At 28.5% G+C, this 117,986-nt stretch overlaps 7 protein-coding genes across 7 annotated transcripts; 2 read left to right on the top strand and 5 right to left on the bottom strand.

Annotated features, from left to right (window-relative positions):
* The first annotated feature begins 7,062 nt into the window (after positions 1-7,062).
* On the top strand, positions 7,063-9,470 carry LOC113375080. The gene is made up of 4 exons (XM_026615028.1): positions 7,063-7,096; positions 7,906-8,046; positions 8,728-8,959; positions 9,254-9,470. The coding sequence occupies exons 1-4, from the start codon at positions 7,063-7,065 to the stop codon at positions 9,468-9,470; spliced, it is 624 nt and encodes a 207-aa protein (XP_026470813.1).
* Positions 9,471-10,655: 1,185 nt separating this feature from the next.
* LOC113375081 lies at positions 10,656-19,735 on the bottom strand. Its single transcript, XM_026615029.1, has 14 exons — positions 19,661-19,735; positions 19,102-19,258; positions 17,627-17,734; positions 17,102-17,458; positions 16,726-16,832; positions 15,501-15,722; positions 15,196-15,411; positions 14,728-14,912; positions 13,677-13,842; positions 13,481-13,600; positions 12,705-13,118; positions 12,456-12,596; positions 12,155-12,322; positions 10,656-10,829 (listed from the first exon to the last, which is right to left on the bottom strand). The coding sequence occupies exons 1-14, from the start codon at positions 19,733-19,735 to the stop codon at positions 10,656-10,658; spliced, it is 2,610 nt and encodes an 869-aa protein (XP_026470814.1).
* LOC113377229 (frataxin homolog, mitochondrial-like) lies at positions 19,687-23,001 on the bottom strand. Its single transcript, XM_026617469.1, has 2 exons — positions 22,512-23,001; positions 19,687-20,074 (listed from the first exon to the last, which is right to left on the bottom strand). The coding sequence occupies exons 1-2, from the start codon at positions 22,797-22,799 to the stop codon at positions 19,823-19,825; spliced, it is 540 nt and encodes a 179-aa protein (XP_026473254.1). The 5' UTR covers positions 22,800-23,001; the 3' UTR covers positions 19,687-19,822.
* A 92-nt stretch (positions 23,002-23,093) lies between these two features.
* LOC113375082 (activating signal cointegrator 1 complex subunit 1) lies at positions 23,094-25,040 on the top strand. Its single transcript, XM_026615030.1, has 6 exons — positions 23,094-23,396; positions 23,462-23,552; positions 23,980-24,241; positions 24,304-24,461; positions 24,528-24,703; positions 24,808-25,040. The coding sequence occupies exons 1-6, from the start codon at positions 23,276-23,278 to the stop codon at positions 25,038-25,040; spliced, it is 1,041 nt and encodes a 346-aa protein (XP_026470815.1). The 5' UTR covers positions 23,094-23,275.
* A 581-nt stretch (positions 25,041-25,621) lies between these two features.
* Positions 25,622-68,228, bottom strand: LOC113377519 (lysophospholipid acyltransferase 1). The gene is made up of 10 exons (XM_026617871.1): positions 67,917-68,228; positions 31,459-31,604; positions 30,632-30,709; positions 30,149-30,240; positions 27,869-28,119; positions 27,117-27,264; positions 26,816-27,021; positions 26,429-26,626; positions 26,212-26,363; positions 25,622-26,118 (listed from the first exon to the last, which is right to left on the bottom strand). The coding sequence occupies exons 1-10, from the start codon at positions 67,998-68,000 to the stop codon at positions 25,839-25,841; spliced, it is 1,635 nt and encodes a 544-aa protein (XP_026473656.1). The 5' UTR covers positions 68,001-68,228; the 3' UTR covers positions 25,622-25,838.
* Positions 68,229-71,309: 3,081 nt separating this feature from the next.
* LOC113377766 (prostaglandin E synthase 2-like) lies at positions 71,310-73,607 on the bottom strand. Its single transcript, XM_026618186.1, has 3 exons — positions 72,824-73,607; positions 71,781-71,993; positions 71,310-71,712 (listed from the first exon to the last, which is right to left on the bottom strand). The coding sequence occupies exons 1-3, from the start codon at positions 73,525-73,527 to the stop codon at positions 71,442-71,444; spliced, it is 1,188 nt and encodes a 395-aa protein (XP_026473971.1). The 5' UTR covers positions 73,528-73,607; the 3' UTR covers positions 71,310-71,441.
* Positions 73,608-81,812: 8,205 nt separating this feature from the next.
* LOC113375083 (phospholipase B1, membrane-associated-like) lies at positions 81,813-115,473 on the bottom strand. Its single transcript, XM_026615031.1, has 7 exons — positions 115,335-115,473; positions 87,047-87,205; positions 85,642-85,737; positions 84,136-84,312; positions 82,739-82,872; positions 82,172-82,377; positions 81,813-82,084 (listed from the first exon to the last, which is right to left on the bottom strand). Exons 1-7 carry the CDS (start codon positions 115,395-115,397, stop codon positions 81,813-81,815), a joined length of 1,107 nt encoding a protein of 368 aa, XP_026470816.1. The 5' UTR covers positions 115,398-115,473.
* Positions 115,474-117,986: the final 2,513 nt, after the last annotated feature.

The following is a 117,986-nucleotide window of genomic DNA, read 5'->3' on the forward strand; positions in this document are numbered from 1 at the left end:
GTATTATGTAGTTACTAGTATATCCTTTTTTGACTGGAAATTAGTTTAGATAGATGGAATTTTTTATAACCGCGCGCCACGGGTTCGGAGCCGCCGTAATAAACAGATAGAGTTCGCGTGATCGGCCTCGCTGCATAATATTATTGTATTGTTAGTGGTTATCTAGCTAGGTGTAGGCAAAGCCGATGCTCAGGCTGGTTATTTAGCCGCGGTTTGCAAAACTTGCACTAGCAAATGACCAGGCACAGCGACTGTGTTAAATAACGTTAAACGTCTGCGGTTCGCATAACATTTACAAATTTTAATGATTAACGATGCTATTGATCTTATTCCATAAGCATTTGTAATAATGGTGGTGTGTGACAAGTGGGTGGCACTCAAAGTGTTTGAAGTTGTAAGTGAATTATTGTACAAATTAAGTGAATCAAGTAATTTTGAATGTGAACATTTTTTTATAATTTCATGTTAAATTTATGGAATTTGTGATTCGATTAGTTAATTGCAGTTTAACGTGTTCATTTAATTACATTTACAAAACTATAACAAATATTAGTTTTGGATTCCACTTATTAATTTATTTTAAAAACTTGTAAATAATCAACAAATTTCATATTAAATATTTTTCAATTGATTAAAGTTAAACTCCGCAACTCTACCAATGCTAAAATTATTATTTGTTTGTATTATATTCTTTGAGATATTTTAGTATTTTTAACAAATTCCTAAATTAATATAATCAATTCTAAATGCATACAATGATAGAGTAATGATAAAGGTATCAGTTACAATTTTCATAAGCTTTTCAAACGATCAAATTAATCACAACCGTAAAACTTTCGCTACATTATTCAAATCGACATTTTAAAATTGAATTTTTAAAATAAAGATTTAAAAATATATCTATATATACATAGTTCCGTTCCAAATCTTAAATGATGTGCACATTTTTTTCACAAATAAGGCCCAAAATTTGATAATATACATAAGTCAAATATTACGTTAAGGGGGTATTCTAGTGTAGAGGCATGAATTTTAGGTCATTTTTAAATCATCGTAAAAAGCAGGCAATCATTTTTTTATAATTGATTTATCAACGTTACAGTACAGTGAAAAATATAGCAGTGATTGAAGTGACGGGTTTTAAAAAGTTGACACGTGACCATGGCCACGATTGCAACCCTCCTCCTAGTAATCCGAAATGAAAAAAAAGATTATTAATCTAGAATGATGTTGCAAAGGTATACTATACTAAGATTAAGTTGAATTTTTTTTTGGTAAAGTGGCGACTGTCTGAAAAATAAAACATTTTCTTACCACTTTTTTGAGTTTCTCGAATTTTTAAAAATAGTAAAAATGGAAATTTGTAGTAGACCCAGAGAAATCGTGGACATCGTATTGAAAAAGACAGTTTTGAGAAAACCGCAAAAGGTAGGAAACAGAAGAGGATTACCATGGTCAAATAGCTGTATCTCCGAAAACAATTTAAATTTTTAAAAATACAAATATTCTTGAATAGTTAACCTTTGAAAACATAAAAAACGATTTTTTGAAATTTATACACTAGAATACTCCTTTAATAGCTACCATTAACCATCAATTTACCATCACAAATGAATAATTATTTAATTGAATTTTAACACAAAAAATATTTATAACAAACGTATTGAAATATTCAGAATCAATTGCTAGAGTTTTATAAACAAAATATTTTTAGTAACTTATTATGCTTACTTTTGAGAAACAAAACTAGAAACGTTGACATTGGTAATTTAAATAAATACCGTGTTTAACATTTATTCATGTCCTTAACTGGACAGTTGTAAATAAAATTGAGAATATTAAGAAAAAACATTTTATGCAATTAATCCGTTGGAAGTCCCTACCGATTTTAATATATATGTACTTTGCATATAGTACATAAGATCCGATGTGAATTATTCTTGAATTTTCATTTTATATCATTTTGCTTATATATTAAATCATTTTATACTAACTAATAAAAAAAATCAAAGATGGTAATATTTCCTGAGTTTTCGGTTGTATTTTATTTTTATTATAATTTTTTATTTTCAAGCAGTTTATGGGACATCTTTTTCATGAACATCGCAATAAAATAAAAACATAACCGTTAAACTTAAAATAATGAAAAATTACTATTTTCTGTTATCAAATGCTCAATTGTTATATGATTATATTATATGCGATTTATCAAAAGCTACAAAAATTTACATCAATAATAAGGATATGATTTTACTAAATGCACATTTGTTAAATATAGCTGTAAAATTGAAAAATTAAACAGTAGCATAACATTTCAAAATAATTTCGTGATAAGAGAAATTTTAGAATCCTAAAAACCTGACACGAATTCTTTAGTAAAAAAAATATATCGATCAAATATTATATTTTATTTGTAAATCCTACAAAACAAAATCATTATTCCATTCTGAGTCATGTCACGATAAACAATGAAGCAAATACCTCGATCTTAGTTTAATTATGAACGTCATAAGATACAAAGATTCATTATTCCCACGCGAGCTTTAATCAATTTGCGATGCATAATGCATATTAAGAAAAAAGATTCTTCACGCTTTCATTGAAATTCACTAATTATATCGGAATAGAAACACTATCACTCTCACATCTCACATGATCTATTCAACGCTAATTATTATTGCTCATTATCGAAATCCCAGCAGATTATAATAATAGAAGACCATGAACTGATCGGAGAAATTAATAACAGTTGAGAAATTATTCACGAAGGAATTTTTTTTTAAATGATGTGAATTATAAATAAATGAATACTTATGGTCATATTGTTACAGCAAATTTTGAAATCACTGAAATATTGTTCTTTTGTTTAATTCTAGGGACACAGAGTATTAGATACACTATTGGTGTCAACTGCTTGTTTGAAAATAAAGCTTTCGCTTTTTACTAATAACTATTCAAAAAGATTTCTAATATATATCTTACAACCAAACTTATAATATGTAATTGTACTAATTATAGAGCACATTTTAGAATAAATACGGTGTATGTTTCAAAAGCGCGTGCCATTATTCCAAACTTTAATGAATTTATAAAATTTATAAATAATGAGGCCCATAATGTTTTACAATATTCTTTTAGACCATTTACTCTATTATCATACAAAGCTTTTAAATAAAGCATCATACAAAGCATAAATCATTTAAAGCATTTACCTTATCATCATACAGATTATCAAAATCGTGCTATAAGGCAAACTGCTGAAAATTTCCATATCTTTTAAAATTTTTAAAAGCTTTAAAATTTTTTGATTATTTTGAAAAAATAGATTTTTGAAAACTTTAAAATTTTTGAAAAAAATGTTTTTTTTAATTTGATTTTTTCACAAAATTTTTGGTATTTTTTTATCCAATGCTTAGCTGTTTTAGAGACAAAATGTCAAAGCACGTAAGCGCCGCGTTGCAGTCTAATTGTTAAACATTATAAATCTTGCTATGGAACTCAGAAATGTATACAAAATGTGCTTTTGTCAAATGATCATTTTTGACCGCCAAATGACATTTTTTTACATTTTTTATCAGATCTTCGAAACCGCTGCACCTGCCTTCCTAAAAATTTAATCAATTCTTTATTTCATCAATACAAGTAAAATATTTTTTGAATTATTCACATCGGACGCTTGGGTCTCCCAAAAACGGTTGATAGGTCTGGTCTCCAAAACGTCGGCGAAAAAATGAATCGACACTTGCATACATACATACACACACACACATCCATTTTTTCTAAGGTAAGCCAAAATGTTCAGAAACTTTTGATACGTAAAGATATATAAAAATTTTCATTTTCGATTTTTTTTGCGATTACTATAACTTGCGCTACGGGAAATATTATGGAGGAAACATCCTTCCGTTCTTTACCACAAATTTAACTGCACGGTTCCCAACTGATGTCTTAAAGTGTTTTAGAATTTTCAAAATTAGACGTGGACTAAAATTTTTGTACTTTCTTGTTAATTCTAAAGAAACGCCTCGGCTGATCGTCTTGCAAAACGAATCAATACAAGCGTTTAAAGAGTTTCATCAAATCACTTTTAAATTTTTGAAATTAGTGTAACTGTATCTTGAAAAAACGTCAACGAATGGTTAAAAATATGCTCTCTATTTTTCTATGCTCTAAATTTCGATCTCAAACGATTAAAAATGACTTGAAATGTCTAGAAAATAAACTAGGATAACGTATTTTTTGGCAAAAACAGAAATTTCTCCTTGCTTAATGAACTTAGATAAATCTGGTGAGGGGGCGTTTATTAATCACGTGAGGTTTTTAGGAGGAGGGAGGTTTGGCAAAAATGACAAAATATCACGTGGGGATGAAAGCGGTATCACGTGTATTTATTTTTTACCTGAAGTTACGTCAAAAAAATTCAAAAATGTTACAATTCTTTCTCGTAACTAAAAATACACGTTATATTTAGTGAGAGAGGAAGGTAATTTCGAATATCACCACGTATCACCAAGGAAGGGAGAGGGTCCAAAAATCCTTCAAAAATCGATCACGTTATTCATGGATGCCCCGCTGCATTAAATGCTAATAACTATTACATGTAAGGAAGCGCTTATTTTGCGGTCACCAAACTATGTCTATTTATATTAATAAATGAAGCTAAAGCTAGAAATTAAAATTAAAATTTTATAAACATTTTCTTTGTGTTAATGGTTTCTTGTCATTCTGCATCAATAAGTATTCGAAAACCTCACTCGTGATAGTTTAAGTTAAATGATATTGAAGCACATGCTTTAGAAAATAGAACGTAAAAATTGACTTTTACGTCAATATCTATCTATAGATATTACATCGTTCAAAATGGAACTTTGTCTATTAATAAATCATTATATGGTATGTGTCTATCAATATATATATATATATATATATATATATATATATATATATATATATATATATATATATACGAGGTCTGTTCAAAAAGTACCCGGAATTTTCGTTTTTTCAAAAAAATATTTATTTATTCGTCTACATTAATGTGGTCCCCTTCAAAGTAGTCCCCCCCAGATATAATACACTTATGCCAGCGTTTTTTCCAATTTTCGAAGCACCCTTGATATTCACTTTTTGATATGTCCTTGAGCACTCTCAGCGATTTTCTTCAATCGAGGAAAACCGCCGTCCTTTCATGGGTCTCTTCAACTTTGGGAATAGGAAAAAGTCACACGGAGCCATATCTGGTGAATTTTTGCACTTTGCAACACTTTATTTCATTTTTTACGCAAAATTTAATACAAATTCTTTGACTTTTCAATTCTTCCATTGTAAAAATCGCCGAGCTCAGAAAAACACGTCGAACCTTAGCGACTACCACAGACAAAGTAAACAGTGAATATAGCTGAAAATTTCATCATACTTTAGGGGCATGTATACCAACACAATAAAAAAAAAAATTTGACAATCAGACACTCCAGACCCGCGAAATTTAATTATTAGTAATTCCGGGTACTTTTTGAACACACCTCGTATATATATTAGGATTTTTGCAGTTATTATAGTAAAACGATGTTTATTATTATAACTTTAAAATAATACTTGCGACAGCGGACAGCTCTTAATATTAATGGGTAATACATTGAATTCATCGCTTTATTACGTGACATTATTAAACAGAACTGCAAAGTTAGTTATTATCTTCATTTGAAAACAAAGTTTGATTCATAAAATATAAATCAACAAATATATAAGTGATGTTTTTGTTTATTGGTTTCGGTACATATAATATGATTTACTGTACTCAAGAAGCAATAGAGATGGATGACTTGAACAAGAAGAGCGATTGTTTAAAACAATTGGGCATCATTGTTATTGATTAAACATTTGAACAGACTATTACCTTATTCTATGAATTTGATATAAGACGTTTTGATAACGATTTCATATTATAAATTTTTATATATATATATATATATATATATATATATATATATATATATATATATATATATATTTATTATCTTCGAAGTAATCCAATGAATTTTGAATTATCGTCAGTTTAGAGTAGACAAAATTAAAGATGTTATTTTTTGAACGAGTTCTAATATTCTTTAACTATAATGCTAAAAAAAATCCCCAATATTATTCTGCTACATTTGTAATAATTTTTTGCTAACGAACAAACTGAAAATATAGTGTTTTAAAGAAACAATCTGTACTTGTTAAGTACGGAAAACTAACAAAAAAAAACTCTCTCACAAAAACAAAAAATTGTGTTTTAGAGAAACAATCTATACTTGTTTACTATGGCTAACTAACATTTCAATTATCTCACAAGGACACAAATTTTAGAAAATACAAAAATTGCTCTTGTTTGGTTCGATGTACAATTTTTCTATTTGCTACCAAGGTGTAATTTTAATTTCTTTCGTCTGGATAATTTTGCACTTTTAAACTTTTATGGAAAGCTATTTATATCTTTTTTTAAAACTATAATAAAAATAAATCACAATTAAATAAAAATTGAGTTAATACATTATATTGTTTCAAATCATCTTGGCATATCTTAGAAAAAATGTATGGGTGTGTGTATATATGTGTGCATACAGTTTTTGCCCACATTTTTCACGAGAATCGGTTCGTATTGACGATTAGTCATTTCGGAGATAGGGAGCAAAATATACAAAAAAATAGCACTAATTAAGGAAACGGATTATCTAATTAGAAAAAAACATTATGCTTGTGAGAGTGTGAAAATATGATTAGTTTTTGGGGGACGCTAAAAAAATTATTTCCAATTTTTTTTGTAATATATAAAATTATTTGGATTTCAATTCTAATTCAGGCTAAAAACATTAAAATTCCTCGACTATTTCATTACAGTACTGGAAGTTCCAGCAACTTGCCTTTAGACGCGATTCCATACACCACTAGTCACAGTTTAATTTTACAGTTACTTTGCGGTGCTTGCGTGGCGACCAAACGAGTAACAGACGATGAGGCTTCAAGAGGTTTTCTCCTGCGCCAAAAATTATCACGAGAATGGTCCCTGCTGAATAATATAACATGGAGCCAAGCAGGATCATCTCTGGCCGACGCAGTATATGGAGGATATGTCATTATCACCGCGGGACTACTTTTCGGAAGAATATTTTCCGGTAGTAGCGCTTCGAGAGCGGGCAGTGTTGCGGAAAAGTTTTTGTTAGGAATCGGCGCCGTGTTATTTATTATATTAGGTGATTAAATTAAAAACAAACTCGTTTTTAATGAAAGCATGAATGCATTACTTTTCGGTATTGTAATTTTATAATTTACCGTAAGCAAATACTCCTAAATATTTATAATTGATGCCAAAAATTATTTTCATAGTAATAGTTGGTGCGTGGCAGTGTTAATCTTTTTGATTTGATTCGGTTTTTCATTAGAAATGATATTAATAAATGGTACACAAATTATTTTTAAACTTTTTTGGAAGTCAGCATCAATATTTAAATATCATAGAGATTAAATTATAGCTGTTTTTTCGAAAAATTGAGAAGGTTTATTAAATTTTTCAACAACTAAAAAAATAATCGAAAATTTTCTTCAGTTCATAGCAAACTGCCTATGATTCAATATGAGTTGCAAGCCTGGACGCACGAACAAATTATTTCATTAATTATGCGTTAAATAAATAATACTTGAAAAATAGATCCCTAACTTTTGCGTTATTTTATTTCACCTTTTTTTCAACAAGCTATGAGTTTTTTTGTGAAACATTTAGCTTGTATTTTTGTGATAAAAACAATATGAGTGCATTTGCAATATTATATGTGCCAAATTGGCAAAGCCAAAACTTTATTTAAGAGACTATGCTGTTACATTATATTTTATTATCTTTTATGGGTTTATTTATTTTTATGGTTCTAGGTGCTTTAGAATTGGCTTCGCTCGACTCAATACCAGAAAATCTTTTAGACAACGCAGCAATTTTAGGATGTTTATCATTATTAGTTGCTGCATTATTTATCGTAGACGCTGCACGGAAAAGTTCCGGACTCAAAGTATCAGGTAATAATTCTAACCAATAGTGTTTTCTTTTCTCGACTTTGTATACAGATTGAATCATTTCCACAAAATTTAAGCAAACACAAATCAGCAAAGTAATTTTGCCACATTGTAGAAAGACAAACAAGTTTATGCAGTTGAATTTGTTTCTTTTTTCAGACAGAGTAAATTATGAATGTAATTTATAATAATAGAACAATTAGACAGATCTGCAAAAAAGTTGGCTGTGCTGGGTGTGCGACATGTTATCCAACGTAACCACGGGTTTAAAGCCAAAATAAGATATATAAAAAAATATTTTCTGGTTCTTTTATCTATAAATGATCTATGCAATGGATTTCTGCAAAGCATTTGTCATCTCTGTTAAGTATCGAACATATTTTCTTTACTTTATTAAATTATCAAGAGGTAATGGGGAGTAAATATGTTTGCAAATTACTGAGGGTATTTAGAGATTTTGTACTTGTTTTTTTCACTTTTCTCCGTTTTGTTTTTGCAGTTAGACCCCCAATTTTGACTTTAGATTAGTGGTAAACAGTAAAAATACATTGGAAAACAAATGTCGCACACCCACAACAGACAATTTTTTGTGGACCTGTGTAATTATTTGTATATTAGGTTTTATAAGCAAAGATGATCGTAAGCTTATAATTATTTTTATTAAATCAATGTAATATCCGCAAGGTTCACAGACAGAACCCGCGAGCGGATACGCTAGATTCGACGACGTCACGGACGGTGTGGCTCAATTTACGAAATTTGGTTCCATTAGAGATGAGTCAATGCAAGAAAAGGAGAAAACAAATTTACAACGGGAATACCAAGAGCAACAACTAGAAACCCAACAACAGCAGCACCCATCGCAATACCAGCCCCACATGGTTGCTGTTCTGCCGAGAGAACCAGCCCCGCAAAGGTCAGAACTCTAAGAGTTCATCTATTTTTTTGACTATTCTTACTTTTTATCCAATATTTCTCTTTTATTCTCGGATAATTATAAATCAAATCAAACTTGCTGCGATGGTAACTAAAAAACAGCATCAACATTACTTATATTGAAAGATCACTTTATCAATTCATAAATGATAATTATCTGAACAATATTACATATGAACAAAAACAGCAATCTATGGAATATTTTTTTATCTAATTTGTAATCTATGTATTAATTTTCTAATTTATTACTTTTGATTTTCTTTTATTTAAATAGGTTAGAACAAGTAACCAGCGTCATTTTACCAACTAAACAGAGCCCCGTCTTCTCTCGAGTGACTTCTGGAGACAGGGCTGTAATCACCAGACAGGGAGACTGTCATGAATCAGAAATAACTCCAACCAGCCCCGGATTTGTCCAACAAGCTGCTAGACAATGGGAACGAGCGGCAAAGACCAAAAGCAAAATGCCAGGAACAATCACGCAATGCTGATAAAAACTTCGAGAAAAAATCCAGTCTCATACATATCGAATCCAAAGACTATTAAGGGTATATTGTCAATGAAGATTGAAGCAAATATAGTAAGAAACAATAATTATAGTGAGTTCTCTAGATAAAATGTTTCTTAATAATTCTTTTTTAATAATTTATATAAATCTAATAAAACGTAACAAAGAATCTAGATTTAAATGATGTTTTATATTATGAAGAAGTGAATAAGATAAAATTGTACATTTTTGAGTATTTAGATATTTAGAAAAAAATAATAAAAATAGAATAAAAAATAATTGTAATGTAATACGTATGAATTCGCCAGTTCATGGAGTTTTTTGACAATGTAAATAATATACATTTCAAAATCGATAATTTGATATGATAGATCGTACTTGGCGACTCGAACCATATTCATATAATATACCATCATAGAAACTTCGCTAAACAAGCACCTCTCATAACAAGTCATTCTCAGAATATGCAAAAAGGTTTCTTAGCACTTTATATACGTGCATTATATACAATTTGTATAATATTTTTATTGTACTTATTATTACTTATCACCAAAAAATTAACCCTATTAATTATTAACCGTCTAAAATACTTATATTAAAATAATAACTGAGTTGGCCCAATCAATCTGTACAAGTATCCATAAACAAAGCCAATATTAATTTTAGACAATATTGTAGATATTAACTCAATATCATAAAAATTATAGTAAAAAATAGATTAAAAACGGCGATTAATTACTTAGTTCATTATTAGTGCACAATTGGTTTTCTAAAATAACGAATATTGATTTTGAAATTTAGTATTGTTTAATTAAATTTGTAAGTCATAAGTTAACTATTTTTTATAAAAGGTATTGCGCTTTCTGTAGTATTTAGCTATTTGACAAAAGAGTACTTAATAAAATGTATAAATAATACTATCAAAAAATTATTTATGAAGTTCAGAAAATTATGAAAACTATTAATAATGTTAACGAATATATACAAATATGTCCATTACACAATTACAACATATTTATCAGTCTATATATAGTATATCCATATAAGAGGAATCTTGTTAAAAAGTCATTTAACTAAATTTATTAATATAATATATAAAAAATAATATATTACTAAACATGAATAAATGCGAATTATTATTTTGGAAAATCAATTCCATTTGAATAATCTAAATTTTCAGCTTGTTGGTGATATGCGCCACCATTGCTGCATCAGGTAATGATAGATGAGGATTTCGAAACTCCCATCTCTTCGAAATATGACTCCAAGCTCTTTCTCGCGTTAAGCCAAGTGGTGTGTCGAGCAAAACCGACCAGTCCGGCTGCCAACTTCCCATCAGCATCTTTATTATTACATAATAAACTTTACAAACTTGAATTGGAAGTTCAATTAGAACTTTATGATAAAATTCGTTTGACAAATAATTTTACCATTCGCCAAAAAAAGAAATAGTTAAAAAAATAATTAAACAATAACAGCAAAAATATTCAGTACTAGAAACTACGGCAACTAAGCAATACAAATTTACGAACCGTGATAGTTGTGAACGATAAGATACTACTTGCAAGTAGTATCAGTAGTTAATCTAAATAGAGAAGCCAAACAATAAGATGCGTTTTCCTTTACCAAAAAAATCTGTGAACATTATAGCCAAGTAACCCCTAAGTCGACCTCTAGAACGCCATGATCAACGCTAATCAACTGCTTTTCAATAATATACTATTATAGAATAATACCTATGCAAGTTGTGCTTTAAGTTAAATAAGAGAGTATTGATTGTGCAAGGTGAGGGCTATTTATTTTCGCAGTTGTGCTAATTTAACAATTTTTATAAAAAGCTAGTCCATCTACAGAGCAACAAAATAATAAGTATGGCGGAACTTATTAGGGGGCACAACTAGTGTAAAATTTTCAAAAAATCGAATTTTCAATTTTTCCATATTTCGATAGGCTATACCTTTAAAAATAACATACCAAAATTTTAAATTGATATCTTAAATAGTTTTTGAGTCACAGCCATTTAAAGAGTATATATAGTATACTCGTATACTATACGAGGTCTGTTCAAAAAGTACCCGGAATTTTCGTTTTTTCAAAAAAATATTTATTTATTCGTCTACATTAATGTGTTAAATTAAATGTTCTTTATACTATATACTATATAGTATAAAGAACATTTAATTTTTAAACGCGTTTTTCTCGAAACAGCATTTTCCGAATTTGCTGCAGTGATTACTCAAAAACAAATGATCCGATCACTATCAATTTTTTTTACATGTTCTATATATAGTTCTCCGTAAAATGAAGAATCGAATTTTGGCAGTCGATTAAGAAATTCGAATTAAGAAATCGAATCTTAACAAGAATTTTTTTTTTAATTTCATCCACGTAGAAGGCCGGAATCACTGCCGCAGTGAAGTGCCTTTTTTTGTCGCGTCGTTGGAGATCGACGATAACTTAAAAAATATTTAATTTTTTTCTTCAAAAATTTTACTATGCATTCTTAATACATGTATAAATATATTCCTGAAATTTTGAAATGATTGATAAAGTAGTTTTTTTAATATAAATTCCCAAAAATCACCTTTTTTTTAGGCGGTTACACTAGTTGTGCCCCTTAATTACGGAAAAATAAAACAGAAAAGCATTTAAAAAATAGTGATTTACCTGATCGAAGGGTCTGTGGCGAATATAAAACATGGTTTCCAGAAGTTTAGTTCTTGGAGGAGTCGTCAATTGCCCAGGAAAATTTTCAAAATCGTTAACAGGAACTTCACTAACCCCTAACTTTTGCAGTATCCAAACAGAATTACAAGTTACATAATCGTGCAAAATCTGACAAAGAAATAAAAATTTGTTAATTAATGTACAGAGCTAAGTAGTTAAAAATATTGGATCTATATAAAATAAATTTTCATACTATCAACTATGAACTTGGTAAATAATTTTAATACTATGCTTAAATTACCTTAACACACTTTTTCCCATAAAATGTCATGAGTACATCGCTGACAGACATTTCTGGAGCATAATTTGTATATTCTATACCCAAATCCTTGCAAGCTTGATTGATTGCTGAATTGGCACTTTTATTCTCTTCATCCTCAATCTGAAAATTAAAATTTTTATGATAATTACTTAAACTGAATATAACATATTTTAATATCTTTGAAACCTATTTATACAATAAAAAATATTGCTTCAGTTAAGCACTTACATTTAATGTGGTACCGAAACTTAACATAAAATTATCCATTTGTGCAATATCTCCGTCTAAATTTCCAACCATGTCCTCCACACCAGCGTCCTGAACACGAGATACAAATTCTGCCATTTGCTGAGCATGCTTATCGTCTTCATCGATATAACATAATGCCTCCGCCAATTGATCACGGATATTTAGAAGAATTTTACCATCTATTGGAACTTGACCAGGAATCATAAGTTGTTTTTCAGACGAGTTTATCAATTCCGTGTATAAGGCAGACAATAACAACTGAAGAAATATTGATTGTCCCATAGGGTGTATGTTGGCTGGTAAGAGTTCCGTCAAAAAGTTCGATAATGTTAGTACTGAGGATGGTAAGCAAATCAGCAACTCCGTGAAATAGGTTAAAGCTTGTGACATAGCCTGTATATGTGTGCATAGTTATTATTTATTTTTATTGGTTAATATTAATTTTAAATATTAGTTAATATTGGTTAAAATTAATAGCAACTGATTAATTAGTTGTAATTTACAACTATATACATTAAGAAATAAAAATAAAGTATTACATTCGAGTAACAGAATCATGACAAAACTTCGAGAAAGTAATCGTATTGTGAACAAAATATGTATTTTTAAGTCCGAATAGAAATCACTAAGCTTTCAGCATAAATTTAGTAGTAGGTCTAAATTTTGAAATAGGAAATTGCAAAAATAAGTAACTTGAGAAATACCGTTATAGATTTAGGAACATGCATAATTGCTTAACTATTTATATAACATACTTGATACATACTGGACCCATTATGTACATAAGCACACAATGATTGAACGATTGGCTGTATTATAGGATATATTAAATTCAATGTTGCCTCCAGCCACGGTGGCCTTCTTTGATTCCACATCTAAAAAAAAATCATTGGTTGTAGACCCCTTTGTCTATTAATACAAATGATTTTTTTCGAATTATAGATTTTTTACTTGAGTTTTATCCAAACAGTCCGCCCATGTTTTATCCCTGCATTTGTCCAGCGCTGATACAATGGTGTGTTGAAGATCGCAAGGTCTGCCAGTTATCAAGAGTACATAAATGAGACTGGCTACGACGGCACAATTATTTGCTCCTATAGGATCTTGAATGCCTGATCTGCATTATAATAAAAAAAATGAAGTTCATGAGTTTGGTTTGTTTAAAGTTTAATAAATCGTTTAAATTATATTAAATAAGTAATGGTGTATATTAAATAACTGTAGCAATCTATAGTTCAGTTAGAAACCATTATATGAAACCAATAATATTAGAAACTTAGATTACAAAATGTTTTAATAAAATTAATCATAAAGTCGCTTCAAATATTATTCAAATAACTAAAACAAGTTTATTTAGAGTTAAATTATTTTATGCATAACAAATATAACCGTGTGCAGATTTTTTATCTATAAAATTTTTGAACATTAAAAAATTATTTGTAAGTAATTTTATTTTGCTGATCATCAGTTTTGTGCGCTGAAACATATCAAACATCAAACTTCGTTTTAAATGAATACGGATCTTCTAAATCTAAACCATGACCAAAGCTACGTTGAAAACTAACTCTGGTAAGTATAATCGGTGAATATGATCCATAGTACGGAACCAAATTGAACGGATGTAAAAAATATAACGGATATTTTTGTTTTTTTTTTCTGAACATTTATTGAATGTTTCAAACATCGCGGTACCCCAAAATCATAAAAAAGATGTGTATTATGCGTGTGCTCTATATTTTACCTTATTATATTTTTCATTGAGATTATCGTAGTTGTTGGCATATCGTTAAACAAGTAGAATAAAAGTGTATGCTCTGATTAATTATTCATTCCTAAATAAATGATCAGTAATTTAAGAATCCATGTTCTCTAGTTATTAGTCCCAATAATGATCTTTGCGACGACTACTTGGCCCAATCAAAACAATCACAAATTATGATAAATAAAATAAAAAAATAACAGTTAAACAATCATTCAGAAATAAAATATTTTGAACTCTTACTTTTTATTATCATCCATCGAAGGCGAGCAATCGTATGTGCAAAGAAATCCATCACAAGCTTGAGTTTTGATAACTACTTTCTTTGATGTTACCGACCCGCCGTCCATATCATCAGACATAGGTAAATAATTAATTAAATGATGTAGAATTATAGAAGATACTGCACAATCGCGCATAAGCAATAACTGAAATTTAAATTAAATATTTTTTATCAGAATTTGTATGTGAAAAAGTTTGTTTTGATAGTACAGTATCTTTCCTCTCGATTATCATAAGCCATATTATATCACGTGTATCAATTTCAAATACAGGATGAAAATAACTATTGTGATGCAAACTATGTTAAACTTACTTCTACCTAATAATTTAAAAATGTATGATAAATGCCTTTGAATTTAACTTATTGTTAGTCTGTATCAGATCAGACAGAAATTTGTACTACTTATATGAATGATTCTCTAAACTTACTTTTAACAGCAGTGGCCAAGTAGGTTGAGGCTGCGCCAAATAGACCTTCAGTTCCAATGCAATAGCTGCTCCTGGCGTTAGATCAAGCATACGAGTTGCAAATTGATTTCCGGACTCGGCGGAGAAGAGATGTGGGTTCGTCATCACTATCCATGGACTCGCACAGCTACCTCTTGATTTAAATAACCCTATTAGATCAACATCCTTACGAAAAACCTGAAACATAAATAATTTTGATTTGTCGCTTAAATTTTTAATACTGTAGTGAAGAATTGTTTAAAAAGCTTGCAAAATAATTAATTAACTCTGTACAAAGTAGAAAGTGGAGCGCCCCTCAAAACCAATCCGGCCATAAGTTCCTGGCATTTGGCGTGTATGTCTCGAACCGCTTTATCTTCCGCTGCCAAATTGATGCCGCTGTATGCTTCGCCGCTTTCGCAGACAGCGGGCAGTAGTTCCCCGCAGCAAAGCAGCAAATTTCCTAAATCGACTCTTAGCAAGTCAGCACGAGCTCTGCTGGGACACGTCTGGAATTTTTATTATTCAGTAATATCATTAATTTTAGATATGGAACGATTTAAGGGGGTATTCTACTGTAGAAGCATGAATTTTGCCCGGTTTTTGAAGCGCTGTATAAAGGAAACAAATAATATTTTTAATATCGATTTTTTTATCATTTGTTTATTGATATTTTATTATTACATAAAAAAAATTAGCAAAGAAAAAAAATTAGAATTCACAAAGTTATGAGCAGTCAAAGTGGGAGCTCAAAAAAAACGAGGGTGTCATGGCGTGCATGATTCCAACCCTCCTGGTGATCCGAAACATAAAAAATAGATGGATTCTTAATTATTATAGATGCCGCTATCGTATGAACCTTGGATAAGTTAAAAAAAAATTTTTTTGTTTGAATGGCGGCAGTTTGAACAAAAAAATTTTTTTTCATGTTTTTTTTTAACAATTCCGAATTTTTTAAAAATACTAAATAAAAAGTTATAGTTTTGGGAAAGGTCTATGCGATAAAGTGATGTATAGAGAAGATCCTCTCCAAATTTGAAGTAAATCGGTTCATTAGAACTCGAGATATCCTTACCGCCAGCTCGAAAAAAGTAGTTCCGAGAAAAACGCGTTCAAAGTTTTGAGACTCGGTCGGACCCGAACCGAGGCCACGTCACTAAAACGGATATAACTCGGGAAATAATAGTAATTTTGAAAAATTCTTTTAATGACATATTTCTGAATAACTAAACTTTGAAAATATGAAAAAAAAACTTTCGATTTTTTCAAAATTCTACAGTAGAATACCTCCTTAAATACAAGAATCTAGATCCTATGTACCTATAATTTATGAAATAATTATGACTATCTTATTAAACTTAATGACAATCAACGTAATGGCAAATAAAACATTACACATATTAAACACAACAGCAAAAATATCAATAAATTAATAATATAAATTAGCCATTCATCTCCTTATTCGTGCGCATGGTTAACTGAAACTATTATTTTATATAAAAAATAACTTACTTGGGTATATCTAACAGTAAGTATAGATAGAGTTTCATTTAACATTCCTTGAAATACTCTTTGAGCCATTAGTGGAGGCACCGTTGTCCACAAATCCTGCTGCGTACCTATAAATAAAATAATTCATTAGATACACTTAGTTATCAAATCATGTATATTGAAAGAATAAACGAAGGCTTATTTTCATATATAATAATATGTGCTCAATAAATTTATACCATAAAAGAAAGTGTATTCTTTAGTTATTCTTTATTAATAAACAAAATCGCTCTATATACGAATATTTCGATTTTTTTTGATGGATCGTGAAATACTTCCGTTATCATCTTGCAAGCAAAAATACATTTTCTTATTGATTCTAAAATACTATTATCACCTTTCATGTATAGCCACCACATTTGTATTATGTATGAACCGCGTTCAGATTCAAAAAACGGCTGAGGATTCTCCCAGTCAAGACAATCAGCATCTTGTAAGATATACAGTGAAAGCAGCCTACAGTGTAAATCTAGTAGTCGTTCAGCTAAAGCTTCTGCCATTTCTGAATATTGTTTATGGGAAACTTTTAGAGAACCCGATTTTTCACCTGGCGGTCCACGACACTTGGTTTGTGTGACACGCTGTAGATAACAAAATAAACAATTTCTTATAAGCGCGGCGGCACCAATTGTGGCGGTAAGTACTGCCAAATCGGCGTGATCCAAAGCTTCTTGTGATAACGTGTGTAAATGCTCTGAAAATGATTTTTAATACAGCGTTACATTTTTTTCATGATTCTGAATTATTTTACTGACGGTGAGATAACGAAGCGGTATGCACGAAAAATTTACTTTATATTTAAAACTCCAATTAAATAAGAATAGCAATCGTGATAAGTTTTTAAAATAATTTATCTGCTAACCTAGTAATTGGTCGGCCGATTTTGTGATCATACTAACAAATTTTCCAGGATCAGATGCTCTTATAATGCCACCGCATCCACCAACATACTCAGGAACTTCTGTAGTTCCTGACTCACCTAAAGGCCCTGCTGCATCGGCCACAACACCTTTTCAAGACATCGTTAATAAGATATATAAAAACGAAAAATGTATATATATATATATATATATATATATAATCTTAGGTAAAGATTAGTAGTCAATAAATTAAAAACTATATTATCACAAATTTCTTTGGATTTGATTTGATGTTAAAAAAGTGATACAAGTAAACATATATCCGCATGTACATCGGTAATGTACTTCTCATTTGTTCTCGGCTTACTTTATTACTACATAAAGAACATAAAGTATAATAAATAAATTTTATAAACAATCCTCACTGATTATTGCGTTATCAACATGGGATACATTCATTTTAATTTTTTATCAATTGAAAACTCCGGTTTTGAACTCCGCCAATTCAGGCATATTTAAATGTCCAATTCAGGCGAAGAAAATAAAAAATGTGAAAAGGCAAATTTTCAAATAGTAACAACAAAAAACTTTTGCTTAGTAAAGTGAACAAAAATTTCACGCAACAAATAAATTATATTCTTAAATATATTTGAACACATGCATATTTTTATCATCATAGAAATTATCATAATGCGGAACTCGAAAATTAATAGGAATTAGTAAACGACATTGCATCGTTCAAAAATCAGTAACTTCTCCGCACAAGATCACCGAAACTTCACCGAAACACAAGCATACTACTTCTATTTAAATAACACCCTACAGTAATATAATGAAAAAATATTGTAATATTTTATGTTACCTAATAACTGATCTGCAGATTTTGCAATCATGCTAACAATTGTTTCATGATCGGATGCTCTTATAATGTTATCGTTTGCACCCTCATTCTCGGATTCATCTGTACTCCCAGATTTAAGTTCTAAATCTTCTAAAGGTGCTGTGGCATCTGCTACACCTCCTTTTAAAAATATTACAGTATTTTATAGATAACACATTTAGACGAAATTTTTTTTAATAGGCGTATAGTGTCCATAGTTTGTCAAATATACCATCAGTTAAATATTGCGATGCAATACTTTATGATTTAGTAAGACAATAAAACTAAGTTAATTAATAGAAAGTAGTCAATAATGGTAATGCATATCAGTATATCAGAATAAAATAAACTTTCGTTGTTCACTTAATTTGAGAAACTAGTTGTAAGTGGCATTTCGCGTTGTGGCAAATTGCATGAACTGCGTGTAAATATTTCATATAACCAATAATATTTTTTGATTTACATATGCGCTACTTGTCTGCTAAAACTACAAAATGCTTAATTTAAAATTTGTATATCAATGCTTCAAAACCATTCATATTCTTTATTAATTACTTATGTTGATTATATCTTCGATACTTGTTATTGATAAATTACCTTCAAGCAATCCAGAACCTCTTCTGTAAGCAGCTATATATTCTTCTTCCCACCACGTAACGATTTTGACTGAAGCGAAAGAAGCAGATCGTGGAAAATCTAATCGACCACCTACGACTCCGGGACAAATGGTTTCTGATAACACAGTTTGTTTTTGCTATATTTAGACAAAAATAAACTTGCAGTTTGAAAAAAAATTGTCAATGTACACTTACTATATTATTTGTTTATTGCAAATTAACAGAGGTGAGTGTAAAAATGTAAGTACAATAAGAAAAAATCAAAATTGATCAAAGAGAAAATGCAAAATAATGTTATCAGAAATATATAAAAAAAATAAATAGTAGAAAATATATAGTAGAAATGAATAAGAAAAATACACATGCATCAAATAAAACATTTTTATTTTTATAAAATACAGATTATAAAATTGAAGCAAAAACATATCATATAAAATTGTATAATTGTACTATACATAACTTTAATATCATTACAATATCTTATTAAAAATATGGCAATCAGTCAAATCATAACTCTCATTAATATCTATAAAACTCACTTGGTAATATTGCATATCTCTCTGCAATAAGATTGGAACTCTGTCCATGAGGTTGCCTTCTTCCATTACCTCCATGATGATATTTTATTAAAATGATATTGTAAAATTTGAAAGACCTAATATTCTAAATGATTATTTATATGTTTCCCTATTTAGATCAGTCTATCTGCTTCCATGAGCTAAATTCATAAAGTCCACTTTAGATTTTACTATAAGTTCAATTTCTTTTTGTAATAATTCATGCATTGACATTCCATCATGTTTGTATAGCCAATAACCAGAACCATCTGCTATAAAATCATAACGTTTTGGCCCAGAAGTAGGCGAACTCAGCCAAATTTGTTGATTTGGTGATTGACGATTGATTACGTAGCTTCCATATGGTTCACCAAAGTTAATAGTTAACACACCATCCTAGAAAAAAATTATAACATTATAATTCAGAGAATAAGAAGTCTACGAATCAAAATGAAATTTATCTTTACTTTTCTAATGCAAGTCAAAATACTTGGTACTATATGTAAAAGATTGGATATAATGGTAACATGTAAAATACAATAAAATCTTGAAAATAAATTAGAAGTATTAACAAGATTTGAAGAATTAATGTAGATAATTGAAGCACAAAACTGGCAATATAATGCTGATTATCGTTTAGTTTTATTTGAATCATGCTATTTTGCCTGTAAAGTAAATTTGATTTTGCGCTTGACATTGATATTTCAAAGGTACATCTACTAAAAGCATCTTATTTTTTTTTATTAACTAGGATAAATCACTCAATATATTTGAAATAACTTAGAAGTAATAAGCTTCAACAAAATAAATGTAAAAAAAAATTAAATATGGAACTGGCAATATGATGTTGGGTATCGTTTATCTAGTTTTATATTATTAGGGTAAAGCAGGGCTTAAAGGCTCGAGGGTTAAAAAGCCTATCATAAAGACATTTAAAGTACATATAGTAATTTTTAACCATACTATTTTAAAGTAGAAGACGAGAGATGTGTAATAAGCCATCACCATAATACTTACGGCGTTGCTATTAGAAGGTGAAAGGCCACGTATCAATATTCATAAAAAAAAGTTTTTCTTCGTTGGTAGTTTTTTTGGTTTTGAGCTCGTTTATTTGGACAATGATACCTGAATATAGTTTTAAAGTATACGTTATTTGTTTAATAAGATGTATTATTATTTTAAGTTAGATTCAACAGTTTTTTTTTCATATAGTCTATATAAAAGCTTACATGTGTGTGGGGTAAAAAAGACCAACTAAACCCTTACCCTGGCAAAGTTATAACAATAAGAAAAAAGTGAATTAAGTTGAAAAAGCTATTTTGCAAGAGATAAATTAAATTAATAGTTATTCTAAATTTGTTGATGAATATTTCTGATAAAATACCAGACCAAAGTTATATAAAGTGTGATCTCTAAAAAATGTGACCATATAATTTGTATAATGCATTGATTAAATAATATAGAAATTATTTTGTAAAATGCCTTTGAAATTAAAAATTGAATATGTTTGCCCCTGGCTGTCCCTTTTTAAATCATAGGCGGAGTAAGATGAATTTTAGACAAATAGTAAAAAAAACGCTACTATTATTAAATTTCTATAATCGTTTGATATGTGTTATTTGTTATAATGTAGTTCATTTGATTTAGAAAGTATAATTACTGAAAGTCAAGTTGAACCTTTGTAGCATACCTTACCATGCTAATTTACTTTATGAGCACATTTGCGTTTGCACTTAATAATATTTTAAATGTTGAGCTATTGGAAGCATTTTATTTGTTAAACTAAGATGAAACACTTACTAAATTAATACAGATTATAATATGACGAAACATTATTATTAAAAAAGTAATGGTAACATGTAAAACTAATCAAAATCATGAAAATAAATTAGTGGTAGTAAGAATTAGTTTATCGTTTATCTTAACTTTTATTTGAATATCATGTTATTTTACTTTAAGTGCATTAAGTACATTTGGTTTAGACAGTATAACTATTGAAAGTAGAATGAACATTTGTGCCCCGCCCTGCCCTACCATGTTAATTTATTTTACGAGCATATATGCTTTTGCTTAATATTTTTATTTCAAAGGTTGATTTACTGAAAGCATTTTATTTGTTAAACTAGGATGAAATATTTTCAGTAAATTAATATAGATATAATATGAGCAAACACTATTTTGAAAAAAGTAATAGTCACACGTAAAACTAATCAAAAACATGAAAATAAATTAGAAATAGTAAAAATAAGTTTATCGTTTATCTCAACTTTTAATTGAATAATATCATGCTATTTTACTTTCAGTGCATTAAGTACATTTGGTTTAGACAGTATAACTACTGAAAGTTGAATGAACATTTGTGCCCCGCCCTGCCCTACCATGTTATTTTACTTTATGAGCATATTTGCTTTCGCTTAATATTTTTATTTCAATGGTTGATATACTGAAAGCACTTTATTTGTTAAACTAGGATGAAACACTTTCAGAAAATTAATACAGATTATAATATGATCAAACACTATTATTACAAAAGTAATGGTCACATGTAGAACTAATCGAAAAGATGAAAATAAATTAGAAGTAGTAAGAATTAGTTTATCGTTTATCTTAACTTTTATTTGAATATTATGCTATTTCACTTCAACTGCATATTGGCTTATGCGATTATGTAATGATTAATTATTTATAGGATGCATTTGAACCATCCCGATGCATTGATGCTGACTATAACATGAGCAAACATTTATTATAATGCAAAACATTATGGAGCATTACAACTTCAACGACTTATGAGTAAGTAATAATAAAAATAAGTAACAATACTAAACATTACCGAATATGAGACATCAGCACTTTTCAAGTGTTCTGAATTCTCCACTAATTCTTCAAAATAATCATTGAGCGACTCTAAAGTTTCCACACAAGCCTTCTCAAATTCCAAACTTTTTGCATTACTACTTGTGCTATAGTTGTAGATTAAGTTCTTATTCCTTTCTAAACCACAACTGAAATTTCTGTATTCAACCGCCATCGAACATCTTACTGGAATTACACAAATATTGATTTGCCTGCTTCTAAGTATTTGAAGTCGTAACAGGCTCTGGCTGGTACGACGTAACATTTTGTAAATAATATTTTTGTAAAATAGTTATTTAATATGTTAGGTTAATGCACAATCAGAGAAGGAAATCATGTAATTAAATGCCGAAAACTATCAAGTATAACCTCAATTACATCACTTTCGCACTGAAACAATGAATGCACGAATGCACATTGAAAATGCGCCAAACATTTGCACAAGTTCATGAAGTTGTCAAACGCACGTGGACAATCTGTCAAAACAAAAACGTCAAAAGGAGAAATTTCACCCGACAGGTTTACACAATAATAATAATTAGTACACAAATCACAATAATAATAAACGGAATAATTATTTTTTGCAATACACATATTGAATTAAAATTATTGGTATTTTTAATTTTTCTTTTCTTTTGGTTATTTATTTTTGATTATACAATTTCCTGTAGACTTGACGTTCGACGGATAAGTTACACTTTTTTCATTTTTCTTTGATTTTTTCAATCATACTTTCAACAAATGGATATTTTAAAACCAGAATTAGTTTGGATATCAGGTCGATGTTACAGAGTAAATGCAGAACACAACACTGATGCCACAGGACCAGATGTGCTTGAGGAGAATGATTTTTGTGGAATGGGTACCTTTTTCATAAATTATATAATTTTCTCAAAACTGTTATTATATGATCTCTGTATCTTTAAGGTGATGAAGATATAAACAATGATTGCGAAGCAGAATATGCTATTGAAACCCTAGCAAATGGAAACTTCCGTTCGTCTTTCCATGTACCACAGTAAGAAATATTATGCATAACCACATTAAATATCAATTGCTAGGTAGCATTTTTTTACAATACTATAAAAACATTTCCCGCTCTGGCAGTCTGACATCGGGCAGCGCGATGACCATTTTCAATTGAAAATATAGATCAAAATATGTTTCTAATTGAAAATAAGCCCAACTCGGGCACCGCAGTGTGAAATAAAAATGAGAAAAACTCTCACACTACTTCTTCCCTGAACCGAGTTCAAGTTTAACTTATCTCACAGACCTGCCTTTGGGCAGTACTACCCATTATTTGTTATAAAAACATTAATTTGGTATTGAAATGATTATTATGATAAATTGCCTATTGAACTCATCTTATCAAAGATTTGAACTATTTGTAAGATATTGGAAATGATAGTTTTTTTAAACATATATAATTTTTTTTATTTTAGATTTTATTATGCTCAAATAATTGGAGCAAGAGGCGCAGTTCGAAGAAAGATCGAATTAGAAACTCAGACAAAAATATCAATTCCTCGAAAAGGTCAGAGAGGTGATGTAGTAATCACAGGCAACTCTGAAAAAAATGTTTTCAAAGCAAGGCGCAGAATTGATTTAATTGTAATTGCATCTAGAAATAAGCAACCGTTTACTCATTTCTTATCAATTCCGTTTAATTCAGCTGAAATAAAAGATCGGTTTCAGGAATTCAAAGTAAGAAATTTTATTCATTTAGAGTGATTTATTTACATATGAAAGTTGTTGATTATTTTTAGGCACGTATTCTTGAAAACCCACTAATTTTTGTAGATCCAAAAAGTTTTCAAATTCCTGAAAAGTTGCATTTAACTATTGGAACAATGTGCCTTATGGATAATGAGGATAGAGCACTAGCTGCAGAATTATTAAATGAATGCAGAAAATCTGTAATAGAGTAAGTGCCGTTATTTTAAATAAATATAAACTCAATCAAAAGATTACCCATGCGATATGATTGTAGTCCTATTCTTGAAAAACTTGGGCCTATAAAATTGACTTTATCTGGACTAGAAATAATGAATGATGATCCATCAACAGTTGATGTTTTATACGGATGTATTCAAGAGACCCAGTGGAGTAATGATGGCACATTTCAAAATTTATTAGATAAAATTGTTGATTTTTTTTCTAGGAAAGGTATGTTTGAATGTTTTATTATCAACATCAATGAATTTTTTCTAATAATAAATTAAGGTATTTTATGTTGAGTTAAATATGAATTGATAGCGTTTTTCAAACAGGTTTGATACAGAAACAGTATGACCATGTGAAACTTCATGTCACATTACTAAATTCTTTGTTCAGCCAAGACTCGGAGGAGATGGCAAGAAAACCATTTAATGCTTCAATAATATTAAATACATTTGGCTCATATGAATTTGGTTCACAAGAACTTCAAGAAATTCATTTATCACAACGGTATTCAACAGGTTGTGATGGATATTATCAATCCACAATGATACTGCAATGTTGAAATATTATGTAAATATAGACTTTAAAAATTATCAGTTACAATTTAAAATAAATGCATTGTATTTCATTTATACATACAAAGTTATTTTGAAATTAGTAAAATACTTTACTAATTATTTTAAGTATTAAACCAATAAAATATTCTAAATAAACTATACTTAAATAAATAAAATGAAATGATTTGTGTAATAAAATGACGAATTTCATGATAAAGTTGATTTGAATTTTAATCACAGTCTGAAGCTGAACTTCTCAGTTAATAAATATTTCTATTGTGCACATTTAACAAGCGTTTTTATAATATTTCACTATGTGTTTATCTATCAATGTTTTTTTGTTTAAAAGATATATTATGTAGATAATATATTAAATATGGTTTTTGTGCAAAAGATAAAATTTGAATATAAAATACATTGATACATATACACAAATTCATTATTGTTAGCTTATCTTATTATAAGATATAAATCTACAATATATAAAAACTTTTATATCTAAATATTATTTGATTTTAATTTTATCTTTCAGTTTTCACAAAATTTTGATAATATGCAACAGTTAATAAAATTGTAAAGGGTACTTTTGAATGAAATAAATTACCTCCTTTATTCAATAAACTTGATAATTTTAAATATACTCATTTTAAGATCTGTTAAATTATTAAAGGTGTTCAACGGCTATATAAAATATTAGTCAGTCATCCAAACATGTTTCCTGCTTGCGGAAGACAAACCTTAGCATTAACCATTTATAAATTCTACTTTATGGAAATATCAGTTTGTTCACTCCATTACTTGAGCTAATTTGTTTTTACAGAATCTATCACATTGTTGAGTAAGACATCACTTGTTACAATTCCTTTGGAAAACTCTGCATAGAGTTTTTTTGTTTTTGATTCATCATTAAAACTTTCTATTCTTCCCGTAATAGCACCTTTATCGTTAGTCTGATTATCAGAACGTCTAGAACTAACTTTTAGGGAAGATTTCAAGCCAAATAATCGATGAATGTGTGGTTGAATCATAGGAACTATGACTAGGGCTAATAAACCCAGAATATGAAATGATAGATATAAATGCCTGAAATAAATAGATTATATATATATTATATTAAAATCAATAATTTACAAGAAAGTCTGCAAACCCATCTGAGGCAGCCTAATAATTACTTACAAATAAACTCGAACTCCTGCCCAGAATTCCAATAAAACAAATGTAAAAGTAGCATAGGCCATAAATACTCTTGTCACAAGACATGTTAAAATATCATAGAATATTCTTGATCTTTTGTCATTAATAAATAATGGTCTAAAGCAACGTCTCATCTGAGAAATAATAGTCATTATCAGTAATATGCATTTTAAAGAAATAAGTCATGTACTAGACTTACATTTCTGGCAGCTATAGTAAAAAGTGCCCCTGTTGCAAAAGTTAAATAATAACCTGGATAAAAACCATGCCAAAATGCTGAAAGCAAATAAGTCAACGCAGTTCCGTGTTTGGACACCCTGTCATATACAACCATTCGCAACCATTTATTTGTACCCATATTCCAATTAGCTATACTTTCACGAAAGCTTGTTCCAAACTAAAAAAAATAAACAAAGTAGATATTTTAGCCAAACATTGCAAAGGCATAATGCAATTTAAAATATTTAGTTCTAGTGTTTAGTGTTAATTTTAAATAAACTTTTAATCAAAAAATGTAATAGTAGTAAAAATATTCCTTATGTAATGCACAATGATTAGAAAATGGTTCTTTTGAAAGAACAATTACCTCAAACTTCAGAATATTAATATTAGATATACCATCCCATTTAGGATTATTATTTTCATCATATCCATTGAAGCCTAGACCTGAATTGTTACAAATGGCATCTGCTAATATCCATGCATGATAGTATTTAAATCGTACTAGTGTAGTGGACATTATAACATAGACCATTTTTTGAAATATGTTCATATCCACTATAAATTCATCTTCTAAAAATGATTAAAATGAAAGAAAAAAATTAACATATTTTAATACACAAAGTATTCTGATTTTAAGATACTAGTACTAGTAACATTGCACTAACCTTTCAAAGCTTTAATTGGAAACAATGGGAAGAACTTAATAAATATCAGTGCGCATATTGTGCTGACTATCACTTTTTTGAAGACAATGATTATAGGAGAAGGTTCAAGCACAACTTTTCTGCTGTTTGAGTTATTATCTAGACTTGCCTAAAATTTGAATAGCAATTAATTATTAAAGATAAATTAATTATTAAAAATACATAGTAAGGATTTGAGTGTGGAAAATGATTTAATATGTTATCCAATAAATTAACGATTTAATCCGAGATGAAATAAAATATAACAACTATATAAAATTCAATGAATAGTATCTGCTATAACTTGACCCTTTTGCTACAAGCGTAGTCTATATGCGACATTTGGTTTAAAGATTTATCTCTCCGAGTTAAATTACTGAGAATACTAATTCGTTATTATTGTTTTTAGTTCTTTAGAAAAGTAGTTTTTAATTTTTAAATACATATTTATCGGTTTTGATCGGAAAACCGTGAATTATTTTAAACACCCTCGTAGCAAAGTGGTTAATAATAAAATCTCTGTTCATTCTCAGATCCTTGGTATAGAATAAATATACAACTATTTGTATAACAAAAAATACTATAAAATTCGATCTGAGGCATTATCTTTTTGTTGTTTTACAATTTCATTACACATTATCGATTGATTCTCCTACATAAATATATGAATCTACCATCGGCAGAAGTTACGTTTTTTATGTCTATGCATTACAATATTTTGATCTCACACGTACCGTTGATTTCGGTGTAAATTTCAGAACATGGTTTCCATCAATAAAATCAATATAATCTCTATAAAAAACAACTGGTCCAGCCATAAGACCCTGGAAATGGAAGGTGTAACTGAAGAACTCTAGAGCAGTAGGTATTCTGCGAACAGCATGATAATTCTGGTCCTTCGTTAAATCTTTCTGGTCGCGTGCCAGGCCGTCGTGAATGCTGAACGCAAGACTGGTCACCTTCTGAGTAATTACCATAAGGGGACCTGTAAGGTGTTTTTCATTATTATTTTTATTTAAATTAATTTATATTTCATATACCAATTATATGCTAATTAATTTTAATAATAGACATAAAAAATAGCGTGCTGAAAATATCAAAACCATTATTTCGATCTATTTATAACCCGTAGTCGTGAGATGCGAATTAGTGCAATGAAAAAAATTGAGGCTACATAAATAGAAATGTGGATAGTAATGATACTATAGTGGTGCATGGTTTCGTACCCTAAGGCAAAAAACTTTGAATTTTTTTATAGCAATCGCGCTGCGTAGTTGTTTTAGTGACGTAATATTGAAGCGCGTAGGCGCCGCGCCATAGTCTAACGGTTAAACATTATCAATCTTGGTATGAAAACCCATAGAAATGCAAACAAGATTTATACTTATTATTATAATCTCTAAAAAATATCTGATAATTTGATGCGCTTATGTCTAATGATCACTTTTGACCGCCAAATGGCATTGTTTAAGTCTACTTTCATTGGATCTCTAAAACCACTGGTCCTGCCTTCCCATAAATTGTATCAGTTATCATTCTATCAATACGCGTAGAATGTTTTCTAAATCATACAAATCGGACGCTCCGTTATCTCAAAAACTGAATTACGATTTTGGCACTTTTTGCCCGTATCTTCGAAACGGCTAGACCTGCCAAAAACTAATCAGCACCTCTCCTTATTAATAGGAATCGAATGTTTTTTAAGTCATTTAAATAGGTTCATCCGTGCTCTCAAAATCGTCGACAAAAATTGTATTCAAACACACACACGCACATCCATTGTTTCTAAGGTATACCAAAATGTTCAGAAACCTTTGAAACGTGAAGATATGAAAATTTCCATGTTCGATTTTTTTGCGATTACTATAACTTACCCTACAGATAGTTAATAAATGTATCTGATTTATTTTTAATTTTTTATATTTATCAGTTATTCATTTCATAACAGTATAAGAAGAAAAAAAAATTCTTTTTTATAATTTATTCGATCATTTCAAGATAAAGTGCATATACTTTGTGGAATCGAATTTCAATATACTCCATTTTTTCAATTTATTAAAATTTTTTTCGGGCACGAATTTTTTAGAACTTCGTAAAATTACTCGTCGAGGAAGGAAAATCAATATTTTGCAAATTAGAAAACGGAATATTTTATATATATATATATATATATATATATATATATATTCAAGTTATATATCAAGTTATATATCTACATATTTTCTTAGAAAACTGATGCAATCTCAGAAAATATAATCACAAAAAGTAGTTTAGATGAAAATCTCATTATTATTGAAATTGATAGTATGGAAGGCTTTTCATATTGAGTAATATCTATTTTTCTTTATAATACTTTTATTTCTCATTGCAAATAAAATTATCAGCATATATTATATATAGAGAGATAGACGGTTTATTCGGTTTTCGACTTTCTAAATAGCCATATGGTCTCATCTTACAAAAAACTTATGTAGCTCGCAAGAAAGCTTAATATCAGAGATATAAAAGTTTCTTTGGAGAATTGCAATATTTTCAAAAACCAGGCACATCCCGTCCAATGCTGCAACTTATATAATTTAAATATACATTTTTACAATAATAAACTAATACCGAAGATAATGACAATTTATCGCTAATGCAGAGTATAAATAATAATATGAGAAGCAAATATAATTATCAAGTTGTATCGCCCCTATATGGGAAAAAATTACACAACTAAGTATATAGTAAATAAATTACTGATTGCTATATTTTTTTATTTAGAAAAACTTATGTTCAATAAATTATATGGAAAAATAAATATGTCCCATTACAAATTGCAACATGTTTCTAATCTTAATAGTGTAGAAAAATTAATACCATGCTTGTTAGTACAATCATATTTTCACGGTAACAATTTACTGACTAACTGAAACATAGTTTTTCATAGAAAAAAAACTAATAATTGTTATAATGTTCAGAAGATGTAAGATAAAATTACAAATAAAACAAAAATTATGAGAGTGATAACTTACCTGTAATGTCTAAGGTGTATGATCCGTAATCATAATACTGTCTGTGCATGTGAACAAATGATAAATATAGCAAAGCAGCGCCGAGGACTAGTCTACAAATGTATAAAATTCATAATTGCAGAATAAACTAATATGAATTGAGAATTATGGTCAAAACATTTAAGAATCATATAGTCAATCGTATTTTCGTAAGGAACGAAATAAAATTGACCGATATTATTTTATATAACAAATGTTATGATCCATCAAAATAAAAATGTATAAAGTTTTATTAAATATATATTTGATTTTTTTTTTAAATATTTCTAATAAAATTCTAATGTTTATTATAACCTGAAAATAATATATTGATTGGTTTTAAAGACGATTCAATAAAACTGCGATGATGCATTGAGAAAAAAAATGTGCAGTGGTACATGCCGCGTAAAAAGTGAAAAATCAAATTGCATCTTTATAAAAACAGGTTTCAGAATATAAATTTACCTTTGTACGATATTGGGATTTTGAGTTCGAATTATGATGTACGATAAGGCGGGAAGACCAGCAATGTGGAAGGCGTGTCTGAAAAGAAAGATTACATTTAGCAATCATTAATTTACTTCATTTAAAATAGATATATAGTAACAATATAGCAGTTTAAGAGTTTTAAACAAATTCAAAACGTGAAAGCATAAAATTCACGAGCCTGAATATATGATTCTAAGGCTCGTGAATTTTATCGAATATTGAACATTCAACAAAATTTATTAATTTCTTTGCAATATTGAGTAAGTGCATATCAATTAATATTGCATAATTTCTGTCATATTACAAAACGTTATATTTTGGCATTAGAAAATAAAATATTTTGATATTCAGAGTCGCGTGTTTAAAACTTATCAAATTTATATTAACAAACCTAAATTATCAGTTGGAAAGGCTCAGCTAATCAATTCAATGACATCAATAATATAACCACCGAAAATCTTAAAAAATTAAACACAATTGAAATGATAGGAAAGGTAAGTTTAGAAGATGACTATGTTTGCTTCCCTGGAGTTTTTAGCCACGTGCATTAACTTCAATCTACACCATATTTTATTCGACAAATATTCGAAAGAAGTATGTACTATCAATGATAAAATATAAATGTAGAATCATCGATATTTTATCATTTAATAGTTTCAGATGTACGCGCCGCCCTTAGTACAACCTGGCGCCCCCATAAAGCGGCGCGTTCCACAGGTTGAAAACCGCTGATATAAAGCAAAGAACTAGTAATAGGTAAATTATGTAATATTTAAAAAGTATTTATTGCAATAAGTACTTACGATCCGAAGCAAAAATATCCAAAGAATAGCCCTAATGATAATCCAAATGCATGGCGTACTGCTGCACTTGCCTTGGAGGAGTGAAGAGTTGTGCGGAGGAAAGATGCCAGGAATAATGCCAACAGTTGAGATGTTATAAAATTTACCTGAACCGAAACAATAAACATCAACAACATCGTAATAATATGCAGTATTTTCTAATTAGTTTTCGATATGGAATACATTTATATTAAGTCCGATGCACACGGCTTAAGTATTTCTTGTAACTGTAAGGTTTTATCGTAAGGCGAGCGTACTTAAATGTAAAATTTGACTCTAGCATTTTATTATTTTTTATTATTATTTAATTTAATTCTCATAAATATGAGAAAAGATCATCATATGGATTTAGCCTAATCGCACACGATACATATATGTTTATTGTTTACATTCCAATACAATAGTTTCATTGTACACGCTCACCTTACGATAGAAACTTGACCGAAAATATGTAACAAGAAATGCGCCGCACTTTATATAAACAAAACTTATGATAGAGATTTTTGCCTGCCCTATTAAATTTATTTGAGAAGTAAACGACATAAATGCACATTGCTTAACCATTACAAAACAATAATTTCCTTCGACGTCGAATACTATCAATGTTTCGTAAAATGCTTATAGTTACATTCGAACATAATTTACTGAAATATTGAATTGAACGTCATATACTACGTACGTCTTATATTGTGAGAATAAAAATAAACTAAATCTAAATTCGATGTTTCTTAATTATCAAAAAATACGTTCCCAGGATAAGACATAAATTTAAATAAGCTATATAAGTTTGTAAATATTTTGGTTTTGCCTAAATAAATTACTAAAAAATATATATTCATAAATTTAACTATAAAAGAAATTTTATAGTTTCCCCACATCAAAGCGTATTCATAACTCACTTCACTAGTCTAAACAGCAGCTGTGTATGAAATAAACTAAAATATTATGCAAATATTTACAGAAAAAAAGCATACAGGGAAAAATGTTTGAATGTATTGTAATTCAAATATTCAACTTCAAATATTCAACCTCAAATTCATTCAGAATTTTATGTAAAAAACGTTCAACATTACTTTTTTAAAAACTAGCAATCACCTTGATTCTTACGACGTCGATATCAGGAGTTGTTACTTCCGTTGTTAGTTTTTTTGGTCGTGAGCACTGTTGTATAGTTTACGAGACCTTAATATAATTTTTATGTACACGTTATTCAATTGTTTTATAAGATGAATTGTTATTTTTAAGTTAGATACAACAGTTTTTTTATATAACCTTTAAGAAAGCCTACATGTGAGTGGTTTTAAAAGGACCAAATGAACCTTTACCCTGGTTATAGATATAAAAAATAAAAAATAGCAAAGAAAAATGTATCTTTTGCTAACAAAATATTAAGCAATTTTCAAAAAAAAATAAAAATAAAAATAAAATAAGATGTTTTAACTCTGCTGATGAATACTTCTGACGAAATACCAGATAATATACAAAGTTATTTTTTGTAAAATACACCCGTAAAATTTATATTTTGCATTAATTGAATATTGTAGCTATTATTTTGTAAAATCTCTTCAAAATTAATAATAAGACATTGAATGTGTTCGTCCTCTAGCTGTCCCATTTTACCCCGCCTATGGGTAAGAAGAATCCAGGTTGACAAAAACAACATATGTCTACAATGATGATTTAGCTGGGAATTTACTGATCATAGTCAGATAATTATTTGCTTGATATGCAATATTTCTTGCAATATAATTGGTTTAGCTTTCACAATATAATAGCTTAAAATCAAATTTGACTATCGTGCCCTACCTTTGTTAGTACAGAATGTGTAATAATAAATTCATCAAATAGTTATAGGCGAACCACTGAATTGCCTTCTGAAAAGGCACGTAGTTAAGTCCACTCATTAAAACAACTTAAATGACTCCTTAAGTTCTGATCGCTGTTTAAATAAAATCCATAAAATACATGCTATATTCTATATATGTTATTATTTTAGTATCAGAAATATTTCCAAGTAAGAACATTATGTGGTTCTAGAGCACAGATATCGTCTCTGAATCTGACAAATATTATTATGAAATTAAATAAATAAATATATAGAAATCCGCGCTCATGCAAAATACGATGATTACATCAAATGATGTCATTGTTTGAATTGAATTGGCTAGAAACGTAATTCAAACAAGATTAAAGCATCGATGTAGTATATAGAGCGCCACACCTTGCGATAAATAAAGTGAGCAGTTGACAAAAATATAAGTCAAAATGAATTATTTAAAAAAAGTTTGAACGCTTATACTGTATTAGACTCAAAGTAAAAGCAAATGAGGAAATACGCATCATTTACACTTACAAACCCACATGTATGTATATGCACTACATATGAAAATAATTTTGAATTATTCATTTTAAAACTGACTTTATTCAATATTTTCTATTTGTGGCTTTATCCGGTAAACCGCACCTTATGTGAAAATAATGATGATTTGTTTAGTATACTGACCTCTTTCTCTCTATGTAAGTTGACAAGTTTGATTTAAAATATAGTATTTTCTCTACTAAAAACTCTAGAAAAAAACTTGCGTCTAAATAAAATATTAAAATAAATTGAACGTGGCTCACTAAAGTGCGAGCTGCACATATCCGCTGCACAAATATTAATTATAAAATAAGAGCTTATTTTTACGACTTCTCAAAGGTGTCACGAGTCAAAGCGTATGCTAAGTTCTCATATAGTTTTCTTATACAATTGTTAATATACATTTTCACAAGTCAGAGGTACGAGGTTCGATATCGGACTCGTGCATCCTAATGTCAAGTAGTAGTGACATCAGCTTTTACTTGGAAATATAAATAGCGATATGTTTCCAAGTTGCAAATAGCTCTTAGACGGTATTGTTGCATCAATAAAAAAATCGGTATTACAGAAATTGTAATAATAAAACTCATCACATACACAGAGACAGAACAATTTTTTGGGTTGCCATCTATAAAACTTATAATGGATTTTTTGTTAAAAGAAGTAATATTGCAAAATCATATTAAGTTAAGATCAAGAGTTCTGGATTTGTGATATATTTTGTTATTTTGTAAAACTTTCAAATTCTGAAGAATTTTGTAAAATCATCACAATAGCTTATAGGACGCTTAAGTACTGATCACTGTTCAAATAATATTATGAAATCCACTTAAATATAAATTATTAGAATTGTGCAACTGCTACACAATTTATTCAAACTAATTGATAATATCTAATAATTATCTAAAAATAATGATTACAGAAACTGCATTGGATATGGGCTCGTTCAATTATTTTATATTTTTTGCACGTTAAATTTTGCTTGAATATAAAGTTAGAACCATTTTTACATATGCATAATTCTTTTCCTAGTAGAATTATTCCAAAAATTAAAACTCTTGGCTATTTCGGTCAGATCGAGAAGTAAAAAGAAGGTGAACAGAACGTTAACGATATTAGATGCATTTACTAGAAATTATTCAGCTGATCATCCAATTACTATTGCACCTTATTGAAATAATAACTAAAACTAGTGGTGTATGGCATCGTACCTTAAGGCAAATTGCTAGAACTTCTCGTACCGTAATGAAATATTTGAGGAATATTAAATGTTTTCGGATATATCATTATAAATAATGTAACTTTTATTATTCGTATTTCATAGACAAAATCTAAAAGTCTATGAATTGGACGATAACGTTTATATAAGTTTACATGCAAAGTAAATGAACAAAAATTGATCTCTACCGAAGAGGAGTTAGTTAGAATGAAGTAAGGATCTTGTTTCATATTTCTAAGAATTATATAAACTGAATTGCAAAATTAAAATTATTTATTTCAAGTATATATTATTAAAAGATATTTTTTAGAAACGAAAAAAAATGAATTAAAAAACTTTTTCTTTCCTCAAAAACAACGCGTTTCGTTAATATAAATAAAATGTATTTTGAATAATTCAAATCGGATGCTTCGTTCTCTCGAAGCCGTTTTTCACACATTTAGCTTCATATTTCCAGAATGTCTGAACCTGTCTTTGCCGAAAACTAATCAGCACATCTCCCAAACAGTAGGAATCGAACATTTTTTTGAATTATTCAATTTGGTTGATCTGTCAGAAAACATTAAAATATTGAAAAATACTCGAAATATGAGCAGAAGAGTCGCACCGGCGCGCTGTCTTTGCCTACTAAAGCCAGAAATAACCGAAGTGTGATGAACAAACGACAAACTTTGCATGCAAAACAGTTTCGCATTTCCTGCAAAGCGATTCTTAACGATTAAATTTAATTAGTTTTATTATGAAATGTATTTCACATTCCACAATGTGGCACATGGTGTTATCGTTTTTTATATGATACGTGCTACATTTAATTTATAAATAGGTACATAGTCATTTGAAAACGATATGAACGCATTATCATTCATAAATATTTTTACGATAGAGCTAAAATATCGTTGATCAGATAATCATTTAATGATAATAGCATAAATTTAATACTTATTATTTTTATTGGATTCTTGATATTACTAAAATAGCGGTTGTTTATTATGTTCAACAATATAGAAAACAAGTTCTAGATAAAAAAAATATGCTAATAAAAAGTCAGACGATTTGCTCATTTATTATTCATCAGAAATATTGTGGGTGATGATTTAAAATGCAAATATACTATTTATTTCTATGCAGTATCATCATGACATGATTATGCACGAAATAAATGAATGAATTATATTTATAGAAATATTAGTGAATTATTAAAAATGATTTAATTTAAATTGAAAAGAAAAACAGAAGTGCGTATGTGAGAAGAAAATTACAAACGTAACAAAATATATAAATAGTAAGTAATCAGAAAACTAAAATTCACGGACAAGTGTCACAGTATATTTTGTATCTAATTACGAATTTTATAATTGCATGTAGAATTTCTATGTTACTTACAAGCAAATATTAACATACAAAATATTTTTATGCTGAACTAATCATTTAAATGACGACTGTTTCTTATATACTGTGATAATATGATTGTTAAGATCTCATATCATGTATACAAAATTTTAGTACATATTTGATGTAACAGTTTTAGGTTGAAGTATATAGACCAAGAGCCAGTGAACCTTTTGAATAACGGTGTTCCTGTAAGGCTGAAAATTTTTGTACAGGTGATTCTTAACGTGCTAAGTACGGAAACGACGGTCTGGCAGGTTTTAGCCCTGCACATCATGGTCGTCCAGGCGTTTGAAAGTGTAAAAAATACCCGAAAATTAAACTTGTTCCTGTAAGGTTCAAATTTTTATACGACGTAATTCACTCATTGAGAAGTTCGAAAATCAATCTGCCAGACCATTTCGACCTGCACAAGTACCTGCCCGACGAGCCGGAAAGTGAGCAAAAAATGCCCCAAAATAAACTTTGTCCTGTAAAGCTGGAATTTACATATGTGTTTATCTAAGCAATTCGAAAAAGGTCTGTGCAATTGCCAGACCATTCTGGCTAGCATAAGCCCTTGCCAGACGAGGGCAAAAATGCTATGGCGGGAGGACGAGTAATAGGCTTTGCGTGAAAACTTAGCATATATTCAAACGATATTATGAGAAATTACAATTTATATAAAATATTACAAATTTAAAAAAGTCTGTGCAATTGCCAGACCATTCTGGCTGGCATAAGCCCTTGCCAGACGAGGGCAAAAATGCTATGGCGGGAGGGCGAGTAATAGGCGTTGCGTGAAAACTTAGCATATATTCAAACTATATTATGAGAAATTACAATTTATATAAAATATTACAAATTGCATCCTCCTCAGCAATACGAAAAGGATGTTGTGATATTATTTCAAAAATTGAAGAAGGAACGGTATCTCCCACGAACCTATTGAAATCAAATATTTTTTCAATCAATATCCAGCCAGTATTTTGAGGTTTAAGAATTGTTGGTACTTTTAAATGACTATTTGAAAACTATATCTACTCGTGCGGCATGTGCTGCCATTATTTTTTTGAAATATTACCAAATGTTTTTGGTATATTTTTCATTGAATGCAGTAAATAAAATCCATCGAAAACAACAGCATCATACCAAATTGTTTCGTAATCAGTTATATTTAGTTTCGTTATCAGTTGCTTGTAAGACTTCAATCATTGCTGATTTCGCGGTTTTATAGATAGTTCCATCTGTGTGGCAAAGTGACATTAAAACTAGTTGGTATTCGTATTTTGCCTTGAGGCAAGTTACATAAACTTCCCGACTTAATCAATAAAAAATAAATTAATTTATGAGTGATTAAAAGTATTACGAGTGGATTTATTGCAGATAATTGAAAACGAACGAACACGACGTTAACTCGGGGTATTTTCTAAAAGCAAAGAACCAGTTTTCGTAAGATTTCAATGGTTCAGTATGTTCATTAAGACCAAGTACTCTGACGTTATACCAAGTAAATTGTCTAAGTTTAATTTTAACAAATGTGAAATTAACTACTTATTTTCTCAAACTTTGATAAATTTTTAAAATTAAACTACTTGTCGTAATGCGGTAATATCTCACTAAATTCTATAAGACCATGATATATATATCCCCCAAAAAAATTCCATGAAAATCGGCTTAAATTTTGTTTTCAACAGTTCATTACAAGAAAACGGCTCGGTAGATTTTCACCTAAAACTAATCAGTATCATTCCCAACTAATATCTTTCGAACAGTTTTTTGATGTTTTAAAATCAATTCGGTGGTATGAGCTTAAATGTGGACGAAAAGTTTAACAATTTCTCCAAATTACAAAGAAACGGCAGATCGTCGCACTAAACAGACAAACGATAGTCCTCATCGAGGTACATCAAATGGCTTTTGAATTTCTGAAATGAGTTCAGGCGTTTTTGAGCAAACGTCGATAAAAGGTCTAATTTTGATAAATGCCAAAAAAGCGATATTATTTTTTGCAAATTTTGATGAATTTTTAAATCGGTCCAGTCGTTTTTGAGAAAACGTCGATTTACTTACAGAAAAAAATCTGTTCACACATACATACTTTTTCCAAATTTGGTCTCATTCGATTCAGAATGGCTTGAAACGTCGAGAAAACATAAAATTAACGAATCAGATTTTTTGATGAAAACAAACTTTTTCGGGAAGCTAACAATTGTAATGGGATATGATAATATTTTTTCAAGATCAATATTTTATTGGATTTATCGCGCTAATAGGCGACCAACCAAATCACGTTGGACACGAATTTCGTGAATTTTATTATTAGCTTTAATAGGTTTCTTCTTTTTTTCTGAAGAAGAAATTCATAATTTTTGCCTGTGAATTTTTTTCTTCAAATCTCTTACCCTCCGTTGAACATTCAGAAATGAATGTTTTTTTCCAATTTTCACCTATTTTCATAAAATTCAATAGCTACTCAATAGAAGCCTGAATTGAAGTATTAATTAGCTATATATCTGATAATGATGATTAATTCATGATGATATATATTTCATTGTAACTAATTAAATTTATTTTGACCATAATTTGTAATTTCTTATAATATAGTTTGAATATATGCTAAGTTTTCACGCAACGCCTATTATTTGCCCTCCCGCCATAGCATTTTTGCCCTCGTCTGGCAAGGGCTTATGCTAGCCAGAATGGTATGGCAATTGCACAGACCTTTTTAAATTTGTAATATTTTATATAAATTGTAATTTCTCATAATATAGTTTGAATATATGCTAAGTTTTCACGCAACGCCTATTACTCGCCCTCCCGCCATAGCATTTTTGCCCTCGTCTGGCAAGGGCTTATGCCAGCCAGAATGGTCTGGCAATTGCACAGACTTTTCCTCCCGCCATAGCATTTTTGCCCTCGTCTGGCAAGGGCTTATGCTAGCCAGAATGGTCTGGCAATTGCACAGACCTTTTTCGAATTGCTTAGATAAACACATATGTAAATTCCAGCTTTACAGGACAAAGTTTATTTTGGGGCATTTTTTGCTCACTTTCCGGCTCGTCGGGCAGGTACTTGTGCAGTCGAAATGGTCTGGCAGATTGATTTTCGAACTTCTCAATGAGTGAATTACGTCGTATAAAAATTTGAACCTTACAGGAACAAGTTTAATTTTCGGGTATTTTTTACACTTTCAAACGCCTGGACGACCATGATGTGCAGGGCTAAAACCTGCCAGACCGTCGTTTCCGTACTAACACATATGTAAATTCCAGCTTTACAGGACAAAGTTTATTTTGGGGCATTTTTTGCTCACTTTCCGGCTCGTCTGGCAGGTACTTGTGCAGGTCGAAATGGTCTGGCAGATTGATTTTCGAACTTCTCAATGAGTGAATTACGTCGTATAAAAATTTGAACCTTACAGGAACAAGTTTAATTTTCGGGTATTTTTTACACTTTCAAACGCCTGGACGACCATGATGTGCAGGGCTAAAACCTGCCAGACCGTCGTTTCCGTACTTAGCACGTTAAGAATCACCTGTACAAAAATTTTCAGCCTTACAGGAACACCGTTTTCAAAAGGTTCACTGGCTCTCAGTCTAATAAAACTGAAAATGTAATGCAATGATGTTGTATATGTTACTTTTCTCAAACAATGAGTAATATTAATAGAAATAGATCGTTATACAAAGTTTTATCAAAATCGTCAAAATAAACTTACAATTAGTTCAAAATTTAATTATGAGGAAACAGCCTGTTTGATCTTTAACAACAACTTATCAACGCGAATCCCAACCAATATCTTTCGAACAGTTTTTGAATTTTTAAAATCGATTAAAAGTGAACGAAAAAATTTACGGTCCCCTGCTAATTACAAAGAAAAAACTTGGCCGATCGTCGCGAAAAACTAGCAAGCTACATCGATAAGATTTTAAATCGGTCCAGTCGTTATTGAAAAAAATGTCGACGAAAGATCAAATTTTTATTAGCATATTTTTTTTATCTAGAACTTGTTTTGTTTTATTCCTGAACATAATAAACCACCGCTATTACACACACACAAATATCTTTTCCAAATTTGGTCTCACTCGATTCAAAATTACTTGAAAATACTTCGGGAAGTTAAAAAATTATTGTCATAGTTTCTTGATCTCAAAATAGCTCTGTGCTTAAAAAAGTTTGAAATGTTTCAAAGCAATGTGAATATAATATTATTGCACAAGTTAGTTAACTCATCGCCATGCAAAATTCTAATTATTGAAAATAGTATATAATTTAATTATTGAAACACGTATGCATCGCTAATGTGTTTCGCATACTTTTGCACAATGTACGGAAAAGGAAAGATATTATGTAAATGATCGTATGATTTTGTTACGTTATCTCGCACCTGTCGTGAATTGATAATAACATTTTGGAAAGATATTAAGATAAATGCTAGAATTCGTCAAAACATAGATGTGGACATTGAAATTTGAATTTAACTTTCGATGAGGTGTGAGAATAAAACACGTTAATTGCGATTAGATTAGCAATAATTACTATAATTAGTTGACACTAACAGAAGAAAATATAATGGAGGTATCTTATCTGAAGTATATATTTAAAATTATCACATTCTATAATAAAGAATATCAAAAATGTTTCATTATCAGACATTCCTAATTAATTTCTGGAAAGTTTAATTTTTCGGAAATCTTTATGTATCATGTATGTAGTGATAGTATGCGCGTGCCAATAAGCAGTACAAATTTCGCAGCTCTACATTATAATTATAGAACAAAATATTGTAAAATCTATACAAATTACTATATATACTAAAACATAAGTTTTCATTAATCCTGTGTCTAACAAATATTATTTTGAGAATGGTTGGCAAAACATTTTCCTTATCAATAATTGCTTAATGACTAGGTTTATAAAGTTAAGTACGCTTGGGTCCAGTTTCATTTCATGCGACTTATAAATTGCCTCATATTGCTTATAAGCGGAACAGATTATTTAAAAGCAGATTTTCATGAACACGACCACAAATTGTTCATTATTCCGTGTATTATGCGATTATTTAGAAGTATATATTAGATATTTTTATTTCTTGTTACTATTCCGAAGCCAAACATTGTAACAACAGGGTAAGATATATGTTAGAGAAGAAAATGTATAAATAGTATCATTTATATTGGATATTTATTTATGCATATCTATATTGTAGTAAATTCGTATTCCATAATATTAGTGAAAAAATTCAACAATATATTTCTGACATATAGTATTAATAATAATCGTTATATCACATTGCACATATCAACACATAAGCTCCGCATTTATAGTCATGCTTATAATGATTTTAAAATATAAATGATGTATTCAAATTATGACATTATTATTGTTAGTAGTAGATAGTGAATTTGAAATATTATCTTTTTTGAATGGTATATATTATATTGCGTACCTATACAAAGAATATCTTCTATTAAAAAGTTTTATATTGTTATTTTTTTATATTAATAATTATCTTTCACTTATTGTTTTTATTCTGCTTTATTGTTTTTCTAATATTATTTTATTATTCAGAAATTTTAATTTTATTTAACTTATTATAATTTTATTATATTATTATTTGCTTTTATTTTATATTAAATCAACATACTACGTATATCATTTTATTGAAAATTCTATCCTTTATTTTGTGCTTTTTTATTAAATTTTTAATTACTGTTACTAGATGTTAATTATTTGGCAGTTCTAACAAATATAGTAATAAAAATATTCCAAAACAAGAAATGGAATAAGAAATTCAAAAGTTCAATTCCTTATATGTACTTAGATTATTTTAACTGTTTCTCAGCTTATTGTAACCATAATTGTGAAAAATTGAAAAACAACATATTCTCCATGAAACTAATCAGAACTTAATAGTACTATAAACTTGTTGTGTTGTGACAACGGTTGTCCCATCTCTATTTTATGAATTTATTATTAGAACAATTCTAATTATTGATGACTAAGTGGTGTAGAGCTATTTTGACCTTGAAACATATTGCTAACGATATTCATTTAAAAATCGACTACTTATTGACATCAGACTGTCCGAAGCGGGTATCGAATCTGGAAATTCTGATTGAAGACAATAACTCTAATCACTAATCCACGGGAAAATCGTAACAATGACTTAAAATATTATAAATGATGAATTTTGATTATTTTTTATTCTATCTCAATATACTTTGCGCTTTGATTTATTATTTACATTTATTTATTAAAATCATTCGTTCAAAGTTTAATTTATAATACTTAAAATTAGTTTATTTAAGTTTTGCTGCAACTATAATTGTGTAATATAGGAAAACAGTAATTTCCCCATAGAACAATTATAATCGGCGTTTGCAAAGAAGATATTATTATGCCATCATTACCAAAACTAATATTTAAAAATTCCTAAATCGTAAGCTCTATTCTTTGAAGATCTGTAAAAGTAGAGCTCTGACTATTAACGTATACATGAAATCGACTGACCCTCATCAATAGAGAGAGCAATTTTCATATAGCTGAACATATATAATATATTCGCCATGTGCTAGAAAGAATAGATAAATACGTATATAATTTATATTTATAACTAGTGGGCATGGCATCGACCCTTAAGGCAAATTGCTGGAACTTCCCGTACGTTTAATCTTTATAAGAATTATACAAACTGAATTGCAAAGTTGAAATTATTTATTTAAAGTATATTAGAACAGAATTAAAAATATTTTTTCTGAAAAAAAATTCTTGAAAAAAAAAAAATTAGAAAGAAAATTTTTTTTCCAAAAGCAATTATTTTGTTGAAGCAAGCAAAAAGTTTTTTGAATAATTCAAATCGGACACTTAGTTCTCTCAAAAACTGACATGTTTTGCACATTTAGCTCTGTTTCTTCGAAATGGCTAGACCTGCCTTTGCTAAAAACTAATTACTTCTTCTCCCAATCATTACAAATTGAATGTTTTTAGATCATTCAAATCGGATACTCCGTTCTCTCAAAAACGATTTGTATTTTCTGCACTCTACTCCGTATCTCCGTAACTGCTGGACCTGCCTTTGCCAAAAACTAATCAGCTCATCTCCCTATCAATAGAAACCGAATGTTTTTTGAACGATTCAAATCGGTTGAACCGTGCGCCTGAAAACATGGGCGAAAAAATACCGGCATACAAAATAAACACACACATCAATTTTTTCTGAGGTATGCCAAAATGTTCAGAAACCTTCAAAACGTCAGGAAATGTAAAACTTTTCATTTTCGATTTTCGGCCCATTACTATAAATACCCTACGGGAAGTTAAAAATAACACATTCAATTATAAATTATGAAACACGGTAGATAAATATGATTTATGATATTATATAATTATAAACTGTGATTCTTAAATAGTTTCTTAAACTCACTATCTACAGAATAATTGAAAAAAGTAACCAATATATAAACCGAGACAATCATATAACATTAAATGTATTATTCTAGGTGTGTTCGATTCGTATGTACGCCACTGCCAAGTGGTATGATCTGTTCGCGTCCAACCAGAAACCCGGCGCATGCCGTTATGCTCACACAAAAGTAGGAAGCGTGTTTATCTATACCGTTTACTACAATTTACACACATTGGCAGAGAGATATTCGTATTTTAGATTTTTGAGTGCGAATTACACCTACTTTAAATGTTGCGAATTCTTGAATGAATGGTCTAAATAAAACGGACGATAGATCTATAGATCAATATTTTTTCAAAACCAGAATTTAACGAGTCTTATAAGCTTTTGCGATGACTTCTTTCAGAGATGGCAACCGAAACGGTTATTTTATCCCTATTTTTTTTTTATTATTGGACTTTCTGTAATACTAATGATTTTTTATTGACGCCCTGAAAAATTGTGTTTACTTGGAAACATATTGGAGGCCATCCATTGATCACGTGATTGATTTCTAAGGATTTTTGTGCCCCCTCTTCCCCACTACATCACGTGTATTTTTATTACCTAAAAGAAATCGTACTTTTCTTTAGTTTGGATTTTTTACTTGGGTACAAAAACTTTGGGTTCATGATGTTTTGTCAACCCCCCCCCCCTTATCCCTTTAATCCTCCCGTGATTTATCGACCCCCCCTCGCTAACTATATTTTCAAGTTAAAACCGATGCGCTACTGTTTGACATTAGGCTCTACGACACGGGTGTTGAATGTGCAATTTCTGATTCCAATTCCATAGCTGTAACCACTACTAGGGTCAAATTTATGTTTAATGATTCCATATAGAGACATATAACTATTTGATAAAATAATGCATAGTATCAAGGTGCAGTTCAGCAACATTATCAATATATCATATTAGAATAGCATTTCTACATTTATATGATTTTAGTATTTTTCCGAGATATGAGATCACAAACTTGCATTCTCTAACCCACATATATCTAATAAGATTCATAACGCTATTTCTATCACATTGCAAAAAAGAACTGCTTTCACAGATGACACAAAACTCTAAATTTTGAAAAATATCATTATCGAGCGCAAGAAAGAATTCTGCTGAGTGCGATTGTTTAACGCAAAGAAAAAAGGATTGGTTCTGCAAAAAGAGTGCCTCCTACACAATGCCGTCGAAGGTAAAATATAAGTACTAGAAGGATTTGGAAAAAGAAGAATGCAGCAGATTGATGACTTACGAGAAAAGAGAAAATACAGAGAAATGAAATTCGAAGCATCGGCACAGAAAGTATGGAAGCAGAAATTTGGAAAAGAAAATGCATAGAAGTGTATAAAAGGTGAATAGTGGTAATAAAAATGAAGGAATCATTAATTTGTGGTGCTCTTACTTTATGGACCTGCCTTCAGACAGACTACCATTTATTATTATTATTATTATAGAGTGCACGACCGAGTGCTTATTATCGAGTATAAAACGGTCTGCTTCATGTAACAAGAATAATTTGCATAAAATTAATAATTGTTATTATTTATCATTTTCCCGATTTCATTGTCTTAGAAATTTTAGATTTCATATATCATATACAGAAGAATCCATTCCAATGTGTTTAGAAAGATACATGCTGAGAAAGCTCAAGATAAAAACAACTAGATTTATAATTGCTGCTTTGCATATTGTTTTTATTTTCATGCCTATTGTTCGAGTAATTTAATAGTTCTTCATATATTCAATGGAAATATTTAATGTTTTCATTCAATGACAAACAGTCTATAACAATTTTTTCTTGATATCCTATGCTGGACGAAGAAATATATACAGTTTCAACAAATTCTGCATTCTTCAGAAACAACTGTTTTAGAATAAAAGTTTCAAAAAATACTTTGGAAAGAACATGCCAGTAATATATTAAAACTTATTAAAATAAATGTGAGCATTACGGTAAACTGTGCAAAAAGCAATAGGAAGAAAATGTGATTCATTTTTTTCAACATATTGTGGTGAAAAATATATAAGAAAAAGTGGATGAAGAATAAATTAAAACCATCAAAATTAATAAAAATAATAATAGTAAAAAAGCAGCAGAGCAAATAATATCTTTACATTTATTAATATATATATGATTTAGTAGTTAATTTTGATGTTGAAATATATGAGTGAGTTCTTGAGGGCGATACATCAAACAAAGAAAAGCCAAAGATTTATAAAATAATCTTTATTTCCAAACGTTTCGACATTCAATTTAATGTCATCATCAGTGGATCTAAAAACAGTATGAAAATTAGCATATCTAGGTAATTATAATATATGTGGATTGGTAAAGTAACTATACAATAAGAGAAAAATTAACAAACAGCAACACTTAACAACAAACCAAATATAAAAGATAGGAAAGGTAGTAGAAGCTACCTACTACCTTTCCTATCTTTTATATTTGGTTTGTTGTTAAGTGTTGCTGTTTGTTAATTTTTCTCTTATTGTATAGTTACTTTACCAATCCACATATATTATAATTACCTAGATATGCTAATTTTCATACTGTTTTTAGATCCACTGATGATGACATTAAATTGAATGTCGAAACGTTTGGAAATAAAGATTATTTTATAAATCTTTGGCTTTTCTTTGTTTGATGTATCGCCCTCAAGAACTCACTCATATATATATATATATATATATATATATATATATATATATATATATACACCATGGAATTTCAACTAATATGAATACCATGAAATTAAAGAAGAAACACTTATTACAAGAAATCTAAAAAATAATCCGTTCATTGATAAAAGTTTGTTCAATCACTGTAATTGTTTATTTACTCGAAATAATAATAGAGATAAAAAAACTCGAATGGAGATAAATGTCTATTACAAACAAACACAAAAAATATGTGAGTAGCATGATATATTAATAAAGCAGACAAGGTTAAACTAGGTATTTACCGTAATTAAACAAAAAGAGTCAACAAAATTGACGTTATAAGACCACCAAAAAGAAAGTATGTCATTTAAAATGTTACTCTAGATGTACAATGGAAATATCTGATAGTTTGGTATATGGAACTTTTCTCAATGTTATATGTCTTCTCGATTTACTATCTAGTATAATACCAGTATATTATATAAAACTTTTATTGAATCTGCAAGTACATTACTATTTTAACAAAGTAGCAGAGCTTTTCCCTCGTCTGAGGTCAAAGATGCCAAACATAAATTGTGTGTAACAAAAGCTAATACTCCTTTGCGGTTGTATGAAAACCTATTTATATAAGTAACCTATTTGTTCTATTAGAAATCTATTGTCGAAATTATCATTCCTTCATGGTGAAATCGCAGGAAAAAGTTTGCAGGCATAGCATAATTTTTACGACTTCGTTTAGAAACTTCATAGTAATCGTTCATTTTTCGCTATGTCAAAATGTCATATCACTTAAACCGTTAGTAAAGCAAGAAATATAAAATATATGTTTTAATCTTTAATACTATTTTCAACACGTTCGCAACGTACAAAAATTATTTTTAAATTAGTTGTGATATCCAAAATTTTATTAAACACCTTTTATAAGCGTAGTCAGATTATCATATTTCAATCGTTATATACTATAGATGCTATAGCATCCACGTCAAGTATTTCGCATCCATTTACGGAATTTGCTTGCCCAAGCTAATTAGTGACCAAGGGAAAAGATAAGATGATACAAATATACCTAAGGAACCAGTCTTTATTTTGGTATAATAATTACAAAACCGTAAGGTTATCTAAAAATAAATTCAAAACAATTGACTTTAAAATTTAAATTATATAGCATTCACATCATACTTCATCACAAGGAAAATACATTTTATAGCAACCACGTCCGCGAACGTGTTAAATGTATGCAGTCCATAGAGCACGTAATAGAGAAATTGATCAGCAAACTGCTCAAAAAATGTCCATATTGAATTTAGATGATATTAAATGTTTAATATTTATACTTTATTTAGTAGTAAATGCATTAAAACTAAATATACTAAAATTATATAAAATCGTGGTAATAATTTATAGGCAAATGTATGCAGAATACCTAGATATAATTGCTTCGTATGATTGAACAAAATTTATAACTTCAAGTTATTATTTATCCTAAAACATAATTTAAAATAAGATTTTAAAATTGTACGACTTAAAAATATCTGTTTTCCATACTCCATCGAATATTTAATTCGATAATTCTAGTATATTTTTAAATTTGAAATATTAAAAGTTCCGATGAATGTTTAACACTATAGATAAAAAACAAAAATACTTGCGATTAGTCGTTACCTAAACATTTGCGAGAAAGAATTGTTATATTTTTGATTAATAATTGGAATGTATACTAATTTAGATTGCTCTTTTGCTATTATGATTTGATAGTATTTAAAAAAAACATATATGTTATTTCATAAATTGTTTAAGTGAAATCATATCACGCTAAAATAATAATTTCCGCTTGCGTGTCAGATATAATTTAATATTTCACAAATGAATAGCATGCATCCGTCAACTAAGGCAGGAACACAAAAATTGTTAATGGTTTTAATATTTTTACTTTTACTTTATACTATATATTTCCTTTGCATATTTTGATTTTATTTTGAAAAATAATTTAAACGTGGGAATGTAGAAACATTTTATTGAATAGTTCACTAAACTAGCTCTAAAAATTCCAATAATATATTGTTTGTATTTTTTAAGCATCTAATGGAATTTCATTGTTGTTGATTTCATATCCGTCTGTCAAATTGTAATTCAAACACTTGATTCTCTATTCCAGAAAAAACAATAATAAACGGAATAAACAAATTCATTTGAAAATGAGTCTAAAATGTCATGCTAAAACAGACTAACATAGTTCTGCTAATAATTAATGAAAGACTTGACTGAAACTTAATTTATTAAAAAAATTCCGAATTAACTTTATTAAACATAAGAAAAGAAGATCAACGAGAAAAAAAGAGATTCGCAAATTGTAGCGGTTATTATTGGACCTTTATTGCTGCCCCCAATCACCTCCATAGAAATACAGGAAAATGCAGCTTGTGCTACTGACCACTTCCATGACCAGATATAGATTTGAATAACCTTATTTATTAAACAAAGATGAAAATTTATGCGACAAAACTGCAGCAAATCTCAAAATCAGAAAAATGAACCCATCATTCCCATCGTAGAAAGTGAAAAAGAGGAAATTGCCGTTGTCATTATGCAACTCTGTTATTATGAAAGTGCGATTCTGCAGAGAAATATGCAACTTACAGATAGCGAAAACAATTCCATGATACCATAATAGTATATGGATACTAACACTAGATTGATGTTGTCTTAGGGACAGGTATTCGAATATGCAGTTAACGAAAGTCGTTGATAATGTAGTTTTGAACAGAAAAAACGCAAAACGGCAATAATAAGTCAGAAAACATTGCCCTGGTTCTACTGACTATTACTTTGATAAACAACAGGTGATAGAGAGTAAAATAAAAAATATTTTTGAATGAAAAAATGAAAAAGTCTATAATGCGGAATGGAAAAAGTTTAGCTATGGTGCCTCACAGCCTCACAGCCTCACCAAAAATATAAAAAAATTCTTGCATATTGAAAATTAAAAATTAATCGTTGAAAACATCACAATGCATTTATACGCTGATAAAAGGCGCTATAATTATTTATTGTATAACACATTAACAGCTTTTATTATGTTAAGTTTGTCAGCCGAAGTCAAAGAGAGTAGTCAACTCTTTACGACTCGCATTACAAACCCATTTTAGATAAGTCATTTTCTTCTCTTATATTGCTTCTTTATTATAATTTTATATAAAAATTTATTATAATTACAAACAGCGATAGTATAAGCAAAACGTAGAAAATATCAATTCAATATTCTGTCCCTAAAATAATTTTGATAGATTTGAATAATACTTTTGAAGTAAGATAGTTAATAAAAAAGAACCGACAAGGTAGAATCGATTAGACATAACGACAAAATTTATTATATATCTGCAACAAAAAATCTGTATAACATGTAGAAATATATTATTATATAGTTTTATGCGATATTTCCGTTATAGAAAATCTAAGCGAACTGTTTCATGTACTAGAAATAGGTAATACAAAAAAATTAACACATTTAAATTATCATGATAAAATTAGATATTTCTATTTTGCATGCGAATGACGTGACATCTAAATAAATAAAAGAAAAATGACATTATACCCGAACAAATACTTCAACAGCTAGTTAGTTTTATTGTTAATTTTCACTAATACATAAAAATGCATACTGAACATGAAAACGTATATTTTACAACATGTGCAGAAAATGAACACTTCTCATTACAATGAATGACATTGAAGCTATAATTAGATAAATTATAAAATAGTAAATGTATATTATATATATATATATATATATATATATATAAATATATAAGGTGACCATAAGGTTTGGGCGGGGCAGCTCCAGATTTCCACCTGTGCTCTCAGATTTTTCTAGAACGTTTTATCCGGATTTAGGTTTTTTCCCAAATTATCTGTCCTAGTAAGTTTATATGAAATTATACGTTTCGAAACAGAAAACAGTCGAATGCAAAAATCAAAAATTACATTTTCAAACTAACGAAAATTAGTAAACAAAAATTGCGAAAACGATCTTTTTGATTGCCTGGCACAAGTGCTTTAGATAAGTGACAAGACTCGACTTGAAATAGACACACTAAAAGCAATATTTTTTTAATAAACTTAATTATTAAGAAAATTGTTCAGAATTTTGAAGACATAAAAAGAAAAATATATAAGTTTTGTAGTCCAAGTTAGTAATTCTTGTTCATTGAAAAAACTGTTTTTTATTGTATCCCTAAATCATATTTAAGTCATTTAGCATAATACCCCTTCCCCGAACGGGTTAGCAAATTTACAAATTACCACAGCGGATTTTTGAATAAAAAATATGGTCATCATTCAATTTTTATATACATGTATATAAGCTATTAATTAACAATAGATAATTGAGTAGACTTATTACAACAAATTCATAATGATTATCTGAACAATAGAAATCAAAACATTCCATTCAATAGGCATTATTCGCTTAGTATGTAGAATATGCTATTTATCAATTTATAAGCAATTAATTGTTTTAAGTAGACAATGGTAATTTGAACAAATTATAAATAGCTTTGTTATATAACTGTTTTAATATTATTATTATTTAAAACAAAACTGAAACCGGTAATGTTAAAATTTCGGGCATAATATCATTTAAAGTATGAGTTTCCAAAAATAAAATGTCGAAGATAGAAATTTGTTAAGAGCAAGTTCGTTTACAATTTCATACACAACGCATTAAATATGATCAGATATAAAAATAGACATGGCTGATGTAACATGCCATAGAAAATATATTGCTGATATACTATGCTAAAACATAGTTGCAGAAGAATTTAATCAGGAATAAGTTTGATTTATTATAATAAAATATGTCATTTTAAAAATGGATTTAAATACTCGAACTTCAATATATATATATATATATATATATATATATATATATATATATATTCTGTAATTATCATCATTAATATTGTTATTCTATAAAAAAATTGTTTCTGACAGAAATATATAAAATAAGAATGGTTATAAAATATTAATCATCTTTTTTTTCATTTCACCATATAATTTACAACTGCCCTTAGTCTATAATACTTTAAATTATTAAAAATATAATTGAGTAACAGTAAAAATGTATGATTTTATATTGGTGTAGGTACGTAGGAGAGTTCTAGTGGGTGTGTTCTTTCTAGTTTTTTTGTACTAGCAGTAAGGTGAAGTCAAAACCGAGACGGAAATTTATTTGAATTTTATTTAAATAGTTTTTTTTAAATCAGAATTCCGGACTTTTAGCAATAACTTTTTTATTAGATTATATGTAATACTTTATCTGTATTATATTGTATCTAATACTTTTCGACATATGTTTTTTTTTTGCTTTTGAGCCTTGTAGAAAATTCTATTCAATTTCTTTCATACTTTAAAAAAAATATCACTTTTTCGTTTGTTTTCATAATTTTTGTTAATTTACCTAATAATTTTCGAAAATCCGGGAAAATTCGGGACAAAAGATTGAAATTCGGCACAAATATTGCTTCAAGGAAAATTCAGAACACAAGGTGGAAATTCAGGACTGTCCCGGCCAAACCGGGATGTATGGTCACCTTATTTAACAGGCAAAAAGTTTTGGATTAATTTATTGCGATGGGATGAGTCTTTGTGTCTGATTGCGTAATATTAATAAGCATATTGGTATCCTGAAGTATGATTCAGTTTAAAAAGTATAATTTCATTAGCATTATTTATATGCTAACAATAGTAATTTTTTTTAATAAATAAAAAAATAAATTGAACATCAATGAAGTCGAAAGCTCAATCTTACGTTCACCAAAATAAAGAAACGAGGAATACCGTTGCAATTTTTTATTAAGTGTTTATAACTAGCATAACTGTTAAGTGCAACGAACAAAAATTGCTATTTCTGCTAACTCACTTGTTCAATCAAATATCATCATATTGATTAGTGAGACTAAAATGCGGTGAATTAATTTGAAACCATTTTTTTTAATTTTGTTGTTTTTTTTTAAATCATGCTTAATCATAAGATGTGAAATTAATATTTCAGTTTGAAATTTTTAACCTTTTAAATCGGTCGATCCGTTTTTTCAAAAAATGTAGAGCATGCTTACATACTTATAAATATACAAATATACATACGAGTACATACATGCTATATATAAACGACATCAAGACATAAAAAAATCATTTTCAGTGTTTTTCGCAATTTCTAACTTATCACAAGAAAAGTTAATAAACATATAAGTATGTAATAATGCAATACCTTTTGTCATATAACTCTAATAATATACATGATTCTTGTTAGTGCAGTAAAAAAATTTAAATTAATAAATAAATTCCAATAGTTTGAGATCCCTTTCCAAAACAAGTAACTAGTTTATGCTAGTAGTTTCTAAATGAAAGCTTTAAACTTGACAACGAATATTTTTATTTTCGAAAAGCATTTTGTCTTTCTTCCATATATGCTTGAAAAACAATAAAATAAGAAAATTGAGAGCTATTCAACAAGTCATTAAAAGCCATCAAGCAACCTAAAAAGCATAGTTTTCACTTCAGGAGTTACTAATAAATCTACTCATTAACTAGTTAATTTCATAGTCGCTAGAATTTCACGGCACAAATTAGACACATTAAAGATAAGCAATATAAATTGTCAATTACCCCATATCTGAGATTAATACCAATAATTCCATCAGTTGATGTAAAATATTGTATGTACATAATAAAAAGTATAGTATTTCTGTTGAAATACGTAATAAATTCATTCGTTGAGAGCTTCGTACCAATCAGTAACATATAAATCGATAGCTTATTGAAAAAAAATTCAGTCAAACATAGAACGTATTAGTAGTTCATGGCAAATTACTGAAACTTCCCGTGCCGTCATTTAAAAGCTTTAAATTTTTTTTAAACTTTGGATTTATGAGAAATTTGAAAAAATTGAGAAAATTAGACTTTTTTGCAAAACTTGAGTTTTTTTCATTTATATATTTTTCAAAGAAGTTGATCCAGTGCGCTGATTTAGAGATGAATTATAAAAGCGCGTAAGCGCCGCGTAGCAATGTAACCGTTGAACATTGTAAATCTTGATACAGAACCCAAAGAAATGTAAATAAAATTTGAGCTTATTATTAAAATATGATTATCATATTTGATCGCCAAATGGCATTTTTTTTTACTTATTTCATTGAATCTCAGAAACCGATGAATCTCCCAAAACAAGTAAAATTCTGAAAACAGTTGATATACTATTTTTACACTTTTTCCCTGTGCCTTCGAAACGCCTGGACCTGCCTTTGCCAAAAACTAATCAGAACGTCTCAAATCAGTTGATCCGTATTCTCGAAATCGTCGACGAAAATTTGTATCCGAACATACATACATACATACATACATACTTAACACACACATACATTTTTTTCTGTATACCAAATATTCAGAAACGTCTGAAAAGTAAAGATATGCAAAAAATTTCATTTTCGATTTTTTGCGTTTACTATAACTTACATACGGGAAGTTAATAAATTAAAATGATAAGTACATTCCATTTTAGAGGAATTACTGATCCCTGTATAAATCAACCTCAAAATGTTAAAGATTATTCTCACTGCAACAAACTGCAAGGAAGAAGTATTAATAGCTACATACGATCAGTTGAATGGCATTTAAACGACTGGTATTTCCTAAATGTGCAATATGCTGAGACTGTAGCAAATTTAGATACATTATATTCTCAATAATTTATTTTTAGTTAGTAGTTGGAAAAATTTATTTCATAGTTTCCATCCATGAAGTCAAGACTGCCAAGTATCCGATATTACATGTTTATTTTCATTATTCCTCGGTAATATTGGATCAAAAGCAAGAACAAAGGCAAGCAGAAACACAAGAGTCTGGAATCAAGTAACGGTTGATAACTGAACATTCTGACTTTTGGCCTCGATTAAGCACCAATTTTATTCATATATATCTCTGAATAAGATATTCTCTCAAGAAACGAAATTTAACGAGCAATATACATAGTGAAAATATTCTGCATTTAATTCCTAAAATTTCGTTTCAATTTCTTACTTATACAGCTATTAACGTTATTGCATCCATCGATATTGCAAAAATGAATAATAAGGTTGATTACATATATCAAATATAATTAAGAAGTCGAAAACAGACTTATTATTTAAGCAATACAAATACCATCATAACAAACAACACTGTTTTGTAACTAATCTTAGTAGACATAATGTAATTATTAATTGAATCATAACATAAACAGAAACAACATGCTCCGAATCGCAATTAAAATTATCTTTGCAAAGACTGATTTTACAATAAATAAATATGTAAACAAGACGATCATGTAAACAGTACCGATTAAGAAAAATGTACATCTGCTTAAAACCAACCATCTAATTTATAAATGTTAATTATTAAGAATTTTGGATTTAAATTTTCAGAGAGAGATTTTTAAATATTCAGAGGTTAGCGTGCAAAGCCCAGTTACTTTTTCATACAGACTAGAATCGGTACTAATTATTTTCGTTCCGATATATTAATTTTAATACTTTTTAAATCACTTGGGATTGAATAATTTCTATTATCGAAAATGAGATTTCAAGACAGTATATATACCTACCTAATATGTACCGTATATAACTACTATGTAGGTTATAAAATTATAATTTTGGTGAAATTACATAAAATCTTGTTAAATTTTAGTGCACGTTAGTCAAAAGTAAACTTGAAATCTTAAACATGGAGACGTCTTTCATTTATGAAACGAACTATTTCTTGCTGAGTCTTACTCGGTAATGACTTACATATGTTGTTAGACAAGCTTTGACCTTTCTCAATGTGCAGACTATAATTTATATAGTTGTGAATAATTTGAATACAACTCTATAATGTGCTGTGATAAAAATTCTTCATAAATTATACATGAAATTTGCCTTACATAATTTCATCAGATGAGTGATGAACAAGTCATAAATAAGTCATAAATTTTGGATTTTTATTCCGATGAGACATAATGATTTGCAAAATCTATAAATAATCTTTAATTTTTGAATCTAATTAACGTCTAAAATTCTCGCAAAAATCACAAATAAATAGTTCAAAGCAAAAACCAATAACATATTCACGGAGAATATTGTGAATAATAAAGCCACTTGTTAATTTTGCAAGACAAATAGGTTCGGTTTAGATATATAAATAAAAGTTATGAAGCAATTTATGTCTAATCTTGGCGCCAGTAGATAGCGAATTTTATGGACATACAAACATTATATTTGTAGTTCAATCATACGTTGCACATCAATGATAATGCCATCAATTATCATAAGTAAAATATAGAGATTTCTAATATCAATGTCTCTAATATCAATTTACCAATTGCCAGTTATTGAAATATTAAAAATAATTTCATTTGGCCTAAAATATGCTATGAGGGTGTGTGTGTAGGCATTAGTGTTGCCCCAAGTCGAATCGAGTGATGCTAATCATTCGAATAAAGTTTTTGTTTTATTAGAATTTTTTGAATTAGAAAATTTTCGACTCGACTAGTTAGTATGTATGTAAGTTCAAATGCATTTTGCCAACTAATAAGATTTTACTTAAACAAATAAAAAAACATTCAATTCTTTTAGAAGAGTGAAGTGACGCAGAAAAAAGTGCTATAAAAATAAATTACTAAAAATTTTAACAGTATGCTTGTATTTTTTCTAAATTTGGCAAATACATACATATCTTTTCCAAAACTGGTTTTCAAATTCTGTTCAACAATGATTATGAAAAAATCACACTCATTATACAATAATTAACAAATATAGTCTATAATTTATTATCGCAATAAGAAAATCTATTAAAAGATTCTTGTAACGCTCTATTATCATGTTTTATACAAAAAATTTAATCTAGTATGATAATGATCTAATCTACAAAAACTTATCTGTTACATTTTTTTTTAATTTTCAAAGATTCGAGATTTCAAGACCAATGATTCTGTGAAATTTAAAAAAATGAAGATTATCAAATATTTTCAAAATGTCTATTAATTATTCATGCACATTTCATAATTTCATTTCTATATAATTTTTTCTTGCTCTGTTTGAGTATCTATTCTTATTCTTATTCTTGTTTTGATGAACTAATTTTTCCGATGTAATTTCAGTTTGAATTTATTTTTGTAAATTTATTTATAATTAAAATCAGACTAATTCCACCTAAAGTGCAAATACTCAACACATAGAAATAGGAAAACGAATATAGCAAATGCTGTACAAAATGTGTAATTAATTTCTTATCATTTACATTAGCCAATTAAGAGGAAAAGGTAATTTTTAATTGATGTTTTCATGGAACACGTAATAATCTATAGATAAACATCTAACTACTCCACTGGTTCCCCTATAACCGTGCATTAATTAATTGACCTTGCATATACCTATTTCGATCTTGCACTCTTTAATAGGTCAATTATTTCAATAAACCTGGCATTTGGTTTAAGGACGAAATAATGAAACAAAACTTCCACGAAGTGTTACTAAACTAATTTTACTTACAATTGAAAACAAATTGTAATTGATAATATCAACGTTCACTCTTACCGCAAGTATAACATAGCTAAAATTATTATAAAAGTTTAATAATTTTGATATTCCATATATACATTATGCTACTTAAAACTCTGAATATTAATTAATGTCACTACGAAAAAAATATGTGAACAATCCAAGAAATACGGTTGTTCTCTCAGGAATTCCTAAATATTTTCATTCTATAATTTTGTATCTAAACAATAATAAATTTGCACGATTTATCGCCAGCGGCGACAGCGTTTCGAATACGACGAGGTTTAACTAAATGTAACTAACTTTTAAATTAAAGCTTCAATAATAATTTCGTAATTAAATCTATAATTAATATTGGCAAAAAATTTAACCAAATGCGATGGAAGCTCAAATCATCACAAATTTTGCATTATATTAATTAATGAAAGTTTTATTGAGCAAAGTATTTTTTTCATTATTATTTTTTATTTGAACAGCAAACAGAGTCCTATGCTTTTTGATGATATTTTCTAATCAACTGTTTTTTTTATAAGGCAACCCAACGGTTGAATTATCTCTAGTTGATATATTTATATTATTAGACTATCTCCAATGATCATTTTTATTTTCGTGAAGCATTGCTGGAAAAAGACAATTTTCACTAGGAAGCGTTTCCATCTATATTTCAAGTGAAAATAGATGTCTCTACTGGTTGACATTAGGCTGCCTGTGGTGGCTTCCGAACCTGTAAGCTTCTGGTTGGAAGACAAAATCTATGATCACTAACAACTATTGAGTTGTTTTTCCAACATGCCCGATATATAGTGTCTCTTTGCAGCTGACAATTGTAAATTCCCCAAATTTATTAAATGTCCTTTACAAGACAGTTGTAAATAAAATAAAGAATAAAAAAAAGTTTGAATCCGAGTTGTCAAAGAAGTATGAGTGGTTTAGGTTGCATTACCACGGCAACAAAATTCTTTTGCAATTTGCCAACTTTAGCTATTTTTCATGTATAGCTTTATCCAGTTCCATCAGTTAACTGTTAATCGAAAACTGATCATTGAAGTCAGCTCAATACAACTACATATTTGTAGTTTTGCAAACTACAAATTCGTGAAGCAAACTGATTGCTTTTTTGTGTTGCCTTTGAATCACGACCATTTTCAAGTTAATTTTGATGTATTGTAAATAAGCCATTTTTCAACATAAATGATGATCAAATAAGGTCCGAGTTCATTGCACTTGAGATGAATATCGCAAATATTGATTCGTTCTTAAACAAACTTGAGCCTAAAATCGAGATATTTAACGGTTATAAGACAATTTTTGATAATTTTAGTTTTTAATAATTTCGTGCAATACATTTAAATTTTTCCGTATTTCACAAAAAGTTGCGAAGATTCTCTTCAATTATGGTTTTCATTTGGTCAACTTCAATTGATTAACTTCAAATAAAGTGACGCCATAGTTTTATTAGGCGTTCTATCATGCTTCAGCAACTTCCTTTTCGTTACGAAAATATACCGAAAATGTTCCTTTTTGCACTTCAGGAAATGCTTTCTTGCAAACCCAATAACATATGATTGATTAAAGAAGCCACCGAAACTAGTTGTTGGAAATGAATGACATTGTCAATTAATTTAACAAAGCTAAAATTTTAGAAGAAACAATTAAATAGGCAATATCAAGTACGTTTAATTAAAACTTGTGATATGTTTAATCAACAAATTTGTTGTTTGCTTGATTTCTAATAAGCACTAAAATCGAGCTATGATGTTCAAGGACACATTGTGATATAACAACATTGTAATAACCTTTTCCTTATCAAATAAAACAATAAAAATTGTTTGTTATTAAATTCTGAAATGAATATTAACAATAGTTTTTAAACATAGATAACGCTCAAAATACTATTACTCAATTACTGTATTGTGAAACAAACTTCCAGTTTAGACGTCATTGTTGCAAAATGCAACAATAAATATTAACATACATTTCGTTTACCGACTCTACCTATATTTATGTATTTAGTTGATCATTGCATAAAATTAATTTAATAATGTGTATTGTATTGGCGTATATTATTAATCTTTAGTCATATATTGGCTGAACTCTGTATATTGACTTAACCATACGCAAAAGGTCATCACTATAATACATCGCGTGATAATGAATTTCTTAAAAAAAAATTGAAAACAGAGTGCAATAAACAATTCATTGCAGACATTCGCCGTTATTGTTTGATATTCATTTATAATTCTGAATTAAACGCTGCATAAATAAAAACTTTCGAATATAATTTCTAATGATTCAGTGGTTTTTAGAGTACCGTAAAATGAACAATAATAATGATAATAGCTTTAGTAATAAAGGATTCATTGAAATAAAAAATGCAAATTGCATTTTCGTATGTCTACCATTGTGCACAATTATGCAGTTTCCAATCGGCACCGTTTATACTATACTTCCAATATTTCCAATTTCAATTTACATTTCCAAGCAAAAAACATATATTATTTTAGAGAAATTATGAAATTGGTATATAAGCACAGAGCACCGGATTAGTTTAACGACTATTACTATATTACACAATAAAATTGGTAAATTTGTGTATGAAAGAAGCCCTAAAATAGTATAATCATAAGTGAACGACCTACAGCAATTTAGAAATAGTAATTGATTAGACATACCACATTATAGAGATAAAAATGCCGCTGTAATTTGATCGTAATAATACTACATGCTAGATAAGATAAAAATTCGCTAGCGCAATTTTTCAATCAACACTTATCAGTGCCATTGATATATATAATTTCAATGACATTGAAAAAATAGTATAAAAGCAAAATATAACGATTAGAGTATTTACTGCTAATAGCACAACATTTTTTATCTCGAAGAAAGTTCGAGATGACAAAACAAATTGGCCAGGGCAAAAAACGTTAAGAGGTAATAACTGCTCAAAGAATGCAGTCATAATTTATTTGCAAATTAATCTATTAATAAAATCTGAATATATTTTGACAAAATGCTAATTTTTTATTACGTCTACGAATCTACATAGTGCATCTTTGAATTGTTCAAAACATGTTATTCTAGTTTGAATGGAAAATTTAGATATGTTATCACAAGTAGATTATTCATTTTTTATTACTTCTTACATATAGTTTGAGTAAAACAATGAGTAATAATTGCATTGTTTACAGCTAATAAAATCATCGGTATCACAATAATTTTACGCTTAACGTAAAACTGACGTGAAAATTGGAGGTAAATAGGTGTTCATATAAATGAAGTGTACCAAACAGTTTGATTATTTGTATTATTATTTGATGTAATTTCCACTATCTAAATTTACAACCTAGTAGTAATCTTTCCTCTGTATGACCAGATTCTTGCATACGAGAAATATTGCAGCAATACTCTGCAATATTTCCATTTCCCATCAATATCACTACTGATTGATATCACGAGTAGGGCTGGATTTAAAACCTTGTGGTTGCAAGGCCGATGCTCTTACCACTGTACTACAAACGCCCCAGTTTCTTAAGTGAAAATTAGTTGCAAGGCTAATGACATTATGAAGTATCATGAAAACTATTTTATAAAAAGTTAATTAAATGAAGCCCATTTTCGGTTACATTTAACTTACAAAGTTTCACTAATTGAAGTATAAAGCGTTATATGAACATTGGCCTACATGTTCGTGCTAAGTACATCTTAAGTGCTTTTGTTAAAATGGTTTTCAGTTCATCGTGCTGTAATGGTACAACAAATTAGTTCCTAGTTTAATTCTACTCTTGAATAGCTCGATATCAAGCAGTATGATATGAAATTTGTACTGAGGTTATGAATCTTAAATATAATATATAAGTCTAAATTGCCTTTCGTGGGCATTGCGTGAATATAATTTAATTATGATTAAATTGTAGTAAGTAGTTTTGTTCGTAGTTATATTTATACACAAAAACGTTATTAAACGGATCGCAAGTGTTACTAGAAACTCAAAAAATCAACTTTTTTGAAATGCTAATATGGAAATGCACTTTTTGACGTTGTAGCACTCTTTTTTGCAAATCACATTTTTAAAATATAGTTAAAAATGTAATTATTTTGTAAAAAGCTTTAACATTAAAGTAAGATATTAAACCTGCTTGCCACCTGTACGTTCCAATTTACCTCGCCTATAGGGTTAAAAGGTCTAGATAACGTATTTTTGAAAGACATCAAAAAAGCACATTTCTACAATAACGAAGTAGCTGGCAGTTTTACTGAACGTAGTCAGATAATTGTTCGTTCGCAATGTGTTATTTGTTGTGATATAATTGTTTTGGTTTTCAAAATATAGTTTATATTTGCTCAAAGTCTGATTGGACCTTTATGCCTCGCACTGCTCTACATATACACTTTTTATTAAATTTACTTTCATCCATCGAATGTTACTTGAAACTTTTCAAAAAGCTGGTTAAAGAAGAAATACTTAATTCATTTTCTATCTCTCCTGGCAGAAATTTGAATTTTTTTTATAGGCTCAGTAGTATTATTTGCAATTATGCACAAAATCCCGAATCCAAAAAGCATCTGAAAAACTTGAAACGTAATCAATAAGCCGAAATACCAAACAAGATTTGGATTGGATTATATCATGTTTTCTATAGAAAGTGTTCTATAGAAACTTCCAGTTTGATTGTATTGACAAAATATAGACAAACTAATGGGGTTTATTGATTTTATAATACCTCATTGTATATAGCATTCAAACAACATATCCTTATAAACTTAAAGTATTAATCTTTTTGATTTTTTAGAAATTGTCATAACAAAAATTCTAGAAAATATTAAGTAAAAAATATAAGTGAAAGGGGCAGCTAAAAAAAAATAAGAATGATTTACCCATTGCAAAGCATATGAATGTTTCTGGGGCATATTAATATCCATTGCAAGTGCCAACCTAATCTGAAACTGATATCATTTGAATTGAAATGACACATTTTAAGATTCAAGGTTATATTATTACCGCGCTTTTCATTAATTCGATAATTGTTTAATTACAGAGACAAAATCTGAATCATTTCATCATTTTTGAATTATATTGTGTCATGTACATAGGAAAATGAGAGGGGTGGGCATACCTTGACCACTGGGTTACTCTCTCAAAAAATATATGTTAGGTTAGAATATACAAAAACAAACACAGACCATAGAAAGTAGTTCTGATCGCTATTAAAAAAATTAAAATGTTTTTTTTTTTTAAAAAATATTTAAATGATGATAAAGACTTCGTATAGTTAAGTATTTTGTTTTATCGATTAACCAAATTATTATTAATTGTTCCAAACTATATTTATTATAATCTCAAAGTATCTCGAAGATCATATTATAATTAAAGTTTTCGACGTGAATATTATTAATACAAAAATTTACATATATCATAAAATTAACAATGATTCATCAATCTAATACATAGAAATTTACACTTCATGATGCAATAATAGCGTTTTCATATCTGCGCAATAGTTTACTTAAGTTGAGCGCAGTTTGTGAAAATATTATTCACATGGCGTGAGATAAGCATACGTACGATATAAATCAATCGATTGTTTGAAATAATTCGACTAGCGACGAATTTCTTTATATGGAATTAAACTTAATTCATGGAATATATAAATTTATATTTGTCGTCATAGCATTTAACGCTTTAATCGCCATGTCGGTCATTAGAAGTTCTACATGAGACTTGTCTGGCATACGCGATTTGGTAGAAGCAATCTGAAAATTTGTTGGCTTTGGAGAAAATTTCTAACATAGGGCTATGCCAGTCATGTATGTGTGATATAAACATAGTTTTTCAAGTCCCCTAGATTCAATTTTAACTCAATTCTAATAAAGTTGCCATGTGAAATTTTTCCTGATATTAACTAAATTAAAACAAGCCATCAATAACGGAAATTGGTTCTATATCTCAAGATATACGACCTACAACACATACAACCTACCAACATTCATATTCAATAAAAAAAATATAAGCCACCTTTATGAATTAACATTGTAATATTGTTTTTGTGATTGTTTTTGCATAATTTATTTAAATTATTTAATTTGTATTATCAATAATGTTTCAAGTGAATATTTGATAATAAATTGTATTATGATCATAAAATAGATATACAACATCCTAATTACTCACATTTCCTTTATGTAATTTATTATTGTAAAAATAAATCTTTTCAAACAAACAAACTAAATTAAAAGTTTTATTTTTTTTATTTCAACCATAAAATATTAAAGTTCTTAATTTTAGACATGCAAATATAATCTGGTTAAGTATTATATATTCAAGCTAAATATAATCAGAACAAAGTACCATTTTAGAAAATTACCTACACTTATTTTTGTGAAGTTAAAAATATTATTACCATATTTTTATTATTACATTTATCATTTTGCTTTTAAATATATTGTTCTTATGCAAACTCATAATTGCTCTATTTTTTATATTTTTTTTATCATTTCTTTACGCACCACAATATATATATATATATATATATATATATATATATATATTAGGGTGGTCCTTAAAATGGTCATTTTCGAATTTCTTTGCTCCCAGGGGCTCAAATGGTTCCAAATCGATAAAAAACAATTCTCTGAAAGTTTTAGCTCTTAATATTAACGTTTAGATAGAGCGCAATTCAATCAAAGTTTTGTATGGAAATAGCATGGAAAAATTTTCAAAAATTTTAAAAATGTATTCTAGATATAATTTAGCGAACAAATGAATGAATAAAACTCATTCATTTATCGTTAAGTTATACCTAAAACATTTTTTTTTAATTTTCAAAAATTTTTCCATGCTCTTTCCATACAAACTTTGATTGAATTGCGCTCTATCTAAACGTTAATATTAAGAGCTAAAACTTTCAGAGAATTGTTTTTTATCTATTTGGAACCATTTGAGCCCCTGGGAGCAAAGAAATTCGAAAATGACCATTTTAAGGACCACCCTAATATATATATATATATATATATATATTTATTAATCTATTGTTTGCTATGATCATTAGAATATTTTTGCTATGATAGTTATATATTTTCATGAATCTATCGTAATTTGCTATGATCATTAGCATAATATTTCGCAAAGTTTGTCTATTTTGGTAATTTGTTTTACTAATAACATGTGACGATGCTCATCCATATCTAGTAATAGATTTATCTCGCATTAATGTTTATGTCCATTTAATGTATTATTTATGATTATGACATAATTTATTTCTAGTTACGTTTTATGAAGTATCATATATTTGAAATAAATCCAATATAACATTCAAAGTAAGTTACTAGTTACTTTATTCTCCTGCATGCCCCGCATTTTTACTCTGATACAGACTTCTAATTAATCTAAAGAACTTCGGATTCAAGCGATATTATATTCTTAAAAACGACATGTAAATGAAGGATGATGTGTTGTTTCGCGGACTTTACTTTTTGAAGTGAACAACTAGTTTAATTAAAACACTCCGCTACCCCCTCTAACAGGGGTAGCACTTATTCCATGTAAAGCTTAATGCCCTGAAAGTTGTCACCTTCATATCCAATATGAACAGATGGGTTGGCCGAGGCGGGGATCGAACCATCGAACCCGGGATAAGTTGATGCTAGCTCACATCCGTATCGATTACACCACCGCCGTTTAATAAATGTTTTTTTGTTATTATTATTATTTTTGAACAGCAATCAGAACCTTACGTCCTATGAGCTGTTGAGCTGAAACTTCTCCTTACTTCGTATTTATTTTAAATGGTAACCCAATGGTTAAGCCATCCATATTTGATGATTTTATTATTAGAATTAATCTAATAGGGCTGACTTTTTATTGGTACAGCAATGCCGCGCAAGGGCTATTTTCACTTGGAACATATTGCTATCTATATTTCCAAGTGAAAATCGTTGTCACTGCTGCCTGACAACAAGCTGCTCGAAGTGGGTATCGAACCCGAAACCTCTGAATAATAAATGTTGGGAGAAATTAAATAACAAGTGAAATGAATTGTTGACAAAATGAGTGCTTTATTACACAATCGCAATTTAATGCTTTCTTTCTAGTTTATAAACATTAAAACTCTAGCAATGCCGATTTGTGTCTCAATTACCACCATCCTTAAAAGTAGACAATGAACATGCTATATGTTCACCTAATTTGAACTTATTCAAAGCACGTATGTTCGAGTGTAACAAAGAGAATATTGTGTATTTATAATTCAAGACGCATAAATAGGGAACAATAGAAATTGTTTGTGCAAGCTTCAACAGTGCAATAACGATCACGTTCTTAAAAATATTAATAAAATGATATTTTACCCTTCTCGGACACCTCGGGTCAACTGGACCCCAACGCCACCATTAGAGTCAAATTTGAAACTCTTATAATATATATAATATTATAATAATAATAATATAAGTGTACATATAATACTGTGTGTAAACCTCGGTACTGGGCTGAGGTGGGTACGAGAAGGGTTAATGTTAATAACGATATTAATTCATAAATTGTAAGTGAGCTAGTGGTGTATGGCATGGTGCCTAAGGCAAATTGCTGGAACTTCCCGTTCCAAAAATTATTTTTTTTTAAAAAAACTTCAAATTTTTTTAAACTCTAACAAAAATTTAATTTTCTCTTTATATTTTAATTTTATTTTAAATTTTTTTTAAAGCAGCCGCTTTTGGAAACGTAACAGCTACCCAACGGATAAATATTGGTATGGAACCAATAGAAATATAAACAAAATTTGTACTTATTAAAATCTCTATAAATTATCTGATAATTTGATATGCATATGTCTAATGATCATTTTTGACCGCAAAATGGAATTTTTTAACTTTTATTGAATCTACAAAACCATTGGACCTGGCTACCCAAAAAATTAGTCAGTTCTTCATTTCGTTAATACAAGTAAAATGTTTTTTGAATCATTCAAATCGGACGCTCAGCTATCTTCGAAACGGCTAGGCCTGCCTAGCCAAAAACTAATCAGCGCATCCCCCATCAATAGGAATCGAATGTTTTTTGAATCATCCGAATCGGTTGATCGGTGCGCCCGAAAAATTGGATAAAAAATAAACACGCGCACACACACACACAGATATCATGTTTTTCTAACAATTAGGTATGCCAAAATGTTCAGAGACTGTTGAAACGTAAGGATATGCAAAAATTTTCATGTTCGATTTTTGGACGATTACTATAGTGTACCCTAAGGGAAGTTAATTATAAAAAATACCATGTTTTGTTCATGTGATGCCAAAAATTAATTAAAATAGGCACTATTAATAAAAATTTAATGTTTGCAAATATTGTTACGAAAAATTTATTACAATGGTCAAATGTTTTAATAAATTGAGGTTAACAGTATGCAATTTTTCCTTTATTATACCAAAATTTAAATATAATTTAGTGCACTAATAAAACGTGAACCACTGGATTTTTCTTTTAAAATTTAATATTGTCAAACTAATTACTCAATGTCTTTCTATTTAGACAGATTGTAATTTATAAGAAAATAATAAAAAAAACAGTATGTAATCATTTTTCCAATACTTTTCCCGAAAATCCTTTAGCATTTTAATATAAAAAATGATAAATGGTTAAGTATAAAGTGTTTTTAAAAAATAAATAAAATAATAAACTATAAATAATCACAAAACAAATTTTTTTGAACGAGTGTATTACAGAAAAATCTGATTCAAAAACATTATAATCATTTTTCCAATACTTTTCTCGAAAATCATTTGCCATTATAATATAAAAATGAAAAATGATTAAGTTTAAAAGAAATTAAAAAAACTATTAATAATCACATAAAATAATAATTTTGAACGAGTGTATTACAGAAAAATCTGCTTCAAAAACATTATAATCATTTTTCCAATACTTTTCTCGAAAATCATTTGTCATTATAATATAAAAATGAAAAATGATTAAGTTTCAAGTTTAAAAAAAAAATAAAAAAACTATAAATAATCACATAAAAGAATAATTTTAAACGAGTGTATTACAGAAAAATCTGCTTCAAAAGCATTATAATCATTTTCCCAATACTTTTCCCGAAAATCCTTTGCCATTATTATATAAAGAGGAACAATGATTAGGTTTTAATTTATTTTTAAGTTTGCTCTATATAATCACAAAATTTAATTTTAATATATCAAAATTGAAAAGACTTACTACTGTTCTACTAGATCTAATGTTTAATATTTCATATAATATAATATTTCAAATAATATTTTGATGATAATATATGAAATGATATTATCATCAAAATTACTGAATGTCTTACTTTTCGTAAAGACAGATTGTAATTCGATAAAGAGAATAAAAAAAAGATTAGGTTTTAAGTTAAAAAAAAAATTAAAAAAACTATAAAGAATCACATAAAAGAATAATTTTGAACGAGCGTATTAAAGAAAAACCTCCTTCAAAAACCTCGCGTGCAACAAGTATTCGAAATCAAAACAAAAACAAAAGGGCGTCTAGCATAGGAACGCCCTGCAAAAACTGGTTAAATGCAACTGTTACCTTTTCTTAATTTATATAGAATATTATATCAAATATATAAAGTATAATACACCAATAATAATTACACAGTATTAAATAAATATTAATAAATTTCAAAGAATGTTACTATTGTATACATCGCGTTTTGACGTTTGACAGATACTAATCTCGCGTCGATCATATGTAAACAACAGCACATGCAGCCCTTCGCGGTGTATACAACAACAACAATGGAGTACATTAAACTTTTCACTCACCAAATCAATGGGTAATCCAACAAGTTCCGAAAGCCAAGTCAATGAACGGCTCCCATCATAATAGCTGCCAGTTTCAATCGCCATTATTTTACCATACAAAACTACCGCAAAAAATACTAGAAGCCACAGTTAAGTCACAAATTGTCTAACGAAAACTTTTTTTTTAAAAAAACTTGCTCAATCCATGCTGAATTGAAAATGTTCACTGTTGACTAAACCGGCTGCACACAGCAGACATAACCTGCACAAGAATTTCGGATGACATTACGCTCTAAGTATTACTGAAGGTATACTATCATCTCGCTCGCGCCAGCAAACGCTTCGAACTGAAGCGGAGTGATGTGAGCGCTACGGTACGGATTGCATTCGATCTGGACTTAAGTAGGAGGAATGAATGCCGAGTAAAAATAAATGAACCAGTGCCGGCGGCGAAATTAAAAGATTCACATACACCAACATTTGTTCATCAATGCTACATAAAAATTTTCAAGGGTTTATAGACATTGATAGTAAAACTAGTGGGGTGCATGGCATCGTGCCTTAAGGCAAATTGCTGGAACTTCCCGTACCGTAATCGAAAATCTTGGTACGGAATCCAAGAAAATTTACACAAAATGTGTACACATTATTAATATCTCTATAAAATATCTAATAATTTGATGTACATATGTCCAATAAACATTTGTGACCGCCAAATGACATTTTTTTTAACTTATTTTTATTGAGAGTCCATAACCGCTTGACCTGCCTTCCCAAAAATTTAATCAGTTCTTCATCTTGTCAATAAAAGTAAAATCTTTTTTGAATTATTAAAATCGGACGCTCCGTTCTCTTAAAAACTGAGTTACCGTTTTTGGCACTTTTTGCCCCATATCTTCGAAACGGCTAGACCTGCTTTAGCCAAAAACTAATCAGCACGTCTCCTTATCAATAGGAATCAAATATATTTTAAATTATTCAAATTGGTTGACCGGCGTTCCCGAAATCGATGACGAAATGTTGTATCCGCACAAACACACATACAAACATACATTCATTTTTTCTAAGGTATGCTTAAATGTTCAAAAACCTTTGAAACGTAAAGATATATAAAAAAAATTATTTTCGATTTTTTTGCGATTTCTGTAAGTTACCCTAACGAGAACTTAATTATTCGATAATCACAAATATATTTTATTAAGGTGACCATACGTCCCGGTTTGGCCGGGATAGTCACGAATTTTCATCTTATTTTCCAGGTTTTTCTGAAAGCAATATTTGTCCCGGATTTAGATGTTCTTTTTCGGGTTTCCAAAAAGTATAAGTATAAATTAAATATTTGCAATTACTTGATAATAAAGTTACAACAATGCACCAAATATTTGATAATAATATTATAGAACGAGTTTGCATAAATGAAACAATACGTTATGAATGAGAATATTGCCGAATGCAAAATTCTAAAAGCCGATTAAAATAGCCCCTCACATTAATAATATCTAATGATTTTTAATTTTACAAAAATTACCAAAAATGATGAAAACGAACTTTTTGAACCCCTTGCGCAAGTGCTAATTTTTATTAAAGTTAATTATGTAGAAAAAATATGATATAATATAGTATATATAATAGAATATTAAAGTCCTATTAAAAGTAAGTTATTCTGATTAAAATAAAACATTCCAGTCAATAAGAAAAACTGATTTTAAATCATATTTAAGATATTGAGCACAATGCTCCCCCCATCCCGAGTAAGCAAAACTCAAATTTCGTTTTTGACTTTAAAAAATATGGTCACCTTAATTTTATGTATAGATTAGACATTATTCCCGTTACACTTACAACCGATTGACCAAGCACTTAAAAATGTAATCATCACAATTTTTTCTATTAAAATATAATATTTTATTTATTTATAAATTTCGAGAATTGAATTTGATATTTATGAAAATTTTGTTACCATTTATTATGGGCCGATCTTGAGATAAAATAGACCCTTGTTATGGCAAGGCTATGTTAAGTTCCAGTTTTCATACAAAGTGCTACTAAGTACTGTCAAAATGCCGTGTATCTGCTAGTCTATCTTTACCAAAAACTAATCACCGCGATTCCCAACAATCACCTTTCGAACAATTTTTGAATTGTAAAATTGATTTAAAATAGTGGCTTAAAACGTGGGCGAAACTTTTCTGCTATTAACAAAAAAACTGCTCGGCTGATCGTCGCGCAAAACTAACAAACGCTAATTCTTATCGAGTTACATCGAATCAACTTTAAATTTTTAAAATCGGTCCAGCCAAAGGTAAAAAATTGGTTCAAATACACACACACATACATACTTTTTCCAAATTTGGTCTCATTCGGTTCAGAATGAGTTTGAAGTTAAAAATCAAGTAGCCCGATGAATCTTTAAATAATTTGCATGTCACTTGCCTTATATTGAATTTAATTACTTATTTTTATACAAAAAAATATTTGTAATTATTTTTACTTCATTTTTTTTATGATAAATTAAAAATTTCTCCAGTAATGCTAACTTTTATTAAAAAAATTAAAACAGCAAGCGAATAAGTATATCTGTAATTTTTACTAATGAAGTATTTGATATGCTGTTTACAATGGAATTTAAATATACACCAGAAAATAATTCCTTGAACTAAAATCAATCAACCCGTTATGTGAATCAATTCAAATCTGGCGATTTTCTATCATTTATAGTTGCTATGAAAGTTGAAATAGTTATCAATTATATTCAGTTATATCGTTTAGTGTGCGTTTAGAATAATATATCAAATAATAAACTTACTTGCTTACATTTCAAAAGTATTCCATTCCTTTAGATTTATTATATTTATTTGTATTTAATTTATTTTAAAAAAAACGTAAAATTTTTGTTACTATATGTAATTAATTTTAATATGATTTATTTAATGAAAAGAACGTTCATTGTATAGCAAAAAATACAATGTAAAACATAAATTAATATCAGTTTCAAAGCCTACTTTATACATATATTAATTCATCAAATCTGTTTGTTTTTCGAAAATACATTTATGGTTGAATCCAAATAATTTCTTAACATCACAGAACACTGAAAGAATACTTTGAATAATTAGCATTTAAAGCTAATTATTTTATACATAACTATATATTATGCATCAATTATAAATAAATAATATTAAGTGCAATTTTATATGTTAGACTGACGAAAAAGAAAAAATAATTTATCGAGATATCGTTAAAATGTTGAACACCGTAAACATTATATTTTTTGTATCAAGTAATATGAAAATATATTCATAGCAGAATAATAAAATGCATAAATGTAACGTAAATAATTTATTTTTCCTTAAAGCAGAAATTAATCACAATATGTGCAGAACAAATAAACACTCGCTAATGGATTTGCAACCAGGCAATAAAATTATATCTTAAATAATTAAGCAGTAAAGATACCTATAAAACAAACAGACACTATTTTGGAATTAATTAGATTTATTCTGTCAACATATATATGGAACTTCCTCATCAAAATCGAATACACTTTTATCCCGCTGCTTTAAGCAGTAGCTTATTTCCAGCATTTGATTTTACGGCTTGTTTCATGGCATCATACCAAAATCCAATGTTAGTATTTTTACGAACATCTGAAAAGGCTTCACAACCTTCAAAGCTATTTAAAATTCCAAATACAGCAAGATCAGCAAGATTTGGTGATTTTCCACCCATGTATGGAGTCTTCTGTTTTTGCAAAGCTTTTGTCCATTCATCACAGCTATCATACAATGATTCTCTCACATCATCTTTTAAATTATATCTGAATAAATAATGCTAATGAAAAAACTTCATAATAAAAAAGGATAATAATAAAAATTCTACACTTACTTCGTTTTAAGTTTTTTACTTATGAGCCACATGGCCAATGCACCTACATGTACCATTAAAGCTACCTCCCATGCAGGAAAATGCAAATCCCACTCTCCTGACTTTGAAAACCATTTAAATGTTTCAATAGATTCAGAATAAGTTCGATATACATTTGGAGACAACATATGAACAAGGTTTTCATCAGCCCACATTCTCCATTTTCGTTCACATCTAAAAGATCAGAGATAACAAATCAATGTTATAAATAAATTGTGAAGCACAAACCAGTCTCTTACATAAACAAACATAAATGTATATTATGCAAATTTAGAGTTGTGTTCATTAAGGGTACCTATTATAAATTTTTCATATCCATAATGAGTACGCGACAAACAATTTAATGATTACATCAGAATGCATATTTTGTCGATGCGATAATTCATATATTTTATATCTATGTAGAAACCATAAACTTATTTTTGATTCCTACAAATAATAGTTAATTTTGAACTATGCTAATTTTCATAAAGCCTTCTAAGTACTTATACGCATTAAGAGCTTCCTCAAGCAAAGTCTTATTTGAATAAAAGCTCTGAAATTCCTGATTAAATATAAATTATTACAAGAAACATTTTAATATGTATTATATTTTATATATATATATTTGATGTAAAATTCCAATGCTTGTTGTATTATTATAGAAGATTTTTTCTTAGTTTTTGCATAATACAATAAATATAAAATCCAATTAGATCCATTTAGTTACAAAAGACAAACATTATGATAAAATTATGTTAAATACTTTGAATATAACTCTATGTTCTGTACCTCTACCTCAAATCTACCGATCAATGTATAGAACTATGCTTAACATTTTTTTCTTTAATTTGCAAAAAATGAAATTAGCGTAAAGTATGAAATTTTAATATCAATTTTAAATTGAATCCATTGTAAAATACATCTTCATAACAATATTAAAATCATAATTGAAATTTGCTATAAAATTGATCATTAAACAGAAAATTTTTGATGCAAGAATAAACTTGAAATTAATTACTTACAATACATCATCAGATGATCTTTTTGACTTCTTATCTTGAAACATCAAGTTATATTTATTCATGATATCACTTTTTTTATTCCCTGCTTCATCGGACATTTCTACTGTTGGATAATAATTAACTAGCTCGCTGACAGTTTGTTTACTGTCGCACATATAGGATGCTAATAAAGATATAATCATTGAACTGTCATTCAACTGGTAATATCCTTCTTCACTTTTGGCTACTAATATAGGTACTTTTTTATACTTTGACCACCTAATAGATTGCCTTAATACTGCATCGACTTCTACTACATCGTATGAGAATCCATAATAATCTAAAAATGCTCTCACTTTACAGCAAAATGGGCATGTTTGATATTGAAATAGTACTAGTTTGAGCTTTGTCTTGTCTTGTAACATTTTAATTTGTCTCGTAGCTTGGTAATCAGGCATTTTTTCGAGCTTGAAAGGTTTATTTTCATGACTTAGTGAAACCGGCGTTTTTCTGTTCTCAGCATATGCATTGTAACCAGAGTAGGCGCTTCCAATAACGACTCCAACAGTGGCCCCAATTATGCTCAATTTCAACGTACTTCTCTGGGGCTTCGAATTAGTACTGTAAGCGTATCTAGTAATATGAAAATTTTGAGATTTACCATATTTAGAACAGTTTAGCAGATTGATGTTGAGAACGTTGCGGCCTAATTTGAAAGCTGACATTTCAACGCAGTTTCAGCATCTATTTTTCAAATCTTGTATTATGGACTAAACGTCAAAGTTCTTTTACGTTATTATTATTCAAAGCCGATTTAAAATTGATGCTGCCTGCGATAATAACAAAGCATAGTAACGGTATAGCCATCTGTAAGCATCTATAAGCTACTATTTCCAAATCAGTGAACCTGATTCAAACCGATTCAAACGTTCAGCATAGAAGCGAACAAACGCACTGTGGCATATTAAGTGTCGAAATGTGACACCAGAGAGGAAACTAGCTGTAAGTGGAATTCTGTCTTAAGGCAATTAAGGCATCGTGCCTTAAGGCAAATTGCTGGAACTTCCCGTACCAAAAATTATTATTATGTTCAAAACGATTAACATTTTTGAAAAAAAATTTACTTCGAAAAAATAAGATTTTTGACAAACAATTAGACAAAAAATTACTTTTTTTTGAAAAAAAATTTTTTTTTAAATTTTTTTTTTAATTTTTTTTTTTGAAAAAAAATGTTTTCTTTATTTTGACATATTTTGAAAGATCTAAACTTTTTTTCAAAGCAATCGTACTGCTTTAACTGCATAAAGACGAAATATCAAACCGCGTAAGCGCCGCGTCGACGTCTAACGCGTAAACATTGGTACGGAACCCATAGGAATGTAAACCAGAATTATACTTATTGTTAAAATCTCTATAAAATATCTGATAATTTGATGTGCATATGTCTAATGATCATTTTTGACCGCCAAATGGCATTTTTTTTTACTTTTTTTATTAGATCTCCGAAACCGCTAGACCTGCCTTTATGAAAATTTGATCGGTTCTTCACCTTGTCAATACAAGTAAAATGTTTTTTGAATTATTAAAATCGGACGCTCTTAAAAACTGAGTTACCGTTTTCGGCACTTTTTGCCCCGTATCTTCGGAACGGCTAGACCTGACTTCGCCAAAAACTAATCAGCACGTCTCCTTATCAATACGAATCGAATGTTTTTTGAATTATTCAAATCGGTTGATCGGTGTTCCCGAAATCGTCGACGAAAATTTGTATCCGCACATACATACACACACGCACACACACACACACACACACACACACATACATCCATTTTTTCTAAGGTATGCCAAAATATTCAGAAACCTTTGAAACGTCGAGAAATGCAAAAATTTTCATTTTCGATTTTTTTGCGATTACTATAACTTGCCCTACGGGAAGTTAATTAATGAGCAAAAATTGAAATGACTAGTGGTGCATAGCATCGTGCCTCAAGGCAAATTGCTGGAACTACCCGTACCAGAATTCAATATTCGAGGAAACAAATCAGTATATAGTTATATAGTAATAATATATGGTAAGCAATAAATATTGATGATTAATAACAAATGTTTTAACCCATAGAAATGTAAACAAAATTCATATTATTAAAATATCTGATAATTTGATGTGCATATGGCTAATGATCATTTTTGACCGCCAAATGTTTCTTTTCCAAATTTTTTTATTGGATCACCGAAACCGCTAGACCTGCCTCCCACAAATTTAATCAGTTCTCCATTTTGTCTATATATGTAAATTTCTTTTAATGATATTGGACGTTCCGTTTCTCAAAAAATGAATTATTATTTTTGGCATTTTGGCCCGTATCTCCGAAACAGTTGGACCTGTCTTGGCCAATAACTATAATCAGAACGTCTCACTATCAATAGAAATCGAATTACTCAAATAAAATTTAATTTTAATAAGTTTAATAAATGAAACTTAATTTTCAAAAAAAAAATCGAAATATAAAAAAAGTTTAACTTCCCGAAGGAGAAGTTTAAGTTTTCATCAAAAAATCCGAATCGTTAATTTTATGTTTTCTCGACGTTTCAAGTCATTCTGAATCGAATGAGACCAAATTTGGAAAAAGTATGTATGTGTGTGTGTTGTGTACAGATTTTTTGTCGTAAATCGACGTTTGCTCAAAAACGCCTGAACTGATTTCAGATATTTAAAAAGCATTTCATGTATCTCGATGAGAATTATCGTTTCTCAGTTTTATGCGACGATCGGCCAAGCCGTTTCTTTGTAATTTGGAAAAAAGTGTTAAACCTTTCATCCACATTCAAGCTCATACTACCGAACCGATTTTAAAAAATCAAAAACTGTTCGAAAGATATTAGTTGGGAATGATACTGATCAGTTTTAGGTGAAAATCTACCGAGCCGTTTTCTTGTAAAACTGTTGAAAAAAAAATTTAAGCCGATTTTCATGGAACTTTTTTGGCGATATATATCATGGTCTTATAGAACTTACTGAAATATTACCGCCTTACGACAAGTAGTTTAATTTTAAAAATTCATCAAAGTTTGAGAAAATGAGTAGTTTTTTTGACGTTTGATAAAATTAAAATTAGATGATTTAGTTGGTATAACGGTAGTGTACTTGATCTTGAACATAGTAAACCATTAAAGTCCTACGGAAACTGGTTCAATTATAAAAATTATTAATTTTTAAAAATTTGCTTTTAGAAAATACTCCGAGTTAACGTGTTCGTTCGTTCGTTTGCAATGATGTGTAATAAATCCACTCGGAATACTTATAATCACTCATAAATTAATTTATTTTTTATTGATTAGGTCGATTATTTACACATTTCGGGAAGTTCATGTGACTTGCCTTAAGACAAAATACCAATACCAACTAGTTAAATTCAATTTTTATCATTTTCAAAAAAATTTAAAGCTTTTTATAAAATGTAATTTTCAGTACGGAAAGTTTCAGTAACTTGCCATAAGGCACAATGCCATGCATCACTAATTTAATTTTTTTCGGCGCTATGAGCTTGGAAGTGCACAAATTCGTCATTTTAAGAGGGCTCGAGATCTGAAGAACATATTTGTCTTAAACTTTCAACTCACTTACGAATCTTTACATTAGCCAAATTGCCAAATTTTGCAATGCATTTGTATAATGTTTTGTTAATTATATTTCTTGAAATTAAAAATGTTATTAAAAAAATGAGTTAATTATATGGTATAGAATTTTCTTCTCACTATCCAAATTTTGCCGCCCCCGAAAATTTGCACTTCCAACACTGTATATATAGGTATAATAGAGCACTTGAATAATTAAAAATATATTTTGATTTAAAAATTTAATTTCGTCTTTAGTATATATAATTTCATACCAAGTATACAAATTTTTCATGTAGCCAATTTTTTTATTTTCATATAAATTACAATCTGTCTACCTAGAAAAACATTCAGTAATTAATTTGATAAATAACATAGAATTTCAAAAGGAAACCCCAGAGGTTCACTTTATATTAATGTACTAAATTATGACTTAATTAAAATTAGGGATATGTATCCATATAATCACTATAATCTTTCCAAAAGATATTCAAAATCTTTTAAGACTGAATTTATTTGTTTACTTTCTTCAAAAATCCAAATGTAAATAAACAATGACAGGTTATCTGTCATTTTGCCAACACTAGCGCTATCAATTGCCTATATACCTATATAATTGATAAGATAACAACCAAAGATAAATGATTTTATCATTGATAACAATCTATGACAAAAATATAAGATTTGAATTTGAATATGTAGGAAATGACATAAACGAATATGACCGGTAACGATTTATATTGTTTTGGCGCCTTTTTGCCCCCATAAAAGCTGGCACAAACACCGTATTAAGCCTTTTTGTGCTGGAACCTCGTGGTGATACTACAGTGAAAGGTAAGTCATCTATAATAATTAATGTTGTTCTAAAACTTTTTTCAAGTAGTTTCTAGAAAAAAAATCATATATTCAGTTTCTTGAATATATGATTTATGCATGGTGTTTGCTTGTGTTTTGATTTATTTAATTTTATTTAGTGAATTATAAATAAAAAAAAATGGAAACTGTTCATTATTTATGTAAATCGATTTATGTTATTTTTTCTATTTCAAAATAATTTTTGCCAAAGAGTTGATGTAATGTTTTGAAATAACTCTTCGGCCAAAATTATATTAAAATATAGAAAATAATGTAAATCCAATAATATAAATAAAAACGGTTTTCAATTTTATTTAAATTATAATTCAATAAAAATAAATCAAATCAAAGCGCAAGTACATATATATATATATATATATATATATATATATATATATATATATATATATTGTATATATTTCATATTATATAAATATAAATAATTCCATCTGTAGAATTTAGGTATGATTTTATGACATAAAATTAATTTTTATATAATTTATTTGAATATACATTTTGATTTAAATATCGAATTATTAAATGAAAAATAGAAATAAGAACATATGTAGTATATGTACAAATTTTATTAAGTCTTATAACATTAAACCATGAACATTGCATAATAATTGTACAAAATAATAATTTTATTTGAAAATGGCTAATGTACGTATCTACAAAGTCAATAATAATGAAAAAAGGATTATAATTAGAAAACTATTTCAATATTAAAATTTATATCTGAACTTATGTTGGAATTATTTACAATTGACTCGTTATAATTATTTAATGTAGTCGTTTAATTAATTTTTAATGTAGTTCGTTTCTTTTCAGATTTTATACAGTGCCAACAGTGTTATATGTAGTGAATAATAACTTCGGAGGCTTATTGTGCATTAAACTTTTTTTTTATTAATTGTAACTTAGTGTATTTGATATAGTGTTGAAAGTAATTTTTCTTTTACCATTTTGCGTTATTTCGAGTACATGGTTCACACTTTTATTTTTTTTTTTTTAATTTTCGAAAAACGAACGAACGAACGTATTATGATGAAAATTGCGCGTTTGAAGCTACGTTCCTGCCGCCTACCCCCCACGGCAGGTCCAAGTAGTCGGGTTTCACATTAAAATTTAATTTATTAATTGATTAATTTTTGTTTTATATCTCTGAGTGTATGGACCCCTGCGTTGTTTTCCCAGAAGCAACGTAACCCCATGCACTTAATTTAATAATTAATATTATTTGTGCCATTATTTTTATAATTATTATTAAATTTAATTTTTTATTGTTTTGCTAAGTGGCCCATGGAAAGAAGTAACTTTTTTTTTTATAGATTTTTAACATTCAGTTATATTTTTTTAAAAAGTTAATTTGATTACTTTTCGTGCTGTAATGTAATGAACACAATTTCATAAATTAACTTTACTTTTACTGGTCGCACAATGAGTCTCCTGGTGGAGGAATGCTGAATTTATAGGCAGTTGAACTTGGCAATGTTCGTGAGATGGTACGAAACTCTGAGCTATGTACAAATCTTTTTAATATTGATAGAACTAAATAAAATTATTAATTTTAGGTTGAACACAGAAGTTACCAGAGGAATAGATCCTAAAAACTCTATTACTAAAATGGAAGAATGTTTACCAGGACGTTAGTGGTTACCAGTGTACAGGAGTAGGATGGGCCAGGAGCACACACGACCAGAAGAACGTTTGTATATTCAAATAAGTAACTAAGATCACTTTAGTAAGTAGGATGGACCACTTTACGAGTAGAACGTTATATTAAGATAAGTATCTTACTTGCTAAGATAGACCATAAGATATTAGTTTTTTTGCAATCATTTTCTATATTATTTTGTTAGATTAAGATATCTATCTTACTTGCTAAGATAGACCATAAGATATTATTTTTTTGCGATCATTTTCTATTCTATTATATTATTTCATCGGGGCCCCATTTACGTTATTCATTTTTTATATTTGATTCGTGGACGGATTTATATACATATTATAAATAAGATATATCTTGTGCAAAATCGTGTTATATACAGTACCAGACAGTGTTGTGTACAGTGATATGATATATACAGTGCGAAACCTTGATATTTACAATTCAAGATCAAGATCCATACAGTGAAACATGAAGATCAAAATCCATACGAGATGAAGATACATACAAGATTAAAACCAACCAGAAAATTGCATAAAAAATTGGAGGACGTACACATGGATATATTATTAAGTTAAAATTAGGCTAGAATACATTAGGCTGGTAGTTTACTATTTTTTATTTTAATAATGGGTGGGGAAGACGGCAAGGACCTTCCAGTTCGCATATATTTCGCGTTTTTTCACAATTATTTAATATTAATTCAAATAACAATACTTAATACACAAATTTATGAACTTTATAAGTGCACTCCTCTATAAGCTCCATAGTGCTGGGAACCTATGAAGTTAAAGTATTTACATGGTGGATCTTAGGGGGGTACATCATGTAAATACTTTTTTTTTCTTTTTTTCTTTTTTTTTCTCTTAATTACAAAATTACCATAGTACATTACAATTTTACCTTTAATTTCTAACAGGTTCTTGCATCGTCTACGGTTTTTTTTTAAAAAAAGATCTTCATATACATTTAATCATCTCGTGGGGTATTTTTCATGTTATATTCGTATCATTTAAGTTAGGCTTAGTAAATTAGTTTAGTTAATTAATTTAAGTTATTTTGTAAGTGGACTAGGGCTGTACTCGATTTGTACGGCGATACCACATTAAAAAAAACGCGCCTGGCAACTATACCTCCTGGGTGGTGTGGAAAATAGTTGCATCTTAGCTATAATAATTATCAATTTATTTTATTAATTATATTTAATTAATATTAAATGTTAAAATATTCAATATAATAAAACTTTTGAAATAATCTTTGTTTTTCAATCTGAAAATCTTCAATTTTTTTTTAGGTAAAATTATTATTTGAAAAATAATTTAATTTTTTTTTTTAACTTTATTACGTTTTGAACAAGTGTATGGTTTGGATAATAATATTATCATATTACTATGGATTATAATATTATGTCCAATTGTATTTTTTCCCTCATTATTTATTTTGAATTTTTATTTTACTAACATAGAACTAACCTGATTTTCAGAACTTGTAACATATGTTACTATTAGTAATAGGAATTTTATAATTGGACATAATATTATAATCCATAATAATATGATAATATTATTGATTTTGCAATATTTTGTCATAAAATATTGGTTTGCTACCATAAAAATATCAGCTTTCTATTGCTGCATATTTTCATCACATAATTAATGAATAGTTACTGATGATTTAATTATTTAAATGCAAATTTAAATTGAAACTTGTTCAAAAGTTAATTTAATAATTTGCTTGCTTTCTTGTGCTGAGATTAGTCCTAAGAAAAAGTATTTGCCATAGTAACCGGTATGCCAAAATAAATGATAAAGTATATTCTGAACCTATTTAATTAATCTAATCTTGTAAAAATTTAATTATTGAAAAGGCACTTTAGTATGAATTTATAAAATGTATTAATGGTTGTTTACAAATATTCAAATTTTTAATACATATTTATATTTATAAACAGCTTGTTTTTAATAAATAAATTTATTCAACAATATTCGAAAATTTGCCGCCCTGGGCAGTAGCCCCGACTGCCCCTATTGTAAATCCAGCACTGTATATATATATATGTTAATATCAGTTATATTCAAAAAAGTGGTACTGCCATCCTTTTTGCCTTTTTAGCTCCTGATTTTTTTTAAAAAAAAACTGTTAGATATTTTTTTCCTCTTTTTCAAGACCCACAGAAAATTATGCAAGCGTTCTATATGCAAGCATTCTATTTTCATATAGCAATTTTTGTGAGCACTAGAAATCGGATGTCTGGCCTATAATTTTGCTGTTTTTGTTAATCTTCTTTTTTTTAAGAATTTTTTTCCCTAAAAAGTATATATTATTTCACAACAAATATTTCCAAGTATTACACTTCAGGGTTATGCTTCTTGGAAAGCATCAAGAAACAAGGTTTGATTAAATGCACAGAGATGCATGGTATAATCTTCTAGAAAGTCGATTGAAATATAACTTGGGTCTTTGTGGCCCTCTGACTGAATTTCCATTCGTTGTGCGAAGCCTTTGCGCCAGAAAAGAATTTGTTGTGCGCAGCGTCCATTGTGCGAGGCGCACGTTGTATGGGAACACCACTGTATTAATGTTGTAAGCGAAAATAATTATTTTACACTTATGCACTAAAATATTGCTAAAATATAGAACTTATTTAATATAGAGCATTGTGAAGTGGAAATTCCACCAAAAATGTATTTTCTTTTTTTTTTAAATTGCATTTTTAAATCATTTAATTAATTATATGTGCTGATAAATACTATAGTCAAAATAATGAATATTAATAAGTAAAATTCAATAAAACTATTTATTCTAAGATATTTACAATTATTATACAGCATATGTACAAATAAATATTATTGCAACTAATTTTATAACAATTCATTTATTACTATTTAAATGCGTTTTAATATACGGATTGGCTTTGGGCGGGCATGGAAAATTATCATAGTATGGTTTCCAATTCGTATCTTTCTGACCAATGGGTTGGAACATATTGTTAAATAACGCGACGCCAGCTAAAGCATTCGCTTTTTGGCTTAAATGGAAACAATCTACACTTAAATAGGATAAATCTTCCAAACCATTGGAATTTTTTGGTATTTCGATTTCTGTAGTGAATGGTTGGAAAACAACGGCAAAGTCTTCTTTATCTAAAATTGTATTAAAAATTTCGTATTGGTTGACATTATTTCATTATTTTTAATAGATTAATAGATTGTTAATATAAAAATATATACCTTGAAACTCGGGCAATGCGGACACTTCTTTTTCTACGGCAACCCATCTTTTCAATATATTTATATATCGTGGTTGTTGTTTCTCTACCCGAGAGCCAAAGAAACAAGAGCATTCAACCAAATGCCAAGCCCAGCAAATAGGAGGCTGATGGCGGAATCCGGTAAGAAGATTTATTGGTGGTACTGCCACTATATTTACAAACGATCTGCAATAAATATATTCCGAACAAATCAGCATACGCTATGAATTTGCAAATTATATGTTGTTATGAATTTGCAAATTATTGTTGTTATTAATATTTATTTATCTTTTTTTTTTTTATATACTTTATTTAATAGCAATCAGAATTTACAAAATTCTATGAGCTATTATGCTTATGTTATAAACACACTCACACAGTAAACATACTCACACACAGTCATACACACACACATAATAAATTGGCTGAATTTTAAAAGTTTCAATAGCTGCCACTCCATCGAGTGGTCAGCTAATCTGGCTGAGGTAATATTTATTTATCATGTCAAAAGTTATACAAAAATAAAATCATAAAGCCAAATGTATACCTGGGAATATTATTTTTGATATATTTCAAAGCTTTTATCAAATTCCGCCTATGTAGTTCTGGATAAGATTCAGGGTTTCTCTCATAGCATAGATGGGAACACATATCATTGGCGCCAATCATAATTGTAATTACCTAAAAATTGAAAATTATTTTTATTATATTATATTATTGAATCTTTTATATGGTTCAATTACAGTTTTTTTGTATTCCAATTACCTATATTACAAATCACATCAAATAAACTTCTTTATTTTTTTGGCATTTGTGTTGCCATGAAAATAAATACGATGGATTAAATAATTGTTATTGAATGAAATAAGAAAATGTGTTTGGGAAAACCTTTCTTCTAACTTATAGTTTGAAATATCGCTTAATGTCACTCCTAATCAGATATATTTTAATTCACACATCGTTGTGCATTAAAATTATAAAAAAGACTTTTTAAAACGACCAAAAAACGCAAACTGTATGTAAGTATGTATATCGTATATAAACTATATCGTGTGACGAAAGAAATACAAAATTCTGTGTGCTTGCGTAACTTTCAGGTCACATTTCAATATTTAGATAATTTACCTGATAATTATGGCTTTTTTGTAAAATAACCCATAAATTTTAATACTATAATGATGTCAAAAATAATATATTAAAATAAAAAAATTAAACACAATTTTTTACATTATATTTGTATATGCTAGAGATAATTACTGACTTTTTGTTTCCCTATTTTTTTCTATTTAAAACAAAATTTGCCACATATGTACACATATGTGTACTACATTTTGAATGAATGAAAGATTTTCATTGATGATGCAAGTGTTTCTTCCGGTGACGTTAGTATCATGTTTACTTATCTATGGTTAGTATAAGCATGAGCCCTAAGTTTGATGAATGTAGCCAGTTGATGAGTCTGATCTTTCGAAAACATTTGAATAATCATGAAAAAAGTGTAATAATTGCTAAGGATATTCTGAATTGTGTCCTTACCTATGATAAAAATAGTTTTAAGTATATGCCAAACATTTGTCTTCAATTTACCTATATAGATTTTCAAATCCAAATTAAAGACAAATGCGTAGCAGTTTATCTCTGTAATTAATTAAATATGCAAGTATTTATAAAACAGGCTAAATAAAATCAATTGCACATACTTAATATACCTCTAAACACATATACTAGATGATAGTACTACAACATAGATAGGAAGGGTGATCGAGAAAAATTCTGAAAATGCAATACCTACTAGCATGAGTTCTAATTTCGTACAGCAAGCGACACATGTACAAAGCGAATGAGAAATCAACAAAAATAAATAGTTCCGAGCAAGCAAAATCTATATCCCGTGACCGTATTGGCAATGCAGTTTATCAATTTATCAATTTGTCAATTTCTCACCTTCCAGTGCTTTTGCACGTCTATATTCGGGTCGTCCTGCATGCGCCGTAGAAGTACCTGGGCCGAGTACAGCATGTCGATGGAGAGCGCGCCCGGTTCGCCAAGATTTAATTTACTGGTGTTGTGAACCGTGAATCCGTCGTATATTGCATACCCTTGCAACGCCGGATTGTACACCTTTAACACGTGATAGTTTTTACGCTCGCACATGTATCACGGGTGGCAGAACTTACAGGATAACGTTTTTGTGTAGAAATAAAAATCAGTTTTTACATGCCAAGTACATTTGGTTTTTAACTGGTAATTATTTCAAAATTTGTACAATAAATTATTTTTGTAATTAGTGACAAATGTAAATAATTTATAGAGGAAACTGACTACTGATGTAACTCATTAAACATGATGATGATTAAGAATTCAGTAAACTTATTTAACCCTTTCGCCACGATTGTCGCCTATGCGCGACATCCACATGACTACCTGTCCACCTGTGTCTAGGGTATCACCTTTAGACGACATGCGATGGGTCAAACTTTGCTTCAAGATTTCTCTTTATGACTTAAACTATTGAAAATACCAATCTTTTATTATATAATTAGTTCATTAAAAAAGCAATTTTTAATTTTTAATGCCTTTTTATTGATAATGATTAAATAATCTTAAAATTTGCAGTTGTTACTGATCCATCCAGTAGCGCTACTGGGCAGTTCGCTGTTTCGTACAGCAGCGTCACTGCGAAAAACACTCTTCTAGCAAAAGGGTTAATGAGTAATATAAACATAATGCAATTTTTACTAGACTGTGTTAATGATCACGTTATATTCATATGTTATAAATTCATAAATTGGAATCTATTATATCTATAATCATTGAACTTTTATTCAATAAAACCACAGTCAAAATATAACATGTTTTGGAAGAAATAATAAATTTGAAAACAGTATACAAAGAAATTTCTGTTGTTTGTGACATAATTTGTAAGCAAAAGTCAAGATATAAATTTGATATTTTTCTTTTGCAAAAAATGTTTGGACCAAATGCGAAGACTAAAATTGTTATGAATTTTGATTATGAATTTAGAAGTTGAGTTTGTAATCCTGAAAAACAATCTATTATTTATTTAAAATGACAATAATATTGTGAGTCTAAAACTGCTTTTTAGCCATTTTCTAAAAACTTTTAGATATATGCGCCATTTTCTAAAGAGTTTTAGATATATAATGCAAATTTAATTTTGTATATCTATTCATGTATATCTATATATATTTGAAATAAATTTATATGGATTTTTAGGCTACTTCAAAATGCTATAATTCAAATCGGTATTCTTCAAAATGACTATAAATTATTATATTCTTTTCTTTGTTAACACTTTACTTCAAGATAGTTTTATAGTCTGGAAATGCCAATATCAGTCATAGACGAATATGAGTCGACATATATGGACAAAAGCTCACGTTGTGCGTTTATTACCGAGCTCAATTATTTCCTCTATTTGTCTACTACCTTTATAATGTTGGGAAATGTAGTAAATTCACGCCACGTTCCTTGGCCACCAGCAGCCCATGACAGACCGCGGTTTTCTCGTACCACTTGGAAATTCTGTTATGGAAAAATTAATAGAAAATTATTAACCGATTTTCAAGTATCATATATATATATATATATATATATATATATATAAATTTATATTTTGAAGAATTTGTATGTGGTTAAAAAAATACCGTAGAAAAACTCAAATTACCAAATGCTTATAAATGTTTTAACAATAATTTGAGGATTTTTGAAAAAGTTACAAAGTTTGAATCTGTTTTTTTTGAAAATTGGAATATATATTATAAATTATATATGTATATGTAAATATCAATATTATGTATTTTCAGATAAAAAATGTACTGAAATTACCATACAAATTCGCCAACAACCTCGTATTTAAACTTTAGCAAGTTCAACAAAATTCAAAGTTCAATGTTTAAGAAATTGTACAGTTTTTAAAACTTTTTATCAGTATTTAGAAATGTCCTTTTTTTAAATTTTCAAGCAAAGTTAAAGGTCATAATAATTTTTTTAAGAACATTATCTTTCCAAGATTCTATCAAAGCCATCATACAATTTTCTCGTCATAATCGACATACATTTCAATCGTCAAATAAAAATTAAATAAAATATAATTGATTTAGTTTTTTTTGTTACCTATTTTGTTTTAGCTAGAAAATGGGAAGTTCCAGAAATTTGTCTGGCACTAGTTTGAATTTTATCATGTTCTTAATTAATAGAATCATAGAATCAGTAATAAATATTTATAACGTAATAAACCAAATTACTTGAATGTATTAAAAATAAAAACACTATATTAAGCATATTTTCTACGGTCGCGAAAAAAAATCAATAATATGCAATTTTTAATGATTGAGATGATCACAAATAGTTTTTTCTTTATTAACTTGCTATTAATTAGGGTTTATACAAAAACCGACAAATGCTAATTGACAGATATGATTCCATGAATCGAAACGCTTGCTTCCATCTGGTATATTTGGCTATATTTATCATTTTTCATTTATACAGTAAAAACCGATTTTTCTACTAAAAAAACGCCGGTTTTTGAAAAACGACAATACCTACTATTAATCAAATACAAAATTTCAATCCAAATTTTTTTTAGAAAAATCGTTATACGCTAAGTATAGTTTAAAAGTTAATGTTAAAAAATATTCAAACTATGCATGTGTGTTTTAACAATATCTACATCCTCATGCATCTGTATGTGAAATGATGCACAAAACTTTCGTTTAAAGTTGCCGTCCGAAAGAGATTATTTTCACGTTAATGGGAAAGTCGGCTCTATAAATTCCGCAAAAGCGTAAGAGGATTATTTCAAAATTAATATTTTAGACATTTAATTGCTCACATTGCTGGCAGCGGCCCCGTTGTTGCACATCAGCGAGTCCCCGAGTCCCGCAACGACATCTATATCGCCGGCTTTTAATTTATGAACGGAGGTGGGACGCACCTGACTCCTTCCAGCGGATACGTCGCAGGGGAACGACACATTCTGCGGATAAGGGCGCTGGAAATATACAAAATACATTTCAAATAACGAGATTTGTTTCAATTGATACATTTGCGCGTTAAGTTATTTATTATACATTTTCTTGCGCAAGCCAAGCGCTGTCACAAAAATGAATTGTATACATCACACCAACATACACTGGGATATACAACACCACACCAACACGTATACACATCAACATACACCAATGACAAAAAAAATACAATATTTTTAGTCATACCTTTAGGTGTATAAATAAATAAATTATTTTGTTTTCTAACCCTCGAACATACAATTGTCTATGATTAAAACATGGATTTTCCGAATGTCTCTTCTACAGTATATTTCAACTCATCTATATATTGATTATTTCGTATAGTATAACTAATAACACTGGTCCATAAAATAAAAAAAGTTGTCTGTATTAGGTGTCCGGCATATATTTTCCAACGTAGTTTTAACTGTTGAACACGAATCTAAAGAGTCAAATAGCAAAAAAATTTAAAAAAAACACAAAATCTCCGATCTAATAATTCTTCTGCATAATAATCAAAATTTGAAATTTCAGTCATTTCCTGGCCCTTTCTACCTTAAATGACTATTGAAAATTCACTTAAATGATCTAAGTTTAACACATTTTCAGATATTCAAAACTCAATAGTCATTTAAGGTATAAAGAGCCAGGAAATGACAGAAATCATAAGATTTTGATTATTATGCAGAAGAATCACTACATCTAAGATTTAGTCGTTTTTTGTAAATTATTTCAATTTTTTGCCATTTGACTTTCAATTTTGCCATTTTTCACATCCAATACAGACAACTGTTTTTAATTTGAGGACCTGTATAATTAATACATTTACTTTATATTATTTTTTGGATCATTTTTCCACTGATTCGAACATTTGCCTTTAATTTATTTTCAAGCTACGCTTAACACTTCAACATCTTGTTCCATTGTACAACTGTGGAAAATATCTGTACATAATTCATGCTATAGTCCAGTCATTCAAGCTTAAATTAGGTAAGAATCTGATCTGAGAATTCGACCTACCCAGCTGTAAGTCTGTAAACACTTGTATATTAACCCTAAAAGTTGCCCCAAAACCTACATATGGTACGTACTAGAGATGGGGTTATTATATCCGAAGCCGGATCGACTCGGATTTGACTCCACTTCATGGTGGAGTTATATCCGCTAAACAACTCCACGACTCTGACAATTTTGAAACCGAAATACTCGAAACAAATGTGTTCTATAGTACGCTGTTCATGTATCTAAGGATTTGTCAAATCCCATTAATTATTTGAAATAAAAATTTATGAATAATTATCAATAAAATAATTTTTCTAAAAAATTCACGAATAAATGACGGATTGTAAAATTTTTCGGTCGATCAGATGATCGACTCAGTGACTCGTATTTTTAGCAGTGTTGACCAAAGTAAAAACGCAAAACTTGAGAATCAAATTCAATTTAATGATTTCCTTTTGATGAGAAAATAATTGATTTTTTGGATTAATTTTATATAAAAATTATGTAGTAAACTTTGTAATAGAAGCAAAACATAATACTACTGCTTTCAAAATTTTTCTTCTGCTATTTCAATTTGAGAATTAATATTATATCGCATAGTTCGATTAGCATATTATTACTTTTACACAATTATATAATTGTGTAAAAGTAATAATATAATACTGAATATTTTTCACTGCTTAAATACTAATGATATCACTGATAAATTTTGTACTCTAAAGTGTTGTTATTTCAGGCTATGGAAAAACAAGATTAAATAAATGTATTTCGTTTCGTATATTTTTCGGTATGTATATTCCGAAGATTGCCGTCATTTAGGGCCAAAGATTGTCGTAGTAAATAATATGACCCCTTACTATTCAATAAATTATATATTTGAGCTATTCACACTTGAATACAATTTCATTGTTCTGTATCTTTGAAGTAACATTTTTGTATTTTCTGGAAAATACACAATGGTATTTATTTTGACTTTTATACCTAAAAAAAGGTCATAAAACTGCCTGCGAGACAAGAAAGTGACCGCTTCCTTCCTAAAGCAAAAACGACAAAAACACTAAATGCCCGTACGAATTAACAGATTTAATACCAGTTTAAGGAAGTCGGATATGACAAATCCTGTAAAATAAACTCCACTCGGATTCACTCCGAGGGAGGAGTTGTATCGGAGTGATAACTCCGGAGTGAGTTACCCATTTCTAGTACGTATGCACATCCTACCATATGTAGGTTTTGAGACAACTTTTAGGGTGTCAATATACAAGTATTTACAGATTTACTATAATGACTATCCAAGTATTTATAGGCTATTTTTTATTATAGATAAAAAAGTATGAAGGGATACGAGTATATTTTTAAATATTAATTTGAAAATAATCACATTACAATTGAATGCATTAAAATTAAAATTAATTAAAAAATTAAATGATTTTCAAAATTGTATTATATGATTTGACTAGCTCACTAAACTTTAAGTAATTTTTATTCAGACATAAATTCATAAACAATGCAAGTTGCTAACTAAATTATTCTAGCAAGAATAGAGTAACTTGAAAAAGATTTAAAAACATCAAGACTAAATTAGATGGGACGTTTGCCATAATTTATATATTTGCGATATTTTATGTATGAAAATACACGTAGCTTTTTCCGCTTTTAAGAAACAACTTTCCGAATGAATTTATCGTTCATGTCACGGCGTTTGACATATATTACAAAATATACAATAAATAACTCGGTAAGCAAATGTATCGATTGAAACGGCCTTATTATGGTGTTTTACATTTTCCGTGCCCTCCTTCCAAGACTTGCCGCAGAATATTTCGAGGGAAAAGTAAGCAACCTACTGCAATAATTTAAAATCTATCTATACTGAGACAGTTGTAAGTTAATTTAAATATTAGTATATTGTTAAATATATATTTTATCGCATTTCAAATTGTTACTTGCTGTTGATACTGATATTTTTAAAAACCGATTTTTTTTTAAATTTCATTGTTACTATTTTTAATTTGTTTTTTAAACACTGTAGAATCTATTTGCAACCGCATTATAAAAACCTTAAAAATGTTATGCTATTGAAGTACATGCATGTAGATAATCTTTAAAAATGCTGTTTCATTCGATAATAAATATTTATTAGGCTTGCATTCGAATATATTACATAGTCATTAAATAATTGCAAAGTTCATTGCTCATTTATATTATTTTGAGTATTAGTTAACGATAATAATAACAGATAATGAGAATGTTTTGGATTTATACATCTCAACTGAATGGTAATAATTGCATACATAAACTTTTGTGTGTAAAAACATTCATAACTTTAATATATGTAGAATATCATGACGATAAACTTATTTCAATGATTTTAGTTGTAAATTAAGTTAGTCCCCGACGCGAACCAGCACAGTTCGGCATCGACCTCGTCCAGCTCGATATCAAGCAGTGATGATATGCGACTTCCACTTGAAGTTATAAATCTCAAATATATAATCTCAAATGAAAATCGCTTTTCGTGGGGATTGTTGTAACCCATACATGTCAACATATACATATTTATTATATGTTGTCTACACATAATAAAGAAGAGTGTTTGACCGCTGGGTTGCCCTCGCAAGAAAAAAAAAACTAGTTTAGAATATACGTTAATAAACACTACTAGAACGTGCAGTTCTAACCGCTAAATTAAAAAATCGAATTGATATTAAATGATAACAAATGCAATTGAAATAAAAATAGAAAAGCGCAATAAAAATACATTGATTGTTAATTTACAATATTCATGAATATTTATTGGTTATCTGTGCCTAAATATAGCATCTCAAAAAAAAAAAAAATGTATATCTTTCCATTTTTTTATGAACGTTTTCATCATTGACATATTACTTTATTTCTATTCTAATCTATTTTATTGTATAATCAATATTTGCATAATTTTATCATAAAATTTTTTCATAGACTTTCTATGAATTCTTTTTTCTATTGAACTTGACCCTGACCATGCCTACAAAAGTCTGTTCTTCACGCATTAGTTAACTTTTTGTGTCCAATTAGTATCATTACCAGAAAAAGTACATAAAAAACTGTGCGATATTAATTTATGATGTACAACTACATGTCATAAATTAATTCATTGGGGTTCATGAATGCCAGTTAAGTTGAATCATTTAATAAGTGAGAGATTGTAAAAAGTCAAGGTATTTTTTTATCTTAAAATATATATTGCCTGTTCAACCTACATACAATGATATTACAAAGAAGAAAAATAAAAATATATAATGAAGTAATTTATAAAATTATTATTAAAGATGTTAATCAATTAAGTGAATAAACGGTAGAATTATACTAAATACATATAAAGTCAAAAAGGTGATGGATGTAATTTTACATGCTATGTGTCTACAAATATTTCAGTGTAGATGTATTACTTTAAAAATTTAATTATGACGCGAGTTGTAATAAAATGTCACAAATAACATACTTGGTAAACAAGTCCGTAATATTCAGAGGTCATCACATTCTTACGAGAGAAACACTATGATGTAATAAAAAGTGTAACTATTATGCGACATTGAAAGGCCGGTATAACATAAATGATTTCATTGTAAATTAAGAAAAGATAATCAGATCATTAATGGTTGGTTCTCTAGGCTAAATATAACCTATGTCAGAGGTTTTATTTCAATTATGAAATTCCATCTATGTCACAGGTTTTAATTATTGAAATTCAGATTTCTTATTATAGATCATAGAAAATCCATGACGTCCGTAAGTATAAATTATGTATATGCAAAAAATATCATAATATGTTTTAATGTAAATTAATTTCCGTGTTATAAAAAAACAAATTGTCGTATTATTATTCAGTAAAGTAATGTTAAAACCCATAACCCATATGGAAATATATATGGAAATATTGACAACAACTTTGGGGAACGATATGCAACTCAATAAAAAATCGAACTAAATTATTAAATAAACCAGATTATTAAAATTATAAATCGAAATGTCGTATTATAGATCATAGGAAATCCATGACGTCTGTAATTATAAATTATGTATATGCAAAAAATATGATAATATGTTTTAATGTAAATTAATTTCCGCGTTCTCAAAAAACAAGTTGTCGTATTAATCAGTAAAGTGATGTTAAAACCCATATAGAAATATGGGCAACAACTTTGGGGAACGGTATGCAACTCAATAAAAAATCGAACTAAATTATTAAATAAACCAATTTATTCAAATTATAAACTCTTTTAGCAGGACAAAGTTCTATTTCCAGATTTTGTATTATAGATCATAGAAAATCTATGACGTCCGTAAGTATAAATTATGTATATGCAAAAAATATTATAATATGTTTTAATGTAAATCAATTTCCGCGTTATGAAAAAACAAGTTGTCGTATTATTAATCAGTAAAGTAATGTTAAAACCCATATGGAAATATGGACAACAACTTTGGGGAACGGTATGAAACTCAATATAAAATCAAACTAAATTATTAAATAAACTAAATTATAATTGAAATTATAATTTTTTTTAGCGGGACAAAGTTCTATTTCCAGATATCGTATTATAGATCATACGAAATCCATGACGTCCGTAAGTATAAATTATGTATATGCAAAAAATATTTTAATATGTTTTAATGTAAATTAATTTCCGCATTATGAAAAAACAAGTTGTCGTATTATTAATCAGTGAAGTAATGTTAAAACCCATATGTGAATATGGACAACAACTTTGGGGTTCGGCATGAAACTCGATAAAAAAAATCAAACTAATTCATAAATCAAAACCAAAATTTAAATACAATCAAAGATAAATAAATAAAAATGATTTACCTAAAAAATAAAAACAGAGTAGAAAACCATCCCAATAAATATTCGAGAACTCGACCAAAAATTTATTGAAAATACACGGGCACGAGTGCCCAAAAAGAAATACCTTTATACAAATATTTATTCTAATTACAATTATTTTTATTTATTTAATAATTTACTTGTGTATTGATGTACTATTAATAATATTAATAATACTAATACAATTTAACTTTTCACAACTTTATTTTGATAACCACAGTAACAATGTAATTGATTTTTTTTGTAATGATAGAACGTAATTTTATCAATTAATATATTATTAATTAATATTTTATGGACTTTAGTTGTCATTTTGATCCACAAAAAATTGACTAAAAATTCATCGATTAAAAGACCATATCTTTTAGAATTATGTCATTATTAATTTAGGTAAAATTAAATCACTAGATAGAAATTTTCAAGTGCTGATTAGTTTTTGGGAAAGGTCGGTCTAGTCGTCTTCCAGATATGAAGCAAAGTGTGCAGAAAATGGAAACTAAGTTTCTGCGAGAACCGGGCATCCGATTGGAATGATTCAAAAAACCATTCAATTCGTAATGATGGAGAGAAGTAGTAAGTAAGTAGTAATTTTGAGAGAACTAAGCATCCGATCTAAATGATTAGAAAAACTTTTTGCTTATGTTGACGAAACAATTGCTGGGTTAACCGCTGGGTTGCCCTCTGGAAAAAATACTGGGTATTGCAGAACACTTATATGAGAATTTGGCCTAGTATTTCTGTTTGTGTTCAATTACATATATATATATATATATATATATATATATATATATATATATAATTATATATTTATATACCTATATATATGAAGATTTTTATATGTAAATCGTTAATAATAACATAATACTATATTTTCTTGCCAGTCATTGCTCTGTATTTTGAATCGTGCGCTTTTACCAAATATTCGTTTATATTTATGACTGCGATTTGAACTTGACCGTGACTTTTTTATGAATATGCTTATGCGAAATATTTTATAATCCGCCTAAAATGTGCCTATAAAAATGTTAATGAAATTCGTGCATTTGAAATTTTAATTGATCATCATACATTGTTGAGTTGATGAACAAACAGAATAGAATGATACTCGGCGCGTAAAGTTTTGTTATGTTTATGCGTGTTCCATGTTATTTCCTGTTCGATGGCAATAACATTAGCATAGAAATGTATTAAAATACCCGAAGTTACGCGGATGTAATGCACAATTTATACAAATGAAGATTTACTGGTTCAACGGCAATTTGTTTTAAAATTTGCAAATCAAAACAACGACATTTTTTATTGGAGTTTCGTTAAAGAGCAGATAGACACGTGGATGCTGAATGAGCATATTATCTGCGATTGAGATTAAATTTTCTTCATTCAATTTTACTCTCTATATATATATATATATATATATATATATATTAAATTTTTTATATAATTTTGATGTTGATATATATATATATCTTCTATATATATAAAAATAAGTCGGGTTTTACTTCCTGACGAAATAACTCCAGAACGCACGAACCGATTTGGACAATTTTGCATTCGTTGGAAGGCTTCGGGCTCCGCAAGGTTTATAGCTAAGAAAATTAGTGGTGCATGGCATCGTGCCCTAATGCAAATTGCTGGAACTTCACGCACCGTAATTAAAAAATTGGGTAATAAAAATAATCAATAATTGTTTCAAATAATTGCAAATAGATTATCTTCTATATATATAAAAATAAGTCGGGTTTTCCTTCCTGACAAAATAACTCCAGAACTCACGAACCGATTTCGACAATTTTGCATTTGTTGGAAAGGTCTCGGGCTCCGCAAGGTTAATAGCTAAGAAAATGAGTTGTGCATGGCATCGTGCCTTAATGCAAGCTGCTGGAAATTCATGCACCGTAATTAAAAATTCAAGTAATGACATTAGTGAGAATTATCAGAATTTTGCTTGGTTAAGTCAACTAGCAATTCTTGCTGCAAAGAATAATGATATATACACACTGAATTTTACCATTTAATCAAAAATTGCTGGCGATTTGGTACCAATGATTCCGACTGGTCTTCCGTTTGACTTCAAACGATTGCAATTTCCAGTTCGCCTTGCGTTTGCAATAACAAGTCGCAAGGCCAATCGCTTAGTGTTTGCGGGATAAATTTCAAATAGAATAATAAATTATTTAGAAAATCATTGTTTTTCACATGGGCAGTTATACGTTGCCTGTTCACGAGTTGGAAAACCATCCGCTTTGTTTGTGTTAACGTCAGACCAAAAAACAAAAAAATGTGGTTTACCAAAGAGCACATCAATGAAACGATTAATTTGCGGATTCACTTTCATTTACTTAGAGAAGTTCAACTAAAAAACACTTCGATTTTTGTAATCGAAATAAATTCATTACTGTTGTATAATGAAATCCAATTTTTCCTTTCCAAATATAAAACAAAAAAATTTCTCATCTTTCTCACGAAACCATCTGGTGGCGAAACGGAGTTCGTCGGGTTTGCTAGTATATATATATATATATATATATATATTAGGATGGTCCTTAAAATGGTCATTTTCGAATTTCCTTGCTCCCAGGGGCTCAAATGGTTCCAAATAGATAAAAAACAATTCTCTGAAAGTTTTAGCTCCTAATATTAACGTTTAGATAGAGCAATTCAATCAAAGTTTTATATGGAAATAGCATGGAAAATTTTTCAAAAATTTTAAAAAATGTTTTTTAGATGTAATTTAGCGAACAAATGAATGAATAAAACTCATTCATTTGTCGCTAAGTTATACCTAAAACATTTTTTTTTTAATTTTCAAAATTTTTTCCATGCTCTTTCCATACGAAGTTTGATTGAATTGCGCTCTATCTAAATGTTTGCAGTACAATTTCCTTACATTTTAGAAGATTTCAATTGTATTATATATAAATGACTGAATTTTTTTTATATCAAATAAAAACTAAGATTTTCTCTATATAGGTTCAAATATTTTATAATTTTGGAATCAAACTAAAATAGTATAGTTAACCTTGTTATTTATATTAACGATTTTCTTCATGAATATACTTAATACTTTGACCTGAATATATATTTATTTCATTTCCACATACTTCATAATGAAAAATTATAAAAAACGAACGAATATTACTTTGAAGCATAAATGAGCTTTTTTGAGTGTTGTATATAGGTCCATTTTTTCACATGTTGAAATAATTTTTAAAGAAAAAACTAAATTTAAACTTTGTAGCTTATGTAAAGTATATAAAACCTTTTAAAATTACCTTCAAATAAGATTTTTGTTGAAGGTGGACTTACATAATATAAAATAATAGCTAAAATAAAAATAAACTAGTGGGGTGGGTGGCATCGTGCCTTAAGGCAAATTGCTGGAACTTCCCGTACCGTAACAAAATGTTCGAGGAATATTGAATGTTTTCAAATAGATTATTATAAATATTGTAACATTGTCTAATATTTATAAGAATTATATAAACTGAATTGCAGAGTTGAAATTATTTGTTTAAAGTATATTAGAACTATAGTCAGAATTAAAAATAAAATTTGAATTATTTTCGATATACAAAAAATTTAAAAAATTAAAAAAAAAAAAAAAAATGGTACAAATTTTTTTTTTCCAAAATCAATTATTTTGTCAAGACAAGCAGAAAGTTCTTTGAATCAATTGAATCGGACGCTTAATTCTCTCAAAAACTGCCATCTTTTGTACATTTAGCTCTGTATCTCCGAAATGGCTGGGCCTGCCTTTGCAAAAAACTAATAACCCCTTCTTCCAATCATTACTAATTGAATGTTTTTTAGATCATTCAAATCGGATGCTCCGTTCTCTCAAAAACTCGATTTCTATTTTCTGCACTCTTTGCTCCTTATCTCCGTAACTGCTGGACCTGCCTTTGCCAAAAACTAATCAGCTATTCTCCTTATCAATAGGAATCGAATGTTTTTTAAATTATTCAAATCGGTTAATCCGTACGCCCGAAAACGTGGGCGAAAATTTGTATTCATACATACATACACACACACACACACACACACATCCATTTTTTCTAAGGTATGCCAAAACGTTCAGAAACCTTCAAAACGTCGAGAAATGTAAAAATTTTCAATTCCGATTTTCGGCCCATTACAATAACTTACCCTACGGGAAGTTAATAAATAAAATTCCAAAGAAATCATTGCAATGTTTCTAACGTTCATAAAAAATTAAGCTCCGCAAAATTTTCCCATCAAAGTTGGGGCCAATTCTCCGGCAAAATATACCATAACATAGAGTTGTTATGGCAACGCTGTTATGTTTCTTTCTTGGTATTGAAAACTGTGAAGATTTCGTTTTGAGCATTCATAACACACGATTTTATGTATAAAACGCCTGATTCCACAACAAATACATAGCTGAGTTTTTCTCAGCTTTTAGTACCAAGAAAGAAGCATAACATTGAGTTGTCGTAACAACGGAGAATTAGCCCCTATATATGTTGAGATATATGATTCATTAATTGTATGCGTTGCAGATTTATTTTAATAAGAATTGCATTCAATTAAATATATTATAATGAATTACATCACGATTATTTGTGTGGTAATATAATTATAATGTTATGAAATAATGAGTGCATAATGCAAATATATGCAGAAAAATATTTTGCTGTTTATAGTTATAATTAATACACTGAAAATCCTCCCACATACACTCTATAGATAATCTATAGATAAAAAATCGTTGTAATTGATGATGTGGAGCTACGGATATCGTTCAATTTCAAATCACCATTACATACTGCTGGTAGCTCTATTATGCTGTCCCATTAAACACAAATTGCAAATATTAAAGATTCTTTCATTTGCATATATTGACTGATCTGCATATGGGTCACATTTCTCTCATAAAGCATCAAAGTGTGGCTTTTGATGTCGAACAAATTAAAAAATATCAGTTACAATATTACAGAACGTGTGAAAGATTTAACTGATATTAAAACAAATAAATTAATATTTATTGAAATAATATCGTTTATACTACTGTTTATTTATGCACGATTTAAAAATTATTGCAATAATTTGATGTAAACTCGTTTTGTGTACGAGAATATCTACGTTTTTGGGTTCAAAAAAAATTTCACCTACCATTCTATCAGCCACTTTTGTTGTTCAAAAATAGATTTAAAATAGTACATTTAGATTATATAAATAGAGAAAAATTTAGTTCTATGAACAAAACATAGACAAAATAATTTGTGACAACTCAATTTAGTAGAGTTAGTTTGTCATAGTCTACTAAATCAATTAGATTTGATAAATAGAGCGAGCTGAGTTGACTAGAGCTATGAGATTTGAATAAGGGGTGCCAGGTGACATCGGTTTTCACTTGGAAATATAGACAGATGTTTCCAAGCAAAAATGACCCTCACCAGGCATTGCCGTATCAATTAAAAAATAATCACTATTACAAAAACTGTAATAAAATTAATAAGCATAAAGATAGGACAACTGTTTGGGTTGCTGAATCATCACATGTACTGATCGCTGTTCAAATATAAAAAAAAATGAAAAAAATACTGTAAGATAAACTGCAAGTTTTAATGTCCAATAATCACTCGGGCTCGCGCGTAGGTAAGCGGTTAAGAGCGACGGGACCTGAATCACAGGTCCCGGGTTCGATACCCACTTCGAGCAGCCTGTTGTCAGGCAGCAGTGACGACGATTTTCACTTGGAAATATAGATAGCAATATGTTTCCAAGTAAAAATAGCCCTCACCCGGCATTGCTGCACCAATAAAAAGTCAGCCCTATTAGATTAATTCTAATAACAAAATCATCAAATATGGATGGATTAACCATTGGGTTACCATCTCAAAAATACGAAGTAAAGAGAAGTTTCAGCCCAACAGCTCATAGGACGTAAGGTTCTGAATGCTGTTAAAAAAAAAAAATAATGATCACTCAAAATTTATTGATAAATTATATTTTAAGATGATGCTTTACTTATGAATGATTTCCTAAAAGTAACGGTCATGTGAACTTGTTGACTTTCATTTCCAACAATATCAACAATACTAACGCGAATTTAGTATCGAAACGGGCATTGATAATAAAGCAGATTCTCTTGGTTGGGAATTGATTCGGTGAAAATATAATTCAATTTCGAAATAATAAATAATCCATGAGCAGGAGCTCTGGAGTAATTGCAACCGTCAAGCGAAAATATATTTCACCTCAGCTGATTTTAAAGATTTAATTAATGCTCTGACAACAAAATGTTATATCGCGGCGATGCATCACAGAATCTATTTCAATGAGCGCGGGAATGAAAATGCATTTTCTGAAAGGGAAGTTCGCGTTACGGCACGCCATTAAAGTTGTGGAAACTAGCTGGAAAATGAAACATTTGTTCGTATCGCTTAATACGTACGACGTGATACGTCGGAGCACAAATTACGATGAAAAAGCCTTTGAAACAACAACTCCATTTTGCCAAATGTGTGTATCGCACGTGCAGAATGATGTTTTAGAAAACAAAGTGAGGGAATTGAACGAGATTACATTTATCTGCGAAAACTGATTAAATTTCAAACATCAATTTGGCACAATTTAAAATACCCCGTACGTTTTAGTTTCATACCTAAGAAATACCGTTATGAGCCAAATCATATACGCCATCTACATGAAATAGTTTGTATAATTATAGGTTGATGCAAATAAATTTAATTTGTTTTATTATTTTTTTTGGGTATGCATATATTTATTGTCAATACGAAATAACGCTGATAAATTCATTGGTTAATTATTTATAAAAACAGCAAAAATTATATGTATATACATAGTTGTAAGTATGTGCAAATTTGATTATCGTCACAATATAAATTGTACTATAATAATTGAATAGTGTAAGAGATTTCCCATTATCATTTTGTACTGCAATGCCTGAAATATGGTATTTTCAATTGGAAACATATTTTTATCTATGTTGAGTAGAGGTGGAAATGGCACACATACACACATATATTTTTTCCAATTTTGGTCTTCCATCATTCAGAATGGCTTGAAATATCCAGAAAACATTAAATTTGAAAATCGGATTTTATGGCGAGAACAAACTCTCCTTAACTCAAAAATAAAATAGTTTATGAAAATTTATCTTGCCTGTTTTTTAAAGTTTTTTCTTACATTCAATACAAAATATAATAAATTATTCAACTACATAATTAAAAAAATATGTCATTTAATGCAATATCGAAGAATCGGATGATGTTATATACATAGTTTGTATATAATAATTCACTGTTTCACATTGAATATTAATAGTATTTACTTACAAAGAGGATACCAAGTATAACGTACATGCATTAATAATTATCATAATTTATAATCATATCATTAATTATTAAAATTAGTGATTGCGAGCTCAACAATGCATTAGACAAAATAATTAAAACGCTAATGCTTCATTGCAAGTTAGTTTTGATAATAATTAATTTGAAATCAGAGCTAATCAAAGCACTATCATTACAGAATAATTGAATTTAAATCTCTCAATGCGCATCAACTATGTGATCAATTGCAATTTTAATATGTGATAATCTCACATTAATAATTAATATATATATCAAAACTGTATGCATTAATAGTTTTTAAAATAATAATTATTATATTATTAGTAAATTAATATCAATAAACAAATTATTCGATCTTATTTATGAAATCTTAATATGCCAATCGAAGTGCGAGCATAAAATATCCTCATACAAATCTATAGATCATAGCCAAATAAATCGCAACTTAACGTAACTTCCCGAAGTAGGAGTTTATGTTTTTATCAACAAATCCGATTCGCTAATTTTATTTTTCTTGACGTTTCAAGCCATTCTGAATCGAATGAGACCAAATTTGGAAAAAGTATGTGTGTGTGTATGTGTGTATGTAAACAGATTTTTTGCCGTAAATCGACGTTTTAACAAAAACAGATTTCAAAAATTTAAAAGCCATTCGATGTAACCCGATGAGGGATAGTATCGTTTGTCTGTTTTGCGCTACGATCGGCCGAACCGTTTCTTTGTAAATAGCAGGAAAGTGAAAACATTTTCGTCCACGATTTAGCACGCAAGTCTGAATTGATTTTGAAAATTGACTGATTAGTTTTTGGTAAAGAACGGCTGGGCCGTTTTTTTGTAATCAGTTTGTTGTAAATTTTTTTTTCGACGACTTTTATGATTTTTTTGACGGTAGATATCATAGTCTTATAGAGCATACTAAAATATTACGGCCCTACGACAAGTCGTTTAATTTTAAAAATTCGTCAAAGTTTGCAAAAATTAGTATTGTTGGCGTTTGTCAAAACTCGAAATTCACCGACGTTTACTTAAAAGCGCCTGAACCGATTTAAAAAATTTAAAAGTCAATCTATGTATTTCGATGTGGATTAGCTTTGCTCAGTTTTGTGCGACGATCGGTTGAGCCATGTCTTTGTAAATAGCAGAAAAGTGAAATTTTTTTCGTCAACGTTTTAGCTCTCAATTCTGAATCGATTTTGAAAAATCAAATAATTTTCGAAAGATATTGGTTGGGAATGATACTGATTAGTTTTAGGTAAAAATCTACCGAGCTGTTTTCTTGAAATTAACTGTTGAAAAAAAGTTTTTTGCCGATTTTTATGAACCTTTTTTGGCAATAGATATCATGCTCTAATGAGACATACTAAAATGTTACAGCCCTATGATAAATAGTTTAATATTAAAAATTCATCAAAGTTTGTTTTTGTGATGTGATGAGTCAAACATTATCAATTCATTAAGATTTAAAATAATAAGCTATAATTTTAGGGCATACAAGCACGTGTCTGTGCAATATAATTACAGTTAATTTAAATGTGTTTGAGAAAATTCTATTCGAAATAGCAATGTTTAGATTTAATTGAAAGGGATAACTTTATTTTTGATATAAAAAGTTGAAAACTTTATCTAAAAATCTAAATTTCAATTTCAATTGATTAAATCGATTCTTACACATTTCGGGAAGTTCATGCAACTTGCCTTAAGGCTAAATGCACTTTCAACAAGTTAAATATTTTTGTTTCATACTTTTGAAAAATGAATGCATGTGAACATATTTGAAGAAAGTATTCATGTGTATGTGTACGGAATAGCCATATGTTGAAAACAAACGGCTAAAAATTTTGATGGTTTAAAAATTTTTTTTCATAAGTTAAATGTGCAAAGCAAATTGTCTTTTTGTCAAGTAAAACTTTGTCATTTTCAAATATTGCTGCCAATGGGTTAAAATAGCTAATTTTATCTTTCTACATATTAATAAGTGAAAGTTTAAATAATCTTTAATATTTCAAATATAAGAATATAACTGTAATATATTATAAGTGATATTGATAGTCTGTATTAATAACTTAAAAAAATGTTTTTGCCAGAAAATCCAATTTCCTATTTTTATGCGTTCTAGACGTTCAATGTCATTCTAAATCTTTTGACACTAAAATGGCAAAAATGTATATGTGCATGTGTATTGAAACATTCCAGGAGACTCAAGCGTAAATCACCAATGGATAATATCCTAATCTAGCAAATTGTTTAATGGAATAATTTCTATATTTTTTATAGTAAATCATCAAAATATGTTAGTTAATTTAATGTTTTCTGTAGTATTATTATATTATTTTATTATTTATTATTATTATGTATTATTATTATTATTATTAATTACTATTTTTATGTTATTATCTTTATTTATTCTCATTTAGTTTATTCTTTTTAGTTTATATACATTAGCATAGCAGTTCATAGAATGTAATTACTGTTCTGATTGCTGTATAATACTAAATGAATAAAAAAGGTGTATTGAAGTCATAATTTAAACTTTTATTGGTGTTCACTTAAGAAACCGTTACAAAGGTTTCAAAAATTTAAAAGCCACTTCATCTTTCTCCCTTTGAACCCTATTTCAGAATCAGTTTAGTTTAGCAGTTATGACGGCACAACCGTACCCAGTCTCTCCTATATAAATTAAATATCATGCTTATTGTAGTAGTATAATAATAATTCTGGAATTGAAAATTTATGTTTTTACTATGATAGATTTTAATTACAGATATGATTGGATATTAATTATAGGAACTACTTAGAAATTAATAATAATTTAAATTATCACTGTAAACAATTCTCAATGTTATTTAGTATGGTACATCGCGCACGATTACTAACGATTATACGGAAGTAAGAAACAGATTGGCCGAGAAACTGGATTTATTTAAACAACAGCCTTGCAATGTCCACGTGAGAATTCCGTACGCTAGTCTGGGATTTTGAACTTTAAAATAATTATTCTTGGAAAAGCATGTTTTTACATAATTTCTAGTCATTCAGATAAATATTGTAATCTTTTATTGCACTGTGTGTAGACAAGAGCTCGTGCTTTCGTCAGCAGAATACGCGAAGGTTTTTTACCTTTTAATTTGCATTGAGCATCAGTGTTTTCACAGTAGTGTTTATTGTACTTTTCCGAAGGCTAATGATGAGAGGGCATATTTATAAGGTTTTTTGAAAAAAAAAAAGATAACTGCATGTGACGGATATATGTTTTAGATTAACGATAAAATTAACAGTAAGCGCTTATTATAACAGCAAACTAATATAGCGGTAATGTAAATGAAAAGATAAGCATTAGCATTGATATAAAAGAGCGTAAAATGATTACAAATGCAACAAAAACAGAAACCATAAAATTATGCATAAAGTTTATTACCACAATGAACATTATCGTTTAAGTATCAACATTTTAATTAAATTTCAAATAGCATTCTTTTACAATGTTGTTTATCCAATTAAGCTACTGAGGGAATAAAGAAAAATCTTTATAACATAAAATAAAATATAAATTATAATTGTGGTGATATTATAAATTAATAAATGATTTAATAAGCAAATCCATTTATTTATTAGTTATTAGTTAATTGACAGGCATTATATTGAACAAAAATATATTATAGCTCTAAAGTTTACTAAACAATACGAAGAAATAATCAAAAACAATCAAAATTGTTCTTATTTGAGTATTAGAGATTTGCACATAAAATTACAAAAATGCAATCTAAAATTTCAATCTCAATTTAGTATTATTAAATATAATAAAGTTAACCGAGTGATATTGAGAGTTTAAATATTTCAAATAATATATAAAAATGTTTTAGAGTTTGCAACTAAATAGAGGCGACTGTCTATTAATTAAAAGAAATTTTTTTTCTACAGTAATTTATTTTTATTATAATTAAAGGTTTTTATCATACGTAAAATGATTTGAAAATTTTTCTTCAAGATCTAAATAAACTATTCTAATTAATGCAGTGTGTTGTTTATAATAAAAACACGTGGACAAAAAGTATGATAGGAAAGACCCTGTTCTAAAAAATAAATTTAGTAAAATGTAAATACAAGAAATCTTTTTATAACATAACCTTGCAATATTGGTTTTTCGATTAAAGAAATATTATGTATTCATAATAAATATACGATCAAATATTTTTTGGTATCCATCCATATAATAAAAAAAAATTATCAGGAAGAATGCGTTTACTAGAATACATTTCGAGACTTGGATTGTCCTATCTTCCGATTTTAATATTAATTTTTTTTCAAATTTCATAACTATGTTGTGTATATATATTAATTAGTGCTTCTCACTTCTTGTATTTTGTTTGAACGATTTGTATGCACTAAGATGGGTCAAACTAAAACTCGAAACGAATGCTTTTTCGTAGGGAAAGCATTTAAACAAATTGTGAGTTATATGTACTAGTAAAACTCATGCCATTTTTTTACTAAAAATTTTTAAGTAATAAAATTATCAAGAATTTTACCATTTTACAATCCTGATTAAATTCCCCAACTTTTGATTAAACTTGTCAAAACACTTTAGTACATGTTTTTTAAAATGAGTTAAAAAAATCATAGTTTAACAAAAAGTATCACTTTAGAAAAAATGAATGTAGGTGTGTGTATGTGAGGGTGCGTGTATGTGTGTATGTGTGTGTGTGCGCGCGCGGATATATATTTTTGTCAACGATTTTGGGAATACGGATTAACCGATTTAAATGATTTATCGATTCCTATTAATAAGGAGACGTGCTGAATAGTTTTTGGACATGGTAGGTCCAGCCGTTTCAAAGATACGGGGCAAAAAGTGACAAAAATGGCAACTCAGTTTTTGAAAGAACGCCGATTTCAATAATTCATTAAACATTTTACTTGTATTGACAAAACAAAGAATTTTTTTAAAAAAAGTGAAAAAAAGCCATTTGGGGAAATCATATGTCTATGTGAGTTCATATGTCTAATATGCACATGGAATTATCAGATATTTTATAGAGATATTACTGATTAGTATAAATTATGTTTACATTTCTATAGGTTCTGTTTCCATGTTTATTCGTTAAAATGCGGCGTTTACGCGCTTCCAAATTTCTTCTCTAAAACGGCCACGTAGCACTTTGAAAAAAAGTTCAAAATTTTCAAAAAAATTTAAAATATAAAAAAACAAATTTTCCAAGAAGTCATTTTATTCAAATATTTCAAAACTCTCAAAGATCTCATTTTTCAAAGTTTTCAAAAAAATTTTAAGGTATTTCAAATATTTTAAAGTTCCAGCAATTTGCCTAAAGGCACAATGCCATGCACCACTAGTTTTGCTTAATTTCGAAATGAATACTTGCAAACTTACTCTAGACAAAAAATATTGGCGCTAAAGCAAGTAGCATATCACGAAAGTGTACTATGAGAGAATCCGGTTCGGTATTATATCACCGGAATGACATAATAATTCGGACCATAAGGTCATTATTAAATACGATTGATGGATGTAGGCACGTACGAGCAATTGCAACGCATACATCTCGCCAAGATTCAATTTGTACCATTTAATTATATAATTTTGCACCTAGTAACCTATTTCTATTACGAGAAATTACTAAACACATTGATTGCATGTTTATGATAAATTGCTGCGAGAATACGTTTATTATTATTTGCGAGTGCAATCCGCATTCGATAAAAACACAAAAAAATCTAGTTTTTGTTTATTTGATGTAATTGTTGCAATTGTAGTGGTTAGGACAAAAATTATCGAGGTCCATGTACATGCTGTATGCATATTGTTTAATTTATTATTATTATTATATATTTACTGAAAAATAGCTTCTGCTCGGCATTGCGTCAATAGAAAATCCATCACTTTTACAGAAATTGTTATAATAAATTTTAACAAACTGATTTAAAAACTTTTTGGATTGCCAATTATAACAGCAGCTTACAGGACCCAAGTTCTTATCGTTGTTCAAATAGTATAATACAATGTATATCTATTTACAATTGTCCAGTTTACGGTATTAAGCAAATTTGATAATTCCCAATTGCCAGTTGTGTATTTTAATTAATAAGTAATTTTTGTAATAAAATCAGGAAATCTTTGACGAAGAATTCAATACTTTATTTTCTATTCGATAAATAAACTAGAATGTATTATTTTAAATAATAATAAAATTAAGATGCAAATTTAGTTCAATTTAGTTAAATTAATCAATCTCGACTTTGATGAAATGACGATTTTCTTTTCAACTTATTATATGAGTTTCAACAATTTATGTTTAAAGTGTGGTTGAAAGTGATTATGTGAAAATTGGTCTAAGGTAGAGCCGAGCTTAAAAATCCGAGGGTATAAAGGTCCATCACTATTATTTCAAAAACAAGTGAAGTAGAGAATTTTTTAATGATACTATTATGATGATACTATTTTAAAATACAAGGCAAAAGATGTGTAACCAACCATCACCTCAATTCTTACGACGTCGCTATCAGGAGATAAATGGTCATGTATTTAATAGTTTTCTAAGATGTATTATTATTTCAAGTTAGATTCAACAATTTTTATATAACTTGTATAAAAGCTCATATACGGGTGGAGCGAAAAGAACCTTAACTCTGGCAAAGCTGTGAGCAATGATACAATGGTAAATAAAAAAAATATATTAAATTAAAAAAAGCTATTTTCTAAGAGACGGATTAAACTAATAGTTATTCAATTATGATGATAAATATTTTTGACAAAATACTGGATCAAGATTGTATACGTTGTAACCTTTTAGAAATTTTCGTTTTGCAGTGGTTAAATAACTCCCTTAAAATTAAAATAAGACATCGTATAGATAAATTCCTTAAAATAAAAATAAAACATCTTATCTTTTTTTACCCGGCCTATGGGAGACAAATGACAAATTTTAGAAAAAAATTAAAATACATATTTCTATGATTAGAGATTAACTGGAAATTTGATTGAACATGGCTCGATAGTTGTTTGTTTGATACGTTTAATGTGTTGTAATATAGTTCAATTGACACTGTATAATTACTGAGAGTGAAATCGAACCCTTGTGCTTCAACATTCCCTACTATTCAGCACGTAACTAGTTTTTTTCAAAAAAAAATCGATTTTGCCTTCAAATCTCAAATTCTTTCAGTGATCACACAAAGAGAACTTTACTTTACTTCTTTCTACTTTTAAATTTATCGGCAAGATTCACTATTAGGATGTTGAAAATTTCTGCAGACTCAATTTGTGTTTTTATTGATAAAGCATAAAATTCTCGACTATATCGACCAAATCCGCCAAAATAATTAAAGTAATATATTGTTCTCAAAATAAAAAAATAGTTAAAGTTCAAGTTTGAAACTCAGAAAAAATAGTCAACTTTAATATTTCACGTTTAAGAATTTACGACATAATATTTTAAAAGAGAACTACCTGACGAATGATTTAACTTAAAAAATTGCTGTATTCTCATATTAATATAGAGAAAAAATCTAGCAATGATAACCCATTTAAAAATAATATTTTGCGAATTATAATTCCTTCTCCTACAGAGTTATTTTGGTTTCCTTTATATTTAATATTCTGTTGCGCATCCAAAACGAGTTACAGTTTAAATTGAAAGCTATTACACTTTTCGTAAGCGAGAAATAATTACCGAATGAAAGAATTTGACCAAAGTTAAGTAATTTTTTTTAACGAGTTTTCTTTTCACGAATATCAATTTCTTTTATTTTTAGGTTTGAAGATCTTAGTCCATGTACAAAACATAGTTCTGACTTAGATATTCTATAAGCAATAGCATAAACAGTGACAAATAGTTAAGCTCCATGTATTATTTACAACATTGTTAATTTCAACACAAGAAAAATATTTATTGATCAAACGGTTACATAAAAAATAATATTAAAAAAATTAAATAGAATTGTGGACGATGTTACAATAATTCAAATTGTGTTTTTACTAATAATGTTTTTTTAATTGCTGTTTGATACTCTTCTCGTATTTATAAAATATCGAGGATAAAATAATCTAAATTCTATCTATAATTGCTATTACTTTAAATGAATTTACCAAAATATTATAAAAAAAAGATATAAACACCACGCATCTGTTAATTATTAATAACATTTTGTTATTAATTGTTAATTAATTGAAATAACATTTATAAAATTTGGTTTCAAATAATCCGTTCATTCCTAACTCAAACTAGATTTTATGATGAGGTGAAAAAGTTTTGAATTATGTTAAGTAAAATTGAGAATAGCAATTACTTAAATACTCGTACAGGAAACAACAGAATATAATTTCACTTTATTCTACTTTTAATAGTACGATCAAATAGCGAGTGATTACTCCAAATAATTATAATTTATCTTATTCTGTTAAAAATTGTTGTTTTAATTGTTTGTCATATTTTTCATATTATTGAATATTTAGTAATTGAATATTTCAGTGAAAGTTGAATCAAAGTTTTCGGCAATTTATAGCTACACAATTAACTTCCCGTAGGGTAAAAGTTATTGTAATCGTCCAAAAATCGAAATTGAAGTTTTTGCATTCTGTACGTTTTGATTTATAAACATTTTGACCTACCTAAGAGAAAATTGAAAGATATGTGTGTGTATGTGGTTACAATTTTTCGTCCACGATTTCGGGCGCACAGATCAACCGATTTGAATAATTCAAAAAATTTGATTCTTACTGATGGGCACATATGCTAATTAGTTTTTGGCAAATGCAGGTCCTGCTATTTCAGAGATACGGAGCAAGAAATGCAGAAAATAGAAATCGAGTTTTTGAGAGTACGGAGCATCCGATTTGAATAACTCTAAAAACATTCAATTCGTAATGCTGGGGAAAAGTGGCGATTAGTTTTTGGCAAAGACACGTTCAACCGTTTCAGACACACAAAGTTAATTGTGCAAGAAATTGTAGTTTTTCACGAAGAAAGCATTGGATTTGATTTAAAAACCTATCGACAAAACGATTGTTTTTGGGGAAAGCAAAAAAATTTTTTCATTTATTTTTTTTACTTCCAAAAAAATTTTTTTTAATATAGAAAATAATTTGCATTTTAATTTTAATTTAAACTAAAATTCTAAAAATTCTAAAGATCACTTAAATACATGAAATAAATAATTTCATGTAAATAGAAATATAAAAGAAGATCCTTAATATTAACTCCTTTTCGGTGTGGATAATTAGGATTTGTTCATTTACTTTTCATGTAAACTTATATAAATGCCATCGTCTAATTTATAAACTGTTTGTATTATTATATATTTTGTCTATAAAATACGAATAATGAAAGTTACAATATTTATAATAATATATTTGAAAACACTTAATATTCTTCGAATATTTCATTGCGTTCCAGCAATTTGTCTTAAGGCACGATGGCATACACCAATTTTAGAAATTTTTGTAATTTTATAATACTAATATAATTAAATAACGTGTAACAAAACAAATCACAAGATAGTGACATTAATAAACAAAAAATAAAACGACTTATTTGTCTATTTTACATTAAGTAATAATAAGAAATAAAATATAATTATTTAACATATATTAATTGATCTCGATCAATAATAAACATTTAAAAAAGTAATTGATTCTTTCAAATTTGAACTTAGATTTTCACAATAATATATAAAATAAAGCTAAAGCTTAAAATTAGGTAATTGAAAAATGCAAAAAAATTGTATTGATTATTTTTTAAATTAATTTTTCTTCAAATTTTATCACCAATGTTTTAATTTGTATTAATTAATCAAAATTAATGATTTAGTACCTGAAGTCTATTTTTTATTTTATATGTCTGAGAACCTGAATCGCCCATTAAATCCCAAAAGATTCCACGACTAAATCTCCAAAGACCAAATATAATTGGATTACTCTCAATAATTTGGCCATTAGAAATCACTATGTTAAATCCAACTAAAACCGAACCAAAAATCACAAAAATTGAAGCAAGACTTCGTAACATTTTAAATGACTACACTTGTGAGGGCCGTGCTTGACTTGTGAAAAGAGAATCCATGTTTAAAATGTGTTATATAGTTTTCATATTGTTTGATCCAAGTGAGAAAAGCGGTGGCTACAATTTTTCATCTCGTTCGGCGCTTGTCGCACATCGCGTTAATGTGCCTATTAATTTTTTCAGTTGACCGCCGTGCATGCGCGCGGCTTCAAGGAAATCCGGACGAGCTGCAGGGGCAAGTGCAAAAGACAAGGCCGAAGATTACGCGCCGACCGGTAACAGACCGAGCGAATGGGTTATCGACATTTCGGATGGATTCATTCATTTTTTGCCTATTGTCGGAAGTAGTTAACGATGAATTTGCTCAAATTTAGTTGCACTCGCGTAGGTGACTAACGACATTATCGTTATGACTAACAAACACGGTAAACCTGTATCTGGATTTAACCAAAAACTCGTCAATTCTGGCGATTAAACGTATATTTTTTATGTAGGCGACTAAAATGATATTTACTAAATGGTTTAAATAAATTTATTTTTTTGTGTTGTTTCTGTTTCCGCATGTTTGACCTTCGTTAGATCTGATTTTTATTTATGATATTTGTGATTCTAGTGACTTTTGCGGTAATGTACAATTATATATGAGAAAATTATTATAATTTAAAACAAAATATGGTTTTTAATTATTTTTAGTGCGTCAGCAAATTAAATGGAGTTTTTTTAATAATACTTCCGAATGTACCATTTGATACTACTACATTTAACTACGATTACGTATTTCCTCATATCAGTGGGCAGGGTAGCTAGGGGTTATCTGTAACGAAAGTAACTAGCAACAGGCGTTTTCTGGTATTAATTTTCCGGTATTAAAATTTATTGGTATTAAAATATTTTTTGTCTTCATCGAACATGATATTAACATAGTCCTGCAATATTGTCATAGCTACTGTCCCGCAGGCCGATGCAATAAACAGAACAGTGCAGGTCCGTCATTTTGGAAAGGCATTTTATTTTTTTAATTTTTTTTATTTTTTCAACAGCAATCAGAACTCTTGCGTAACATGTTCTATAAGCTGATTGTTGAAGACTTATGACCTAACGTATTTTTATGAGAGGCAACCCATCGGTTTACCATTCTCCTATGTGTGGGGTTTATATATTAGCTCTTACGTCTAATCGTTATCATATGATTGAATGATGCAGCTATGTCCACGAAAGACGATTTCCACTTGAAATTATATTGTGATCTATAACCCCAAGTAGAAATTTGACATCAAAGTAGAAAGGCAATTTAAAATTAATATATCATAAAATTTCGATTTGCGTTATTATTATTAAATAATTTTGAATTTTGTTAATCTTATTTTGATTGAATTTTGTCAACCTTTGACAATGTATAACAATTTTTGTGATTGCTAAATTGTTTGAATAGTTATCTAGATTAATGTAAAAAATGATACCTGAAATTAGTTGAAACAAAACCCTAGGGCTAGTTATACCATATAAAAATTATATACAGGTACAAGTGAAAAAAATTAGGTGGAATGTAAAGTTTGTAAGAAGTGAGTTGATGTAAATTGTATTACGGAAGACACTATTAATACTAACTAATTGTTTACAATGATATATAATAAAAATTTATATTATAAGAGACATTACATATTTTATTTGTATTGATTATAAACTCCGATTTATGAAACGAATTACTTAGAAATAAGTTAATTTTCTTAAAAATAAATAATAAATCTTAATAAGAAGTATTATTGTCGTTTTTTCGTCGTTACTATTTGACTTGGTAGAGCATACAACTAGCTTCAAACACGGGGTAAGTTGTAACACCGCACTTTTTCTAGAAAATGATTAATTGTGAAATAATGAACAAAAGTTGTGGAATTATTTTCAATTGATTCTGTAGAGGAATAGTTACAGTAACATACATCCTTATTTCGTAGAAATATAATGAGTGCATTTCGAGATAGATTAATTTAAAATTAAACTGTTACAACCAGCCTCTAGCATCTCTACATTCATTAACACAATTTAAAAATCTAAAAATAAATTTTTCCGCTTTGAAGCTTTAGAGAATCCTATTTTGTGATATAAGTACAATACATTTTTAAGGTGTTCCATGTTAGTTGATGATAATAAACATAGGTTCAAGCGTACATCGTGACTATGGATACTCTTGCATTTAAATGCTTCGTAGATTAAGGAATCCGAGTCAATAATTTTTTTTGAATTAGGCGGAAAAGTGCATTATAAATGTATACGCCCTTTAGTAGAAAAATGGTTAAACTTCAAATAGTTAACATCATTATTAGTTTCAAATATCTATATTACTGAGCTTTTCTAACAAAGTTCATTTTAATGTTCTAAAATTAACACATAAATTAGATTAAACAACATGATACTGAAATACTACGTTCTAATAGGAGGAAAAAACTGCTGCTTTTAAATCGGCAATGTTAACAATAAATTTTGACAATAAATTATTAATTAAATAATCTTATGTGAACTTGTCTTTAACGAAGACGACATATATCAGCTGTACATAATCAAAGTTTTCGAGTGATTAATTATTTATGATTCATGAAAAATCCACATCCATTTAGATCGTTGGTATATTAATAGTAGTATTTGAAGCAAACAACTGGCAAAAACGTAGAAATACTCAATTTACTATTTAATGAAATACAATTAAACAGCAGGTTTATTTAAATATATAAATCAACTAAATCTTACTAAAACTGATTCAATTCAGAGCCAATATGATTAATAATAATTTTGCATGTATTCATGATGATTTGATAAACTTATGATTTAAAGGATCTCACCTATCAGATAACTTTAGAAGTAATAGATTTTACATAGAAAAATCTGGTAAATATTAAGAGGATTTTAGGTTTCATTTACATTTTAGAAATAATTATAAATTTACTGGTATCGTTTTTTTGTACATTTAACTTGAAGATTGTTATTATAAAAATTCATAGAAAATTAGAATTATATATGTATATTTGTATATATATATATATATATATATATATATATAATAAAAAAATAATAGAATAAAATTTAGTCATAACCTACTAATGCAATGACAATTATATTTGTATGTAATCTTGATTAGAACATCAAATAATGGCATTTTTCAAATTACTATATACAACGCAGCGATTGATTTTTTTGAAGGTATTTAAAAAAATATCTTAATAGTACAATAAGCAGCTGAACTGTTTACGTTTCAAATGATATATTCTATAAATTCCAAATGGCACAAACTATTTATTATTTAATAACATGATTTTTATTAGAATGACACGTTGCATTAATGATATTGCACTTTTTATAGCATTTAACTATTGAAAATATATCATATCAGAAACATATCATTGATTTTCATAAAAATAGAAGTTGCAATAAAATTTGTCGTGATTTATTATAATCGATATGTTTATTACAGAAGTTATACACAACAAAATTAATTGATATTTTTTGCATTGATAAGTCTAATATATAAAGAGTGCTACGGTACGAAATAATCAGTATGAGAGAGAATTTTCTTGGAATTATATTTAAATAATTTAACAAAAAGGTCAAAACATTCAATTAGAGATATTCAAGTTATAAATATTAAAAGATCATTTTACAATAATTTATTCATTCAAACATATATTATAGCATACCTAAATACAAGCATGCATTCATGTGAATAATCATATATTATATGTATATCATAATATATAATCAAATGATGACACAAAATATTGTATGAATGTTTACAGATCAGATAGAAAACAATACACATTGAAAATATTGGAATAGATATCAAGTTTGCTCATAATTATAAATTAAATATTAGTGCAAGTACCATTTTGCGTAAGACAATTTGTATGAACTTCTCAATATTCCTTAAAATATTTCTCAAAAATGTTACATTGTAAAGGTAATTGAAAAAATGTCTTTTCCGACTTTAGCAAAAATTAATTAACACGATTTTCCACTAACATCTTAATTATAATCGCCTTAAATTATTAACTGCAAAAATACGGTTTAGCCTATTTTCACATAAGACTTGAGAATCACAAAAATAATTGAATTATGAGAAGGGTTTTTGAAATATTTAAAATAAATACATTTTAAACTGAAACTGAACTGAGTTTTTTGAAAACCATTCAAAATTTTTTCAAAATCATTTCAGAAAAACGAAAAAAAAATCTTTCACAAATGTACACACACACACAAAATCAAAGATTTTGCGGATGGGTCAATTTATTTTCTGGTAAAAACGTAACTTCCTCAGAGTTATTAAAGGAATAGTTAGTAAAAAATATTTTGAAATATTAAAATAAATACATGTTTGTAATTATTTGATTTTTTATTCATATTAATTTTTCTTGCTTGGTCATAATTATTTGTTATATGAATATAACTAATATTAAACAGTTACTCGGATGGACAGTAATTCAGAATTAGACTATACACATAGTAATGCTACTATATAAGTATACAACCGAACTTTTGTTTTTTAATTTGAATTATATTAAAGAATAACGTCGGAGCTTTTTCAGAGAACTTTTTAAGTTTGCCTGCTTTACGTCTATATTGACTAGGAAAAAATGACAAAAAAACAAAATGACAAATTAATTACAAAAATTTAATTGAGTTTAGCAAAATTGAGTTAAATAAAAAATTGAAAAAAAATTGATTTGGTCACTTCCTTTGATTTAATTTTCCAAAATTTGTTTTGAGTAAAAAATTGATCATGATTGATTTGGTCACTACTCTTAATATTATTTTTCTAAACTTTTTGCCGAATCAATTGCTTAAAAAAAATCAAATAAATGAAAACTCTTTTATAACAATTCTGCAAACGTAACATAAATACCTGAAGTTTATTTCCTATTTTATGGGTTTCTTTTCCAGACTCCCCCACAGAATTCCATATCATTCCTCTACTAAGCCTCCAAAGACCTAATATTAACCGATTATCTTCAATAAATTGACCATTGGCACTATGAAATTGTAAAATAATTAAAAATGACAAATAAATCACTAAAATATTTTTAACCACAGCACTGTTATGCATTTTGAAAAAATTCGAATTTCACTTTCAATTTAAATCCTCTCGATGATGGCACATTGGGCAATAAATTACATATGATCGCTGGATCCATGTATCAAATCTATTATATAGTTCGCAAGTTCACGTGCGATCATGCACACACTCGGGTTTTACATGTTGCTAAAGTTTTTTTCTAACGCACACCTTTCTGCCTGTGTTAGTGACGATGTTGTTCGTCTATTAACTTTTTTCGATTGTCTGCCATGCGTGCGGCCGTCTCAAGGAAATCCAGCGACCATAAGGGACAGGGATTTTTATTATGAACACACCTCAGCAGTACGATTTTTCGAGGAATATAATAAGCGTTTAATACACTTTGTAATAACAATTATTACGTGTTTATATGCAATAATCTAACATGCGAAAATGTATGCGACCTTGCATCCGCCTGTACGCGATGCTCTTTGTATTTGTGCCGTAACGACATATATTTATTGTTTTCCGCAAATTCATGATTTAATTATGATAATTCTGTATAAATATCGAATTCGATATTGGTCTAGCGAAATATTCAATTGAGAACCCACCAGCTCTACTGTGTAGGTGTTATCTCCAACCCGGAAAGACGAATGTTAAAAAATAACATCAAATAGAAAAACTAGTGGAACTTCCCGTATCATCAATCATCAATAAGATTTTTTTAAATATTTCCACATGGATATACATATTGTATCTTTCATTATTCTTGTTTTTTTTTCAATATCCTTCCATAATAACAATCATAACATTAATTACATTCTATGAGTTATTTTGATTTAGTAAGTGAGTAATTACTATTAGACTCAATTTATTGGATCAAGTTAATAGGCAAAATTATTTAAGTCTAAATTTTGGTATAAGGAGCAATGGAGCAACTAGTACATTGGGGTGATTTTCTAATTTGTGATGATGATTGTTCGATTTTGTTTTTATAAAATCTATAATATTAGCACATACAGAGTTTTATTGTTCATCTATCATCATTCTAAGTAGTTTTAATTGGGTCATCTATACCACTTTGCTAGAGCAGCCCCAAAGCTCTATTCGTCTTTATGACAATATAAAAGCTCACAAATTACACGACTACGTTAATATATAGTTAAATAATTTATGAACAAAATAAAATATATATAAACAAAATATAATCAAGTTACCACCAATTTTAATAAAAGACCTTATCTCATATTTAATTATGCATTTGAGGACTATCTTATATCTCTATCAAAAACTGAATTGCAGAGTAAAAATTATGTATTTCAAGTATATAAGTGAGCTGCAGAATTCTAGATAGAATTAAAATTAAAATCCGAATCATTTAAGATATTTTTAAAAAATAATGAAATAAAAAAAAATCTGTTTTCAAAATTTTTGAAACTGTTTGAAAATGTAGAAACCAATCAATACGAATGAAATGTTTTTTTCTCGAAATCGTGGGCACAATCGTATCCATCATACATACATACATATACACATACAGTCTTTTTTTCTAAAGTATGCCGAAATGTTCAACAAGTCTTGAAACGTAAAAATAGATTAGGGTGGAACACAAAGGTCAAATTTGTCTTTCAGTAACAACACGTGTTCCAAAGTTCATCACACATCAAACAAACAACTATTGAACTATGTTCAGCAAAATACCCAATTAATTCCTAATTATTGAAATAAGTTGTTTTAGCTATTTTTCTAAAAATTGTCTACAACCAGGGGGCAAACAGATCTAATGTCTCATTTATAATTTTAAAAAAATTTAATGTAATAATAGCTACATTATCAACGAAAATTACAAATATCATAGACACATTTTTTTTACAAAAATGATACTATATAACGATCTGAACTAGATAGAAAATTTAAATTATCTCTTGTGGAATTGCGTCTTGTTGAACCTTTGAATTTCCTATTTACTTATTATATATGTCTTTGAGAAAAATAAAATTATTTGTTATCTTATTTAAATACCTTTATTAATTTTTTTAAATAAATTTCTATACTTCATATCCAATATGCAAAATACAATATTTCAGTAATCATTTACCATTAGCATTGCGGAAGATGATAAAACTAATCATATTGACATATCCGTATACAATTACAAAATATTCTACTTAATTAACCTTCACAATGTTCTACTTGATTTTCTCATGAGATTTATCACACTATCAAACTAATTCATGAGTTGCCCGCCCGTGAAATCAAAACTTGCTTCAATCCTATAAACTCGGTGTTAAACGAGCAGCAAATTCAACATAACACCTATAATATAACATCACATAAAGACCATATTTATAAATTTTAATTTTTAATTTATTTGGATGTCTCAAACATAATCATTTACATATGTAATTCCACTAATAGAGCATAAGTCAGAATAAAATATTCCAAATGAGATTAGGTATGAAATCATTGCGGAAGTAATATTTTGCTAATGTATCTGTA

The sequence above is a fragment of the Ctenocephalides felis genome, unplaced genomic scaffold (genome assembly GCF_003426905.1).
Source record: "Ctenocephalides felis isolate EL2017-DRISC unplaced genomic scaffold, ASM342690v1 CF-g0.4_SCAFFOLD_01886, whole genome shotgun sequence".
In the NCBI taxonomy this organism is placed as follows: Eukaryota; Metazoa; Arthropoda; class Insecta; order Siphonaptera; family Pulicidae; genus Ctenocephalides; species Ctenocephalides felis.

Bases quoted from the DNA above. Each gene is read 5' to 3' on its own strand.
- LOC113375081 (XM_026615029.1), bottom strand. From the start codon at position 19,735: ATGGAGGTAATGGAAGAAGGCAACCTCATGGACAGAGTTCCAATCTTA. The intron at 17,459-17,626 runs GTTAGCAGATAA...AATCATTTTCAG, and splicing joins ATCGGCCGACCAATTACTAG to AGCATTTACACACGTTATCA. The intron at 10,830-12,154 runs GTAAATCACTAT...GTAATAATAAAG, and splicing joins GCCACAGACCCTTCGATCAG to ATGCTGATGGGAAGTTGGCA.
- LOC113377229 (XM_026617469.1), bottom strand. From the start codon at position 22,799: ATGTTACGTCGTACCAGCCAGAGCCTGTTACGACTTCAAATACTTAGA. The intron at 20,075-22,511 runs GTAATGTTTAGT...ATTTTTTTCTAG, and splicing joins GTGCTGATGTCTCATATTCG to GATGGTGTGTTAACTATTAA.
- LOC113377766 (XM_026618186.1), bottom strand. From the start codon at position 73,527: ATGTCAGCTTTCAAATTAGGCCGCAACGTTCTCAACATCAATCTGCTA. The intron at 71,994-72,823 runs GTAAGTAATTAA...CTGATCTTTTAG, and splicing joins AGATCATCTGATGATGTATT to ATGTGAACGAAAATGGAGAA. The intron at 71,713-71,780 runs GTAAGTGTAGAA...TTATTTATTCAG, and splicing joins AGTAAAAAACTTAAAACGAA to ATATAATTTAAAAGATGATG.
- LOC113375083 (XM_026615031.1), bottom strand. From the start codon at position 115,397: ATGATATGGAATTCTGTGGGGGAGTCTGGAAAAGAAACCCATAAAATA. The intron at 87,206-115,334 runs GTATTTATGTTA...GTATATTTCCAG, and splicing joins AAATAGGAAATAAACTTCAG to CGCCCTTATCCGCAGAATGT. The intron at 82,378-82,738 runs GTATACATTTGG...TATTTATTGCAG, and splicing joins ATCAAAAATAATATTCCCAG to ATCGTTTGTAAATATAGTGG.
- LOC113377519 (XM_026617871.1), bottom strand. From the start codon at position 68,000: ATGGCGATTGAAACTGGCAGCTATTATGATGGGAGCCGTTCATTGACT. The intron at 28,120-30,148 runs GTAAGTTATCAC...AACACCTTACAG, and splicing joins ATACACCTTAGACATTACAG to GTCCCCTTATGGTAATTACT. The intron at 26,627-26,815 runs GTAATTGTTCTT...TATTTTTTTTAG, and splicing joins TTAATATTCTGAAGTTTGAG to TTTGGAACAAGCTTTCGTGA.
- LOC113375080 (XM_026615028.1), top strand. From the start codon at position 7,063: ATGGAGCCAAGCAGGATCATCTCTGGCCGACGCA. The intron at 7,097-7,905 runs GTATATGGAGGA...TTATGGTTCTAG, and splicing joins GATCATCTCTGGCCGACGCA to GTGCTTTAGAATTGGCTTCG. The intron at 8,047-8,727 runs GTAATAATTCTA...AATATCCGCAAG, and splicing joins TTCCGGACTCAAAGTATCAG to GTTCACAGACAGAACCCGCG.
- LOC113375082 (XM_026615030.1), top strand. From the start codon at position 23,276: ATGGATATTTTAAAACCAGAATTAGTTTGGATATCAGGTCGATGTTAC. The intron at 24,462-24,527 runs GTAAGTGCCGTT...ATATGATTGTAG, and splicing joins TGCAGAAAATCTGTAATAGA to TCCTATTCTTGAAAAACTTG. The intron at 24,704-24,807 runs GTATGTTTGAAT...TTTTTCAAACAG, and splicing joins TGATTTTTTTTCTAGGAAAG to GTTTGATACAGAAACAGTAT.